General features: G+C 42.7%; 1 protein-coding gene across 2 annotated transcripts; it reads left to right on the top strand.

The window, feature by feature from the left end:
- The first annotated feature begins 55,680 nt into the window (after positions 1-55,680).
- mmp16a (matrix metallopeptidase 16a (membrane-inserted)) lies at positions 55,681-133,216 on the top strand. Of its 2 annotated transcripts, XM_075452093.1 has the most exons (11): positions 55,681-56,166; positions 71,575-71,723; positions 72,929-72,943; positions 73,152-73,274; positions 78,523-78,827; positions 101,138-101,299; positions 107,471-107,688; positions 118,174-118,312; positions 123,023-123,173; positions 123,428-123,543; positions 126,445-133,216. In XM_075452093.1, exons 1-11 carry the CDS (start codon positions 56,041-56,043, stop codon positions 126,777-126,779), a joined length of 1,839 nt encoding a protein of 612 aa, XP_075308208.1. In that variant the 5' UTR covers positions 55,681-56,040; the 3' UTR covers positions 126,780-133,216. The 2 variants fall into 2 exon arrangements, with proteins under 2 accessions (XP_075308208.1, XP_075308209.1); XM_075452094.1 differs by lacking the exon at positions 72,929-72,943.
- Positions 133,217-144,179: the final 10,963 nt, after the last annotated feature.

Here is a 144,179-nt window from a genome sequence, read left to right as displayed (position 1 = left end):
ACCGATCTTATTAAATAAAGTGTCCTGTGAGATCTTCCCTTTTGAGAAGCTTGTTTCAGCGGTCTTTCACATAGTCTGTTTGATTGCTTTGTGCTCCCTGTCTGTTGCAGACACACTTAAGACAATGAATAGCTGGAGGAGGCTGGCGTTCTTTACTGCTGCTCAGTGAAAGGCCACTCTGTCTAGACCTACCAATCACAAAAAGAAAAGTCTGTCCGACAGCATCCACCTGGGCAAATTTTCTTTCAACTTCATTCTATCAATTTGGTCCTATTTCAGTTACATTCACAAAGGCCACCGGGGAGCAGGCAAAATGTATTTATTTAAATTCTTCACATCTATTCCACTTTTCTCTTTCCTGTAACGCATCCGTGATGCAAAACAGGAAGGTCACAGCTCAGGAGAAGCGTCCCAGAGCTTTATCTGCTCGACACTAATAACTTAGATAAGTAAAGGTCAATCTGAGACAGACTGGGGGTTCAGAAGAGTTCTGAAACAAGGACGATGAAACCATTGGCTTTTGATTGCCATCATATTCAACTGCCCAATATTTGTTGGCAAAATCTTTGTGTTTGAGTGCTGATTGGCAATTTTCAATTTTGAGCCACAAGGGAGGACAAAAAGCTACAACATAATGGTGGGAAAATCTTTTGATTTCTCATTTGATGATAAGCTCTTACAGATTCGATCTGCATGGTAACAGATGGGAACGTACCCACGGCATCACTCTGACAACCTGATTTTGTAGATCCCAGTTTAAACACAGAAACATTGCAACTGGAATTAGAACATTTGGAAAGGCTGTAAACTTTCAGGATTTTGGTGGGAAATTTGCAAAAACACATCAAACATCTGTACACGGGAAGAACTTATTTCCACGTTAGTCTGAATCGGAACGGAGGTGGTTAACTGAAGCTCAACGATAAGGTTAGAACTATCGTTTCAATCTCTAAATAAGAGAGTAACTCAGATAAACATGCTGCTGTTGTCATGTTAGGCGTTCCTGTTAGTCATGATGCATGTCTGGAGTATATAAACCTTTGATTAGTTTTATCATAGCAATCAACCACACCTTCAATCTCCTATGATTTTACAGCCTACACAGAGCAGAGGGAGAAATGATCATGATTGTATTTTTTCACGATTGATAACCCACGTCAGCAACTTCACCAATAGAGCCAAGCAAGGCAAACACAACATATCGACAGATAATAAGTCATTACATAGTGATAACAGCAATAAAGCTAACTCTGTCTGTCATCCTGATGTTTTTCCGAGCTCTCTCCACCTGTATCTGTTCATTCTGATGTTAACTTTTGTCCTGTGTCCTGTTCATTCACTTAATATATTCTTCCTCACTTCCTCCGCTAGTGTTTTCTGGGGTCTCTCTGCATCTGTCACAGGTTTTTTTTTCACTTCAACTTCATTTGTTTTTCAATATATATATATATATATTATGACAAAAGTGTGTTGTTTTCTAATTGCTGGTGCATTACTTAATACCGTAATGCAAAACGGTGTCATGCCTGGCTTGAAGCCAAAGTTGTGAACTGCGGTATTTCAGCCCCATGGCGCCCCAGTGAGAGTTTAAGCCCTGGAAATATGCGTAGCAAGGGCTGGTGTACTTCAAAATGAGTCAGACGCACAAAGTGTCAAGGTTAAAAAACTTTATGTTGTTGGTTTAGAAGGTCAGGAACTGTTTTACTCAATCTCTGAGATGGAGTGTTAAACAGCTTTTCATTGTTTTTCTGTCAGAGGTTATTCGGACGGGATTAAATCTGAGCTAAATGACGCTGCAAAGTGGGTATTTCCGGGGGGGGGGGGGCAGAGGCCATTCCCAGACACTGATCTGATAAATTAGGCTATTACGATGCATTTAGCCTCGTACAAGCAAACCGTGCCACTTAGCTCTGTATCTGACAGCTAGTTAACTGCTCTGCTTTCATCGTAAAAATGCATGTTCACTGCAGACAGAACGTGGGCTGCCTACTTAAACTGGAGAAGAATAATGAGATGAAGAAGAACTGGATTATTTTGTGAAACACAAAGTTGAGATGAAACACAACAGATGCTGAAGGGGCTTCAAACAACTAAAAGACTCAGATTCACGCTCAGCGGATCCAAGAGCCAAGTTAACAACCTCGTACCTCAGTTGTTTCGGTCTTCATGTGAACGTACCTTTTGAAGTCACACACTGTGGATCTTTTTGTCAAGAGCCAATCCCGAACTGTGGAGGTCAGAGTGTTGTGCACCTACTCCTTCGTTTCAGGCCTTGTTGCAACTTGAGTGATTCTCATCTTCTTATCAACAGCAGAATTTAGACTGGGTCTCTCCGCCTTTGATAGATCGTTTAGCTACTTTTGTCTGTTGCTTATTTGTCATCTTAGTGCTTTCATGCCATTTCTAGTGTTCCTTCCTTTCCGACCGTATTTTTCACCCTACTTCAATCTGTGATACTCCTAATGAGTTGCCGAGCTGTTTGTTACCCTGTTTGAAGCGTGCTCCTTTGGAAAGGCTGGACGTCTCCTGTGGAATCCCTTCTTTTTTATGTGAACTCACACTCATACTTACCTGCTTGCTCTCTGAAGTTATCTTTTGAACTTGCCTTCAACTGTGAAAAAACACTGTTGATCTGTTTACCACCCAGAGTGTTCGCTGGGGTCTTTCTATGTGAAAATATACCAAAGTCGAGCTACAAAACAGACTTTCAACCAGAGAGGGCAGTGAAACGCTGCTTTTCATCCTTACATTACACCATGATTATGTTTTAAAAATAATTAATATTATCTTTTATCAAGACTTTTTGTGTGTGTGTGTGTGTGTGTATGTAAAATACAACATAAATAAAAGTATCCGTCAATCGAGACTGGCACAGCAACGGCTCCATGATGTGTGACTGGTGGTGAATCATCTCTTTGTTCCTACGACTCTGAGTCAAAAATCACTCAAGTTTGAAAGAAAAGGTGACACACGTAATACAACATCATTAATTAGCCGGCCAAAGTACGTAGCTTGTGTTCTGTTTATGTAACTTATAGAATCTGCTGCAAACTGGCAGATCTGCCTCACTTTTTTCCAAAATACCAAAGAGTTTTCCTCACATTCTCCCCCAGACACTATTGCAGCAACTACGGACAGCCTTTTATGAAACACTGTGAAAACTGTCTCCCAACGAATGCCTGAATTGGGTCAGGGGATATTTAGGGACAAGAGTGTTTGGGGAGCAAATAAGGGAGGATTCCGAAGGATTTTAAGAGCCGTTTGCTTCATCACCACTTGTTACTGAACCCAAGGGGATTATTCTCTGCTGGCTCAAATCCGTCCTTGCCTTTTTCTGTCCTCCATTAGTGACCAAACGGTTAGAAAATCACTGTTGTACAACAAACCTGCTCAGACTTTTAACAGAAGACATGCACTTTGTGCATAATTGTGCCATACAATGTGAGTAAAAGAGCCATGTCATACAAAAACAACAAAATGGCATTTCAAATTGACATGACCTACTCATGATTGAGGTTCTCCAAGGGCCACATTCTAAATGATGAAAAGTTTGCTGAGACCAATAGCTAAAGGGAAAGTGAGGTTGTGCAGAGTGCTTCAAGCTTTTAAAATCCTTTTCTTTTTATTCATCACCGCAAACATCCCACGGAAACCCAAACTAGTTATTATTTGCTGTCATAAAAAATGTTGTTTTTAACAATCCAACATTCATTCTTATGCATTAGTGTGACTCAACATGTGGGAATCAGTGATTTGATTGCAGGAAGTCAAAGATGGATGGGTGAGGCTGTCTACTTCTACATAATGCGTGCAGTTCCATTTAGTACATTTTTATATTTGCCATTTCACAACAATTAATTCTAAAGGACTTTCAAGAGAAAATAAACCTGTTTAATACAAAGAAGAGACCACTGGCAGAACTAAACACCGTGAGCAAGACACATTAACACGGCAACAGCAGGCCAGGATTATCTGCCATGGGAAAGAAGAAAGAGAACGGGAGACAACAATTACGGCATTTAGACACTAAAGAGTAAAGAGAGATAAGAAATAACCAATTTAAGCATGACTAAAGGGAAGGCCCACGGTCACGTGAGGCAGCCCAAGCTATAAGTTTTATAAAAAAGGAAGGGTTTAAAGGTAGAGAGGATGTCTTCTAACTGGGAACTGGTTCAACAATTCTGATAACTGAGGGCTCTACCTCCCATTCTACTCTTAAAAAACCTAGGAACCTCCTTAGGACCCACCACCTGCAGAAGGCACCGTGGTCAAAAGTGGAGATCTCGGTGGTCCAATCTCCAGCTTATCACGACAAAACAATCCAAGTTATAACGATAATGTTGTCATTACGAAACAAGCTTTCCTATCTTGAGATAATTAACTTGTGATCTTGAGATAAGAATATATATTTTTTTTGTTTCAAGCATGTTTCCCACCGTGGACAACAAAGAGAGAGAAATGTTACAAAAATCAAAAGCAGTTCCACAACCTTAAACTTAAGGCCTTTACGCGCTTCAATAGGACTCTTGTAGGAGATAATTCTTAAGCAATAAAGTGCACAGCAAAAACAAAGGAAACCCAACTTCTTCTCTTCCTGTATTTAACTCTATGTGGGACTTTATCTTACTTCTCAGGGCAAATCTAGTTGGCCAGACCTTTTGGCAACTGTGCCATTTTGAGAACTTTCCCTTCTCTTATCCTTCCAGCGAAACTTTCTGTATTCCTGTGCTAATCTGCCGTATACACCCAATAAAGCAGCCAAATGGACAACTCAACACAAGTATTCATAATCTCGTGAATGTGAATATTCAATCAAATATTTACCTACAGCCAAAACTGAAGACAACTAAATGTGGACTTCTAAACAAAAGATGCCTTGCCTCTAAATCCTTAGTTCTAAAAAATAAACTTATTACAGAACATAGATTTGACATATCCTTTCTTAAATGAATCAAACCAATGTCCACATAGCCCGTAGTATTGGAAGAGGAGGAGGAGTTGCAGTCATAGCTAAATCAAGCATTCCATTAAATTTTAGAACTTCCTTCAATTTGAAAGCCAAACACATGTTCAAATCTTTTGAAAGCCTCACATTTATGCCCCCCCCCCCCCCCCTAATTCTTTATTGGAATCAATGGGTTTTAAATAGGCTCTTTCTCAGGCTTTACTCGCCAGCAATTAGATCAACTAGTTGACAATATAACAACCTCTCTACACGCATCTATTGATGCTGTTGACAGAAGTATACAGGAGACTGAGGCGCGTGACATAAACATTGTGTAAAACAGCATAAAATGACCTATTTAGAGAACATAAACATTGAATGTATTTGTGCTTTCCAATAACACACCAATGGTAATCCACATTCCTGATGGATGCGTTAAAAGCCACAGAAATTGTGGTTCATCTGATGTGGGTATTTGCTTTCTCACATGTTGCTTCTTCTTCTGTCATAGAAAATTACAGGAAGGTTTCAGAGTGGCAGTATAAAGTGTGTAAACGCCTTAGGTGTATCACTGAACACATAAAGGGTCAGTTTATAACTGACTACCATACAAGTAGGATGTCATCCTTACGGATGCACTCTGTGGTCTGCGAAAACACTGACATGTAATATTACAAATCTTCATTCGTCTTCATCTTATGTTAACCGGTCTGGAAACCTCCTGCAATGGCTAACGTTAGTCAGGCAGACAGCTATATTACAGTGTTGCCGATTGGCAACGTGATATGGAAAAAAATCAAAGAGTTAGGGAATGTTTGTCCATACAACTTACCGGAGGAGAAGTGGGTAAACAACCCAGCTCAGTGAGCAGAGGTGACATACCCAGACATTTATTCCTACCTCATTGAATCACCAGGTAATGCAGGCCTATGACAGCGATCACTTTCTCTATCGTTAATATACTGTCGTTTTAGTAGGCTATGTGAAACAAAACAACCAGCCAAGGCTTTGTCCACCTATGGTTAAATGAGGGTTTACCGTCTTGCTCTCACACACACACACACACATTCACGGCCATCTTTCTGATGTCATTCTATCAATAAATATGTAAATATTACTTGTAATTCCTCAAATGTAATTGAATTTATTTTCATAAACTGAGTACTTACTCCTGTCACACATCATTATCAAACTTCCTACCTCTCTCTCTCTCTCTCTCTCTCTCTCTCTCTCTCTCTCTCTCTCTCTCTCTCTCTCTCTCTCTCTCTCTCTCTCTCTCTCTCTCTCTCTCTCTCTCTCTCTCTCTCTCTCACACACACACACACACACATTTAAAAGAGAATTTACAACAACAAAAAAGAACAAAACTACAGGCAAGATTAATTCATCACACTGATAAATGCAAAATGTATGTCCTGCATTTATGAAGAAAACAAATCTAAGACTAGTAATCCACCCTAATCAAATCAAATCAAACTTTATTTATAAAGCACTTTTCATACATTAAAATGTAGCACAAAGTGCTATACATGTTTAAAAGCAGCCAGAGTCGATCACAGCCCCCAACACAGACGGCCCCCACCGAGGAAACACTGGGAATATGGAATAAGAACATAAAACTACAAAGGCTAAGAACATTAAATAAATAAAATAAAATGAAACTAAAATAAACTAAAATAATTAAATTAATGTATAAATAAGACATTAGTTAAAAGTCAAATTAAATAGGTGGATCTTGAGCCTGTTTTTAAAAATATCAACACTCTCTGCGGCCTAATTTAGGGATTTACACAGCAACCCTGATGAAGAATAGGAGGCCCCTGGCAGCTAAGAAATTTAATGACGATGGCTGGGTGGTTGAGGTGCTACACCACAGACCCTGTGCTCAGACAGTCATTTTGATAACGTATAAAACAAATCATGTGTTGGTCTCTTTCAAGTTGTTCGATGAACAAATCAAATCAAATCAACTCAAACTTTATTTATATAGCACTTTTCATACTAAAAAGCAGCACAAAGTGCTTTACATAATAAAATCAATAATAACAATATACCACCCAGCAACCCTTCGGCATTGTGGTTTTTCCGATTGGCCCCACTATTACCACTGAAGTCCTCTCCTTTGTTTTCACCAGAATGGGGGCGTGGCCTTTTACGTGACGTTGGGTTGCGGTCTTCTATAGGAAGCTTTCTTGCTCTTGTGGTCCATTTGTTGTCAGAGCAGAAGTAGCCGATCACACTTGGGCAGGCTTTGGTTGCATGCTGGTAAGCGAACTGTGTAAGGAGGTTTAGTGTTGCTAGCATGGTTCAGTAATTCCTTTGACCCCTGATCTATGAAAGATGTCACATACCAAATGTCAAATTGTTCACGTTATTATGGATGGGCTAGTTGCAGCTGCCAGGATTATTTTGAGACACTGGAAAAAGTCAAAATGCAGCTTTCTACCAAATTTGACCTGGTTCAGACTGCATCTTCCGAGTCCATTGAATGAAAAGATAAAAGAAAATTTGGGATTTGAGAGAAATTTGAGAGATATAGCCATACCTACAGGAATGGACAGAAGTCTTCGCTGACTGTGACATATTTGCATTTGGAATTGTGGCAGACTGAACCTCTGACTTCCATAGCTATATCTTCTTTTATTTATTATTCATTCATTCTTTTTAAATGCATATCTTTAGGTGTCAGTTCTAAGACCCCATAACGATGATGGACTTCGTTAACGGACTGTATCAATAGCCCCCCCCCACTTTTTTTTTGCTGTTGGTCTTGAAAGGTTTATTCAAATTCATATACAATTTATTTATCATATACAATTATCGATATCTTTTGTTATCTGCCGTTTAACTAGAACTACACAGTCTTTATTAACTGTATCTCGCGCGCCCTTACACTTGCGCAGTAACATGAAACGTGTTCTAATAATCGTTTTATCCAGGTGCGCCTGTATATATGGGGAGTTTCCTCCTTCAATCGGATTATATGAACGGTCCAAACCACCTATTGTAATCGGTTTAAATATTTAACCCGTTTATATTTAAAGAGATTATTTGACTGTTTACATGACGCATATTTAATCTCTTTACACGTGTAATCGCTTTAAACGTGCATTTAATCAGATTAAACGTGTCCATATAAACGCACCTATTGTCTAAAGATTGATTAATATTGATAGATAGATAGATAGATAGATAGATAGATAGATAGATAGATAGATAGATAGATAGATAGATAGATAGATAGATAGATACTTTATTCATCCTGATTTGGGAAATTGTTTTGTTGCAGCAGCATACAGTAAAAGATATGAAAACAATTAAAGTAAAAACAAGCAAATAGAATAGAATAAAATAAATATAAAATAAAATGAAATAAAAATAGTGAATAAATATTCGCTATGTACAAATCTAAAAGTATGAAGAGTTTTTTTTTTGTTTTTTGTTATTGTTTTTTAGGAGAGATTTCAAGCCTATTGAGCTTGAAGTTCTCATCCAGCCAGAGGGGAGGTGTAGAAGATGGTGATGGCTGCTGGTAGGAAGGATTTCCTGAATCGTTCCTTGTGACAGCGGAGCTGGATGAGCCGTTGGAAAAGGAGCTCCGCTGTCCAACCCATATAACCACTATCGTGGTATTCACTTGATGTCCCAAAACATGGCCATATTAGAGGTAAAGTCATAAGCTGGTAGCTGATGAATTCAAAACTGGTTAACAAAAATCTAAAATGAGTGTCCTCAGGATGCCATGTTAATAACAGGCTCACTTCACACTGACAAATGTGATTCGAATCTTTTGGCAATGCTGCAGTTTGTTTTACTGACCGGGTTATGAAGTGCTCAACAGTTCCCTATAGTTTTTTATATGATGTTTGTTTCAAATAAATATAGTGCCACATAAGTACACTCGATTTCTTTCTTTTTCTTTAAAAAAAAAATTTAATTAACGATATAAATTTCACCGTTGCGAACTGAGTGCAGGCTCGTGTTATTGGTGCTGAAATTCAGAAGTGAGTTTCCAGTTTACAAATAACAACACTTCAATTTTCAAGCTGAATTTTTCACCCACTGAGCACCTCCGAATGTCACTGCTTCCTGTGCCGTCAGTATCACAGATGCGTCCCCATTGACTTATTTCAGTCCCTGTAAACAGGCTGGCCAATGACAGAAACATGAGCGCCAAGGGGCATTGGACACTTTCAACCTAGCATCACACACACAAAGACTGTGCGCACGCTTGCATGCGTAAACGCAAAGGCATGCACTCATACAACAACACACATATGCAGCCTTGCGCTGACATCCACAAACAGATACACCAGGTCATTTCTCGCTCTGGCGCTCCTCCACTCGCTCCAACACACACACATGCTGAGCAAGGAGGCCAGATGGAATCACAGCGTGGGCTGTTGGCCTTTCACACTCTGGAGACTTGATTTTTCTCTGTTTCTTCTCTTTTACCAACACTTTTTTCCCTCTTTCCTCATCCCACTTACCCTCGTTCTTCTTCACCATCTTTCCTTTGCCAGGACACCCTGGCCTCAACTTCACCGGTTCTTTTTTTAATCAAACATTTTCTTCTTTAGTCTCCCATTCCATTTCATTGTATAAACCACACCTGACAAGACTCATCATGTTAAGCTTGACAGTTCAAAACACAATTAGGCGGGCTTTCTCTACAGACCCGCTTTGTCTGCAGAGGTACGTTGGAAGGTTGGGAGTTGTCACGTTACAATGTTGGGAACGAAATGCCCCTATCCTCTTTCTTTTTTCATTTTTCTTTTTTAGATCCACAGCCAGGAAGCGCACTTTCCCTCTGGCTGCAGTCTTCCTTAATCAAATCAGGGGCTAGAGAAAAGAGGAAGAAATGCTTAGTCCTCCAGGCTTTTTGGTTGCTTGTGCCGTAAATATCGATCACAAGTTGAACGCAATTAGAATAATGGAGAAAAAAAACAACCTTGCAGCCTCTGCCAAAGCCTTCTTGGCTTTGGTGTGCGGCTTATGGAATAAAGATGGTAGCAAAAGCTTGCGAGCAGACGACTTCTGATTTAAAGAGCCGGAGTGTCTTACCGAAATAAGCCCTTAAAACATCTCATTATGAATAATTCACATTATGAACCACTGATTAACATCCTGACCAAGGAAACATCTCGCCAACGCTGAAAAGCTGAAGGAAACTCAAAATTAGAAAAGGAAGTTTAAGGAAATCAACTGCCTGAAGCAGGATTTCATTTGCAAAAAATAAGCAAATGTATTTGAGTAAGAACAGATAGTGAATCAGTGGTTTCCAACATATCGTGCCTCCTATCTCCACAGTCACTAAAATATTCTGACATCCACACCACTCGCGTTCTCAACTCAAAATCTATCATAAAAAACTTGACCGACTGAACATAAAAACGAATATTGTTCCATTATTTTCATTCTTTAACTATAAAGCTAACAGCCAACAACGACTTGCCATGTGGAGATATGTAGGTGTATGGTCCTAACTGGAGGCCTCACTTCTCAGGCCCTGTACATCAACTCACTCCTTGGGATCATGTGCATTGAGCCAATCAGATTTTAGCGTGAGTAGATGGCTTCACTGGAAGAATAGGCCACTTTTACTCATATCACCTTAACCATTTTCCAAAACCTGTTCCGGAAAAGGAGTTTAAAGCAAGAAGTAAGTAATTTAGTTGCTTGATTTTACTTCTTAATAAAACTACAAGGGGCTGCACTCCGGTGTGTTTTTAGGGTTAGGGTCGCCGCACAGTGAGAAGGTTCCGAATCTCAGCTGGGATCTTTCTGTGCGGAGTTTGCATTTCAGTCTCTACCCTCTGTGTCTCTGATCGGCTCCAACACGTCAGATCAGGAGGGACGCTCGTTGGGTTTTGAACTATTCTTATTTACACTCCTTTCTTTATAAGACAGGCTCTTTCTGCTTCAACACAGTTCAGTATGTTGGGAAAGCAAGAAGACAACAGAAGAGACTGTAGCTGACAGAAAACAAAAGAAAGAAATGGTATCCCATCTCTTCTAATGTAAAAATAATGAGTGAAGATTTGACTGTGGGCTAAATGTTAAACGTAAAAGTCCAGATTAAAATCTGAAAGGGTTTTAATTTGATTAGTCTTTAAACGATTTGCGTAATTTAATCTAACAATTTCATCCAAAGTGCTTGTGACATCATACATGTGGCATTGAGTTAAAATGAAACTTTTAACCCGATAAACATGTGACATAATCGCCAATCAGCTTAGAAATATGGGATGTGAGTTTTGGTTCATACTGGCCAGCCCTAAGAGTGAGGTCTGCAGTTGGATAGCATTGACCGAAGTGGGTGCCCTCTGTGTGTACATGTTGTTGTGCATCTGCATCTCTTTTTTTTTGGAGTGAGTCATTTTCTAGCATTTTTCCTCCACTGAATAACACATCCTGTGGGGTTAAATGACCCCGCCAGAGAGACTGACAACATTTGAGTCCAATCATGTCAGTTTTTCCCCCAAATTAGAGCGCTATGAGCACTTATTTGGGCAGAAACTTTGGTTAAGTCAGGTTTACTTTCTGCTCAGGTGGCATTTGAGTTGGAGTCTGCTACTATAGTTCAAGAACAAGTGGTTTGTCTACGGCGGCACACACATATAAGTATTTCAGTTTGTCCAAGAAATTCAAATTCACATGTGAAGTACAGGGATGCGCGGTTTCCACTGGACAGGGAGAGCATATAAGAATATATATGTAATGTTTTAAAGTAACTAAGGCTAACAGATAAATCTAGTGGAGTAATAAGTACGATATTTGCGTATAATTTTACTTACTTTTTCGAAGTTAGAGCATGGGGAAACTGCAAATTCTCGGTACCCCATTCAAATTCGAATATAACAATCTTTATGTTATTCACAGATATAGTCTGTATAAACGGATGCATCTGACCACATGATTAATATATTGAAAGAACTGCATGCTCATTTCAGATTTGTAACTCGTGCCCTCTTGGGATACACGTTGGATCCGTGTACCAGTGGGTGGGATTTGCTTCTGAAGACTTTGCTTCACTGCTTGTGTTGTTAAACCAAGTGTCAGGTCACAGTTAAAGTTGACATCGACAAATCTCTCAGGGGGCGGTGAAAACACATCACTGATGGCATATTATGACACAATCTGTATTAGACATCTTGATGCCTGTCTGCAGATGGCAGACACCCCACGGTCCCGTTCAAAGCATGGCAGGCAGTCCAGTTATGTCTTACGGCGCATAATACAGCTCCGGGCACAGTCTGCAAGCCCCCTACCACCAGCATACACACACATTCTCATGACGCTGTGCCAAGATGGCATATCAATTTTCAATGTGTGACCAGGGGACAGTTATGCAGTCAGAGAGCAGAGGCAGAGGTTCCCAGGGAGAAACAGACAACTCCTATTTCTAACTCTCAATGCAGTCCAGTCAGAGCGAAGATTTTCCACACATTCCCACAGATTTCAGAATGTGATCGACTCCATCATACACACACAAACTCTCTCTATCAATACAAGCATTCAATCAGCAGCACGTTGGGAGTGCTGTGGAATTTACCTCAGGCTGAAGCCTGTGCCAGTTAAAGCTGTGCTGAAAACATGTAACTCTTGTTTTTTTTACTGAAAATGTTCTTAAAAATAGAAACTTATCCCTTGTCCTTGCAGCTGTCTCATAATTTTATCGTCCAGACCTAGATTGAACACACGTGGTTTTCTGGTCGCATCCGCTTTAGAGAGTAAATAACTAACTCTGCTTGTGTCATCCAACTCCATTTAGAAGTATCCCTGTATGATTGACTGCAGTGTTACTTGCTTTCCTACTCAGACCACAGCAACCTATCTGATGAGCCTCTTTCTGCACTTTTGAAAAACGTACAGTCCAACTCTGCTATGGTTGTGAAAATAAATCAGTCCTGCTTGTCCATTAAGTCCCACGTGAAGGCTGCAATGTAAACCGTGTGATGGTTTGGACTTAAGCAAACATGGGGAGCACTGTGGTCCTCTAGCACCGCCTGTAACTCCTTGTCCACCCCGTGTGTAGGTTTCTTAGCATGGCCTCATACAAGGTTACTGTCAAACTTGACAGTGGTTAATTGTAAGCTTTTGGGGATGTAAATACTTGTTAATAGGGGTATAGAGATGAGACGTGTAGAGAAGGGCCAATAACCTGAACTGGAATTATATACAGTGGGCGAATCCAGGGTGCGGTGCTCAGCCCCTTTCAGTGGTCCTACTTGGGGGACATCATCCACATATGAGACATGCCTAAATTGTTTAACATTTTGTTCCGAGACTTGTAGGGGAGCATCAGCACCATTCCTATGAAAATACACAAATTATGAAGAGCCAGCCAGCCGGCAAGCTAAAACTATAGCTTAACTCAACTATGCATGGAAAGATATTGAATATATGCCAAAATGGGCCAATAATATTATAGCAGCATTTTTGTGGGTATCCGTAATCTTTAGTTAGCTCGTTGAATCAGTATCAATAAATAAATCTAACCTGTGACTGTTCAAATATGTACATTCTAGACCCAAGTGGAGAGCAAACCAACCGTCTTTGCCATCAGATGTTTGACAAGCATGGCTTAGTATCGTTCTCAAGGGATAAATGAAGACCTAAAGCAAAGCTCATGGATATCTGGTCCAAAGCTGTACAAATACGGAAAACTGTTCAAAGCACCAGGTATTATGAGGTTTTATCACTCAGTTGTAGATTTTATTAATTAAAATCATTTAAATGGAGTATCTTGCACGTTAAAGGAGACTATCCTATAGTAAAACTAGTCTCCAAACCCCTCAGGTAATTCATTTTGATACTCAGCCTGCCCTCTCTATCCAGATGAGTCCATGAAACAGGAACACATCACTCAAAAAGAGACCTTTCAATACGAAGAGCCGCAGAGACCATAAAGAAGCAGAGCGTAAGGATAGATATGCAGAATATGTGTGCATGTGCTCTACAAAGGTGCTGTGATATAGGATATGCCTGTAAGTCGGGGGGGTTGGCAAACCCACTTTGCTAAAATTGCTTCCAGCTTTAAAAGAAAAGAGGAAATGCCATTCTAGGAGAGGGATCCTCTGTGCCTGTGTTCAACATCATTGCCATTGTTCATGTCTGCTGAGTTTAAGTTGAAACACCTGCTCAGAGAGGCCTTGCCAAGCTAAAAAACACAGTACTCGCTGTGTTGATTATTGAAGTTTGTCTTTCAAAAAGGTTTAAAGAAGACTGAAGACAGTTGTCGTGTAATGGCTGTGGTTAACCTGCAAAGGCCATTAGCTTTTAGTCCAGCCCAGGAAGGCAGAAATGTTCCACACATGAAAGCATCCAGACAGCTTGAGGAGAAAACGACTGAACATGTGTTTCAGTCAGAATCCTGACCAAACCTGCTCGAAAGCCGCTCTGTTTTTACACCTGAATATAAAGAGGTGGGCATGCAGTAATCTCACATAAATATGGATCTGTACTGATTTAGAGCACATAAACTTTAAAATTCCACCTTCCCTGGAAAAATGGATTGAAGAAATTACATTCATTCACAAGCGTGGCCATTTCTGTCTTGAGAAAAAAAAAGGGGCATGAATCAATGTCAGCAAGAACTGAATAAAAAATGGTTCAAAAGGAAATATTCTTAACAATTATGAGGTACACTTTTATGATATTTATTCTCATAAGCTGGCGACGTTTCAAAAGAAAACTGGTTTTGGACATTTTAGTCAAACCCATGGCGCACTGGTTATTTCCATTCCTGATTTAAAGCATCTTTAGTGCTGACTCTGGTGCTGATTTCCAGTAGATGTTTCTAATCTTTTATGATTTCAGCCCCAGCTGAGTTATTGGCAGCTCTTTCCAATCTCTACAGATTTTACTACTAAAGACGCTGCCATTATCATCTTTGGAGAACGTGTCCAAAGATTACAGTTAAACTGTACAGTAAAGAAAAAAAATCCCGTTTGTGCATGAAAGCTTCATGTACAGCACGTCTCGTGACATATCTGCTTTATAATCCTGGGCGCAGCCCCGCATACATGCGATCCATAAATCTTGAACACATTGTGCTGCTTTATTCAGCTAAGCAGTATCTGATTTAAAGGATCCGTGCAAGCTGAATGTTCAGAACGTGGCGGCTGGACCACAGTACAAATGCATTTTTGTACTGAAGCATATAGAAATCAGCTGGAAGGCAAATCCCCTAAAACAGCCCCATATAAGCCGGGACAAAAAAGTTGTACATTTCCTGAAAAGAGGTTTGATTCTGATATAATCAGCATGCTGTGTATACTGTGCCATGCCAGATGCCAAGTGTAGATATGAATCTATCAAACAGAGCTGAAACATTTCTGGGCCATCTTAAGTCATCACGACAGGCCTTGATGACTTAAGATCAACTCTCAGTAGATGCTATAGTTCACCCACCCACTTTGTCTTATGTATGCTTCTTTGGCTCTTCATCTTTGTGTTCCGTCATCGGCCATTTGGGCCCAGACTGCTGCACCAGATGGATAAAAGAAGAACCTCTAAGACTGGGAAAGAAAACAAGAAGAATGTTTTCAAGCTGGTGAGAAAAGCAGCAGAATGTTTTGAAACGTCAAAGTACTTTTTACCAAACTGGCCATTACACAATAATCATGCCCATTTCCAGTTCATCAGATATACGCATGCTTTAAGGAACAAGATCAGGGGAATGAGAATTATAACCACATCTTTAGTTATATGTTTAATAATTCACTAAATGTGTGAACCGACTTCACATGCTAATGATATCCCTTGTAATGGGTTATTTATGAGCAGATCTTGAAATAGATATTCTCTCATAAAATTTGTGACTCTACTGTGATCAAAATGTCCTAACACAGCAGCAGATGTTCCTATTTGGAGTTTTTGGTTAACATTAGAAAAAAAAAAAGTGCTTAGTGTTAGAGGACCCACACAAAACACATTCATGGTCCTAAAAAGGTAGTTCTATTATAACATTGTAAAAAATAAACCAATTTCATTCTTTTTTAATTTGTTATGAATTGCCGTGATAAAGGTTGGTAAAGTAGTTATTTTTTACTGTCCCAAATTACTGTCTGCTAGATAGAGTTACTAAGTTTCCAAAGATTTCTTTCAACCATGTATTCAGTTCTTGACCAGAGCTCTACCACATGCTTTTGTGGATGACATGGGACACGTGGATGTTCACTGGCAATGCTTTTTAATTGCTTTTTTAATCCAGTGCAGCCCTCAGGCTTGAATATCGTGGATATTCAGTACTGATTTTAAGCCATGATCCTTGTGCACGGAGATGTCTCCAGATTTTTTTAGAATCTTTCGATATAATGTTATAATATAATGTACTGTAGACAATGGAATATTGAAAGTCTTAACAATTTTACACTAAGGAATCCTTTGCTTCTGAGGGACTCTGCCTCTCTAAGGTGCTCTTTATACACTCAATCATGTTACTGACCAGTTGCAAATTAATCTAATTAGATGCAACATGTTTCTCCAGCTGTTTCTTTTTAATATCACGTACTTTTCCAGCTTTTTGTTGTCCGTCCTGGCTTTTCTGAGACGTGTTGCTGTTAAAATAAAGAGAAGCTGTTTTTTCATGGTCAAGTGTCTCACTTTCAGCACTTTCTGTGTTCTGTTGTCAATGACATACTGGTTTGTGAGATTTGCAAATCATTGCATGCTGTTGTTATTGACATTTTGCACAGTGTCACAAGATTTATAGAATTGGGGTTGTACTTGCTGGGTTGGGGTTGTACAGCTATTTTCTCATATTTTCATACACAGCGAGAAACCAGTGAAATGAGGATCCAGCACAAGCAACATGGAGAAGTGTGCCAGTGCCTAGTGGGAGGAAATACAGTTTTAGGGTAATAATAGCTTCTGGATTGGAACTCTTAAGTAACACCATCATAAAACCTTGGATCAGGTCACAAACATGCATTTTTATCCAGTTTAAAGGTTGCCTCTACAAAGAGTTAATGTAATGTTGTGATGCATACAATTCTCTTGAATGGATCTTTAGCTTGATATCCTCAGCATGTCCTCCTCCTTACCCCAAGAGGGCTTTGAGTTTAAAGCCATTTCTCACTGTAACACTGAGACTGTCACTCACATGAAGAATATACCATACGAAGGCAGCGTTACACTTGAGTGGCCAATTAACCAAGTGAGTCAGCTGTTATAAATAAAGACAAGGACAAGTATATGGGAACAACAATTTCTTGGCTAACTAAATGAGATGATGCTTCATCACTTCAGACTGTCAGCAAGATGAACCAATCATCAAAATTGTTCAAAACAATTCCTGAGGGTTGGAATTAGATCTATTATGGTGACTTATGATTTTAGATGTTTCCTTTAGCCAAGTCAATGATACATAGAGGGAAGCAGAGCAAGAGAGATGAGGAAAGAAAGTAGAGTTTTATAAGAAGGTGAGAACGTGCCACCACCCCTCTTCATAGATATGTTGGTATCATAGATACCATAGATATAAGATAGATATAAGATATTCTTAGATATAAGTCAAAGGCAGGACATGGCTGTTGATGGGACTGCGTGCCGTACTGCTCTCCAGCTGTCAAACTTGGATTTCCATCTTATTTGCCCTTGACAAACCGACCTTGAGATCCACAGAAGATTGGCAGGAGCTGAGTTTGAACTTGTTGAGAAACATCAATGCAGCCAGATCGACCGAGACATTGCAGCGAATGACATTCTGAAACCGGATACTTTAAGCTCAGGTACAGCTCACTGCACACGTAGAGAAAAGTTTGCCAAAGTTCAGCTGACCGCCCCTCACAGTGTGTATTTCCTAACTGGCCATCATTGTTGAATTGAATCTTCACTTCACCTTTAAGTGCACCATGACCTCAATGAAAATATACAGTACAGCAGGGCTCCCAAGAGAGGAGGAAGATGTAACTCGTTCAGCAGAGTGTCTGGGGTTGATAACACCCACTGCCCCCTGCTGTCTTCACTTTTTCAAGGTTTCATAGCATTTGGACATAAAAACATTCCTTCAAAGCAATCATACCAGCTGGATTTTTATGCCACAATGTGCTCTGACTCCATAAAATCTTCATGTCCTTTCATAACTCACATTACTACACAAGCAAAAGTGTATTAGGTTTTTTATTGATGATGATTAGGTGCGTTTCTTTTTCTTCAGACACTTTCATGGTTTCTGCCCGCGGCAGGTGACACAAACAAAAAGGGGCTTATGTCTTCTTTGAACTTCTTTCTGCATATTAAGATCAGCTATTATTGTTATTGCAGTTATAGGCGCAATGCCATCGTAAAAGTTTCTCAAATAACGAAACTCAAGCAGCAGTGGAGACAGTATTTCAGCACTTTCCGAAAACTGTACTCAGACAGTTTGCCTAAAGGGGAGATAAAAAAAAATTATTGAAGAGCAACCTGTTGTATTTATTATGTTTTTCATATTTTTCAGAAAAGACACTCTGGAAGGTTTTCAGCCCGGACTAATATGAGACTTTCCACTGAGCACTATGACTAACACTGGCTACCGGCAAGCACTTTGCTGGCTCAGTGGATTTAATGTCTAACTCATGATTTTGTTAGAGGAGCTTGAAAATAGAAGGCTGATTGCCAACCATTACCCTGAAACTATGCTCTTTGTGAAGTATGGTATGGTGATATCTTATAGTAGAAGACAGAAGCAGTCTCTTTAACAGCAGTGGGTCCCATGTATTGGTCATGCTTTAGCATTAAAGATGATATATTATGGGGGGAAAACAATCTCTGAGTACACTGACGTGCATAGCTGAGTGGAGCTACGGTTACAGCTCAACTGGGCCATTTAACTAGACCACCATCCTTGTAACAGTATACATGTAGGGACGGAATCGAGTTATCGACTGAAAGACATTTCGGAGGGTTTAACTTATTCTGTGGGAGACCATTGCTCATGTTACGTATGTGTATGTTACATACATCTACTTACATACATCTCATTGTCCTCATCAGCAATGATTCTTCTCTCTAAAAACTTAAATACAGAAGAATAGACTGACAGTAAAGCCTGGGGTTAATCAAGCCTGATATGCAACGGAAGAATATCAGTGTGAGTTTTAACTTGCCTACCACCCCTGTGGTTAGTTTTTGTGCCTAACTGTGGTGCAGTGTTTACACAACCAAGGTCAGGTCTGTGGCCGAATCGCTTACAAAGAAAATGTAAGTATTTAAGAAAACAACTGCTGGTCAAATATTTTTCTTCCACTGTGGTGTGCATTGGTGTGTGTTCAGTTTGCTGTGTGTGCTACTGTGAGTTCTCAGGACGGGTGCTGTATGCTTTCTCGTACTGTGATAAAGTGCTTCAAGGATTATTGAGTGTAATTTGTGTCCAAATTTACATTCGCATGGGAGCACAAAGTTGTACAATCAATGTAAAAAAAGGCACACCCCCTGGAAGAGAGTGGAGGGGTGGAGTGGCTTCACTCCATATCCCGAAAACCAGCTGTTAGCTACAAAGATAGGGTTAAGAGGAGTGCAGTAGTACTCTATAGTTCTTTGGTATTTTGACCAAAGCATATGACAAACATCTCAGTAAGAAATTGTGAATTTGAGTAATACACCTTCTTTAACATTGATAGAAAAGGTGGATTGTTTGGAGTGACACAAACATATATATTAATCTGCATTAGATGAGACTACTTGGTGTTCATTTTGAAATCTTTGATCTGATGTATGTTGTTAAATACGGTTTAGAATATCTGAATCTTCGCAAGGTTTCCCCAGGGTGTCATGCAAGCCTGAACCATCCCTTTGTTGGTGGGTATGTTACCTTTGGACTGTGCCAGGTTAGCTGCTCCAGTACCTTTTTTTCTTTGTTTCTGAAAATGTGTAATGTAAAAATCGTACTGTAAAGTTCTTGCCATATAAAGTTCTAGTCCACTGGACTACTGGATGGATTTCCTGTTATGTTATTGTTGAATGTTGACATTATGTCCCTCGGGCAGCTATTTAAAGAAGCCTCTGGTTCAGACAAACCTCTGAAAAACCAATGTTCATAGTTTCGACTTGTCAGAAATTGTAGAAATATGTTATTTTAGCATCTATCGAGACTTCTGTTAGACATACAGTATGCCATTTGAACAGTAGTGTCACTTCTATTTTGTTTGCCTTTGTTCTCCTGTAGGACATTAGACATTGTTGACCTTAGAAAGTGGCATAAGTCAGCTGAAGGCTTGCTAAAATCTTCATGGGAACCTGTTTATATCAGGTGTTTTGCTAGAGGGTATCAACGGATTGGTGTCCCAAGGTTCCTTGAAATGAACATTTGGTGGGGCTGGTTTTCATCTTCTGACACAGCAGGGGGAAGGTTCCGGTCCAAGTAGGCCAGTAAATCTTCACATGAGCCTCTTTTCAACGGGAGATGAGGGATTTATGAAAATGGTGTATGTGCTGCTACCTGACTTACTGTGTTGCCACCTACCTATTAACGTAAAGCGGTATTTGTTAGAAAGGTAGGGACTCTTAAACCATTTTATTGGCTTACAGGACATATTAGAGAGAAAGAACGGCAATGAAAATAAAGCTCCCATTCAGAGTGCAGGGTACTAAAGTCCATGCAGTTTTACTCTCCAGCAACCCAGCCAAGGTTTTCAGACATGGCACTGCCTCTGCAAAACATGTCTCATCCTAAAAAAAATGCCGAAAGTTAAAGGTAATGTGTGACAACACGACCTGTAAAGCAAACCCATTTGTAGAATGTGTTAGCTCAGCTGTTAAACAGGTTTACTTTAACCAACCATCTCGTTATTTTTGTCCCTATCATGCTTATAATTCTAAGGCTATTAGCTTTCAACAGATCTCACACTGAAAGTGTCCGCATGCAGAAAAGTTCAAAATAACCAATAATCATAACATGTAGAGCTTATCTAAGTTTCTGAATGCTATCTGACTATTGCTCTGTGGCATTTCACAACAAACATCATCAAATGTAATGTAACTATGTAAAGTGCCAACTATGGCAGCTGTAGGTAAGCGTTGTACCGCGGTTAAATTAGCTCGCTAGGTAAGGTTTTTTTAATTTTTTAAGATTGGTTTGTAGTTTTAGAGAAAATTGAGAGAATTTCTGCTGGTATCTGTTTTTCTAATATGAAATGTACTGTTTGCAAATCCTCTGAGGTTACAAAGTTCTCTTGGATTTGAACTTCTTCTTTGCCTCAACAGGACACCGGAATGCTCCAACATCACCTCCAGAAAAAAAATCTGTTTGATACTTAACCACAAAATACCAGGAAATATACCGAAACCGTCATTTATTCAAAAAGGTCAATTCCCATCTCATGAACAGAACCACAAGATAGAGGAAGGGTCCGAAAATCATACATTTAAATCAGGCCAACTCCTTTATGCCCACATAATCATTTCTACTTCTGTGCAACTGCTAATGTTGCAAATGTGTACCTGTTGCACAAGAATAACAGCTGCACCCAGAGGAAGAAGAGATGCCAGATATTCCACGGCCTTGGCCCAGAGGTCACAACTGCCTCCTACTATGAGATGAACAAAGAACTGTTTCTTTGTTTAAAGGAGTGACTCGTATCAGTAGATATGCAAGCCTCTGCCCCTTCTACCCTATAAAGGTTTCCTTTATACACACTGACTATTGTAAAAACTTTCAGTAAAAGCTCCTTAATTTAACTTGAATTAAGACTAAAATGTTTAAATCTGGGTCAACTCGTGGCCCTTAAAGCATTTTGAAGCTTTTAAAATACAGATTGTTACATAATCGATTCCCCTCCTGTGCATGTATGTGGTTATGAGGAACTCTAAAGGCCTCGGTATGCTACTCCGACGCTATCTGTCAATCCGGCAATGAAACTTTTCGAAGTTCTCCGTTGGGATGTCGGATACGCAAGGCAATTTGCCTCCCGATCAGTAGGCGTCGCTACGCTAGACGACCCAATCTTGCGACGTCTATCGTGAAAGTCGTTGATTGATTGTTTACCTTCCGGCTCCGTTCCACTCCTCACAGTGAACGATGGCGACCGAGAGAGAAATACTTTTGTTGGAGTTGGAGCTTGTTGATATTGAAATGCAAATAATTTTGACCAAATGTTGGTCAGGCTTAACCATAGCTTGACTCAAACCAGAACTATATGGAATGTCAGACTGAAACTGGGAAATGGGGACAGTTGTTTCTGAATTGAAGGGTGTTCTTAGCTGGCAACGTGGCCACCTTCCTTGGATGGTTGGAGGAAGGACACGCTCAGGTTCCCTGATTTATAGTCGTCCGGGAAAGGCTACGGAGAGCCCTCTCCGTCGCTTGCGTGCATCGGCCAAAATTCCTATCTATCCGTCAAAGCGACGGAGACTCGCGGAGACCGCAAGGGTTGTGATTGGTCGGCTAACAACATCATTTCCGGAATCACTTTTCCGGTTTAGCTCCTTCCTCTCACAACAACAACACCGCCAATTTTGAAAGAGTTTACTGTGTGCCGGTCAACATTTGATCAAAATTATTTGCATTTCAAAATCAATAAGCTCCAACTCCAACAACAGACTTTCTCTCTCGGTCGCCATCGTTCACTGTGAGGAGTGGAACGGAGCCAGAAGGTAAACAATCAATCAACGACTTTCACGATAGACGTTGCAAGATTAGATCGTCTAGCGTAGCGACGCCTTCTGATCAGGAGGTGAATTGCCTTGCGTATCTGACATCCTGACGGAGAACTTTGAAAGGTTTAATAGCCTCTGCATGACCACGGAGTCGGATTGACGGATTGCGACGGCCTCGGTATGCTACTCCGTCAAATTGATTTGATTAGCAGATGGAAGGCAGTGAAGATTCAAAGAGCCAACAAAAACATTGTGCATTGTGCCAAAAAGAATGGAGGCAATCTACATGTAGTGACAGCTTAACGTAAGACATCCATCCTACATTTCATGGTAATGTTCAGATATCGCTCAATGGCTTTACTGATCTTTGCTTGGTGGAAATGACTTGGACTTAGTATAAAAAAATGCTGCACAGTGTAGCCAGATTTTCTCTGTAGGTTTCCAATCAAATTAAGCACATTTGTTTTCTGAGGTGATCCATCTAATTTGAATTTTATTAACACCATGTTTTTTAGTCATTTTCGGTACTGCACTTTTATTGTTTATGGAAGGTTGACTACTTTTTCTACCTCCTCCAGTGAAGTTTTAGTTGTGCACTTTCTTGGAGGACTACATATTGCTGGAGAAATATTCAGGAAGTCCCGAGGCAACGTTTCCATCCATCGAAGAGCTGAGAGAGTAGTATTCCTCCAAGGCCAGATGTTTGGCCTCAGTTTTAGCTTGCACGTTGTCGAGTGAAAAGAAAAGGCTGTGCAGCACTGCTTTTCCATGAGAAGCTGTGAAGTGCAGCTGATGCTTGTACAGAGTGTGATTTTCGAAATGACCTGTAATCCAATCCAAGCTTCCCGGGTTCCTCCCTGATGGGATTCCTCCCCCAGGCCTCAGATGTTTTCATCTTTGACAACATGCTAAAGTGCATTTCATCTCTCCAGAGACTAGTGTCTGCCTCTGATGCATGTTGTACATGTTGGTGCTACATGATGGCGTCCTCGTCCAAAAGGTGAACATCTTTTGTGTGTGCCTACAATGGTGAGCGAGCCACGGGCTTTCCAATAACAAGTGTTAAAGACTAGCCTGCATGTAGTCAGAGTGTTCATCCATTCTATGACTGTGCTACTTTTACATCAATTCCCAAATTAATAAAAATAAAGACAGCTGCAAACTTGTATTTATTCAGGTCACTGACGAGAACAAAGTGTCAGGAGATAAGCCAATTCTGAAGGCAGAAAGACTTATATAATAGCAATTAGTCACGTACTGTATTTCTCCAGCTCTTCGATATCCTCCCAGCAACCACATTTCTGAGTTCATATTCTGGAAATGTTCACTGCACTACAATTACGCCTAGAAATTCGATTAAACAACCACTCCAACAGAGAATAATATGCAATGCAAAGATATGAGCTGAAAGATAATATACTCCTCAGTGAACTTTGGTTTACTGCCTGCTTACGGCTCAAAAACCAGTAATACAGCCTATTAGTTTTGTTGCAGATAGAGCATTTTAATGTGGAACAAATCAGAGGCATCAATGAAGACCACTTACTACATAGATCATTTATGATGCACAGTACCGTCACACTCCATGGGTTCTGATGCCACGTTAGTGTCTGCCTTATTTCTATGTTATGTAGTGCAGTCGGCTTTATTTCAGCTTTATTACAGTAAAAAGTCTTCTTTTGCATGTTGATTAGCTTCACTTCCTGTTTTATTTTCCAGAGATCGTATCCTGATTACCTTCTGTTTAGATTTTCCTCCCATTCTTGGTTTCCATCTGGGTTCAGTTTATGATTGCCCCCCCCATCTGCTGCCTATTTGTCATTGCCTTCTGAATATATGCTCCTCGCTTTTCTCTGTTCTTTGCCAGATCATTATCATTTGTCGTTGTTTGGGGAGGGTTCTCAGTTGTAAGTTGCGTTGGATAGCAGCATCTCCTGAATGAATGTGATATGCTTTGTTCCCTATCCATAAGAGAACTATTGACAATTACAAACAAAGGGATGTGGTCTTGACTAGTTACGGAATAACAGCTTTGCTGATGTTCATTTACACAACGTTAATACTTAGAATTTGGTTCAGTTAAAGAACAGTAATGCGTTCTTTATTTTCTTTTTTTATTTAATTTGTAAATGTAGTGGTTGCAGAAGTATGTGTGACGGCACTCAGGAATGGGATGGGAAAATCCCAGGTGTGTCATTAGCCTGGGAATTCCCATGCTGCTTTGCGCGCGATTTCATTCACACTGCAAAGGCAGCCTGGAAACCACCGTCCTTATTTTTGCCTGAGTTAGGGAACCAATCACAGAACGGGGGGGTACAGCAAGACGAGGACGTCTATGTGCGACACCGAAGCTTGTAGAGTGTTAATCCAACATGGCAGCGGACACAACGTTACCGTTCGATGCAGCCTTAGAAAGTGTTTTAAGTAGCTTGGAACGCAAGTTAACTTTTTTTCTTCTCATACACAGTAAAGCGTCTTCTTCTTCCTCGTCGAATTTCTGTCGCTCTACATACGTCATCTGGTATAAGTGATACAATTGGCTATGAATCGCGCGCAAAGCAGCATGGGAAGAACCAGACGCCATTTGATAGGCATTGGTAGCGCCCAATAAACGGCTCTAGGCATTCGTAAACCACGCCTCAAATACGAGAAAATGCACACCTAGTTCCCATCTCATCGAGATTGTGGACGCGTCAGCCAGGCTAGTGTGTCATGGGAATTAGTGACAACCACACACTGGGATCGCAAAGTGCATCTACAACAAAGAATTACAAGTTTGAATTAACTGCACTGATACTTAGCACACACTCTTAAGTTAGTGAGAATATTGGATTGCTTTTTTTTTTTGTATGGAGCAAAACACAACTCACCAGTTCAGAGGACCCAACATCCAGAGTAAAAAAAGGTTGGGGGGGTAAAGATGATCTTTCCCTCACTTCCCTCTTTGTCTGGTGTTTGGACTTTTCATCCTGCTTTTCTTCATGATCCTTAAAACTCTCTTTTGGTCTGTCATTCTCATTCTCCAGACTGACTTCCACCTGGAGGGAACCACCTCCTAGAACTTCATCAGAGATCTCTGATGCCTCCTAACTCTCCTCATCCACCTCCAAGCTCTAGACTCTGGGAGCCTATCCTGTCCCGTACCTTTGTTGAGGTCACCGCTTCACTGAGATGATTTAGATAACCACCACGTTCTTCTTAAAGATATCTTAAGGACCAGTTTTATTTACACTGTCTATGCCTCCCCCGGTCCATATCTTACTGTAAGTACAGGGCATTCTAATTTGATGGAAGAAGAAACACAAATGTACCTAGAGTCTAGACCTTTAACTTTCCAAACTGCCTCTAGGAGGTGGAATGCTTCAAGACAAATAATTATCTTCAATTGAAGTTTGAGGGGGTTACTTATAGTCCCTTGGTGCCACAGTAGCATTAGCAAGCATGTGGGCCATGACATTTCAGTCTTCAGACTCATGCAAGAAATTTGGTGGTCAGATATTATTCTAATCTTAAATTTGACAGACTTCACAAAATTGATAAAACTTTTTTTTTCTCTCTCTTTTTGTGAAAGAGGAACACGGCAAAACTGAAATCCATCTTTTGTGGTCATGCCTTGAAGACTGTAATCACAGCCTCAATCACCTCAAGGCTGGATTGTTATAACTGCTTGTACTTGGCTATCAGCAAGTCTCTTTTAACCCATCTGCAACTGGTACATAATTCAGCCGCCAGGCTCCTGACTCGTACAAGTGTCTCTTCATTGCACTGAATGTTTTTAAAGGGTTGCATGGGTTGGCACCTGTTAGTCAGTTTGTAAGGAAGATTGCGCTTTTGCAGTAGTAGCTCCAAAGCTTTAGAAACAGACGTCCACTGTAAGTTCCACCGCCCTATTGATGGTTTTAAAACACAGCTAAAGACACATTTACCCTCCTTGGCATTTAACTGAGTTTTACTGCACTCTATTTTACTGTATGAAGGCGACTTGTGTTTAAAAATAACAGGCAATAAGACATTCTTGCCCAGACTACATGAGAAGGCTTCCAGAGGACAGTCTACCTCAAAGTGCAGTTTTTAAAGTCATTCTTTACTTTTGCTTAAAGGGATAGTTCGCCTCTTTTGACATGAAGCTGTATGATTTTCACCTTCACAAGTAAAGTTATTTTTCTTGAGTAAAATAAGTTTGAATTTTTTAGACCTCTCTTGCCACATGATGATGTTATCATTCTATGTCTTGCATCATTGTTTTGACTGAGAGAGACCTCCAGCAACTAAAGTTGCATACGATGTAATTGCACTCATGCAAAATATAGAGCACATATTACTACCTTTATGCTTCATAAATGGTAATTTCTTTTTTCATGTGCAAGTGTTGCTCAAATGTGTGTATCAGTTTCCATGTAGACATTTTATTTCTGAGGTATTTTTTTGGTGCCTATCTGCTAACTCTACTGGACTCAAAATAAGGCCGCAGTAGTTCATTGATGGTTTTTCCCCCTCCCTCCATACCCTGAAGCAGATTCTTCTGTAAAAAGTAGGGTGCACAGCTAGCTTCCTTCGCCCGCAACGGCTCCATCTGGGCACCAAATGACAAGTGGGTGGGGAGAGGAAGAGAGAGGGAGTGTGTGTGTAAAGTGACCAGGGTCCCTCCCCGATGTCAGTTCGGTAACAGAAACAGATTGCAGTGGGAGGGACGTGTCCCACTTTTAAGTGTGAGTAACACAGAAAGCAGATGACAGTGTGATCTCAATCAAAGAGGCTGTCAAAGATTGAGAGAAAAACAGACCAAATAAAAGATCCCTGTGTGGCAATATACAAACACACACACTGACTCAAACAGAACTGTTTCTTTCTTTCTAACAAAGCTGAACTTGCCTGTAGGAATGTTATTACAAATAACGTCACTCCACTAAACTGATATCACAGCTGCCGTTGGAAACAATTATTTCTTGGGGTTTTTTTTCGTGAAAACTAAACAAATTCAAGCCTCGTGGCTTGTGTTTCCTGCAGGAGCTGTTGACTGACTGTCGAAGCTGGAGGCGCCATATGTGCTGTCGGCTTCCATTAAGGATTAGTGTGCAGACTAAAGTTGGGATCAGCAAATGATTTAAAATGTTCAAGTAATTTTCAAATGATAAGAAACTGAATAGTTCTTGCGACTATCGTCATTGATATGAGACTATCTTGTTTTAACCAGTAGCTGGCAATAATGCGTTATGACCAACACAAGGTGGCAGTAATGCACGGAGCGGTTTGACAACCACCGTGAAACAACAGAAGAGCCCTTTGCTTTTTCCAAACTGCAACAATATGCCCAGTCGAACAGTCTTTTCTTGTTTAGAAAGGTCCCTAACTGAATGAAATGCCCCAGAAGTATTTGAGTTAACATAGCAGCTGTCCAAATTCTCTAAATTCTAAGGAAAGGAGCTTCAGTAATGCCTTTATTATCTCCTTTCGTATCAGGGGCGCAGATAAGATTTTGGAACTGGGGGGGACAAAGCTGCCAGCAGCACCCCCGCCGCAACCAACCCTCAACCATGTGTTGTGCGTAACAATATACAGCCATGACATAACCCATCAAACTCAATTGCCCATCAATGCAAGAAATAAAGCGTATTGATTGTGGATTTGTAAATAAGTACTCAACATGAGTTTTCAATAAATGGCCTCAAATGCAAATAGATTAAGTGAAGGATCCAAAAACCTCTCTCCTCCGATCCTTGCCCCGAATAAACTGTTGGGCAATGTCTTTCCTGTTCAGATTGTCCAGCCTTTCTTGATGGATGTGGCACACTGCCATTCCATTCAGCCTTTTTTGGGTCATGGTGGACCGCAAACACGTTTTAAGCCTCCGCAAGCCACAGAAACTTTGTTCTGACAGGACATCTTCAAATGCGAAATACCCCTCGACATTAAGACTATGTTTTTCAGACACATACCTGAGGGATGGCTGAAAAGAGATAAGCACCTCATAAATATCCTGCTAATGGCTTGCAAAAAGAATATTACCAGGAAATGGTTATCACAAGAGAGCCCAACTGTCAACATCTGGATGGACATCACAATGGACATATATAAAATGGAGAGAATAACAGCATTTGTTAATCTTAAACTGGAGAAATTCACCTCATACTGGGAAAACTGGGTCAACTATGTCACGCCCCATAGGCCTGATTTCATTTTTACAAATCAATGACTATGCCATATAAAAAGGATCACTCCCCACTTTGTACATATTCTTGTGTGTTTTTGTTGTTGTTTGGTTCTTTCTTTTTTTTTTTCTATCGTTTAGACATAAAACAAAAATACGACTTTGGCATTTAGGACAGACAAGAGATGCAAGCTATATGCATATGTACCGGATGTGAATGTTTGTTTCTGAATGTCAATAAAAAATAAATAAATTTAAAAAATTTTAAAAAAGAAACTTCGTTCTGCCTCAGCAGACGATGCGGGCACTACCATTAACAACACGAACTTCAACGGGCATTACTTTTAAGATCTGTGCAGCATCTGCAGTGGTTTCGAAACTGTAGGCTACCTGTTCTTGAACATGGCTAACTGAATTTTCAAATCTTGCCACTGCAGCTCAGGATAACATATGGCACAGTTTACTTACAGTTGATGCTTTTTGAAAAAAGGATGCAATAGTTTTCTGCTTTTTCGGTTTGGCTGGCCTCATCATGCATGCCGTGTTGGTAGGTTATGGGGTCCTGAACTAGGAGCTGTCCCACTGATGCCTGTCATACGTGTTCTGGGTAACTATGGCAACCAGGCTCGAGACGACGACGTAGCCTGCCCAGCTCAACAACTGAATATTAATATCTGTCTTTGTTTGGTTTTATGTGAGTTGTTGCAAAGCATGCACTGACATGCAATAAACCTAATGTTAATTTATCTTTTGATTTCCCCGTGAGGTTTGCCTTAAGCAAAGAAAGAAAGCAGAGGTTGTTTTTTTTTTTAAGGTGAGGGGGACGGATCGAAGGGGAAGCCAGTTCTGGCTGGATGTAGGGGTGGGCGATATGGGCAAAAAAAAATATCTCGATATTTTTTAGGATTTTCACGATAAAGATATTTTGACGATATTTAAAAAAAAAAAATTAAAACTTGCGTTAAGATCACAATAAAATGAACACAAGCATGCAAGTCTAAGCACACACGGCCGGTACAGTGAAACTGCGAATGGCTCATTAAATCAGTTATGGTTCCTTTGATCGCTCTACCGTTACTTGGATAACTGTAGAAATTCTAGAGCTAATACATGCAAAACGAGCGCTGACCTTCGGGGATGTGTGCATTTATTAGACCCAAAACCCATGCGGGGTGCCTCTCGGGGTGCCCCGGCCGCTTTGGTGACTGATAACCTCGAGCCGTTTCTCAGGCTACTTCTCCCTCCGGAGAGGGAGCCTGAGAAACGGCTACCACATCCAAGGAAGGCAGCAGGCGCGCAAATTACCCACTCCCGACTCGGGGAGGTAGTGACGAAAAATAACAATACAGGACACTTTAAATCCTTTAACGGGGATCAATTGAAGGGCAAGTCTGGTGCCAGCAGCCGCGGTAATTCCAGCTCCAATAGCGCATCTTAAAGTTGCTGCAGTTAAAATGCAGTTAAAAAGCTCATAGTTGGATCTCGGGATCGAGCTGACGGTCCGCCGCGAGGCGAGCTACCGTCTGTCCCAGCCCCGGCCTCTCGCTGTCCCAGCCCCTGCCTCTCGGCGCCCCCTCGATGCTCTTAGCTGAGTGTCCCGCGGGGTCCGAAGCGTTTACTTTGAAAAAATTAGAGCGTTCAAAGCAGGGCGTGGCGTGGCGCTGTGGTAAGGGCAGAGGACCACTGGCGCCGCACTTTTTGGCGATTGAAAAAAAAAAAAAAAAAAATTTTTTTTTTTTTTTTTTTTGCCTATATCTCGATATTGCAAAATTACTCATCGTCAAAACAACATTCACGATAATTTCGCAAACGATACATATCGCCCACCCCTAGCTGGATGCAATTGAATACAGGAGTGTAATACCGTTTCTCGCCACATAGCCCATATGCGTCTTTGCCTAAACAAAGCAAAATTTTAGGTATTTGGAAGGAAGCCAGTACCCAGAAGAGAAAACCAACAAAGACAAAGGAAAAACACGTTAACTCCATACAGAAACACCCCAGACGTGATTCACACCTGGAACCATCATGCTGGATGGTGACAGTAGTAATCACTGCGTCACTGTAATGCTCAATTTTCTTTTTTCCCTTTCAGAAAACTGGGATGGTGGAATCATTGGTGTTCACTATCTTCTTCTCGTCGCACACATGGAGTCAGAGGCTCTGACATGACATGAGAGCAACATTACAAACGGAGACACTTTTTTTACGCACATACCAAATATTACAACCAAGAACAGAATATGCAGTGTGTGTGTGTGTGTGTGTGTGTGTGTGTGTGTGTATTAACAACGTTCAGACATACTTTATGACAACACCAATCAGGGACAACACTACATCCACATTTCTAATGTCAAATATGTCTTCTCTTGTGCTGACCTGTGACCGTATGAACATGGGTCCTTTGGTGGTGTCTTGTGATGTCCTAAACTAGAAACGATTAAATGGCTCCTCTGGGTTCTGTGTGTTTCAGGGTGGGGGGCCCCAGTGGATTGGGCTTGGTCTGACACATCCTTTAGTTGCTCAAACATCAAACATGTGGGATGTACAGCGAGGCTGTTTCAACACGACGGCCTCTTTGTAGTGTACTTTTTTATTCTGTAGCAGTCTTTTGAGGAGTGTTGTTGCAATAGAGAGCGTATTTGATCAGCACAGATGCATGACAAAGTAACACCCTCATGAACAACAGGACCCAAGGTTTCAGAGCAGAACGTTGTATTGAAAGAAAAAAATGAATATCATTCACACCTGTCTGTGGTTTTAGTATCGCTGATCTGTATACATAGTTTTATTTCATAGCTCGCAGATTCAGCCAAAGTAACGAAGGACCCAAGAAAAGCGTCCCGATGCCCTTATATTGTTTAATGCAAGAATTGTTACTGCATCATGCCTGAAATACTCAAAAGCCAACATCTATAAGCAACCACATAGTGTAGGTGTACTGTGTACGGTGTTTTGCTCCAAAAAATAAACACAGCGTATCTGTATAAACACCAGCTTTCAAGCACGGTGGTGGAGGCGTGATGATTTGGGCTTGTTTCGCAGCCACAGGATCTGGACACTGAGTTGACCGTGACTTCCTCTGTATACCAAAGTATTCTTGAGTAAAATGTTAAAGCTAAAGCGTGTCTGAAATTGGGTCACACAACAGGACAATGATCCATAACACAACAGTAAATCTACAACAGAAAAAGAGCTAAAGATAAATGTTGCAATGGCCCAGATAAAGTCAAGACGCAGGACTTTAAATGAGCTGCACATGAACAAATGCCTGCAAACCTCAGTGAACTAAATTTGAAAGAAAAGTGCTTCAAAAACTTTTGTTACATAAATAAATGACGCAATATAATATGTCATCTGTTGCCCATCAACGGTTTTACTTGCATCATTTTAAGCCATGCTAAGGACCAGTTGATTTTGTTTTATGTCCTGAAACATAAAAACTTAGAACTGAATGTAAGTGTACTTACTTTTTGGTGTTGCAGTATGCTGAGTGCCTGCTAACAACCATGCCACAAACAGTCGCACTCCATCACTTTGAGAAGAGGTGAAGGGGGGGGCACACACTGAAGAAAACACAGTGGAGACAACATTTTGTGTCTAAGAAATAGATACGGTGAACATTCTGCTGCTAATGAAGGCTAGCCGCAAATTCAACATGGCAGACTCACCAGGTGTTGGCAATCGCTCATCAACCATCCAGATCCACATATAAGGCGCTCCTTCCTGGGCTCTACCTGTTCATCAGCAAGCTGCATCCCACCACCTCCCCGTCTCCACCCGATGTCTCAAAGTCCTCGACATCTCCTTCCTTCGTACGACTCCGTCACCAGGTTCGGGTCCCAAAGGGGGGAAGATATTCAGCATCTATCTCCCTATGCCGGACTTTCAAGCTCACAGCGGTTCAGCTTGCATGTCCTCCGCCGGGGCCCGAGCGCCAAAGAAATATTGACAATAAACCTTGCAATTGTCTCCCTATCTCTCCGTGTGAGTCTCTCCAGGTTGAATTAAGTTCAGCATCCGATTACTGAAGAACAATTAATTCACACAATGAAAAGAATTGCTATCAAAAACCTTCTTCAGACTGAGTCAATGTTTGGCTGTCTTTGAGTTTATGACACTTTATATCACTGGCACCCAAATGTCCCTGTGGCTCCAGCGGAGTGATTCGGCTGTTCCCACTTGGAACACATACCCTGCAGCTGGCTAAAATGGTCAATAGCCTCCCAGACAAATTGCAAATGACCCAATCGGCTAATCCAATTCCACCTGGCTGTCTAAACAACTGGCTGAGTTGCCTGGATGATTATTAGCTGTTGATCACAGCTAACACAGATTGCCCATCACAGCTTTAGATAAAGCTTCAAGCACCTATGTGCTGCAAGCCCATACTGGGTCAAATGAATAATAATGTAGATGGCAATGTGTGGGATTGATAGTAAGTGAGACTGTTTGGATCAGCTGCTGACCACCAGTAGCGGATGACACTGAGCAGATTTATTTAAAAGAAGAAGAGAGCATTTGAGCATTGTTTGTGTTTGTGACTGGGATTATTGATGATGAAGAGCTCAGCAGGATTTATATGCCCATAGAGAAACGCAGAAAAGCATAGGCTCACATGAAATGTACTGTACACGCACATGCTCCAACAAACCAGTTGAAAGGAGCTGCATATTGATGGAATGAGTCATCCCTGTGCTCATTAGAAAGCACCAAACCAAAGTAAATCACAGTGTCAGATCGGAAACCTGCTTAGGATGTCGATAGAGGGGCCTGAAGTCTCAGGGATGGATCATCCCTCTCCACAAGCAGGCAGTAGCACTGATTATCGGCATATTGTTCTGCACGTCTTTATCTCTCTCTAATGCTCTCCTTTGAGGAAATAAACAGGGATACTGCAAAGTCCCGTTCCATCGTCATGCAGAAATCTCAGTTATCTGAAGCTGTATGTTTGTGGAGCCCCAAGCTCCTCTGAACGTTGATAACGTTATGTTTGCAGATATCTTGTGACAAATCTGGCCTTTCAGATGAACATATCTGATCGTGGATGCATTTTCGGTCGATTTGTTTGCTTCCGCACGGAATTCGAGATATTGCGCTCTCCTGGGCTGAATTTATTTGCGGTGACATTTTGATGTGTTGCGTTCTGCCCCGTGAGCCACTCATCAAGGCTGCCTCATCATCCTCAGGGAGCAAACTGATGATATGCACTTTGCACTCTGGCAAAAAAAAAAAAAAACTACACATATGATCTCGCACCTGTGGTCAACATACCTCATGTGTTGTATGATGAAAAATTTACAGGCTGAAATTTACTGCCAGTCTGCCATCAGTTCCTCTGCCTGCCCCTGAAGAGCACCCGTTACGACAGAAATGGAAAAGGACTGATACAATGTGTTGTGTAATCAAAAATATTTCATCTTAGAGGTGTGTGTGTGGTCGGCCACTCTGTGTTGTACTTATATCTGTTTGCCACCGGAAGATCTCACTCGCCAGAGCTGAAATATAATGAAAAGGTCAACGTACAGTAAATATCACAAGCTGTGACCTATTACATTCTCTGAGCAGGGAACCAAAACTGATGCAACACACACACAAGCACATTATACATCATCCTCACCCCAGTTGGCAGTTTGGTTTATGAGTCAGGGTCAGGAGCAGCAGGTATGCTTCCTGTGAAGCAATCACATGTCTGTGCGTGTGTGTGTGTGTGCATGTGTGCGTGTGTGTGTGAGTGTGTGTGTGTGTGTGTGTGTGTGTGTGTGTGTGTGTGTGTGTGTGTGTGTGGGAGGGGAGGGGAGGGGAGGGGAGGGGAGGGGAGGGAGGGGGCCTGCCAAGAAATTGTCTCAATGTCGATGCCGCCAAGTTGTTTACGCACACATAGACATCTCTTGTCAGGTTTTTTGTGTAGGTTTCTTTGTCAGATCTTTAGCCCTCGTTTTCTTCATGTTGCCGACATACTGATGACATGAATTCAGTGTTTTGCTGGTGGCCTAAAATTGGTCTTAAGTATTAAATTACCTTGCTGAGAATTTGATGGACACATGGAAAGCAGTGAAGTGGATCAGTGGTGTCCTGCGGGCCTGTTAGTTTTTAACCTATAAAATGTGTCGCTTTTTTGGTGGTCGATGGTATAATCACCTCTCTGCACCTCTGTTGGGGGAGAAAATTAGCTTTAATTCTCATATTATCAGTTATCAGAGGCAGAATGTGTATTTTACAACCAGGCCTCACAGTTGAAAAAGCCTTTCATAACCTAATTTTGACACAAGGGCTACATGAAATATTAATTTAATACAATCACCTCGTCTTCACCAAGACAGTAACTTTTTATCTTTTTTTTATTTTAAGTAGAGTTGTGGGATTTGACCTAATGCTCAAAATTTGTGAGAGTTACAGTAACTAACTGGAGAGTTATGTTATTTGTCAGGATGCTGCATCAAAAAACAGCACAAGTCCAAAAACAAGAGCAAATTCACAACAAGTGACGGATTTACTCATATGCCAGCCAAGCAATAACAACCTATAAAATACAGCTTCAACAGATTCTGGCGAGCCTGCTGGGTTTAAACTCACATTACTCCACACACACTCAAGGCCACAGCCAGGTCACTGAATGCAGACATCATTTACACCTCAACAACCCCTGTCAGAAAATATTCAATCAGCTCATTCAGAGGATATCCATTCAGCTTTTTCTTTTTTTCGTAAGAAGAATAAAACAAAACAAGGCTATGACACCAAAATAATGCATTTAAAACAGCTCTAAAAAACATACCTCAATAATGTTTCATTTTGTTTTTTTTTTCAGCTGCAGAAGATGGAAAAAAATGATGGAGTTGTGGATCAAAATTGAAAAATGAAATAAATAAATAAAAATCACAGAAAGTCTTTGGCCTTTGGGACAGCTTCTTTGGCGCATGGACTTTACGAATGAAAAGAATATTCTTCATCAATCAGGTTCCAGCTTTCTCGTAAAACTGTTGACAGATCAGCTTAACTGGATGGAGCTTTCTTGTTGCAGGATGGAGCTAAAAAAAAAATATATATATATATACATATATATATATATTTTGTGCTTTTGTGCCTTTAATGGATAGGAAACTTCAGAGAGACAGGAAGCAGGGGGCAGAGAGAGGGGGAACAACACGCAGCACAGGGCCGTCCGATGTAGGACTTGAACCCTGGGCCAGCAGCAGCGAGGATGTACGTAAATGTAAATGGGGCGCCTGCTCAACCCACTACGCCATGGACCACCCCTGTTTTATTTATTTTTTTATTATTATAAAAGTCTGTTGCTCACAGGCTTTTTTTTTGTAAAAGTTTGTTGCTGTCTGCTGTGGAACCGGAAAAGAAAGTAATTGGGGGATCCACCAAACCTGGAGAAGGGTACGGAACTTTTACTCGGCCATTTTCATTTTAAAGTTCTTCCAGACGGCGGAGTCGACAGAACCAAAGTCATCTGTAAACACTGCCAAGTTGAATTGTCTTCTCAGCGTAGTAGTTCCAGTCTAAAATATCACTTAAAGGCCAAACACACAACTGATAGCAGCAAGTCATTCAAGGAAACAGACAGTGGAGCGAGGCTTCTACATAAAAACTACATAAAGATGCTGATGTTAATTGTTTGTTTGTTTGCACAACAAATGTTATGGCACTTTCATTCATATGGCAGCAAATTTAAAATGTCAAACTATATTAAAAAAAAAATTTGAGTTGGTCACCAGTGAACCAACAAAGAGGGGCAAAAAAAAGTGTGGTGTTTACCTGCAGTGAGGGAAGGTCTGTGGTGATGGGGGTCTTTGTTCTAGACAAAGATCTTTGTTGTTGTGCTGAGACCCGTCTTTTTTTTTGTCTTCTTTGTCCACACCTCTGGTGTTCAGGGCTCTGGTGTATGGCTGTTCAAAATGTCTTTTCATTTTTCTTTTTTTTTTTTATTAGAATTGAGCAGTTTGGAGTTTCCTCCTGCTGCCAGTACAAGAATTGCAGTTAGACATCACTTCAGCTCCTGTACACTTTCTTTTCCTACCCTTGAGCTGGACTGGCAAAATCTGTGTGCCTGTAAAGTCTTGTTCTGCTTCACTCTTCATGATCCTAGCCAGTCGGGGCTGCATTTCAGACACATTTGAAAAATCAGACGGGGCCACGACTGGCCCTGAGCCTGGTCAGCAGTGAGGACAGCCAAGGTGTGCAGTACTCAACCAGTCGAGTCTATAGTCTAATCTGTGCTGACAGCTGTATGCTTACTGTGGGCGAACCCACATCTGCAGGCCACAGGCAGCTTTTAAATGGTTCTGTGTGACATTGTGCTAATTTAGCACTCAGAGAAGACCGCTTTGAGAACTGCTTAAGGAAAATATAATCGGTCATGATTGCTCAAAGTAGAGCGGTGAGGGCATTGCTCACCTTGCTGCTGTGGCAGCCCCCTCACAGCTCAACACGATTCATTCAGCATTTATTCAGCAGCATGTTCCACCTTATAATTAGTTCTGTTAAAACTTGTAGAGTGGGTAGTTTTACCATCATCACGCAATGTTTTGGATGTTTCCTGTTTCTTAGGTTATGACCAGCTTCTTAATTGCTACATCACGCACACACTAACAGAAACTCCCAGAAGGTGGTGCACACATCATTAGACTCTTCCTGGTAAATTACAGATGAGTAATTAGCAGATGTGGCTTTCTCCTTTGCCGTGCTGGACCATTTTATGCTTCTTCACCACAATATTTTAAAAAATGACTTCAACAAAGAGTAATGTTTTGTCAACAGTCATTCATTTTTTCAATGGCATTTTCTTTTGTCCGTACAGAACTCGTGCACTGGTGCTGCTTCCCCTATAAGTGGATGAGTTGTCGAAACAGTTAAAGTTCAAAATCAAAAATTGGGAGAGGCTATTTATTTCATTTTGTGCATAATTATCACATTAAAGGGTAATTTGACAGTTTGGAAAAATGCATTCACTTTCCTGCTGCCTGAGATGATGAGACGGTACCACTCTAAGCCTTTATGTTGACTATGATATCAATAAAGCCCATTCATTGATATAATTTGTATGTTTTGGCCAGTCCTCTGTGTGCTGTTGCTGATCAACAGAAGATCAACAATTGTCTTTTCCAATTGGCGTTCAAAGAGACACACCCAGGAGCAGATGACCAAACTAATGTAGCTGGCTCCTCTGAGGGTGAGCCCAGCAGTGCAATGGAGAAAATTTACTTCCACCAAACTCATTATGCCTCTACCCAAAACATGTGACAATACTGAGGATAAAAGTTTGAATGTCAATTCATGAAGATAAGACTGAACCTTAGTCCGGTACAGCACCTACCTAATTGTTGATGTCTTGCCAATCCACCTCACACCACACGGACACGTGGGGCAGCAACTCACTCTCAGCTTAAAGGAAGAAAAGACCCGATGTTGCTGATTCTCATTCCGACCCATTCGCACTTGCTCTTGGCTGCAAACTGCCCTGGAGCGCACTGCTGTTCACTGTCCACATTGTCTGCAAGGAACAGAAAGAAAAAAACGTCTGAGACATCGTCCTGCCCAATGTTGTACCTTGGGAAATCCGGCCCATGAAAACCGTCTGGAACCCATCATAAACTTTTTGCACTCTGTGCCAGAGACCCAGACTTTGTTCATCTGATAGAATAGTCCCTACAAGTGCAAAAACACCACATTGTGTTGAAGGCTTATGTGCCAGATTGCTTCTTTTCTCTGCAGGGTCTCAGATGATGTCCTCTGCATAAACAAAAACTGCATATTTTAGTATCATCTGAATAACGGCAGAAAACAGGAAGTGGACATTGCCTTCTTTAGTTTCAAACTTCCTCCCAAAGTTTTTCCCACTTAACAGCTCTGTTGTGGCATCGATCTGTTGTACTCCCACTAACACGAGTTTGAAAAAGATACCCCTGGCCAATCCAAGCTGGAGAGAGAGGAAGTTTCCCAGAAGCACCAATTGACCTACATCCGGTTTGGCGGTGAAGGTCTCTTACAGGTTTTTGGCAAATGGGTGGCTGAGCGGTACAGTGTACAAAAGTTCACCCCGTACATGAAGGGTGGAAACATTTTAGCTGCAGAGGAGAAACTCTGGGAATCAGAGCTGCTGTAACCACAACCAATCACAAGGGGAAATGTCCCTACGGCCAATTGTGCGAGTACGTGTATATTGTGTTTGTGTGTGTGGTGAATTGCTTTCTAATGCTAAAACACATCAGTGCATTCTTAAGGAAAATGATTTGGAAGTAATTACACATATACACAATGCTTTATTATTGACAGTAGGGATCTAATGTCATACTGTTATGACAGTGAGATTTAAAAAGAGACACTCAATGAGAGAAATAGTGGATATATTTTACATTACGTTACATTACGGTCATTTTGCAGACGCTTTTATCCAAAGAAACTTACAATAAGTGTGTTCAACATCGGTAGGCAAAAGAACTTCAGGTCACAAGAAATCGTAAGTGCATTTCCTTCCAAAACCAAACAGCATAACTAGTGCTAGAGTAAGTGCAATAAGTTTGGTGCCTAGACAAATGGGAAAAAGACAATTTAGGACACAAATAAGGATAAGGAAGGAAACAAAAAGTAAAAAATTTCCTAAAACTAACATCTGTGACATTATGATAGTCCAATAAGACTAAAAACCGAAGGATCTATTATGCATTCAATGTAAGAACTCTCCTTTGTTGGATAATGGAATGTTAAATACATTAGAGAGGCCATTCGCAGCATTGAAGGCCCCCTAAGAACATCCGCCATAAGTAAGATTACCCATTATAGTTTCTGGGATGTTTTTTATGAGATATAAAATAGGGACATTAACAGCCAACTTAGCCAACTGTGGATTTGCACATTAAGGGATCAAACCCAGTTCTCCCACACGACGGTCAAATGCAAAACTCATTGAGCTCTGAAGAGACTCCAACGTATGTGCATTTAATCTTTTTTGTTAGCTGGTGTGGAAAATAGTTTGGTTGTTAGTATTTTCGCTGGTTTATCAAGCAGAAAAAAAGAAGATAGGAGTTTAGATTTCAGCACATAAGGCAGGAGTGTGGCATCTTCCTACTGCGAGGATCCCATAACGCCGCCACACATCAACATAGCAAATAGTTGCTTGTCGCAACAGTCATTTTTTTTTTTTAATATCATAGATTAACTTTATGCTTTACCACATTAATACAAAGGCTAGACAGAACATAGCCCGGGATCACCTCCTGACCTATAGAAAGACTAACAGCGACTCTGTCATGATCAGCTCTTTTTCAGGCACATTCAATAAAAACTGAAACATTTATAAAAGTTGAAAAGAAAAAAAACACATTCACAACCACCAAAAGATGCAGTACACACATAGTAGAGTGTGAAGTATGTCCTACACTTTCGTTTTCACAGCTCTCCTCCACACTTCCCTTTCTGTCCTTCTTTCTCTTTTGTCCCTCCAGACTCCTTTTGTTGGGGTTTATTTTTTTATTAGTGAAGAGACTGCCAGGATTTCAAATCCACCCTCATCCCCATGTGTCCTCAACCGATCTACTGCCAAAATCAACTGACCACCCAGCGAACAAAACAGCTTTATCCTATTCATGTATCTAAAGCTGTTCTCAGTTTCAAGAAGAAGCGACATAAAGTTGTATTTTTCTAGCATGCTGCACACGTTTGTTATCTGCATATTGCTTTTTTTTTTTTTTTTTAAACACACATTTCAGGAGCCCTGTTGGTACTGGCTGTTGTGAAGCTGGCTGTGCAACTAAGCTTATTATTTAAATATCCATTCTTTTTCAGTGATGGCAATGTGTGGGCTGTGATCAGGTTATTTTTGTACCAAACCGACCCATTTCTGCTGTTTGTCTTTGTGTCTAATGTCCCTTTCACACTGCGACCCGCTATCTTAGCGTGTCCAAATTGCACCTTCGACCCGCGTCGAGCAATGTGAACGCTTGGCGTGTCAGGGTGACCCGTGTCGCCTGAAGCCGAGTTCAGGGGGAGTTGCCTAGTGGCAGAGCGTCACACGAAACACATAAAATGCTGGGCGTGTACAATGACGTAGGCACAAGCCATGCGTCGGAGGTAGGGGGAAATACACCTGTCTGCATCAAATTTTTTAAACAAACGATGGCGGGACACCTTGAGAACTCATTTTTGCAATGCAGTTCATGGAGATGTTACTTTACGGTGCGTCTTGCTGCGTGGGAAACCGCGCTCTCCCATCTTTCTCGCCAGCCCTTCCAGCAGAGGTCCATCTTTCACCGTCCCCGAAATGTGGCGGAAAATAACGTCCTCTGCTCGGGGGCTGAGGAGCTCGCGGACCTCCTTGTCTCCCCAGTTGGCCATATTAAAAAATGTCTCCAACTTGATGTAGGCTAAAACAGAGTAAAACTTGTCCTCACCTGTCGCTGTTGTTCTGAATCAGCTATCCAGTCTGTCTTTTAAACTCCTCACGTCACGTCACGTCACGCCCACGTCCGACCCGCGTCGATTGTGTTCACATCAAACTCGGCTCGGCAAAAAGACTAGGGTCCGACGCGGGTCGAAAGGCGAGTCGAGTTGACGCGGCAGCCCGGGTCGGCAGTGTGAACACAACAGCGGACACGCTAAATTCGCGAATTAAACGCGGGTTATTCGGCAGTGTGAAAGGGGCTTAAGTTTAAACGAACCAGTGCCCAGCTTCAAATGGCAGAGCATCATGGCTGGTTTAATAAGAGATCAGCTCAGAGAGATATAGGGAATACTTTATGTCAAAAAAGTGTGATTTATGACATGTGACCTTTTGACCTCTGTATGTCCTGTCACATCAAAGGGTTAGGGACATACGGAGGTCAGCGATAACAAGTGGCAGTTGGTGGTGGTTAGGGGTGTGTGTTAGGGTGTTTCAATATGTTTGAGTAGTAACAGTTAAATGCTGCTTCTCTGTGTTTTATAAATAAAAAAGGTTTAGGGGTTTTAATAGGAATGGTTTAGGAATGGTTTAGTTTAAGCTGTCAAGATTTTAAAGTCAGAGCGGGTGGTCAGAACCTGGTTTTTCTATATTCGGCTTCAAAGTGTCGTTATTAGTGCAGTGAGATAGAATGAAAGAAAAAACACATTTCGTGTACAAAACAATTCAAAGTAATTCACGTAAAATAAAAGCTAAAAACAAGCAACTGTCCAGATAAACTAAAATATATCGTACAGATTCCACACATAGACATATGAGAAAAGGAATATAGTAAACAGGCTGAATTTCCAGTCTCATCCCGTAAGGTGACTTGGGGGTGTTGGAGGTGTGATAAGAATTCAGGGGACAGTCAGTTGATAATTAACATATCAGGAAGAGACCGTGGCAGAACCCCCATACATCTCGGGCTGTGACTTTCCTGTTGGCATGGTGAAAACCTGACAAAATGGGTGGTTCAGGGTTAGTCATGAATACACTATTTCTCTCAGTTCAAGTATACAATGTGAATAATCACTAATTATCCCTAGGAAAACAGTGAACATTGTCAGGAAAACATTGTAAACACAAACACACTACGGTATTGCTTCAAGTTTCAATTTACCAATGACATACAAAGTGATTTGGTAAAAGAACAATTATAGCTACTTACAGATCTGATCAGTGATGCGAAGGTAAGTTGTCAGTTAGGGAGGGTCACAGTGTTTCCTTCATCGTGTGTGTTTATCAGCTTCGACATCCCAGAGCAGTGTGTGCATGACTGTGTATGTTGGTGAAATGCACACATCCAGCAGCCTTGTTGTGAAAGATTACAGGCGTTGCAGGTCTAAGAGACAAGACAACCACAGGTGGGAAAAGTCTTATGCAAACATACCAGAAGATATAGAAACATTCAGTTGAATAAGACAATGAAAGTGTGCCTACTCTTCTTTTTCTTTATTCATTTTTTAACGTCCAGCTAATTATGAGATATTGGTTCATATGAGATAAGGAACATAGTGAGAAAAAACAAACAACAACAAACAACAACAAAAAAAGAAAAAACCCTCACTGATACGACAGAACAATGTGATAATTTCACCCTGTTTCTTACAGAAACAAAGTAATTATGTAAAAATGTCAAAAAAAAAAAAAAAAAAAAAAAAAAGATTATTCAAGAAAACCCCTGAAACAGGAAGCACAAAGAGCTGTTAATGTAATCTCACACCAACAGTATATCTGCATCCGCACCGGACAAGAATAACTCAATAAACTGGCTTATGTTACCCCTCATACTTTATGTTACTTTGCTGCTAAAAGATTTATTTATCTTCAGTTGAGCAGTGTAAAGAACATTTACTCAACATTTAATTAGCTATATTCAATATGATCTGCTGTATTCAATGCAATTTATTATTAATAAAGGTAATCACACACACACAGCCAGAGACAAACAACTAAGTTTTCAGGAGTGCTGACAGTTTTCTAAGTGTTAAATCTCAGGGAAACTTCATCTGAGAGCAAATACTAAACCAGACAGATTTGTCAGCCTTCTTCAGGTAGGCTACTTCTAAATAGGAGTCTGTACACCTTTTAACGAACCCGGGCCGGGGTGAATAAAAGCTTACAAAACAAAAAAAAAAACAAAAAAAACCAAAAAAAAAAAACCCTTATTCATCCATTGTAGACATCAGCTGCGGCAGGAATTTCGAGAGTTACGACGAGTGTTGTGCAACAACCCAGAAGTAGATCTCCTAGGGATGTTTAGAGTTGATATTAAGAATGATTTAAGTTAAAAAAATAAAAATAAATATTGAAAAAAAAAAGCAGATGTAAAAGAAAAAAAAAACCTCCTAACGACATGCAGAGAAATAAACTACAGTCAAAATAAAGTTTTTTAAAACAGAGTGCAACATGTTCCTAAAACAACTGATTGCTAAGTTACCCACAAAGTGATCAGAACTGATCACAAGTGTAAAGAGATAGATGTTCCCTTGTGATTAAAATTAAAGTCAACATTTAATAAACTTTAGAATTTTATTTTCCACACAGGGGGAAATGATCACCATCACCTGCTTGAATGAACAGTTTAGTCACAGAGGCACTAAGTATGTTCTCATGAGAACAGGGTACGACCTCTGACAACTACAGGCTTAGAAAGAATGATTTGGAGATAACGGTAAGTCACTCTTCTAGCAGAGACAGAATATAGCATTTGAATACCCCCAAGTCAAAAGTGAAAGTGTATAACAATAGACTCTGCTCTTCAAAAGCTTCAATAAACCAGTTCACATATATTCCTGATAAAATAATGTTAATATTGCAACATTCCAAAATAATGGACCTGAATCCGACTTAACTTCTGATTGTAGTATTAGGAGATAACCTAAGTGTATTTAAGATGTTAACCAGCAAACAAGGCCTGAGTTCATTCAGCCTTAAAGACTTCAGACTCTGTTTAATCCATCCTTCATTTGAAATCAAAAACACGATAACCTCAACTGAGATGACTTTGATGTAAGATTCAAACATAGAGAGTTGTTCGATTTGATGAGTAAATACTGGAACAAGTGAGCATGCAAAAAAAAAAAAAAAAACATACTGATCTCCCGGAGACTCAGAATTAAATATAATAAAAAATGATCAAAGTCTAATCTTTCTTGAATTGTTTAAAACACTGGTTACTGCTTCAGCTCCGTTTTGTGTTGTTTTTCTGATAGTTTATGCCCCCACGAAAGAATTGATTAAGCTGAAAGTAAAACTCCATGCTTTAGTTTTGCATAAAGACCTTATAAATGTACACTTTATGCCCACCAAACTCTTGTATGCTCTTAGATTTTACATGAATGTAACCTTAAAACCAATACTAATATTATTCTTAAGCTTGATTTGTAAAATATTTTGAACATGAACAACTTTTCTTGATCTTATGTACTAGTACTTTGTAGATCTTAAATCAACTTAAGCTGAAGGCGCTAGCCAAATTCTTTAACCCCATTTCCCCACCTTGGTTTATTTAAGACAACTACGTATTTATCTTAAACAGAATACCGGCACACAACCGGTTCTAGTCTGGAAAAGCTACTGTAGTGGATTTTTTTTTTAAATTTATTTTTATCAAGTGAGTAAGAAGACTACTCAGATAATAACAAGACAAAATCCAGATTTTGTCTTTCCTTATATTTATTCAAAGGCATAATATAGCATCAAAGAACAAATAAGGCTCCTCTGTTCTATTTCTAAGATAAGATAGGTGTCTCTTTATAACCCCCTAGAGTTAATCTCCCCAGAAAGTATCAACCATAAACCCCTCCCTCTGTCTTCCCTCACTGACCACTGAAGACAGGCAACACAGGCCACTCTGTAAAATCAATATTAAAGGTGATATTTAAAAAGCGAAACGTTATTTCATTTAACTAAAAGAGGGCAGGAGGGTTAAATTAACCACACAATATTAAATATTCTGCATCTAATGATTAATTTCTCACATCTTTGAATTACTACTCGTGCGAACATTTCATGACACAGAAAATGTATCCTAAATTGTATATCCAACCAACATGAAAATTCCATTCACTGTAGGTGAAGGCAGCAATAACCAGTGTTTCAATCTTAGTCTACTTTTTATTACCATTATTTTATAACCAAAGAAAAACTATGCCTTTCAACAAATTTAAAAACTAGACTGGATACAAATTAGCACGTTCACCAAATGCAGTCTAAAACAGCAATCAAAGAGACGATAGATTAATTTCAGAAGTTGGGTATAGGGAGACTTTCCAATAAAGAATATCAATTTGCTATCTGGAGGGAGCAACAATGGATATAAATCAGTTAATTTACGTGTTGAGGGTCGACTAAGATAAAAGAATCCTAGTTTTTCCCCGTTGTTCTTAATATCTGACCATCCCACACCTGGACTCAAAATAGTGTCACATGATGTGGAAAGTTTGAAATGCAATGAAATTACACACAAACTGTTAGACTGGTATTCAGCATCCGAGCCAATGTCCCACAGTTAAACCAAAGAGTGGCAGCGTTCATTCTGCAGAGGTCACCAGCCCATCACAGGGCCACCCAGAGACAAATAAGACAAAAAACCATTCACGCTCACTTATTGCATTAATTCATTTTCTTTGCATTTATTGATCTCTATAATCTTTTAAGCAACTGATGTGTATGGTTGATATTTTAGAAAAATCTGCTCTCCATACTCTACTGGAGTATTATTTTTTCTCCTACTTTTACTTCAGTACATATTTTCAACGAGTTTAGTACTTTTACTCCGATACATTTTTATGTGCTGCATCGTTACTCGTTATTATAAACACACACACACACACACAAAAACGTACATTCATTCATGCACAAACACACCCACACGCATACAAACACGCAAATATGCATATAAAAGCACACACAGAGAGACACACAAGCATGCACATAGTTTAAGAAGGGGAAAAGTTGTAAAGAAAAAAAAAAAAAAAAGCACAAGCAGGAAAGAGAGGGGGAGGATGCTTTAAATGGAGAGGGGACATGCTTGATCTGTTTGTTCACAAAGAGTTAAGCCCAATGTTTTCAGGTGTTCTAGTCACTTTTTGTTTTTACATGACATTTGTATTTGTGTGTATTTGTATGTGGCCTACTGGCCTTGAGATTTTTTTAACAAGTTGAAAGAAAATGACAAGGATGAAAAGAAAATGTGTAATGTGTGAAGTGATGGGAGATGCTTTAAAGGGGGAAGGGACATACATGCCAATACATATTCTTTTGTTCAAAAGAGTTAAGCTCAATGTTTTAAGGTGCTCTTGTACATTCCGCTGTACTGCTGTTACAGCCAAACATTTTGAATAATATAAACAATTTGATTTTCAAACTTTTGACCGATTTCTTTAATAACTACACTACACAATGCTTTTACTTTCAGTGCTTGAGTAGTAATTTTAAAAATAAACTACTTGCAATACTTAAGTACAAAACATGTTTAATACTTTAATACCTCCACTTAAGTACGGTGCTTATAGATGATGATAAAAAGACAAAAAGAAAAAAAAAAGTTTTAAAAAAACAAGTTCATAATCACTCAATTCCAATATTTCCTGAACATAATGAGATTCAAAATGGATGCCACCTGATTACGTCATAATATGCAAATTAGATCAATAATTTCATACCCCACATAAACTATGGATCATGGGCAACATTTTTCTAATGTACAGTAGGCATCTATCTTTAAACCCCTTTCAGCCACCAGCTTTTTGAAATATTAATGTCAAAATCCAGTATTAAAAAAAAAAATAATAAAAAATCTTGGTGCCTAAAGGCTTAATATTGCAACATTCCAAAATAATGGACCTGAATCCGACTTAAAGAGCACTTCTACTTCTACTCAAGTCTGAATCGTTTGTACTTTATACATGTATGGTTCTAACACTTTATTCTTTTTTCCTGAAATAGTTGAAAAGATCGATTCAAATAGTTATTTAGGAAGCTGCAGTTTAGGGTGCTGTTAAACTTTTACAGCGTACTTTTATCGCCCAGCAAAAACATCTAGCGTGTTTCATGAATGATGGACTGACTCTGCGTCAGTAGCCTACTATTAGCCTAAGCTGCGTTAGAGCGCAAAGGTGATCCGTTTAAATGTCAAATGCTATCTTCATGTAGCCTGCACCTTTAACTGAACATTGTCAACTACATCTACACTAACCCAGTTATCAAAAAGCCCAGGTTTCTTTACACTGTTTCTTGGTAATCAGTCAAGATCAGCTGTAAATCAGCCCCACACAGAGCCATAGTAACACAGCAGCAGAGCAGTTAAAGAAACCAAGAAATCTATCCGCAGTCCAGGAGGCTGGAGTCGGTTTGGAAGATACATTTATTACTACCCAGCAAAACAGTCAGGAGACCATCTTATGTAGGCTGCACTTAATATAGAGGAATTACAATGATATGTTTAAAGAAAGAAAAAATAATAATACCAACCGATCATCCGGTCAGGTCTGTAGGTAGTTTAGGGGCCCGCACAGTTTTAGATCTTTAGACTTTGATCATTTTTTATTATATTTAATTCTGAGTCTCCGGGAGATCAGTATGTTTTTTTTTTTTTTTTTGCATGCTCACTTGTTCCAGTATTTACTCATCAAATCGAACAACTCTCTATGTTTGAATCTTACATCAAAGTCATCTCAGTTGAGGTTATCGTGTTTTTGATTTCAAATGAAGGATGGATTAAGCAGAGTCTGAAGTCTTTAAGGCTGAATGAACTCAGGCCTTGTTTGCTGGTTAACATCTTAAATACACTTAGGTTATCTCCTAATACTACAATCAGAAGTTAAGTCGGATTCAGGTCCATTATTTTGGAATGTTGCAATATTAACATTATTTTATCAGGAATATATGTGAACTGGTTTATTGAAGCTTTTGAAGAGCAGAGTCTATTGTTATACACTTTCACTTTTGACTTGGGGGTATTCAAATGCTATATTCTGTCTCTGCTAGAAGAGTGACTTACCGTTATCTCCAAATCATTCTTTCTAAGCCTGTAGTTGTCAGAGGTCGTACCCTGTTCTCATGAGAACATACTTAGTGCCTCTGTGACTAAACTGTTCATTCAAGCAGGTGATGGTGATCATTTCCCCCTGTGTGGAAAATAAAATTCTAAAGTTTATTAAATGTTGACTTTAATTTTAATCACAAGGGAACATCTATCTCTTTACACTTGTGATCAGTTCTGATCACTTTGTGGGTAACTTAGCAATCAGTTGTTTTAGGAACATGTTGCACTCTGTTTTAAAAAACTTTATTTTGACTGTAGTTTATTTCTCTGCATGTCGTTAGGAGGTTTTTTTTTTCTTTTACATCTGCTTTTTTTTTTCAATATTTATTTTTTATTTTTATTTTTTTAACTTAAATCATTCTTAATATCAACTCTAAACATCCCTAGGAGATCTACTTCTGGGTTGTTGCACAACACTCGTCGTAACTCTCGAAATTCCTGCCGCAGCTGATGTCTACAATGGATGAATAAGGGTTTTTTTTTTTTGTTTTTTTTTGGTTTTTTTTTTGTTTTGTAAGCTTTTATTCACCCCGGCCCGGGTTCGTTAAAAGGTGTACAGACTCCTATTTAGAAGTAGCCTACCTGAAGAAGGCTGACAAATCTGTCTGGTTTAGTATTTGCTCTCAGATGAAGTTTCCCTGAGATTTAACACTTAGAAAACTGTCAGCACTCCTGAAAACTTAGTTGTTTGTCTCTGGCTGTGTGTGTGTGATTACCTTTATTAATAATAAATTGCATTGAATACAGCAGATCATATTGAATATAGCTAATTAAATGTTGAGTAAATGTTCTTTACACTGCTCAACTGAAGATAAATAAATCTTTTAGCAGCAAAGTAACATAAAGTATGAGGGGTAACATAAGCCAGTTTATTGAGTTATTCTTGTCCGGTGCGGATGCAGATATACTGTTGGTGTGAGATTACATTAACAGCTCTTTGTGCTTCCTGTTTCAGGGGTTTTCTTGAATAATCTTTTTTTTTTTTTTTTTTTTTTTTTTTTGACATTTTTACATAATTACTTTGTTTCTGTAAGAAACAGGGTGACATTATCACATTGTTCTGTCGTATCAGTGAGGGTTTTTTCTTTTTTTGTTGTTGTTTGTTGTTGTTTGTTTTTTCTCACTATGTTCCTTATCTCATATGAACCAATATCTCATAATTAGCTGGACGTTAAAAAATGAATAAAGAAAAAGAAGAGTAGGCACACTTTCATTGTCTTATTCAACTGAATGTTTCTATATCTTCTGGTATGTTTGCATAAGACTTTTCCCACCTGTGGTTGTCTTGTCTCTTAGACCTGCAACGCCTGTAATCTTTCACAACAAGGCTGCTGGATGTGTGCATTTCACCAACATACACAGTCATGCACACACTGCTCTGGGATGTCGAAGCTGATAAACACACACGATGAAGGAAACACTGTGACCCTCCCTAACTGACAACTTACCTTCGCATCACTGATCAGATCTGTAAGTAGCTATAATTGTTCTTTTACCAAATCACTTTGTATGTCATTGGTAAATTGAAACTTGAAGCAATACCGTAGTGTGTTTGTGTTTACAATGTTTTCCTGACAATGTTCACTGTTTTCCTAGGGATAATTAGTGATTATTCACATTGTATACTTGAACTGAGAGAAATAGTGTATTCATGACTAACCCTGAACCACCCATTTTGTCAGGTTTTCACCATGCCAACAGGAAAGTCACAGCCCGAGATGTATGGGGGTTCTGCCACGGTCTCTTCCTGATATGTTAATTATCAACTGACTGTCCCCTGAATTCTTATCACACCTCCAACACCCCCAAGTCACCTTACGGGATGAGACTGGAAATTCAGCCTGTTTACTATATTCCTTTTCTCATATGTCTATGTGTGGAATCTGTACGATATATTTTAGTTTATCTGGACAGTTGCTTGTTTTTAGCTTTTATTTTACGTGAAGTACTTTGAATTGTTTTGTACACGAAATGTGTTTTTTCTTTCATTCTATCTCACTGCACTAATAACGACACTTTGAAGCCGAATATAGAAAAACCAGGTTCTGACCACCCGCTCTGACTTTAAAATCTTGACAGCTTAAACTAAACCATTCCTAAACCATTCCTATTAAAACCCCTAAACCTTTTTTATTTATAAAACACAGAGAAGCAGCATTTAACTGTTACTACTCAAACATATTGAAACACCCTAACACACACCCCTAACCACCACCAACTGCCACTTGTTATCGCTGACCTCCGTATATCCCTAACCCTTTGATGTGACAGGACATACAGAGGTCAAAAGGTCACATGTCATAAATCACACTTTTTTGACATAAAGTATTCCCTATATCTCTCTCAGCTCTCATGCCTTGTGTCAAAGCTTCTTGGAAGGAAGCGCAGTTACATCATGGATGGGCAAACAATCGGAGTCAGAGACCCAGATGTGTCGATTTCCTGTGTCATTGGGTCTAGAAAAGCGAGCGAGCTATCAGCGAGCATTCAGGGCCACATTCACTGATGTCCTCTCCTGTAAGAATGAATGCATACATGAGAAAAATACGTTGGGACTTCTTTATGCTGATTTGCACGAGGCTGCCTTTGAAATGTACGAGAACGCCGTAAAAGCTAAGAAACAAATGAGACAGACCTTTTCATCTACTACTGAACTGAATGAGTACATGTGTGCTGGCAGCATTGGAATTCAACCTTGGATTAGAGTCGTATTTTTTCCTAATAGAAAGCTTTTTTCTTTTAGCTGGCCTCAGTGAGATAACACGGCAATCAATTAGAGATGTTGTTAAAAGGGTGGCCTCTTGCTTTTCTTCCAAGAAGAACCCGGGACTTCATCTGGGGACAGAATGTGATCCAATTGTGATTCCTCCTATTAGATACGGTTCTTTTAGTAGGAGGCTCAAGAACGGACCGTAGTAATTCAAGTGAAAATGAAGTGTTTATTTGTAGTCACACATCAAAGCATATCAGCGCTGGGCTCAGTGGAACAGAGCTCCCGCAGGAAGTCTGTCAGACTGGCCCTGATTTCCGGGTATCATCTGTATTTATAGCATAGGTTGGACTCACATTCGACCGAGTATGATTGAACATGAGTAGGTTCAACATGCTTCGTCATATTCTCTGGATCAGCCCAAAACAATGTGTGTGTGTGAATCTGCCCTTGCTTTCCCAGGCTTTCCTAATTGTTTTGTCTTTCTACTCCTGGATCACTTTAGGTCATCATGGAAAAGTACTGAGACTATTTCATTTATAATGTCTAAGAACAAAGCCAATTTTAACACTCCCAACCTCGGGAAGAACACAAGCAATTAAGCCTATGACATGACGCTTTATTCTCAAGGAAGTGAAGCAAACTGTATAGCATGGGCCAACGCTAAGTACTCCAGATGTTTTCATTCCCAAAACAAATGTATGGTCTATTCTGATTCATAAACTCTAAATTCAGATTAGGAACTACTATCCCACAATAGATTTCTGCTAATCTTTTGCTCCTATAGAGAAAGGAGAGACAGACTGGAGGCTTTAGCTTCATGTTGCCAGAAGATCCAGGAGGTCTTACTGGGAGCAGATGCAGCAGTTAAGAGAGGGAGTCGTGTTTGCAAAGGGAGGCTTTGAGGATCCTGTCAAAGCTTTGCGCCGGTGCAAGTTGGAAAGGGCCAGAACCTTTCTAAAAGGGGTATTCAGGATTATAGAGTGAGAAAGAGGAAATCATTAGAAAAAGATGGGAAGACACATAATGAGTCCAAAAGGAATGGAGAAGGAAAGAAGAAGTAGGATTCAACGAACCGACAAACTTGAAATGAATGACCACCCTGAGACAAACAGAAAGGCCCTCAGACTGGTAGCTAAGGCAACAAAGTTTGTTAACTTGTATCGTGACATAGTGGAAGTGAAATTGAATCCCATTGAGAGAGGGAAGGAAAGCAACCTGCCTCCCAACTCGGCAGTTCTTTCCTCGAGCGCTGGTGCAATTTGTTCAGCAAATGCAGTGCAAACTACATATCAACAACAACGTTAAAGGAGTACAATTGTTTTCAGTCTTGGAACATTGGATTCTACCTATTAAGTGAAGGTAATAAAGAAAAAAAAATAGTTTGCTCTCGAAGTGACCAAATTTCCAGCTTACGGCAAAGAGAAGTAAAATGCCTCTGATGGGAACAATGAAACAAAGCTGTTTCTGTGCCATGAGATGCAGAAACTGAACTTTGTATCGATGTGAAATGTTTTTGAGCTCGTCAGCATCCAGTAACTTTGGCCGATGCTTAGATTCTAATAAATTGATGGATTATTTGAAAAAAAAGAAACATAAGGAAGACAGCTCACACTCCTGCTGAGTTTGTGGCCGTCAAACAAATATCAGAAATACCAGACACTCGTATATCACATTGTTAGATTTGTCATATTGTACTGTAGAAACAGATTTCTAGTTTCAGTTTCTTTTGGAGTTCTTTGGAGTAGCACTGTGATGTTTGTGTATAGTTTTCTGTGCCCAGTGTAAGTTGCATTTATGCAGGAGTAAACCATTTCTCGGTGGTTCAAATACTTATATAATACACTATAAGCACATAAGCCTATACACATGTACTAATATATGAATACACCATTTTCTCTTTTGTCTCGGGGCATGTGCTGGGGTTAAGCTCGGTTTATGCTCGGCATTCTCCCACTCGCAAACGGTGGCGTGCGCCAAAATTGCCTTCATGACAGCTGGCGCTCCAGGCGCTTTGGTGTTGTGCCAACCAGTTGTACACCTCTCAATATTTTTTAACCTGGCGTGGGCTGTGTGTGAACTGAAAACAAGAGGAGCTGCAGGGGAGAGCATCTGTGTAGGTCTGTCTCCATACAACCGATACAGCTATGATCAATATTCCAAACAACAACTTTACACTAAAAATCACTTAGGAGTGAAACGAATGAGGTGAAAACAGTGTTGTTACTCGTATTTATGTATACTGTACTTTCTTTACGGATGCTTCCAATCACCAGAGCACCATTGTCTCAGTAGCAACGCCTACTGTTTTAGAAGAAAACCACGGTGGGTCCATGAAGCACAGGTACAAACTGTTTTGGCGCTGAGTTGACAACACAAGTAGCTTGACAACAAGTAGTAGTAGAGTATAATTGCAGCTTTACACTGATTTCTCTGCTGATTCTACTTCAGGAGAAGTAGAGGAACACTGGATGAACCAATATGAATCATAAATTCAACATAAATCAAATGAAAATATTATCTTATTCAAGCTGACAGATTGAGAATATGAGAGTCATGTTCGATAAGCTAACTGCTGCATTCAGTTGTAAGCCCCTATTGCAGTTTCAGTGGGTTAAAGCAAGTTGCCATCCTCTTAATACTAAAAATATACTTAGAAGCTGCATTTCATACCCCCTGCCGCTCAGTTATTATACAGGAAACCCTTCTACACATTAGCACTCACTACTCTGAGTGACAGGGGGACATTATCATCATCTCCACGGTAAGAAAATTAGAGCTTGTCACGTTAATTTATTCTCTACTGAGGGCACTGATGAGGGATATCAACCATCTCTGTCTTGATTCGGTATTGCCCTCAGTTCTAAACAGGGACTCAGCTATTAAAAAGCTAAATGAACAAATATTGAGTCTGATATCCATCTTTTTGCACAGAATTCAGGAAAGAAATGGAACCCTTTAGCTTTTCTGCCCATGATGAGATTTCATATCCCTGTGTGTTTTGTCACTTTTGTTTAGAAGCATTGGATTAACATATCGGCACTTGTCTTTTTGGGTGAATTTCTCTTCACTCACACCAACTTAGGTGACCAGCGTGAATCGTCCAGATTCCATCTATCTTTCCGTTTTCTGCTGCCTGGACCGAGCCACAGGGGCAGCATTCCGAGCAGAAATCCCATGAGGCTCATGAGTCCTTCTCAAGCCAGCCAAGAGATATAGTTTCTGTAGTGAGTCCTGGGTCTTTCCACAGGCCTCCTCCAGACATCCAGATTCTAAGATTCTCCTTCTGTAGGGTATGTTGAATTAATCATATTAACTTGATCAATAAGTGAATTAAAGCTGATCTAAAGTTGTACGTATAAATATGGAATTTCAGCACAATGACAGAGCTGTTATCAGCACTATGGCCACATCGACTTCTTTGGCCGAGCTTTGCTGAGTCTACTCCAATCTAATGTCAAGAGTTCTAAATAAAATTTCACATGAAGGTCCAGTCAGCAAAACATGCTCATGCTACCATTTTTTACAAGACAAGAAGTGGACGTAGAGTTACAGCTAAATCTTATGTTCTTCGACAAGTTCGCTTAGTCATCATCCATTTGTTTTTTAGAAAATCATGCATCTCTTGTGTGGCAGCAAGACTATTCTGGGTTGGAATTGGCCGGCTGGAGCTTTTCTGTGTACAGTTAGCGTGTTCTCCCTTTGTGGGTTTCCCCCCCATTGTTCAAAGACACAAATGAGAGGTTAATTAGGGATTTTTTTTTTTAACTTTGCTGTCGGTGTGAGTGTGTATAACTGACTGTATGTGTGGTGACTGGCCTCCAGGCCTCTGTGCTCATGATAAAATAAAGAAAAACAGACCTATTTCTTACAGAAATGTGTCAGAAAAAAAAACAGATGTACCCCAGGCTACTGCTACTAGAGTTTGTAAAACTTGACACTTTATACGGAGGCGTGAGAGATGACAGTCCCTCGGAGGAATATGACGAGGTACATGTATGTGTGAGGGCAAATTTAAACCTCATCGGTGGGCTAATGGCGCAGCTCACCAAGCTTTGCTCTGACGCATAAAAGACCCTATATGGATGTAAAAAAAAAAGAGTAAGGTTTCAGAGAGGTTTCCTTTAAAACTTTGAGCATTTAATTTAGTCTGCAGGAAAGTCAATGACAGACCAGGTGGCATAATCATCTTCTACTGGAAGCTATGCTGTCACACTGGAGATACTTCTGAGAATGGTTACTCACTCTGAGGACTGTGATTATCTCAATGAAGGACTGGGCCTGTCATTGCCCTCTACTGGCACTGAAGAGGCTATAGCATAGATGGGAAAAAGCCAGCCCCACACACAGGCGCAGCAGCACAATGACACAACATTTAGTTTTGGAATGGACCGTAGAAGCCATGAGAAATCTAAATCTATTTGATGTAACGAGAAGTCGGTTTCAAGAAGCAATGTTTTTATCTGAAGCCCCACATCACATTTTCCACTTAAGAATTTATGCAATGAAAAACCGCTTCGAATTGAAATATGGGCATTTGCAGAAGTTATCTGTTAATATTATGATGAAGGGAGAAAACAGGTCAGAAAACAGTATGCTCGGAACTACAGTTTTTAATGTGTTATTTCCATGAATAATCAGTATGTTTTACAGTAAAATGTAAAAAAAAAAAAAACAGTGACTCTTTGGCTTATGACAAACACATCAAACCAAACAGCCAAGATGAGGATTGTTTTTATTGGAGTGGGAAAGGGGAGGAGGAGGGGGGGTGGATGCTCGTGCCAGTGCGCACATGCGCATTCGGTGGGAAACAAGATTGAAAACGGGCAGCTATGCCGCGCGGTTACAGAAAACGGACTGGACGCGTCCGCTTGGAACAACGGCCGGCGTGCTGGAGGACTGACCCGGGGACTGCGGGACCGAGAGGCTGCTGACAGGCGCGTACAGCGACTCTTTCCCCGGGGATAACCTCCTCCTGAAACCGCGACCGCTCGACGTGTCCGCACCTTTTACCCGTTTTAACCCCCCCCCACCCTCGGCTCCGAAAGAGAGACACGGAGACATCAGCAATGTTACTGCTACGTCTCTAGGATTTATCACCCCGTTGTGCGTTTGTTTGTATCGACTGTGAACAGAACTGAGCGCAACACCGTGAGCCACAAAAGCGGGGTTCACTATGGTTTTATTGGCGCTCCGCAGCAGGAGATGTCTTAATAGCTGCTGTATGGGGACGTTGTGCCTGCAGTTGTTGCTGTGGATATTATGTGCCGTGAACGGAGAGGAGCAGCCGTTCAGTGTCGAGGTAAGAACGGGACCGATGTGTGTGTGTGTGTGTGTGTGTGTGTGTGTGTTGACATGGGAGGCATTTCAGTTGATCTGCTTGTTGACTCGTGTTATTCGAGTCAAGACTTAAAGTATCAGAGGCTCGCTTTGGCTCGTGTCCCCCCATTGTGTTGATGTTTCAACGACAACAGGGTCCCCCCGCGAGGTGCCCAGCTGACTTAAACAGTTCTGCCCTGATCCTTTCCGCAACTTTATCAGCTAGTTGGGGAAATTTGAGGTTCTGAGTGGAAATGTTCCAGTAGCAATGAATATTCTTCTGTCTTTTGTGTGGGATGCAAGAAAGTTGAAGAGCAGATACCTTTAAAGAAATGTAAAAAAAAAATATACCCCCCCTCAAAAAAAAAAAAAAAAAAAGAAAGGGTAAGGAGGCAATTGGACCTGTCTTGTTATAGATGCACACTGTGGTAATTTCAGCATGAACACAAATCTCATAGTAATTGAAATGGGGTCTGTGCCAGATGTTTGTGCTTTCGGGGTCAGAGATCTTGCATTCAAATGATCTTACTTGTCACCAAAACCACAAAGCGCTCGTGCTCAAACTCCGCAGAAAGAGACCTTCTGAGGATACAGCAGGCTATGTAATGTGGGCCAAAACAAACAAACAAACAAAAAAGAACAAAAGAGCCTATTTCACCCCGGAGTTCCCCTCCAGGGAAATGTATTCTGCATCTGCACGCGAGGACCAACACATAATATCACCCCTGACATGTGTCATGACCGACATTCAAGTCCCCAACATCGACAAGTTCGCGCGATCTGCAGGCTCTGTTCGGCTCGGCTCGGCTCGGCTCGGCATGTTGTTCGGCAGCACATCTGGCTCAGACGCCACAGGTTATTCGGTTGAAGAGCCCAAGCTCACATGACACTGAAAAGAGGTTTGTCCATAACTCTTAGATAATTGATTCTGGCTGGAGTTGCCTGACTGCCTCCTTTATATGACGGAGACAGCGTCCTCTTTGTCTGCCGCGAGCACCCTCTCTCCCCAGTAGCACCAACTCTCTGCTGCAGGACGCGCGCGGCTCACACAATGCACATAAAAGTGTTGCCTTTTGCATCATGGTGATACTTCAGAGCGCCCCCTTCTCCCGCACGGCCCGCCTCCTCCAGCCAGCGTCTCCCTCCGTTATTTCTGTGCGTCACGGTTGGCGAATATGGCCGCGAACATGTAATCCGTCCAGTTGGGAGACGGGACGACCTCTGCGTTTCCCCAACGGAAACTAAAAAGGGAGAGAAAAGCTGCGTTCTCTGCACACGTAGAAGCAAAGGTATCATAGCATGGGATGCTTTGAATGTTTGCTGTTGTCAGCCTCCGACCTGTGGTGCGAAGATGCTGCTGAGCACACACTTGCCTGCGTAAATGTGGTTCCAGTGGTTGGATGTCTTCAGCTTCCTCACATCGCGTGCGTGCAAGGCTTCAAAGCGAAGGTGATGGCAAAGTTAGTCAGAAATGACCGATGTCCAACCCCCCTCCCTGTGTGTCTGCAGTCTCATAAACCTGTGGAGACTGAGCTGCCTCCACTGGAGCCACTCTCTGCGCTTGTTATGACTTTGTGTGTTGGCGTGTTTGTCTCGCACGGCGGGTTGTAGAGGGTAAGAAACCGAGGCCGAGATGAGTTTTCCTCTCTAAACATCAGGTGCGGTTTGAGGTGGCCCCGCAGCTGCCCTGTAATCTTAACCTTACCCTTTTGGATGGCAACTCCAGTGAGAATTTCATGGCGTTATTAACGCCGGTGCCACACTTCCCCCAGTCGTTTTTCCCCCCTTCCCCGTCTTATGATTACATTTTTATAGCAAGTACAGTCTGTCACTGGGTGAGAAAAGTGTAATTAAGACCTTACTTCTGACGCTTCCCTTAAACACTGTAGATCTGCCAGTCTGCGCTCGCTGCTGGCTGAATACTCAGCAGCTTTTTGTTTATCCAGATGCCCAAGAGTTCGATTCATGGGCTCAAACTTGACTTTATGAAAACATCCAGCAAAACGAGCCTGTGTCCAAAGACTGTATACCCACGTACGATCTTCATCATGTCACCTGCAGCCATTTCTTTACTCTGTGTTCTGCCTCCCGTTTATCCAGTTGGGATCTGAGATATTCGATCCATTTGATTTGTTTGTCCTTTTGCTGCTGAAAAACAACAGCGCGGAGGCATGGAGTCCTCATGTGCCCTGCACTGCTCGTCTGCACTCAGAGAGGCATCAGGTGCAGCGCTGCGCTCGGAGGCACCTTAAGTGTTTGAATCATGCTTCCCTGCTCGCCGGAGCCAAAGGGAAGTTGCTTAGTCAGAGATAATGTGCCGTATGACAAAGAGAGTGCGAAAGTGTGCTCTTCATCTGTAAACGCATCTCGTCCCCGGGTAGATGGGTGAGTGAATTAATGGTTCAGGTAAACTCTGCCTGCTTTCGGTGGTAATTATTAACTCCTGAAGGGTTTTCTGCCTGCTCCCTCTGTTTTAAGCCCTATAACTCAACAATCTCTGGTTTCCGGTTTTTCGCTTTGATTCTTATCCTGAAAGTTCTAACGGAGAAGTGGCAATTCCTATGTCTGCTGCTTTGACCTTCCTTCCAGGATGTCGGTCCGCTCACTCGGCACGATTACGCGCACAGTGAATGGGGTTACATGGCACTGAAAGGATCAGATTATTGGCTAAATTACAATAAGAATGAGTTGAGCAAGGGTAATTCTCCTAAGCATGTCATACTCCGATACGATAGGTGGCGCTGTACCCATTTCAACTATTGCTAATAGAGCCACTTCGGGTTGACCCAAAGAATGCAAAGTCTAATTCACCACGTGCTTCACCGTCTACAAGCGCGTTTATTTTGACTTTCAACCGAGTTATCTCAGGTCTTAATCCGATTGCCAGTAACTCGATTCGAACCAATTTCTTGTCAGATTAAGGTGTCTACATGCACTTAATAACTCAGTCTTATTGTAATTTAGCCAATTATCTGATCCTTTCAGTGCCATGTAACCCCCTTTGGTTCATGTGTAGGAAGGGAATCGAGTTATTGACATAACGCTTGACTAGACTTGACTAGGAATATGTGAGAAAGTTCCGCCGCTCCCAATTGTGGGAGATCCTATAAATATATCTGATTTTGGTGATCTTTTCCGATGAGTGTGGTCATGAAATCAGGATTTTATTAGAGCAGAGCGGCAGCGACCTTATGTTGACACGTAGTCTTAATGGACTGCTTTTCAATTATAGTTTCTAACGTGTTTAGCTGTCCAACAAAAGAAACTGAAAGATATTGAAAACACAGCTTTATTGAGAATTCGGCTGTATTGATATGATATTTAAGCATTTTTTGTTTGTTTGTTTGTTTTACCAAAAAAAAAATGGAACTTTGATCGTATTGGCTTGTTTGAGTCTATTGGAGCGCAGACATGCAGGATGATTCCAACTCCAGACGTTTTCGGTCGGACTAAAATGTTTACACGCCTTTTAAATGTCTGGGTTTTGGTCGGACCAAAGTCTGGCGAGTCAGAACCAGTGTTGCTGTTTTTCTACCAGTGGCTCCCTTCACGTGCACTGAAACATTCCGACTCTTCATCCGATTGTAAGCAGGTCAGCAACGCAGTTATGGTGTTTCCATATTCCTGTTGACATGACAGAGAATTGTGAGATGAACGTGTCACATCCACATTGAATTTCCTTGTGGCACAGCTGGTGCCCATCTGAACCCGTTTTTTTTCTTTTTTTTTTTTGTATCTAGTACCGTTACTCAGTTCATTCATTACCTCAAACGTGTCTTTTTTACATGCAGACACCGTGTCCTGATGGGCCCACCTGCTTTGTTCTTAAAAAACAAAAGAAGACACCCGAAGTCACAAACCGAACATATCTGGCAGGAATGCGTGTCGCGAGATGGCGCGTAATGGTGCGCGCGTCCACATGATAATGCAACTCAAGGGTGGCGTACTCTGCACGGCCTCGTTGACCCGCCGTGCTGCTGCGAAGCTTCGTGCAAAGTACACGGCACTTCTGTCGCCATGTGAGGAATGGCAGGAGCTTCATCCCCGTCCCAGCTCATGTTACCAGTTGGCATGCCCAGCTCCCGAGTGGCAGCTGAATAATGGAAAGCAGCTAGTGGGGATGTGTGTGGATGAGTGTTGGAGTGTGCCGTTTCTTCTAAGCCTATCGCAGGTTCTCATACTTCCTGGGATTTTATTTTCTAATATCACGTGTTACTTTGGTAGAAGCTACTGGGCTGTGTGTGAGTTTGTGCCGTTTAGGCTGCAGTATAACACACAATAGAAGTGTTTAAAGATCTAATATGTTATTTTTAACGATAAGCGCCTACTTGGTGTTTTGTGATTTGCATTTCTTAGAAATTGCTTGGCAGGCAGTTGGTATAGTCTACTTTGTACTTTAGTGCTTTTTTCCATGAAAGTTTTTTTTCATAGCACGGTGGTTATCAGCTTTGATATTGGCTCCTTAACTATTCAGCAAAATAGCCTTAAATTGAAAATGCACCACTTCCTTCGCAGCTGAGGCCTTTTTTTCCATGCGCAGCAGATGTAAAAACACGTGTAATTGCCTTTGTGTTCAGTCGGTCATGAATGAGACTGAGCTTTTACTTGCGTGACACTGGAGTTCGTTATCCCTGCATTTCCTTAACAGTTTAAAGCCTTAATAGATGTTAGATCGTTGCTGCTGCCGCCTCCCCGCAGCAGTATCTCCCTCCCACCTAAGGCGCTTGCCCCCAGTGTTTGTGGGGGTATTTATAATCGCTATGGCTCGTCCTCGTTTCTCGCCGATCCATCATATGGATTGCGAGAGCGCAGACTCACAACACAGTCGCACACAACGCCCCTGACATCATTTGGCTTTGGTGGGAGAGCAGATTTCCGAGCCACTGGGGTGTCTGTGTCAGTCTGTTCAGCCGGCCCTGGAGGGAGAAACACAACAGCACCTGCACAGACCTAAATGATTCATCATCAGAGGCGCGCACACACACACCTCAATTTCTGTCGCAGCCACTTGTTACGTATTGTTCTATTGTTTCTAAGCCTTTCTTTATGTGTGTGCAGACGGTCTCACCCCCTCCCCTCCCATCCCCTCTCCTCCCCCTTTTCTAAGACGTATCTTTGGTTACGGCTTACTGAGCTGTTAAATCTTTAATGTGACTGACAACTGCAACATTAGATGGTGTCAGTGGGGCATTGCGTGTAAGGCTGTCAATTAAGCTTTTGACAGAAGTGCCCAGGGACAACTGTGTGTGTGTGTGTGTGCAGTTTTACGCCACACAGTTTTTGTGATCATAACAACTGTTTCAGTCTGCTTCTGTCCACAGTCGTCACATTCCACGTTGGAATTAGCAATCGCTCTGCGCCTCATCCCCAAATTAACACAAGTTCAAACCTGACTGTCAGACAGCCTCCTCGTGGTTTCTCGTTTTCTTTTTTTGTCATTTAGGATCCGCTTCCTGCTGCAGTTGATCCGAAGCCGTAATCAAGACATTTGGTCTGTTGTCACTCCCTATCATTTAACAACCCCCCCCGCCAAAAAAAAAAAAAAAAAAAGACTGTCCAGGCTGAAGCCAGTGATCAGTATGTATGATCACACGGTGACATTTTTGTGGCATTTCATCCCAACGGGGCCACTCAGATGGTGGGCATGACATGCACAAAGCGAGTGTGTATGTGCAAAATATGTAGCAGCGTCCCGTTCGGCCCCTGCAATAGTTATCGGGGGGCCACGAGGTGCAGATGACAGTTTGACTGTCATTAAAAGCCCCCCCCCCCCGGTTTGAATTTTACGGCTGCGAATTCGAGCGCAGCAGTTGGAGCTGTGCGTGCAAGTGTGTGGCTTTGTGGCTATCGGTGTGGGCAGGAAAGGCAGCGGTTGTCTTGACGACCCTGGCAGTGGTTCGGCGTGTAACCGATGAATAATTCAGGGAGGCCAGAGGCTGCAGGCTGCTACCTAAAGGGCTGGGATCATGAGCAGAGAGCTCCTGGCCCATGCAAGCCGCCCCGTCTCAACACTGTATAAATAAATGCTCTTCTTAGCATCACCAGAGAGACGGACGCACACTCAGGACGTTTCTGCTCTGGTGAACGTTTAACAAATCGAGTAGCCGAATACTCTCAAACACGGGCTTGGGTTTTCTGAACAGTTCACACAGATGGAATCGTGAAAAAAAAAGAAAAGGGATTTTCTTCTTAATGATTGGCAGACCCTTTTTTGTGGCATGAAAATGACTCGGAGCAAGGTCCTCCACCGCTGATTTTCTGTCCTAGCAGGGAGCTAATTGTATTCTGTCAGCGTTCCCGGGTGCACCTAAATCCTTCACTGATTAAATGAGCGGCATAAAAAGCGGAGGGGCTGTCAGTGTATGAAAAGCTAAGACTTGACGGGTTCTGGCCTCGAGTGAAAGAACTCGTTGGCAGTTTGAAGCCTTTACGCAGCGTTTCTGCTCCGCCGACACTTTCGACTGACACACAAACGCCACACAGCGGACATATTTGTGTGTGTCCGATCAGTGATGGGATGACAGGTTTTGCTGATTTATTTTTTTTTTTAATCACAAACTATACCAAATACTAATTTTTGGGGGTGGAAGCATTAATGCTCAGAAAGAAAACCTCAGAGAAAAAGCAGACAACCTGGGCTCCTCAGAACTCCTGTTTCTGTGCAAGAAAGTGAGTTTTGGAATATGTAATTTAGTCTCTTTTTTTTGTGCTTATCATCTGGGTGAATCCTTGTATTTACACTTGTGGCACAGGCTCCATAGGACCCAGAACTTAGGGAGAACAGTCGCTGGTGCGATTCCCTTGTTGCCTACAGCCGCTGCAGCGCCACCATCAGCCGTGGCCGTCGCTGCTGGTGCGTAAACTGCGAACCTTTCAGCTCAACAGAAACAAGATCTTACTTCTCCTTATCCTCATCGTTGCCTGGCCTTTGTGATGCTCACCTGGCTCACAATTATGAGGCTGTTCGTAGATCATGAGCCACAAAACACCTGTGTGGATCCAAATCCCTTTCTTTTAAAACTTGATCGAGCTTGGCTTCTCTCCTTCATGTGACATCACTACTTAGTTGTGTTTTTTTTAAGGTCCTTCCTACACATTGAAGCAATGGAGTTGCTAGTCTTCAGTTCAGGCCTGTAAAGAACTGCATTCAGTGAAAGCAGCCCCGATCACAAGCACAAACTGGAGATTAGAAAGCAGGCTGGTGCTTATGACCTCAGTCTTACAGGCCTCAGGGGTGTGAGACACTTTCTTACAGAGAAAAAGAAGTGTAACTGACATAACACGTGCGATTAAAGACGAGCTGTGGTCACATGACCTCCCCCCTGACGTCTTTTGGCGGCTTCTTACTGCCCTCCGACTGAAGCCAAACTCGTGTTCTCATCTCGCCATGAACAATTAATGCGCATGTGATCTGCGGCACAAGCGACACGCCGTCCCTGTAACCTGAACTCTTATCGGCGGATCGGCCTCAAACTTCAACATTAGCAGCCTCCGTATTCTGTCTGCGCGTTGCCATGCCGACCGGGCTTCCTGAGCCAGCATCTCATCAATAATAGAGCATCCCGTCGCCCTTACAGGTTGGCCTTTTTGTGGCACCTATCGGCTAATTGGCCCGCCTTCTGCTCATCAGGCAGCAGGGCCGACCGGCCCGCCGGCTGGCTGTGTGAGGGGCTGGGTGGATGTAAAAGCTGTGGGGTCGCCTCAGTTCAGTGCCCGTGTGAGGCATCTGGATGAGGTCAGGCCGTCTGAGTCACTCCAGTGCTCTGCTCTCTCTTTACTCTTACCTGGTTGTACCTGCAGTGCCTTTACTAACGCTGACTCTGGTTTTTGTCTTTTGCTTGAGACTGTTCGCCGCTTAAATGATCTCGGCTTTTCAGATAAGAAGCTTAGGGGGAACAGGAAATTGTATTTTTCTCCAGATAAGGGTGTGCAAATGTGCAGAGGAGTGCTGCAAGTGCTGAGGTGGAAAACTGCAAGCTGTAGTTTCTTTTTTCCAAATGTGGAGAAGGTGGGGAATAAACGGGCTCCGTGTGCAGAAGTTTGGATGGAGGTAAGATAAAAAATCTATGTGAGAGAGAAGTGGAATTAGGTGTGGAGAACCCCATAGATAGGCACCGGTGCATCTCAGAGATTTAAGCCTTCATTTGGGCGTGGACTTCTTATCTCTCTACTTCAACAGTGCCTCGGTTTTTGGAGAAGTTTAACCTCATTACAGCACTCACTGCTCTCTGCTCTCAGGATGTACTCAGCGCTCCTAACAACATTACCCTCAGATTCCGCATGAAAGATTAATGCTCGATGCTTGTTTTGTGGTATCTTGATGTTTGGCCGGTTAAAATAAGCTGCAAGTATTAAATGACCTAAATCTCAAATGTGGCAATATTATCATTAGGGAGCTGAGCTACGGATGTGAACACGCTCCTCCTTTTACACTTAATGCGGCTTTAACCTCCTTCCCTCTCGTTTGGACCCGATACTCTGCTAAAGAACGGTCCGCCTGATGTTTTCCCTTTATGCTCTGCTGAACGCTGCGCTGCCCCAGTGGCTCCATGATGTATGCTTACCATTCTGTCACTGTTGCAACACCAACAAGGAGCCCAAATCGCAGCTCAACCGGACAGCACCATCGATCCTTGAAAGCTCCCACGTGATCCGTTTGCATTCTCCGCCCGTCGAGCCGAGGCCCCCTGCTCTTAGGCATCCTTAGATGGTCGGAAGATAACCACGTGAAAAGCGCGAATCGATGAGAAAGAGAGGCAGGGAGAGATTGGGGATGTGGAAAGAACACGGGAAAGAGATAAGGACTGATTTAAGGGTAAAAAGGAAGGAAGGAGGGCTTGGAACTGATTCAGCAAAGCACACCTTTTCAGGATCGACTTTTTTTTTTCTCCCCTCAGGATTATAACGAGATTAAAAGTCAAAACGACCGAACAGCGGATTAAACGGCACTTGCTTCATCATGTTTACCCAGCTTAGATCTTCGTCGTAGCAAATACTTAATCTGTATTTATTATCGCTTACACCCCTTGTTGGCCATCTCTCCTAAAGAAGTCACAGGATGCTAATGATACATCGGTCGAGAGAGACCTACTCTTCAGAGCACGATGAAGCAATCAAGGATCAAAGACTTGGATTTAATCTTTAGAAGTGTATGCCGTATTAAGGTTTCTGTGCCTTGAGCTGGTGCTTCTCTTTGATTTTCATAGGGGGGAGTTTGGGAAATTTGATCCCAAAAGTGCAGCTGCGGCAACTTTTCTTCAAGTTTTGGGTTTTCTGTGGGACTGACGAGCGGAGGGGGTGGGGGAGGGGGGGCACAAGTTTGTGCTTCAATTCTAACAGAAGTGAATTAAAAGTTTTGGGAAACTCCTTGATGTGATCTGAGCTGCGTTGGTGAAATGGTGAGCAACACTATTAGTTGCATTTGAACAGAAGAGTGCGTCAGCTTTTCTTCAATCTGAAATGACAGCAAACACAAAGCCGCTGTTCTGCTCAGTAAAGTTGGAGAGAATGCCCCCGATTGTATCACAGTGACGTCATCGTGGCCCACATTTAAACCAAGCTACATTCTCTCTCACACACACACACACACACACACACACACACAAACACTCATACAGCGCTTGTTTTTCTATACAGGCGATGAAGTTGTTTTTCTCGGCCGCACACATTCACACACCAGTGGGCGCATCTGAGGCAGTGTGGGGTTCAGGGTTCTGCCCAAAGACACGTTGAGGTGTTTGGCAGAGGACTGCTCTTCTTTCGGAGCTACTGGCGCCTTTATGTCTCTGTTGTTCTCCACTGAAGTAACGTTTGGAGGCTAACGAGCTTATGTTAGCTGGCCGATTCACCGGTAGTAAGACTATGGTAGACTGTTTCACCAATGTTAGACAAGCTAACCCTCGTAGCGATGGATGGCGCTCCCCAAGATGGGAAAGATTGCCTCCTCTGTTAGCCATTCTTCACCAGCATACCTCTCAGTTCAATTCAGTTTATTTATGTTGCACAATCTCAAGGCGTTTGAAAGACCATCCAATCCAAATTATAATCCAGAGTAATCCAATTTATAAAATGCCAATTCCTAAAAGGTTGCCTGACTAAGGATAGCGTTAGACACCTGAAAGCGGCCCACCCCTGCTGTCTGATGGGAAATGTTGCTGCAGTGTCAAGCTTTTAAACACATCAAGTCCAGTGGGAGTTTTTTTTTTTTTTTTAATGTGTGACATTATGGTCGTGGTCACAAAGCCTATTGTTGTGGTCATAGATGGCTGTTCCATCTCTCCATCACCAGAGGTACGGAACCTGGGTGTCATCCTGGACTCCACCCTTTCATTTCGGTCCCACATCAAGAGGATCACTAAATCTGCCTTTTCTCACCTCAGAAACATTTCAAGACTCCGGCCCTCACTATCCGACTCAGTAACAGAGACCCTCATCCACTCATTTATCTCCTCCCGTCTGGACTACTGCGATGGTGTCCTGCCTGGGCTACCCAGTAAGGCCCTTAACAGGTTGCAGTATGTTCAAAACTCAGCTGCCAGGGTGCTAACTCACACCAAGCCCTGGCAGCACATCACCCCCATCCTCAAGCAACTTCACTGGCTCCCAGTCAAAGCACGCGTCACCTATAAAATCCTTCTCTTGACCTACAAATCTCTCCCCTCACTTGCACCTAAGTACATCTCTGATCTCCTCCACCCCTACTCCCAGTCACGGCTTCTGCGCTCCTCAGACAAGGACCTACTTTCCGTTCCTCGCACCAGACTAAAAACATACGGAGATGGGGCCTTCTGTTCAACTGCCCCTACCCTATGGAACAATCTGCCACTTCACATCCGTTCTGTCCCCTCTCTACTACAGTTAAAAAAGAATCTAAAAACACATCTCTTCTCCATGTCCTACTCTTCTTAAATCCCACCCCCCCATCCCTACCCTTCCCCCCTTCTTTTCTCTTGTTAAGCGACCTTGGGTACCCTGAAAGGTACTATATAAGTCCAAGTTATTATTATTATTATTATAATTATTTGTAACTTCATACCAATTTTTTGATCAATTCTATGATCCGTGGTCAGTTTTTGGGATAATTCGGTGAACGTTGCTGTAGAAAAACAGCAACGTTTTTTCTCCCAAAAAGACCAGGAGAAACTCATCCATGCATTCATCTCCAGTAGACTCGATTACTGTAACGCTCTTTTAACTGGACTTCCCAAAAAGAGCATTAAACATCTGCAGCTCATCCAGAACGCTGCTGCTGGAGTTTTAACCCGGACTAAGAGATCTGAACACATCACACCAGTTTTAAAATCTTTACACTGGCTTCCAGTCAGTCACAGAATAGATTTTAAAAGCCTGCTGATGGTTTACAAATCCCAGAACGGTTTAGGCCCCAAAATACATCTGTGATATGTTCAGAGAATATAAAGCCAGTAGAGCTCTTAGATCCAAGGACTCAGGTCAGCTGGTCCAGTCCAGAGTCCAGACTAAACATGGAGAAGCAGCATTTAGCTGTTATGCTGCAAATAAGTGGAACAAACTGCCAGTGGAGATTAAACTTTCACCAAATGGAGACATTTTTAAATCCAGGTTAAAGGGTTAGTTCGCCCTTTTGCACATTAAGCCCTGTTTTTAGGTAGTCTGGGGTGAATTATAGATGTTCTGATCACAATTTGGACATTTGGTGCTGAACGGAGCATTTAGGTATCCACTGCTGCAGCCCCCCCACCTTTGCATTGAGTCAATGACCACTCAAGCAAACAATCATAAAACGGCATTAAACTTTCGTTTGAAAAGACATGGAACTCACCGTGTGGTCAGTGGTGGACAGCGATAAATTGACCCGAAAATCGCAGCGAAATGTGCCTTCTAACAGTTGTTTTAGCATTTGGTGGACCTATTTTTCCGGACACCGTTGAATAGCAGCAGCCAATACAAATCAATGAAGACGGACAATAATGGTAAAATAACTTCTCTGGAAGCGTATTTTGCGGTGATTTTCGAGCCAACGTATCGCTGTCCACCACAGACCACACGGTGAGTTTCATGTCTCTGCAAACGAAAGTTTAATGCCGTTTTATGATTGTTTGCTTGAGTGGTCATTGACTCAATGCAAAGGTGGGGGGGGCTGCAGCAGTGGATACCTAAATGCTCCGTTCAGCACCAAATGTCCAAATTGTGATCAGAACATCTCTAACTCATCCCAGAATACCCCCAAACAGGGCTTAATGTGCAAAATGGCGAACTAACACTTTAAAAACATTTCTTTTCTCATGTGTCTATGCATGAAATATCTTTTAACTTATCTAGACTGTTGCCTGTTTTTAAATTCATTTAAATGATTTCATTTGTTTCTTCTATATTCTTTTATGTATTTTTAATGCTTCTTCCACTCCCTGCTGCAATGCTTTTATTTTATGTAAAGCACTTTGAACTGTTTGTACATGAAATGTGCTATACAAATAAATTTGATTTGATTTGATTAGAAGAGATGAGTCGCCTGTCAGAGTAGAAGGTTTCGCTGCCCTCTTCTGCTGTTCTTCTCCTCTGTTCTCCTCTGGCTGGCGGCTCCCCCGCTGTGCTGCATGAAAAAGAAAACCGGCATGCCAGCTACGCCCTTCCACACCTTACCAGCATCTGGGTCTCGCTCTTGTACGGGCCTCTTCTGAACAAGTCCTGACCTCCTGCACACTCCCACAGTCCAATATCCTGTCAGCGTCTGAGCGACAGACGCAACAACAGTCTCGGCTCTCGGTTTCCCTAATGGCTCGAATACGTCTCTGTATCAGATGAAGTCTGGAAGCTTGAACGCGTCACGCTGCCTCACTTTGCAGCTTCATTCGTGTAATCGTCTCACAGCTCTGCGTCTGTACACATAGGTGTCATTCATATGCAACTGTGTTAGTAGCTAAAGGACAGTTTTTCTTTCAATACGTTTTAGTTTCAGGGAAAAGCAGTCCAAAACCCATCGGATGATCAATTTACTGCTACTTTTTTTTAATTAAAATCTCTCTCCTCTGGTGCATTCAGGTTGCACGAGTCATCCATGAAGGCCGCAGAGGAAAATGAACTTAATTGCGTTCTTTCCTCAGATTTGCAGTGCGACGTCTGAACTGTCCACCCTTTCATCTTTTTTTTGTCTCGTCTTTCATCCCAGAAGCAACAGGGAATTTGCTGAAGCGGTGGCTGCGAGACCGAGCTGAAGTGCGGTTAGAATAAAAATTTAAAAAAAAAAAAAAAAAAAAAAAGAAGCCTCCATTGTTGCCGGGGAGATGAGAGGGAGAGGTCGAGATGATTGCAGGACAGGAAAAAGGAAACTAGAGTGGGCAACGAGTGACGGGACAGAGAAAAAGATGTGGGGAAAGGAGGTTTAAAGACAAAGAGAAAATCATACGTTCGAGTTGGTTTGATACTTCTTGGATGTGAGTGACTAAATTTACAAGAAGAAGATGAAAGATTTGGCAGTTGGATTCCGGTGTGGATGTGCATTGGCTTTGCAGAACTGAAACATCCCCTTTTAGCTTGGGCTCCTGTTATTTAGTGCAGAACAAGAGAAAGGAACCCTGCAATTAGAGGTTTTAAAACTCGTGAAATTGACTTTTCACATCGCAGATGACTGCATAAGGCCAGATGAAGATGGAACACGCAGCGTCTATCGGAGAAAGATGGTCTTGTGCGGCTTTATCCGAGCTTTTACACTCTTGTATGCATGTGGGCCAGATCACCAGGCTGTAGTGAAGTTCCAGTCGCACAGCAGCTGAATGAAAGTCCCACTCGTGAGCCACATCGTAATGTTCTCTCCCAGTGGCTCGGTGCGATGGGGGAGAGGGGAGGAGAGCGCGGATCACGCAGACCTTCACACAGATACCTTTTATTTATACCAAGTACATTTAATTTGTAACAAATTGGAAAAGTAGTAGAGCAAGGAAAAGGCAAAATAAAAAAAGTGAAAATAATAAAAACACATGCACATTGAATAAATAAGCAATACTGTGTTTCTATATAGCAACCTGTTGCTAACTAAAAACGAGAGCAAAACAGACTAGTTTGGACATTCAAATCCAAATTGAACTTTTGCATTCAAAAATGAAAGAAAAGTAGGACGAGCCCACCCTGTTCGGCGGGAAATGCATGAAAAAAGACCAGAGTAACCAGAAGTGAGAAAGATGGAAAACCTTTAAGAGAAATTAGGCATTCACATGTGAAGCTGTGCAGTACATAAACAGAGACTTTACTTAAGTATGAATCAATGTCTGTTAACCTTGATGTAATTCGTTAATAATTTCCTTTTCTGGAGGAACTATACTTTTGGGTCAAATAAGACTGTGTAGGTTGGGTTTTTCGGTCGTGGTTTCATTTTCAAAATCTCATTCAGTCTTCAGTAAAAATGATTCAGCACACAGGGCATTGGGTTCCCAGTTTGGGGGGGTTAGAACACTTTTCCACCTGGTACCTTAGTCACCTTTCTTATCAGTGTACAGTACTGCCTCCTGTGGAGCGTTACTGTCCCAAGGCTACACCGGAGTGCTGTAACACATTAAGTTCCAGAACTGCCGGGTATGCAAATACTGAAGGTCGGAGCCCCTACATCCCGATAGCAATTATCAAAAATATTTTCAAAAAAATCATGGGTAATGATAACAAAATTCAGGGTGGACAATTGTAGTTAAGGTAGAGCTTTTAAAAATCTATTTGGTCGCTCAGTGTGACCAAAATTGTACAAAAAGGTCACCTCTCCGACTGCAAAGCACAGGAGTGTATCTTTTGCTTCGTTCTCCTCTCTCACTCTCATACCGTGCATCCCTCCCTGTTTAGTGGCTTTTATTCCAAGTCTGTGTGCTGTCGTGAAAAACCCAAGCCTATCCCCCTTCCCCTGACAGGTCTGGATGTCCAAGACAAATGACATCTATATCACATCGATATCAGACGTCATTCTTCACTATAAACTGACATCTCTTTATACATTTGCCCTTTTACAGATGTTTTTTCAGAAGTGTGTTATTTGCAGATTAAATTGCTCTGTTGAAAAGGCTGTACGTTTGTACTTGATTTTTCAGGGAACTTGAACTACTACAGGGAACTACTGAATGTAATATATGTCGGTTTAACGTACTTTATACGCGCAGGTGCAATAGTGAACATTCTCTCAGATTGTTCACCAATGAAATTATATTAAAGAATATGTATATAACTTTGGATAAAGCCATGCTATGTGTCCTGTCCTGATGCTAAGCTAACTAACTCTTGCGTAGCTTTAGCATCACCTTTGGCTTTTCATGATAATGAGTCTTCTCATTTAACTCAAACCAAAGAAGCCGGTCAGTGTGTTTTGAAATAGTCTGATAGCTTTTTTTTTTTTTTTTTTTTTTTACTTATGCTTTCCTTGTTTCTTTGTCTGCAGGCGTGGCTCCAGAGGTATGGCTACCTCCCCCCTGCAGACCCCAGAATGTCAGTGCTGCGTTCTGCCAGAGTCGTGCACTCCGCTATCGCTGCCATGCAGCGCCGCTACGGCCTAAATGTCACAGGGATTCTGGACAGCAACACGATAGAGTGAGTCACACACCTTCCAACATACCCTCGACGACGCCTCAGTAGGAACCGTGCGTCAAATCCATTGAGGGGAAAGAAAGAAGGGAGAGAGAGCACGGGTGGGAGTGAGGCAGGCAGAACCTGACTGCAAATGCAAAGAAGCTGGCATATTTGATTCACTGCGTATTGTATTAGCCTGAATGCCTTTGATTAGTTTTGGTAAATTGGCAAGTAAAATTTGAACATTACATTTGTTTGATGAATGGGGGAAAAAAGCATCAGTCGAAGGACAGTCGGGCTAATCTGCTGCTTCCAAATAGATTGATGCAACTAATGTGTGATGGTTAAGTTGTCATGAACAGAACCAGGTTTGAATTTAAAAGCACAAATTTCCAACCAGGGGACCAACCAGAAGGTGAATCCCACTATACACTATATATTTCCTCAAGTCATCTGCTGTGATTGATTAAGATCACAGTGTTCACATTCAAGTGGACCAGACATTTTGGAAACTGGGGTACAAATGGTCGCTGCTTCTTTCCCTCAGCCTGTGTTCTGCATTCTGAAGGCAAGCAGAGTAATTCTGCCAGACAGAAAGCTGCCCCCACACAGATTAAGTGGGGCGTTTTTAATTTGATCAAAGAGACCTTTTTCAGAGAGTACATCTCTGATGTCAGATCAAAGGATACAAAATGCCTTATTATTAATGCCCAGTGGAGGAGAAGGAAGAGCAAGGGACAGTGTTTGATACTCTCGGTTCGATTGGACAAACTCGCCGTTCTTACCGCGCGAGAGCGGAGCGTCACGGAGGGCGAACCCACCTGAGGCCTCCGTAAATCTTTAAAGAGGCAATTTAAAACATGCATGAGCGACGGTGACGCACTAGCAGCAGCGATAAGAACAAGAAGAAACTGTTAATTCACGTTAAACCAAATGTAGCCAGAGCTTTACCCAGCTTTAACCTTGCCGCCCTACCCGGAAGTCTTCCTTCCCACAGAGCATTAAAAGTGTGTTCGCTGACATTTGTGCACACCAACAGTGAAATACCATCTGTGCTGCAAATAGCAAATGAGCTGAAATTGACCACTGAACTGTGACACGGCATCGTGGTGGCCAGCAACGTGAATGTGGACCAACAGCTGTCCAACCGCCGGGCTGAAATGTGATAAGTTAACAATATGTCTTCTTTTTTCCCCCCCTTCTGCTGCTTCTCTGGCTTGATACAGTGATACCACTATAAGGTGAGGCACCCCTCGTGTGTATCCTGTGTGTGTTTATACATTTTTTTCTCCTGTTTTTTACATTCCGGTCATTATGAGAAACACAGCGGCAGCAGTCCTTCATCGCGTGCCGTCGTCAGCTCGCATCGGTTGGCGGAAAATGTCGCTGCTGGTGAAGCGAAATGTCTGAGCAGCGTTGACTTGTGGCCTCCTCGTGTTCCTCCTGCAGGTGGATGAAGAAGCCCAGGTGTGGGGTTCCCGACCAGATAGGAGGCGTGTCCAGATTCAGTGTCAGGAAAAGGCGGTACGCCCTCACGGGCCAGAAGTGGCAACATAAACATATCACGTACAGGTAGGTGGCTTTGGATTTGATGTGCAAGTATATACTAGTATATATATATATATATATATATATATATATATAAATTTCTTTATTAAGGGACTATCCTGCTTTATTTAATGTACAATCCATATTTCTTTCAATCCCTGTAACCATGCAACGACACAAACAAAAACCTGACTTTTCCCATCAAGGGACCTTTTTGTCAAGCTGTGAAGACACCCAGCTGAGAGGATTAACCCAGCGCAGGCCTGCAGCTGCAAAGAAATCACTGCGACCTGCACACACACAGGCACACAAACACAGCTCCGGGACTCCCACCGGTCTCACTGACCTTTTCACTAAGAAGCGCAGAGGCAGAGGGAGAAATGGCGAGTTTTCATGCATGTCTTGCACTTTTCTCTCGCCTGCCGTATCTGCCTCCTTTTTTTATTTTTTTCCCCTCTCTGTTAAGCGTCGCCTCCATCTGTCTGCAATCTGCCGCGCTTTTACGCTCTCCCACTTGCAGAGAAGGCAGCTCGACCCAGGTCGACGGTATCTGAGCTCAGGCGATGGGCGCTTAAAGGGAGGGTCGACAAAAGTTGGACTTTGCCGAAAGCTCAGAGCGTGCGGCAGAAATGGGAAAAAGACTGTCGGAGGAGGAGGAGGCGCGCACCAGAGTCCTCATCACCGCTCTCATAATTCACAAGCCCATTTTAAGACATCAGCCACATGAGTAATAATGTATAGGAAAACATGCTGTCATCATGTGATGCTACTCCCTGTTGATTTAGTGCCTCCAGTCGCCCAGAATCTGTAATACTTTATTGGTGCTATGGTGTCGCTTGCTCCCAGCTCCATGTTTCATGAGATAATCCTCAAGAATTGATCTTGTTTTTGTTTTTTTTAATGTTTTGCTCTGCCTTGGGGACAAATGTACAAGCAGTATTAAATGCTAACTTTAATCTATGGATCAGTGACCTACAGCTGAAGTAGAATCGTACATCACTGGTTGCACATTCGCCCGGATTCATGGACCTGCGTTTTTTTTGTTGTTTTTTTTCTCTAAGAAAAAACCCCAAAACGTTCCGCTGGGATTGGGTTTAAATTAGACACGTGCTCCATGTGTTAAGGCACCCGAAATGAAAGAAAGCAAAGGAGCGGAGTTGGGGAAGAGAGGAAATGAGGAGAAGCAGCTGCAGAGAGAAAGAGATGAGTGAGGGGAGGAGAGGAGAGGAGGAAACCCCGGTGGAGGGCAGAGGGTGCTCTCGCTGACAGATTAGGGTTATGTAATAAGTTTGGAGGCATTTTGAAAATGTGAGCTCACGTGTGCACGTATGCACATGTGTTTGTGGTGTGCGTGCGGTGCGTGCCTGGCCTCCAGTCAGTCGAAGGATGCGCCCGCAGCTGCTCCTTTTTGATCTCAAATTGCTGCAGCGGAGGATGCAGCACATTCATCTGAAGATTCCTATAATCCCCTTAAGGATTCTGTGTGTGATGTGGCAACTCATCGCCATATTTCAATCAGATAGAAGTATCAAAATCTTCCCATTGATATAAGAAGCGCAGTGTGGGCTGCAGTCTGTCTGAGCTCACAGTATTAAAGACGAATGTGTTTATGGGAAATTAAAAAAAAATCACGTTTAATGTGCTCCAGTTCATATATTTGTGTGTCTGAAGTCACTTCCAATTAAAAAAAAAAAAACAAAGCCCTTGTTTCACAGGCGGCAGTTTGAGGATTCATATTCAAAGGCTTCACCTTTGCACAAGTAAACTGGACAACTTTTGTGAGAAATAGCCTATGTACGCCAAAGTTCCTCACGTTAGTCTCTGAAAAAATTGAGCAAAACACAGAAAAATGGAACGATGGGGAAGGTTCATGGTGCTGATGTGTGACAGAAGAGTCGCTCTGTGAGTATCAGCTGGGTGGCCACATTATGTGGTGTGAGATGAATATAAATAAAAAACAATAATAAAAAATGATAGTGATATAACACTAAATAAGAATGGAATTATTTATTCGTCATTGACTCTCGTGATGCTGGGTGCTAAGGAGGCAAAGTTGGCACTGCTTTTACACATCTGCTTTATTATGCCCCTCCCCCCCAAACACCATGTCTTTCTCTCTCAGGCTCCAAGTCTGAAAGTAATCTTAAATAACAATGCTGGCATTTGGAAAGCATCACAAATGCATGACCGCCCCAGGTGTGTGCTAGTTTCCATGTAGGCACATACAGTACTCGCTGTGTGGAGGCACTAATTAGCTTTGGCATCCCCACTGCTCTCCCTGCGTGCAGGTTCTATTACAGCACACGAGTCGCATCCGGAATCATTATCACTTCTCAACATGGAGTTTAATATCTGTTATAGCCTCAGAGCAGCCGCGGAATCTTCTCATTCGTTGTTTTTGTGGCTTCTCCCCGCATGTCTTTCCCTCCTTATCCGCCTTGCCCTTAAAATAGGACACGCACACAGCGAGTTGGGTCACACGCTCAAATGAAACAAACTTTTTTAAAAAAAATTTATTTCTCAGACGGCTGCAGTTGTTGGTCAGGCTCTGTGAGACGGAGCAGGACAAAGACACGCATTCATGGCTGCTCGAGTGCTTTAATCTCAGTAAAGGCGTTCGTTCCTTTGCAGGTCCTCTCTTTGTCAGCTGATATTGATCGAAAGACAGATTCTCTGTGGGTGTTTATGAGAATCGTACTCCCGTTTTCCTCAAAATAACATCGCCAAAAGACAAAGCGGCCATTTATTTGCGTTCACATTTTTTTGTAACTAATAGATATCCCCCATGAAATGTTGAGAATTTACTACAGACTTGAAAATGGACTCAAATACACACGGCTCGCAGCCTCAAAACATTTTCAGCCGCAAAGTCCTTTAAATTCAGAAGGGGGATGATTCAGCCTCATCTGCCCTTTTGTGTGATGGAGCACCAGCAGCTATTTCCACCATCCTACACGGGACAGCCAAATGGTGCCGTTACCTCACACCTTTCAACTAATTACTGATCGGACCGAGCAGTTGCAGAGCAAACCCAATAAACCTCTCGGACAGTTTGTTTGGGTCACGCAAATGAGGCGAGGACGTAAAATGAGCCGCAGCCGGGCCCGAGCACAGACCATCGCTGGAGTGCAAGTGTAAGCGGTTGCACACGTGTCTCTTTTTTATGATTCGGTTGGGGCGAAGCGACCACAGCAGGCAGAATCAGCCTCCTGGGGATCCACTGATTGATATTTTTCTGATGAAACGGGCCTTTTTTTTTTTTCTTCTCAGTTCAGAGAACCTTTGAGCCCAAAAACAGATCTTTGAGATGGATCCCCATGGAGTCGCATCGTCTTTAACGCATCCTCGCTTAGAACTCCGCTCTGTAGGTTAAAACGTAGCAAAACCAACATCGACAGCCCATAGGCACATGGAACACACAGCATCTTTTGGAGAAAGATGGTCTTTATCCAAGCTTTGACACGCTTGTGCTCATTGTGGCATGTGCACGACGAGGTTACACTGGAAAAAATGGAAAAAATAAGTAAGAAAAACAACAAATACAAGACGTTTTTGCCAATGGAACTAGTGAAAATCAGCTTGTCAAGATTTCTTGAAATAAGATGTGATATTTGGGACTTTTGAGATAAAAGTGATCTTGAAGTTAGCTTAAAAACCTCTTCAAATGTAAAAAAAAGCTTGTTTCATATGAAATCCGACTCAAAACAATTTTTTTTCAAGACTTTTTCATTTAACAAGATATTCCAGATGTATTGTCTTCAAACAAGTCCCTATATCTGGCTGAAATAGTTCTTGTTAGGCAGTTGTGTCTTATATTAAGTGTAATGAGATATTTTGACTAGAAATGAGACAAATATACTTGGTAAGACTTTGATTTTTTTTGGTGTAATATCAGACAAAGACAGCTACCTTTCAATGAGCCTTTTTTAAAATTTAGTTTTGTAAAGAGCAACTGGATGTACCTTTTACAAAAGCTGTGTAAAAGAGGCATTTCTTTTTGTTCTGTGGTTCGATTTCAGGCCGAGGTTTCATAATGTTTTCCAGCTAATGGTCTCACAACTCCAGCCACTCGCAGGCATCTCCCTGAAAAAAAAACCAAAAAAACAACAACAACCCACAAACACTGAGGGGAACTTTGAGTCTTTGGGGAATAAGGTTTTAGAGTATGAACTTTCAAAAGAGGCCACAATCCAGCATTTACTCCTCATGATGCTGGAACAGCTTTCCGTTTAGTTTCAGTATGGCATGGAGAGCTTTAGGAACATCTTTAGCAGAATTGGAAGGCGTTAAAACCACATACGTGATGTTTCTTCCTGACTTTGACTTGACAACGAATGTGAGCTTGCACACGGTGCAAATGTGCCGGAGACGTAGATGTGCAGACAAAGACTTTTCTGAGGATATTTGTTCCGATTATGGAAAATGACAGCTTGACAGCCAAACACAGAGCCTGCGAAGAGCCGGAATGAAAAGGGGAACAAAAGCGAGGGGGTGGCAGAGTGAAAAGAGAAAAGGAAAAGAGACGTGTGGGGCGGGAAAAGGAAACAGGGAAATGCTGAATAAACTTGAAACAATGAAACATGAAGGCTTTGGGGGGGTGGGGGGCGGGTGTCTTTCTTGGACATCGGCAGCATCATGAGACACACATGTAAACCCAGGTGTCTGAGTTGGACGCTGAAAGCTGCACCCATCTATATATCCTGTAAGATGGACCCAATTTTAATGGAGCGCGACGCTGAGATATATTTCCAGAGCCAATAAAAGCAGTGAGAGCTTTTTTCTGATTGCCCAAACCGGACTGGAGCCTCTCAGCAGGCGGGGGGGGGGGGGGGGGGGGGGGGGCTGTTGATAATCCTTAATTAGAAAATAAATTCCAGTGGCAGGAAATTGTCCTTCTCCTCTGCACACCTGCAGCAACTCGAAGCCGGCAGGGGGAGGACTCAGCTGTTTACTCTCACAAACCGCTCCATTTGGTTCTCTGTTGGCGAGCCGGATGAGCGTGAAATGGGAGCATGCGGGGAAAACGGCAATCGTTCTTTTTGAATAGTGAGATCACTCAGATTGACAAGCTGTGGCATTCTCCCCTTTTCAGGCCCCGTTCCATGTTGTTTTCTCACTTCTTCCTGATGAGATCGATACTTTTTCATTTCTCCCAACAGCGTGCCACCGGCAGAATAAGCCGCTTTTTGGTGTACTTGATTTGCATCACGCTACCTACACGTGTTTTCCCACCCTAACCCGTACTCTTCTGCTGTCCCCTCGCCTTCTGCAGCATAAAGAACGTGACGCCCAAAGTCGGTGCCGAGGAGACCCACGATGCCATCCGGCGAGCCTTCGACGTGTGGCAGAACGTGACGCCGCTGCGCTTCGAGGCCATTCCCTACAGCGAGCTGGAGAGGACCAAGAAAGACGTGGACATCACCATCATCTTTGCTTCAGGTTTCCACGGCGACAGCTCGCCCTTCGACGGCGAGGGGGGCTTCCTGGCGCACGCCTACTTTCCAGGACCGGGAATTGGAGGCGACACGCACTTTGACTCGGATGAGCCGTGGACGCTGGGCAACCCCAACCATGACGGTAGGCCCAGAGCTTCCTGAATGTACTAGACTTATTACATCTCGCTTTTAGAGAGCTCTGCATGTTATTGTGTTGTGTGGAGCAGCTGTGTTGTGGTTTTACGCCGTGCAGGAGTCATGCATGCATATCTGTGTACCAGTGGCCAGTCGGCTAAGCTTCCACGCCGACCTCTGAACCCTGTGAGCATATGTTTCGACTGAGATGGATGTAATGACAGAGGAAAAGAGCTACAAGACACGGTTGTCTCCCTTCCCTGCATTGAATTCTTTGTTGAATCAAAGGAGGGCCGAGAACTCAAGGCGACACATCACTGTTACCCAGTCATGAGTCAACATTGTGAGAGAGAGAAAAAAAAGGGGACGCAAGGAAAACAGATGAGTTTACTGGCTGGAAGGCAGCAGGGCTAACAAAGAGTGAAAGAGAGGATAAGAGAGAATGGCAAAGCATCTCAAGAGGTTCGAGAGCTCACAAGTGAGACGGATAGAGAGGGAAAGACTCGAAGAGCAGCGTTGCAGGAAGTAGAAACATTAGAAGCGGAGAGCGGAGATGAGTGGGAGCTGGAATTAGAGATGAAGAACTCGCTGTTGAAGATGGAATTTTAAGCAGTTATGGAGGGCCGTGTGTTGGCACAGAATATTTATCAATTTAATCAATGTTTATATGCTGTAAATACGGTGGCTAATGTCTGTGGAAACTGCATTTTGTCGTACAGTTTCCCTTCTGATCAGTGACAGTAAAGTCAAATCTAATCCAACCCGAACGAACCGAGCAGGTTTAGCCAAAGATTTAAAGATTTTAAAATTCAAACCGAAAAGAACGAGGAGTGTGTTTTCATCGCCGCTGCAGGGTCTTAGAGGAAGGAGAAGCAGCTGTCATTGAGGGGCCATGATTCACTCCCCTCAGCGCATTGAAACACGCACACACACAGATGCACTCTCCTCCAGCCCCCAATGCAATATTAATGCAGTCCTGCTGCAGCCCACACTCCTGTCAAAACATCCCATAATGCATGCAGTTGTATTATGCTTTCTACGCCCGACTCTGTTGCCAGATGTGAGTGTGGACGCGCCTCTTCCTGACCGCTCACTGCGCCCTCTTTCTCCGCACGGTGACCCGTGTCACATTGAGACGAACCTCCCAAGGTGGATACAACTGGAGGCTGATTGTGAATTACGTTGAGCCCGAACATATTTATTAAAAATAACTACTACAGATGTCAGGCATTCCACGTGTCCATGCGAGATTGTTCTTTTCTTTTTTCTTTTTCTTTTTTGGTCTTGGCACAGAAGCAAATCATCTCAGGCAAGAGTGTAGCTTCCAGCAGGCGGAGGCTAAAGAAAACTGTAAAATATCTCTGCAGCATTACTGCTCATCATTAAACACAAGTCCTGTTTTCTGCAGCAGCGATCGCATCAATAACACGGCACAGTCTCTAAGTATGTGACGTGGACGATGCAACAAAAACGCATCACGGGTATTGAAATCTAACGCTTCGTTAACACAGGATCATTCAAATCTTAGTTTGCTAAACTGTATCGGGAACGAAGAAGACATCAAATGAACCTGTAAATATTGGAGGTGAAGCATCATTTTAGATCATATTTATACTCAAAAAGACTGGGAATCTGTGGCAACAGGTCTTATGGAGGGACGTCTACATGTTGTGAACGGTGGCTTAAAATGTGTACACAGTAATCTAGCCGCTGTCGAATAACAGCAGGAAAAAAACGTGTTTCCATGAGAATAGGGGAAGAATTATTTGATGGAGAAGAAAAAAAAGCTTCTAATGTTATGAGAGTAGATGCACCTCTCTGAAACTGCTTGGAAATGCTGTCCAAATGCAGCCTCCGTATGAATGTGATTGGCTAATGCACTAACCCTTCTGCACAGAGGTAAAAGTTGCCCCCGCAGGCTTTAATGGGGCTTTTTGCACTGCTTCTCTCCCCCGTGTCGTCCCACTCACCGATTTGGGGGGGGGGATTTTTGCTCCACGGCTCCCGATGCCTCTGACATTGCACTTTGTGGACATTTTCCTCTTACTGGTGTGTCTGAAAGGAGTTGATGGCATTCATTTTGAAAAGCGTGGGTTCAAGACCTGTTTGTGCTCATTAGGCGACTCCCACTGGCTGACTGTTGGCCATCTTCATTTCCTACATGTCGAAAGATGTCAACCCAAGTCAGTTTTTCCCCATTTTTCTAATCTCCTAACATCTCCAACATGCATTTCGATTTTAATCTAGATGTTGTTGCGTCATCCGTTTGTTACATGCAGTATATTTGCAGTGAATGCTATTTGGAGGCTTTGTCCATCCACCTATCATCTTCTCTCTGGAGGTATCTGTGCTTTGTAGGTAACAGCTGTGTATGAGGTCATTTTAGCTCCAACCAGCACATGGTATCTGGCTCATCGAGTCTTTCTCCTCATCTGTCTTTCTTTTAGTCTCCTTTCACTCTTTTTTTTTTGTGTGTGTTTTAAAGTCACACACACACACACACACCAGATATGAACTGCTGTCCGGTAAGCTGCCCCTGCCTGTCATGACTAATCCGCCATGCGCAGTCGTTCAGAAGGATTGGGCATCACGGCGACTGTTGCCGGCATCCCGCCGTAGATGTTGTTGTTGTTGTTTTGGACGATGACGTCACCGGTGCACACTGGAGGATTATTTCCTGTCTGCTCGCAGACAAACACTGGCGTGCACACGTCGAGGCGCTCGCACAGACACCTTCTCTCGGGCATCCGCCTTCCCCTCGTACGGCAACTCAGGCATTTGAGGGTAGAGGATTAAACCGAAGTAACATACTGAGGGATGTTTAGCACACACAGCGGCACGATGTGTGCAGTTATTGCGATTAACTAATGGATTTCTCCGAGACTCTGACATGCGGTGTGCAGGACAGACCCACAGAAGAAATTTCACATCTTTCTGCTCTGCATCTTCATGAAAATGAAATATTTTTGAGTTACTTTACAGGGAAAATTATGAATTGAGAACATATTTGCCAAATGAATTGATAATGAATGTCAGCTGCTGCCTCTGATGCATGCAATGCAAACAGCATGGGTGCCGAAGAGCATCTGTGGAGACTGTGCACCCGCAAACAACATCATGATACCAGAATCTGAGGGCAGTTTTGAACAAACGGGTGCAGCAAAAGGTGCGCGCAAGTCAAATACTCGAGATTATTCAAGATCAATGTAGATTCAAATAGTCGCGTCTTATTCCTCTTGGAATTCGAGCGTGCTTGCCCTCTGCAGCAGGAGTGTCTCTGTGTCATGACCGAGAAAGATCTGAAAACTCTTGGGAGGTGAATCTCACATTCAGTCGGACGTGTGAGATCACCTCTGCTTCACACTGAGCCTTCTCCTCTGTGCTGGGTGTGTGTGTGTGTGTGTGTGTTACTGCTGACAGCGGACTCCATGATCACTCCACTCACCCCAAACACCAGCCCCACAAGCTTCCATGTGCTGCGCATCGTGCCTGCTCGCTGACGGATTTGCTCCTTTCCACCCTCCCCTCCCTGTCTCTTCACCCTTGCTCACTACGATGAGCGCGTTCACTTTCGGTGCAGCCGCAAAAAGTCGAGGGAAGGGATATATATCCATATCCAAATATTTAAATGAACAAACACCTCAAACAGCAGATTAGAGATTCCACAAACCCCATTTGGTTGTATCGTATTTCCTCAGACCTTTTTTTCATAACTTGCATTAACAAACACAAGAGAGATAGAAACAGATGTACGCTCTGTAGTTTAAGAAAGGAAAGTGGAGGAAGTAGCAACTGCTATCTCACCTTAAACCTGTCCTTCCATTTCCCTCCCGCCTTTGAGCCATCTAAGAAGGATAAATACAGCAGGCCTAATAGTCTTACGTCATCTGACCCGGTTTTCTTTCTTATTTTTTAAATTTTTTTTACATACATCTCCTTCCTCTCTGTGAGAATCCACACATTACTGTGTTAAGAACAGCACAGAACAATTCAGATGCGGCCACAGCACAACTGCAGGTGTTATTTCAGCCAGGCTCACGCACAGCGGGAGACAGCAGAGAGGCGGTGTGAGGGGGTGGCTGATCAACCAGCGCTCCAGTTCAGAGTGCAGCAGCCCTGCGGCCAAAACAGAAGAAGTTTTCACACATGAACTCTGGACAAAGTCCAGGACAGAGGGGGGAAAAAAAGCCCAAAAAGTATAAAAAGGAAATCTGTGTTTAGTTTAGGCCACAGACCCCTTATATCAATACCACATTTATTTGGATGTGTCCTCAATGTCAAGTAAAGAGTGGAAAAAGACAGAGAGAGACGAGAGTAAGATGCGGCCATCACACGTTATGCTGTGTGGCCTGATGAAACGGGAGCGCCGTCTTATTAGGAGCGCTTGTCCTGTTGTCCTGAAGGATGAGAGGAAGTATCATGCTGTGCCGAGACGCGGAGTAAACACCATCCTTGCATTGGACAAGATGACAGATCCAGACTGTATTTTAGTACTGAGCGGAAGCACTTTGTCCAAGATCAAACGTTGCAAATCCAAGGAGGCTCATGAACTGTTTATAGTGGCTGGGTGCTAAATCTGTTGGTTACCAAGCCAGTGTTGTGCTGGACTCTGAGCCTGTTCACAATCCCACCCCTTTTTTGGGCCCATTGGTAAAGTAAACCGATTATAAATCTTCCAAAAACATTCAGTTGGGGTTTATTTTTCTGAGGGGCCTTGTACACCGAGCCCCCGGGCACATCTGGAGCGCCGGTGAACGTCTGTCTCTCTTGCGTTTTTGTTCGGCTGCATCACGTCTGTTGGTGAGACGGCTGACTCTGATTGGCTGTTCAGTGAATGCGAACGAGTGCACGACGCCTAACTTTGACCTGTCTACTTTTTGTTGTTCTTGTCATTTTTCTTTTCTCCTTTGCTGTCCACGTCAGTGGCTGACGTTCTCCTGATTAGCTGCGAGCTAATGTGTCGCTCCGTTGTTTTGCTCCATCACGTAATCGTTTGACTGGAAACACACAGATCAATAAATCATTTTAGTCTAATTAAATGGCTCGGCCGAGCTGTAACCGTAGCTCGACTCAACTATGGATGGAAACGTGCCGCCAGTGCAAGGGTCCTCATAAAGTAAATGTCTCGTTCTTCACTCATAGGGTCAGACCGACGTTCACACATGCTGCATAAACAGCTGCTTGAGGCGCCTCCTGCAGCTCCTCAAGCAGCTTGAGAACTCTTGGCTTCAGTGGCTGGCTGATGGTTAAACAGCTGTCAGGGATCAATAGGTAAATGGAGCGATGGATGCAGGGGACATTAAACTCAAGCTCTGATGATATCAGAAAGACGGCCTTTTAAATGACGCTTCATGATGTGTCATGAAAGGCGACGGTAGAAATAAAATGGGGGGGATGCAGAGGCAGAGTGCTGGAGGGCAGAAAGGAGAGGGTGGAGGGATAAGGAAGAGACGAGCTGGAAGGGGAGATGGGGATGATTAGATTGTCCTTTTCACCGTATCTCAGTGTGTCACGGTCATTTTTAAAAGGGAGCACATTTACAATAGTTTTTTTTATTTTTTTATTTTTTTTTTTTGCCCTACAGTTCTCCATTCCTGCACAACAATGAGACCGGTGCTCATCTGTGTTTTATCACAAGGTCATCTTTTGGCTCCGCTTGTTTTTCTCTGTGCACAATCAAAGCGATCCACGCAGGGAACAGATCGGCTGGATTTCATTCAGAGTTTCAGTCATTATGTCTCAACACAAAAATAGCTTTTGCACTTGCACCAGGAAAAAAAAACAAAAAAAAAAAACAACACACACACATCACCAACGCTGCATGCCACAACTGTACAAAAACACCCGGATTTGCCGAAGGGTGACTTATAAGGCCTGGTATGTCTGCGCAGACCTCCAGCCTCCGGTAACTTTGGTGAAAACTATGTAACAACAAAACATGGAAGCTGGGTCTACACACAGGAAATGAGAGATTCCAGGGATTTATTATGCTCTTCACCCCTGCCTCTGAAATGAACCAGAGACAAACCCACCGTTTCCAGGTTCTGGAATCAGACTCTGTGGGCCGTGTTTGTGGGGCACCTGAGAACAGAGTCTTTGGTGGGAAGACAGCAAGGAAGGTGGAAAAGAATTGACCTCCATCAAGCGGGTTGATTGATAGTCGCGGGAGAACGCTCGTCTCCTCCAGTGTCGACGGGCAGAGCTGTTTACCGTCGATGTCCGATGGCGTTACTCGATTGTACTTTGAAAGCCGCTGTCATTTGGGGCCTTTTTTCTACCAGCCAAACAATGAAGGGAAATCAATTTTCAGCTTCTCAGCAGTGCCGACTCTGTTCATCGAAGCAGCCTCTGTCAAGTCGAGAAAGAGAAAACAGAAGAAGAGGGACCCGAAAGAAAGAAAGAAAGAGAGCAAAGAGAAAATGAGAGATGTTGGAGCGGGCCGAGTACAGGAGAGGAGAAAGGAAGAGTAGTTGAGGAGTGGAGGAGCATATGGTGTCCTTGCAGGTTTATTTTTAGTTTGCTGCTCCTACTGGGTGATGAGGAGGAAGCAGTGCACTCTGTCTTCTCCTCCCAGTTTCTCTTTTTCTGTTGTTCCCCACTCGTCCCTTTCTGCACTCGCTCTGTCCCCCCCGAGTTCAGCGGGTTTGGTTGGCATCGCGCTTGATGTGCTTCCAGAGCGCTGTTCAAACTATTAAAATGGTAATGACTGCAAATCAAACTGGCACAAAAAAAAAAAAAAAAAAAAATTGATTTGATGCCGACAGGGGAGACGACTACTTATCCCGGACTCTGTGCACCCGCAGCGAGCACAAACCCTTTTTATGTGCATAATTGATGTGATGACATTACCGTGTGGCTGTCCACCCTTTTTTTTTTGTTTTTGGCACGCGGTCGCTTGCAGAGCGGCCGACGATTCCGCCTCGTTGCTCAGACGTCCAAATTGCGGCGTGTATTTTTCCAAGCGATGGAAAGAATGTGTCTGAACGCTGTTTGGACAAAGCTGTAGGAAGTTAAGTTAGTCTGGGGAGCAAGGCCCGCTCGTCTGCTGTCCCGACTACAGTCACCCGGCCTGTACATTGTCATGACCTTTTTTTAGACTTCTTATCAACTCTTTTTGTGGCCACTCTGCCGCTGCGTCTTATTGGAGTTTGTGTTTGGTTTGGTCGTTCCATTCCAGCGAGTGGTGTGCTTATTTGTGTAATTGTGTCATTTGGTTGGACTTTTGTGACGTCTCTTCTGTGTTTTGGGGCTGGCTCAGGGTTAAAGACGGTAGTTGGATCTGGGACTCCTTTTTTTCTGGGTTGACATCCCAGCAGGAAATTGTTTGATCATCTGAAAGAGCAGAGACTCTCTTATTTGATTTACTCCAGATCGTTTTTTAATGTAAAGGATATTTACTTGCAGAACTGCGCACCAGCTGACCATTATATCATTTAATAAAATGGAAGTGGCTTACACTGTCTATTTACGCTGTTATTTACTCCGCTGTGCATTATTAAGTGGATTAACTGTCAACATTGCCATTGTAGCAGGAAGCTTTGAAATTCTTGAGAAGACACTTATTTCCTCATAATCTGCAGCTAATGTAAAACTCGTTATCTCTTTAAGTGGATCTGAGTGAGCCTCAGTTTGAGTCCTCTCAGAAATGTTTTGTAAAGTGCAAACAGGCAGGTTGATTGTTAGGATCATGCCTCACCTCTGGTGAGAAGGTTTTACACAAACCAGACCAGAACTCAAAGAGTTATCCTTCTAACAAAGATGCTGTTCACACTGATGAATAAAATTGATTAGGCCGAGGCTATTCTGCTGTAGCAATAGCAGATGCTTCCATTAAAAAAAAAAAAAAAGCGACACTTTATAAAACTTTATATTTGACATATGTTGAATTGTAGGCCAAACACACGCGTGTAAACGTGTACAGGTGAGTAGTCTGGTTACATGGCGCTACATTGGTCAGCCGCTGCATGTTCAACTTGTTCAGCCATATCAGATGAGACGCGTCGGGCTCCTTCTGACCCGGAACGTTGTAGAATCCAAAGTGCGCCCCAAACGTTCGCCATCGCAGACCAAACTGTTTGTATTTGCTGCTGAATTTCCCGTCGCTCCACACTCATTTGGGTTACATGGCACTGAAAGGATCAGATTATTGGCTAAATTACAATAAGAATGAGTTGAGCAAGGGTAATTATCCTTGGATATATGGCGGTGAATGAATCGGATCAGAGGCACAAAGCGTGTCATACTCCGATACGATAGGGGGCGCTGTACCCATTTCAACTATTGCTAATAGAGCCACTTCCGGTTGACCGCTTCAACACCAAACATAGGCATTCCAGAAAATGGCGAATGAAGAGCAAGATGAAGGTACGTCGCTCTATATTTCGTGTGTGATGAGCTGCTTGTTGCACAAACGCGATGCACAACGGCGCATTCTCCGTCGCGGTGTTTTTCTTTCCGACGGCGACTACAACAGTAATATCGTCTCTTCTGACTTCCGGTTCCCGACCCCGGGAAAAAAACTCGAGCATGTGCAGAACGCAAAGTCTAATTCACCACGTGCTTCACCCTTCTGCAAACACGTTTAATTTAACTTTCAATCGAGTCATCTCGGGGTCTTAATCCGATCGCGAGTAACTCGATTTGATCCAATTTCTTGTCAGATTAAGGTGTGTATATGCACTTAACTCTTTCGGTGCCATTGACGTCTATAGACGTCAATTTAAAAAAAAAAAACGTTCACTGCCAAAGACGTCTATAGACATCAATTGCGTTTTTTAACGGAGCGGGCTGGGGGACAATCTAGCGGAATTCGTCACTAAATCTTAGGCTTGTAAACACTAAACAGAGAATATACTGGCAAAATTACCCGCTAGGTGGCAGCAGTGCCACTATGCACAAAAAAAAAAGAGCTCGTTTTCTCAATTTTTTGGGTCAAACAGCTGTTTTTGGTGAAACCAACCTATGTTCTACTGTCTATTACTAAAAGACTGAAAATGGTAGAAACAAACTTTTTTTTTCCTGATCAAAGAAGAGAGTCTACTCTTTCTTTTGGTAATTTCGGTGTGTACATAGTCATAAGACACACTTTTCTGTGGGTCTTGGAAAATCAGTCAAAATACTGAAAAACACTTGGCAGTATGGGTGGCTCTGAACTGAAAATGGCTGGCAGCCAATGAGTTAAAGGAATGGTTCGGCGTAAAATGATAATTTGAGCATCACATGGTCATGCCACATAATTTATATGGGTGATGAGCCTTTCTCCGAAAGACCGCGGCATTCCGAAGTTGGCCATTTTGAAGTGTTTTGTTAGAAACGCAGCCAATGCAACTGTACGGGGCCAATTTGGAAAATATAAGAAATCGGTTGTTTTTCCGTGATAAACAAGCTCAAAAGCACTACATACTTCAGCTGTGTCATAACAAAGGCCTCGTCAAGCAAACCGAGGCACAGAGAAGTTCATCGGACCACACAGCCTTTCACTGGCTAGTGTTTTTTGAGGCATCACCGGTAGTTCCAACTCCTAGTCTGACCCGGATGTAGGCCCACTGCTTCAAGTTATCAAAGGGAGGCTGAGACGCAAATATGGCAGAAGACAACCATAATTTTTTCGAAGACGAGCCATTTGCGTTTGAAGGCCAACCATACTTGTTTGAGCCCGAATATACAGACGAGGAGTTGCGGGAACGGGAGGAACAACAGAGATGTGCGGAGCAAGCGTCAGTGGGCGCTTCTGCTCGGTCGCGTACTGGAGGTACATGGTGGTGTAGCTGCGAGTGCTGCGATGTGATGCCGTCGGAGGAGGAGAGCTTCTGTTGCCAGGAGTGGGAACTGTTAGGCACAGATATGCCGAATGAAAACACCTGTTTGTCATCTAAAAGACATTTTGTGTCGCTAATAGACAAAGGTGAGTTTTTTTGTTTTGTTTTACATTGCATTTCTTATATTTTCCAAATTGGCCCCGTACAGTTGCATTGGCTGCGTTTCTAACAAAACACTTCAAAATGGCCAACTTCGGAATCCCGCGGTCTTTCGGAGAAAGGCTCATCACCCATATAAATTATGTGGCATGACCATGTGATGCCCAAATTATCATTTTACGCCGAACCATTCCTTTAATAACTCATTCTTATTGTAATTTAGCCAATTATCTGATCCTTTCAGTGCCATGTAACCCCACTGACTGATGACTGCCTTTGCAATCAGTGCTAACGCCAGGATCCATCGTACAGCAACAGTCTTGGAGACCGGCAGTTTTACCAACAGTCTCCGGCTAACTTCAGCAGCAGCTAACTTGGATCCTCGTGTTTTCTTAACAACACAAAGGCGTCTTCAGAGCAGAAGCCCAGAGGGAGGCACAGCCACTCAACTTTGCTTGGAAAACAAGTTTTTCTGTGATACGAATCAAATCTGAATCTTAGAAAATAAAAATCCTGATTCCTTGTTGATGAATTGATTTTTTTTTTTTCCCCAACACCCCCTCGCGATAACCGCTCCTCATTTTTTCAGAATTGCCCGGCTCAGAAATCCTCTCATTATTTGGCTGTTAAAATAAAGATTTATTTTTTTAAACTTCCTGTTCCCTTCAGCCTCCGTCTTTGTCTCCATCTCCTTTAGTCTGCCGCTGCTTCTCTCGACCTCCCAGAGGAAATGAATGGGGAGATTCAGATGTTGTTTTTTTGTTTTTTTTTTTCTAACCACAAGAGCAGATCTGTATCTTTCAGTGGAAACACGTGTATCTGCGAGGATGTCTAGCGATACAACCACACTTGGGCAGGCTGTAGGAGCAGTATTGATAGCTCAGTTACTGTAAGAACAAGAGCTCGTGGGACACGGGTGGTGAAATGGCACAGAAGCAACACACACTCCCACATGCACTGAAAAACACACAAATTGCAAGGATATTAGAAGAGCACGCCACATTTCAGGCAGTTTATCGCAGGGACACTGGATGACAGATGACTTTGGCATGATTTACCACCCGGATTAGATACAGTGCCATGTAATACAGTCGATGTGATTCTACACAACCAATCAGTATCCAGGATGGATCAACTTGATGCAACACTAGATAACATGGAAATGTAAAAAATGATACATGCAGTTTGTCCTTCACAGATCAGTACATGGAAGGTGTTTCTTTTTGTTTTCTTTGTCTCTCAGGCTACTTTTATTTCCTTGTGAATTAGGAAAATACACCTTTGTTTTCATCGCAGCGTGTGTTAGATAATGGCCACCAAGTGTCTCGATCGTGGTTTCTCGGGCTTGTGTTTGCTGGGAACTGCATCTTTAACGTTCGCTGCGTGCGAATATATCTCCGGGAGTTACGCAACCACGTTTTCCAACTGCAACAACCAGTTTGGAAACGAAAATGGATTGAAACCATTGCTTTCACACTTCCCCGCAGAAAATGAGACCAAGAGAAAGAAAGCGGAGATGCCGCCATGCGCCCACCAGGCCGCCACTAGAAATAGACAGTCGCCCACTGACAGCAGCATCAACCGCAGCGTGGGTGGCGGTGCTCTCTTCCGCCCCCACACACAAATACACTCTCTCACACACACACACACACACACACACACACACACACACACACACACACACGTACGCTCTCAGAGGCACACAATTCATGCACCTGGGGAGGCCTCCCACTAGTCAGTCAGATGCTGTCATAGCATCGCAGCCATAATGCTTAGCAAACAAAAAGCATAAACAACCCCTCCGAGGGGAACGTGTCATTCTGTGAACACACAGTTTTCACACTTTTTTAGAAGAGAAGCACTTGAGTCTCCTCTGATGTGGTACGCACCTTTTTTTGTGTTTTACGGATGGAAGCGACAACACGTTGGGACCTCAAATGGCTTGAACTTCAGTGAGAGATCTGATTTGTTTGGGTGGTTGAAAGAGAACATATTTGCGACAAAGCCAGACAGTGACTCCCAACCTGCTCACTTTAACACCTCAGGCAAGAAGCTTTAAAATTTTTTTAAAAATCTTAACCAAAGCCGCTTTTGTCTGCATGTCTCTGATTTATAGCTCTGAGATAAAAGCCACGCAAATAATGAAAATATAAGCTTCTGTTTGTCCGTTCCTGGAAAAGAACTTGAACAGTTTAAAAAGAATTGAACACTTTGTTTTGCATGACAGAAAGAGGGAAAAAAGAACGGCTGAACTTTTCGAAATGAAACTGGAGATGCACAGTGATATTGGCATCTCATCAGTATCGGCAGAAACAGACTTATAAAATTAGATTTTGAGCAAAAATCAACACTGACCTGCAGGTAAAGTTAAAGCCGGCCTTGTGGTGACTAAGTTTAGGATTTTTCTGGGAGAGAATCATCCGTGCTCTACAGTTTTGCTTTAAATTGCCCCATTAACATTAGTGTGGTGCGGTTTAAATGTGAACAATATGTATATTCCACCATGGAAGAAGCTCTATGGTCTTGTATCCATATCACATGGGCAGTCGCTCTAAATCAGTCATATTGGATCTGCAGTATCATGCATGATGCAATCCTACGGGAAACGTTACAACAGTTTAAATATTCACTAAGCTGACCCGAGCACCAAGAACTGAGAGAAAATGGAACGGCAGTGATAAGTCGTCGACGGGTCGGTTCAACTGCTGCAACAACTTTTAAGCATCTGCTTTACGGAGAGTGATTAGAAGGATTAAACTGAGCAGAGCCACAGTGGAAGTAGAATAGAATAGAAAAATACTGTATTCATCCCCCAATGGGGGAAATTCAAATTAGTCAAGTAGTTAAAAAAATTATAAATTTTTACAATGATTGTATATTGTATATTGTTGTTATACAATATTGTATAACAACAATAATAATACCAATTCTAGTAAAAATACTACTACTAACTAATAATAATAATAATAGTAAATCACTAAATAAACAAATAAATAAAAAAATCAATCAATCAATTTGAGAATAACTCATCACTCACTGTTAAAAAGCCTTATGGCTGTGGGAACAAAGGACGAGTAGAAGAAGAAAGTAGAAGTCTTAAAAGAAGTGCGTTGCCACGAAGACGACGAAGAGAGTCCGCTGACTTTTTGTCGGAACAATAAGCCCTTTTAGTTACTGTAAAGCCCTTTTCACAGACGGGGGTACAGAACATTAATGGCTTCATCTGTCAGTTCAATTAGATTTTTGATTCAGTTCACTTATACGGATCTAATTCACACCAAAAGTCATCTCAGGACACTGTCAATCCAATTATAATGCAGTTAACTGTGGAAGCTTTTAGACAGTTTTCTGCTGTTGTTTGGGCCCAGACGCTGTGAAAAAAAACCACCTGGTGCTGCAGCTATTATTGAATATGTTAGGTTGAACCACGGAGGAGAAAAGTTTGGACGACACCGGTAATAATTATGTAATGTGATTTGTTGGATTCCTCCAAACAGCTGTTCGCATGTTGGGTTGAAGCAGAGCCGTGCGCATCGGTCCGATAATGGGACCACCAGAGTCCAGGCTTGTGCCGTGCTGAAAAGGATTTGTTTGTGTCGTTAGGTCAGGAATATCACCAGGAGAGCATTGCACTTATGACACCGACGCCATGAGTCGCTTTAGAGGGATTGAACTGAAATGTTCAAAGACAAAGAAGGGAGCTGAAATTGGCAGGGGTTGTATTTCCTCGTTGTTGCTCATCACTCGTTTGCCGAACTTGCCATGTGATCTTGGCGAGCTAAGGAACGCCTGTAGTCTTGACAAGAGGAGCGTATTTTACACAACATGGCACATGGTTTCATCAGATCCTTGCAAGACTGTTGTAAAAAGTCTACGTTTGTAATTCAGAAGCATTCCTTGCCTGGTTGGGTGGGCCTCTGTATGTTCAAAAAGTTAACCTCTGCGTTTTTTTTTGTAAAGCAGCATTACTGTTTGCCAGACACGGCTTCTAAATTCCATGCAAACGCACGTGTGCATCCACTATCAGTCCGCTTACCATGACCAATGCATAGCCAAGGATTAATGATCTCGATGACAATGTGCACACATGCCTGTCCCGCTCACAGGCGCTGCACAGAGATAAATATGCCAGGAATAATTGATGTCCTTTCCTTTGAGAGCTACGTTTTTTTTCCTCCCGTCCTTTGGTTTTATTTACCTTGTGTCCGCAGAAACGAGCAGCTTTCCACGAACTGGATTTCAGTTCTGCAGCAGTCTGTGTTAATAAGTAATTACTCCGATGTGCATTTGTTGCTCCCGTCAGCCGAGGTTTTTATTCTCTGACAAGCTTGTGAGAATTAAGTGTAACGGGAAAGGAAAGAAAGTTTGGGGGAGCAAGTGAAACAGCAGACCACCCTTTCCGCATGCTGATGCCTTTTATACTATATGGCATTGAAGAACTTGTGTCCTGGTTGACAGGAGTTTAATTTGCTTTCAAATTGAATTTTAAGTTACTTTTACATTTTTCACACGTCAGACGTTCTCATCTCATTACTGCGAAAACGATCCAGTATTCCTCCTCTAAAAGGCAGCTTGGACGCGACGTCTACATTCTAATCACCAAAGTTTAGCCAACAACACCTCAGGAAGAACTGATATTAAACCCTGGTGTTTACACTTGTGGTATTCAAAGTTAATTTGGTGAAACGCACTGAATGGCAGTCTCCGTGCTTCTTTTGGGTCCTGCGGGTGTATGTTGGAAGCATGGAAGAGTGCGAAAGCAACCCGAACAGAATGTGGCCATTGTACTTTGGCTGAATCTTTCACAATGGTCACTCTGTCAAATCAGGCGCAAGGCTCCGGTTTGACAGCCAGCAGAGTGTGTGCCCGGGGGCCCTCTGAGCCAGGCACTGAACCACGGGGCTGCGATCCTCTGGCAGCTTGTCAGTGCAGCACAGCACTCGTGGACAGCCAGTGCTCTCATTAACTCGCCCTCTGGTTCTCTGTCTGTGCCGCCGCTCTGGACTCTCTGCTTTTCCTGCTCGCTGGGCGTACTGTATCTCCAGCTTGCTTTGGGGTTAAGGTTACTCTGATCTCTGACGACGTATCGAACAAAACAAAAAAAAAAAAAACACCCATTGTGAGTATTTTGAGCGTCAGCTGGGCTCACGGCTTCCTTTTCCTCTTCACGCACCACACTTTTGAGCACTCAGCCAGTGTCAGGGACAGTCAAATGTGACAGTGTGACCTCCATACCTCACATTGAACTTCTCAAAATCCGGAGTGAATTTTTTCAGGTGAGCGCTGGTATTAGGTGCCTTACCTTTTCTATTCAGTGTTTATGAAATTCTGCACGAGTACTGGTCTTTATATCCACGACTTTATGGTGAGATGTTTCCCTCTGTTCCGCACGGGTTCCTAAACCTTCTGAACGGAGGCTGGTGAGATAGCACGTCTTATATCGCTGATTCCCGGCCAACGGTAGCAGCTGCCAGAGGATGTGTGTAAGGAAAAGTTGAAGAGGTAGCAGTGGTCGCTACTTTGGTAACGATTAAAGGTTTAAAATGTAAGTGCTCAAAATGAAAAAGTTATTATGGCTAAAGATGATGTCGATCAGCTGAAGTAGTGATCTCAAAGAAAAAATGTCTTTATTTCCACTCCTCAGACACTGATCGCACAACATTTAGATTACAGTTGTTCTGCGGCATTTTTTACCCCCCATCATTGCTGATTATGTGTAAACGAATCACCTCTGTCTCTGTGTATTTGCTGAGTCCCCCCTGATTACTTCTTTGTCTTTTCCCAAAAGAACTTTGTTACTGCCAGGTTTACCCACAAGGTGACCTTCTTAAAGGTGTGTGTATGTGTGTGTGTATGTGTGTGTGTGTGTGTGTGTGTGTGTGGGGGGGGGGTTATAGTGCACTTCTGTGGAGCATATTTGCATTTCAAACACTTTCATTAGGGTTAAAGAATAGATTTTAAAAATTGCTATTTCTTTGTTTTTTGTAAGGATTTATCTGAAAATTTGAGCCACCCTAATAAATTTTGTTGCTAAATTTAGACAAAGGATAGATTAGCCGCTTTCCGACAGAGCCGTTCTAAGAACGGTCCTCCTCGAATTTCGTTCTGATAACTGTCCTTCCCCAGCGGAACTGTTTCAGTCCGCATTCGCACATGAGTCGGGACCAGGTCGGGACTGATGCGGCAGTTACTTTAGCCCCACAGTCAACAACAAAACAAAACAAAACAAAACACGCGAAAAGTAAGGAGAAAAGAAAAAAACACCACAAAGAAGCTAATATGGAGAGCGGGGAGGCCACCGTGTTCATGGTCTGCATGATGGTGATATTAATCATGGACGATCACATCGGGCGTCTAACATCGAGGCTGGAAGAGCACACAGAGAGAGTCAGGAGACGAAGGATCGAGCGCAGGCGATACTTCTTGGTTTCATGAAGGAAGAAAGGAGAGCAGAGCGCCGCAGACAAAGGAGACCACGTGTAAGTTTAACTTATTAAACACGCGCCGGTTGTGTCTGTGTCGTATGAGGAAACATTTCAGCCGTGACAGCATGACATGGGGCGTAGCTACGTCAGATGTGTTCTATAGAACCCTGAAAAGACCCGACCTCGGAGAAGGAGCTGAAATGGTTATAGGAACTGAGGGCGATGGTCCCGAGTTCCTGTATGTCCGAACACGGGAGAAAACGGCCCCGCGGATTAAAAGGTTATTAGAACTGCCAAAGGTTCCTACAGTGCGAATGCGGCTATAGATAAATGGATAGAACAGTCACGTAATTTTTTCAGCTGGTGTGTGTAATTGACAGTAGGATCGTTGCAGGGACCAGTGCCCACTGATCTTGAAATTATGTGAAAGCTTCATTTAAAATGACTCTTGAAATATAAATTGTATCTGCGAGTAAAACGCCTTTTTAGTTCTGTCCTCCTTCACCGTACAGTCTGTCCTCACTGTGTGTGTGTGTGTGTGTGTGTGTGTGCCTCAAGTTTTAAGGACAGGGGTGGGTTTGGCTTTACCGATGTGATTTCCAACTCCAGTCTTGTAATTACACTGCACATCTTGAGGAGAAGCACATTTGTAAGCGGAATGCTGTTTAAGGTCCTCTGGCCCTGCTGTAGACATCATAAAAAGGAATGTCCCACTCGTACCCAGTGCTCCACCAAACCACTAGCAGCAATTCTGAAAATGCAATTAACACCATTTTGTGTTCACTGTGGAGCGGTAGTTTTTCCAGGCCCGCTCCTGGAAGCGCACTGTCAGCCACTCGGGGACTTGTGGGAGCTGAACAATTGGAAAAATTTGAGGCTCCTCTGGGACAAAGAGAGCGCTTATGCTGGCCTACTCTTTGGGCGGCGGAAACCACTGCCGTAACAGTTTGGACTGTGTTCTCGAAAGAAAGAGCGGGGGCATTGGAATCTCTGTCGGGTGCTGCCTCCACAATAATAGGAGGAGTGAGGGTTGTAATTGCTTTGTTTTAGGGCTCTCAAGATGATGATGTGGTCTTAATGTCACGAGGGGATGTGCTGTCCATTGGTGGCACGAGGGATGAAAAAAAAGACAAGAGTGTAAATGAATGTTTGAAAGCTGAGGGAACACAGTAGCAGGAGGAGTTTAAAAAAAGAAGGGAAAAAAAGGATCGACAAGAAGTGGGCAGCCTCCTGGTCACCCTTGCTTGTAACTTTTGTCAGATGCCATGTATCGAGTGAGCCGCGGGTGCTTAGTTAAGCAGCAGAGTGTTACAGGCTCCTGGAGGCATCTGCTGACAACCTGAGCTATTACTGCAATTGAATAGCAGGGGCCAGGACCCTGCATGTGATTTGTGAGCCACCGCGTTGTCATCTGCGCTGGCTTATGTCTCAAACCCAGTATTATTATGTCAATTGCAGCCTCCCAGCCTGCCGACGGCCTCTGACGGCAGCTGCATGCTGGTAAATAATGGAGAAATGGCACACAGAAGTTTCTGGTTTCTAATCAAAAATCCTGTTTACTTTACTGCAAGCCCTGAGGGGAAAGACAGAGGGAGGTACATCTGACCATAAATCTCTGCTGTCCTCCTCTACGCCATCTTTCCCTCTTTGTCTCCGTCTCTGTTTTTTTGTTGTTGTTGTTTTTGGTTTGGTTTTTCCTGGCTACACTATCTCATTAGCGGCAACCTTGACCTACCCTGAGCTGAGCGTCAGGCTGCCACTGTCAACATTGCCAACATAACATTGCAAAAAAATATATATATATAAATAATTTACCAAAAGTGGAAGTTTATTACTTCAAACATAGCTTCCATGCTTTCAGTTGGAGCTTGATTAAGAACGATGAATCACTGAATGATAAGGACTCCCGCCTTCTCCCACAACCAAACAAACAAGAGGAAAGTTGAGTGGGTTATGACTGAAGCCCTGTGGAGCTTTGTGATGTATTTCATGTCACGGCATTATTTTCTTCAGCCGCGTCCTCTGCTTTCTGCTTTGTTTTTGTTTGGGGCTCCGAAGCAGCCCCATGACACGAGGCTGATGTTATAAAATGCCAGGGTCGAAGGTGAGAGTTGTATAATTCATCATCCCCATCTTGTGTGATTACACCAACACTAGAGCATCGTACAAGATAAATAGTCTCGAGTCTTATCATTTTCCTCCCCCAGTTTCCCCCCCCTTCTCCTTATCATCCAATTTTTTCTTCCCTCTCTACTTTCCAGCTATCACTCTGAACGCCCTTTCTCCTCGGTTCACTTCACCTTTTTTTATCTTTGTATTTATCTCCTTGCTGAGATCTTTCTCTCCCACTCATCTGCTCCTCCATCCCAGAACTTTTTCCTCTCCCTCGTTTTTAGGCGATCTCGATCTTTGTCTCTTTCATCTCTCTCCGTCTGTCTCGTACCCTGCCCATCTCTCTCCACACTTCGTCATGTCACATGTAGGCTCTGTGAAACTTTCAGTGGATAATTAGTTTTGTTTATGCCCCTGGGGCCGGCGGGACATCCTGTCTGCGGCAGGAGTTACATAAGCAACTGAAACAAAGTGACAAAGCTGACCTTGGATGGACCCTGGAGGAACAAAGGCTGACTCAAGATTGAGGGATGGAAGGAGACAGAGATGGAAAACAAAGGAGACAGTCCTTCACTTAACTTGGCCAGATGATATGACCCGGGCATCTGTAGTCTCACACCTTTTGGTGGTGCAGTTGTAATGTGCATGTACAGCATATATCTTTGAAGTCCCACTCTTATAAACACAATTCTGACAATCCCCTAAAAACTCATCCGTGTTTCTCAAGATTGAAAATTTGTAAGTTTTTGGCATGGACAAAAAAATCTTTAAAAAGACTCGGGGGTGACTCTACACCTTTTTACTCTTTCAGTGAATAAGAAGCAGCCGTTAGCAATGAGCGACCGACGGCCTGTCGCTAGCGGTAGCTTGCTAGCAGCCTGGGGTTGAGTAAGTAAAGTTTAGTAAGTAGCTCAATGTTTATTTATATAGCACCGTTCTCAGATGACAATCAGAAATTGCTTCACAATAATGACAAGAGTATTAGAATAATAAACTATCAAAGGCTCCTTTTTAAAGCTGTAAATACAAGGGAAGGGCGTTTCATAGTTGAGGAGCAACTACCGGATGAGTTTAGGATGCTAGCATCTGCCATGCTAGCCTTAGCTAGTCCCCACCATAGACATATAAAGAATTTATAATGTCTATGGTCCCCACCAGCTTCTCCTTGTAGCTTGTGTTAGCCTCTATTTAATCGGTTCCCCACAACCCATGCAAACTGCTCGGCAGGCCGACCCCGTAAATAGTCAGGGCTGGTTCCTGCAGTCTTCTGTGTGGAACATACCGGCTGTCTCACTTTGCCTTTTTGAGGCTGTAGCCGTTGTTCCGTGGATACAAAGCAGAAATCCCCCGCCACAGCTTTTATGGCTCATTTAGCCCATGATATATCTTATGACACACGAAAACGTCTTATGGACGTGTTAACAAGGTTAAAAACTTTTCTTCTTTTTTTTTTGGGCGGAGGAGGACTGTAAATGGAAAATAGTCTCTTGTAATTTGGTATCAGATCTAGCATTATCACAGAAGAATTGGATCAGTTTGTAATTCATATTCAGTACTTGTCCTTGACACTTGTTCGGAGTAATAGCAAATGATGTATTCTGTCTGCTTGATCAGATTATGTACATAACAAAGGAGCTTATACTGGCAAGTGTTAGACAGAGCATGACGGAGAGTTCCTCTTTTTTAAATTTTTTTTTTTTAAAGATAACTGTGATAGAAATGTCCAAAAGAACTGTCAGGTTTTAAAAAAGTACCTAATAAACTGTTCATGAGAAAAATGCTTTTTTAAAGTCCCTGCTAACTAAAATGTAATGATGTATGTATGTACACATATATATATATTTATACGATCTATCTGGCAGGAAATGTCAACTTAACACCAGTATTCTTAATCATACTTTCGTCATTTCATTAGTCTTTTGCGCCGCTAATTTTTAACTGTTCGTCGTGTGAAAGAACAAAGCCTGAGTGTTTACCGGTGATGATGTGATCGTGATGATTTTCCACTCCTAAAATGTAATCGCAGTGGTTTGTGTCGAAGTGTGAAAAAGAAGAGAAGAACAATTCAAACCGAGGCCTCTAACAATCCTTTCCTTCTTAACAGACTTTGGAACAGAAAGCTATTACTTTGTTCCTGTCATCCAGAAAATCAGATAATACATTTATTCACAGGCCTTGTTTGATATTGTCCAAAGAGCCAGTCCTCTCTCCTGAATGAAAATCCTCTTTTTATGGAGCTGCCTGTAAATGGTACCGTGAAACATGTTTAAAACTTAGCCGAGCGCATTTACTCCTCGTCCTCCCCACTGCTATCACAGGAAACGGCCTGGGGAGAGGTCTTCAGCTCCTGAGCTGCGTGACCCCGTTTTCTCCCACAAGCGATTCCTAAATCACTGAGCCGTAACTCTCTCCTTTTTTATTTTATTTTATCTCCTTTCTTCTCCCTGCCTCTCTTTATTTGATATAAACCACATCTCCAGACACTTGTTCAATATTACAAGCTTGCATAAATTTCTATTTTCGTTGGAAAGGCGAGTCTTGGAAGGCGAGGCTTGTCTTTTTTTTTTTTTTTTGGGGGAAGAAAGATTCCATCGTGGACGACTTTCCATCAGGCCTGTAAAGACCTGTATTTTATCCAGTCAAATACGGTTCACGACATCCCAATTAAACCGCTTCTGTGTGGCAGCCTGCTCGGTAAATTCCTAAGTGTTGCACTGTACCTGCTAGGTAGCGATCTGAATCACCGTCTCTATCTGCTGATGCCTTATTCATGTGACAGATTTCCAGCAGATAAGTGCCTTACTTTAGTAATAATTCCAATGAATAAGTGATGCTCTTTCCCCATTTCTGTCGAGTGTGATAAGAAAAGGAGAGATGGGTGAAACCGAAGCGAGGCGAAAGCTCGGTGAACATCCGTGGGGCAACCTTGAAGTGCATCGCAGCTCTAAATTTGCTGGTTTGAGACGTCAGTGTAAACATTTAAGGCAAGAGATAAACCGCAACTTTCCATTTTTGAATAAAAAAGCTCTCCTTTGGAAGTTCCGCAAAGATGCTGAAGCATGAGATGTCTCACGGGGAAACTGCTCTGAATAATAGAAGACGTGGCAGTCTAACCCTAAGTGTGTGACGATGAGCCTCTTTATGGGTCAGATCCAACATCTTGGCAAAGCATCAGGGGCGAAGGCGGAGGAGGGTAGATTTCGTTCTCGTTTTTCGTTGTCGCTGACGTAATTTTTAGGAGTTTGAGTTGGACACAGAGGGGCGGCTTTAAAATCCGAATATCTCCCGCTTACGCTGCCGGGATTCAGGCTTGGCTGCGGGCCACTGAGGGTTTCTGTGTCAAAAGGTCAGCCCAGTATATTCATCAGCTTACCACAGCCACAGACTAATCACAGAATGCAGGGCTCTCTGTGCTCAGGGAACGGGATTTTGTGTACATATGTATGTGGGACTTATGTAATAAAGCCATGTGCTTCTGTGTAACATGTCAGTGCAACTTAATCCACTCATTAGGTGCATAGAAGGTGGATTATCGATGCTCACACTCACAGTTAGATGTGTTTTTACCATCTAACCATGACATGCAACAACATAAAAGCGTTCCTCTAAAGGCTGCTGTTTTTCTGGCTGTATTTTGAAGAACTACTCTGGAACTGCCACACGGACCAGGTGCAAGTGGACAAGCTGCTCGGTGGCACATAATGACCTAAGTCTGGCCAAGATTTGTATTCATCTGTGTTTGTGAGGGACAGAAGATGAGATGCTCGGGGGAAAAAAGCAAGAAAAAAGTTGACTGCCAGCAGCACTGACAGACTGCTCTCTGTTTTTGCTCACTCCCTCCTCTTCTCTCTCTGCGTTTCTAGGTAACGACTTGTTCCTGGTAGCCGTCCACGAGCTCGGCCACGCACTCGGCCTGGAACACTCCAACGATCCCACGGCCATCATGGCTCCTTTTTACCAGTACATGGACACGGACAACTTTAAACTGCCCATGGACGACCTGCTGGGCATTCAGAAGATTTACGGTAAGGCTGCGAGGCTTCGTTGAAATTCACATGGTAGCTCTCGGTCCAGTGCCTGAGGAACCTGCCAGACACTGGCACCTCAGCCAGGGGCACTCTGAGATTCATCTGCCGGTGATTGTGAATTATGTGGGTGCAGTAGCGGGGAAGACACGAGGAGACTGAGGATTAGTTTGTCGAGCTGCGGCTGATAGCCAACAACATACTCGACATTGTCACAATAGCTCTCCAAGATCCCGAGCACTGGTCAGCACTGTAATGTAGAGGCAAACTAGTACAGTATATTGCTGACATTCATTGGAAATGTATATCCGTATTACCGGGAAATAGAGAGTTGCAGGGGTGAAGTCATGTGCTGACAGGCCTCTGTTTTTACTAGCGTCAGTAACTCTGCAGTTTAGATTTTCTGTCACGAGGACGCACATTGGTTTCTTTGGGTCCGCGTCTGCCAAAATCGGTGATAATATCACAGGCCGCTGCTGCAGCGTCTAACTCGGTCCCGATCTGCGAAGCCGACGACCTCTGTGGCCGTTGCTCCTCCGCGTCCGGCTGTCAGCGCAGTCATTTTTTCTTTGAGCCTACCACAATCCCTTTATTCCATTCAGCTGCGGCTTGTGGGAAGTTTTTTTTTTGTTTTTTTTTGTTTTGTTAAAACCAGCAAAGAACCTCAACATACGACTCTGTCATCCTCATCATGAAGATATCAGACTTTCCTATCAAGTTTCAAATGGCCGTGTCTGAACTCAGCTGTCATAGAGAAGGTTTCTATAGGTGTAAGGGAAATGTCAATCTAATCCAGTTATAGCAGAAATTCTCTTTAATTTACGGATAAAGTTCCCCGGCTTCATCATCACACAGTACACACTCCTCAGTGGCACACATTTTGAGTTGTATCGTTGAAAGCTAACAGAGCTTCGGGGTGTTCAGTTCAGTGTAACAGGGAGTAGATTTATATAAACATCCGAATATTTGATGTTTTTTTAAATTTTCTTTTCAGTCTGAGATAAATTTGATCACGGTGGGGGAAAAAAAATAAAATCGGTGACCTAGATAAGTGCTTCAAGTGCTCTAAAGTATGTTGAGGAGGAATCCTGACTAATAAAACCTGTTATTCGTATGTCAGTGTTTTTATCTCGCACTTAGTTTGATGTCTCAACTCGTTGCTGAGGGTTTTGTCAGTTACAGCTGTCAGAGCTGTAAAGCAGTCCCACTCCAACGAGAGGCTGCACACAGACACACACACACACACACACACACACACACACAAGAACCTGCCATCTGCCCACATGGCCAGAGCATGTCCCTCTGGGAGTGACAGACCCGGGCAAGCAATCAAATCTTTCTTCATCCCTATCATGTCGTGCCCCCCCCCAAGAGTTGAAGGATGGGACAAGTGATGGGGAGCTCCTCTCTCAGCCTCATTTCTTCCCCGTAGTGACTGGCCTCCTTTTCTTCCTCATGGCAACAGCGATGTAGCACTAAACAGGGACGAGGTGGGAGGTGCACAGATGGAATGCAAGGTGGTGGACTTGGACAGGGCAGAGCTGTTGGATTTATGACGATCATTTGTTGTCCGGGGGGAGCCTGGAGAATCACACAAGGAGCTTTGGGAAGAAAAAGTTTTGACACATTATGGATGAGCTTCATGTTGAGAAGTAACTGACCGTTCCAGATTTCGGATGTTTGGCTTTGCTGCCTCCGTCTGTGACCTCACTGCTTTGGTCTCAGTGCCGCAGGGTCAAATTGCCTGTGGTTTTTGTTTCTCACGTCACTTACACCCCTAATTGCAGAAATTAAAAAAAAAAAAAAAGTTGCAGACTCTATGTTAAATGTAAATAAAAACAGAATGCAAAGATTTACTGATCTCATCAGTCTGTGAACAGTTAGACGCCATGACGTCTGAGAGACTCTGCCTCTCTGAGGTGCTATTTTTAGACTGAAACATGTTTCTGACCTGTTGCCATTTAACAAAATCTGCTGCAACATGTTCCTCCAACTGTTCCCTTTTAGTGCTACTTACTTTTCCAGCCTATATTTCAACACTCAATATCCTTTCTATGTTCTATTGCGAACAGACTATTGGTTTATTAGATATTTTTCCAATACATCTTTTTGGAATAGGGGTCGTATTGTGTATTGTGTAAAGGGTGGAATGCCCTCTCCGGGTCGGGAATGAGATCCTTCCCCAAGTGGAGGAGTTCAAGTATCTCGGGGTCTTGTTCACGAGTAAGGTACGAATGGAGCAGGAGATTGACAGACGGATTGGTGCGACGTCTGCAGTGATGCGGGCTCTGCACCGGCCCGTCGTGGTGAAGAGGGAGCTGAGCCAGAAGGCGAAGCTCTCGATTTACCGGTCAATCTATGTTCCTACCCTCACCTATGGTCACGAGCTGTGGGTAGTGACCGAAAGAACGAGATCGCGAATACAAGCGGCCGAAATGAGTTTCCTCCGCAGGGTGTCTGGGCTCTCCCTTAGAGATAGGGTGAGAAGCTCGGTCATCCGGGAGGGGCTCGGAGTAGAACCGCTGCTCCTCCGCATCGAGAGGAGTCAGATGAGGTGGCTCGGGCATCTAGTGAGAATGCCTCCTGGACGCCTCCCCGGTGAGGTGTTCCGGGCCCGTCCCACTGGGAGGAGGCCCCGGGGAAGACCCAGGACACGTTGGAGAGACTATGTTTCTCGGCTGGCCTGGGAACGCCTCGGGGTCCCCCCAGAAGAGCTGGAGAAAGTGGCCGGGGACAGGGACGTCTGGGTCTCTTTGCTCAAGCTGCTGCCCCCGCGACCCGATCCCCGGACCAGCGGAACATGATGGATGGATGGATGGATGGGTCGTATTGTCCCTGTTCATAAGACATCTGCCGCTTTAAAAGCAAATGAGGAGTTTGAACCTCCTGAATCCTGGAAGTTATCGTAAATAATGAATGCAGATTATATCCAAGCACACAGTAGAACAGGGGAAGTGCTTTCTTATCAGCTGCATTAGCCGCTCTTTTCAATTCCTTGCAGACAAATCACTTTTTTTTCACTGAGCTTTGAACATAATGACTTCCTGCCCTTTTGAAGAGAATAGCCCAGTTCCTGTTTACACAAGCTGCAGATTTCGGTCAACACCGACATTAAAGGTCCATGACGTCGCCAACTGGGAAGGAAAGCGAAAGTGAGCGAGTTGGACGTAGGTGTTCCAAAGTTTCACTCATATTTTTAAAAGACTGACCTATGAATCATTAACGCATTAAAAAAAGGGGGATCCAACTCATAGGAAGAAACTTTTATCGTTTCTACAGATAACCTAAGCAAAAAGGCTATTTTGAATTCTTTTGACACTTTGTTTTTACACAAAGCCACATCATTTGTGACCATTTCCTTGATTGCAGCTAACAAAAATGGTCAAATAAAACGGTCTGAGAGGCATAGAATAGTGTTTTTTTGCACCCTTGACATTTCTCAGCATGGTGCGCCATGGAGGGATGAATCCTCCCCAGAGCTCGGACCTCGACATTATTGAAGCAGTGTGGGATCATCCTGACAGAGAACAGAACGAAAGGCAGCCGACATCCAAAGAAGATCCCAACACCAACCTTAAAGAAAACCCTGAAGACGTTACACCCGGTTATTCAGTGCCCTTTTTTACACCCTGCAATGCGCTACATTATCAAACATTCATCAGTCATTCATGCCCCGACAGATACTCTTAGCAAAAATGAAAGAGTCATATATGAACACAATTTCATTGTTGCACAGGTAGTCCAAACCCAGAGGGGCTCGTTAGCCACCCTTGTTCTTATTTTAGATGACTGATTTCCATCTATGCTCCATTAATGGCCATGACTATGCAGATTCTCTGTGTAGTCAGTTACCACACCAGCTTAGCTCATTGATTAGATTGCTGCTCTTTAGTTTCTAGTGTTCCTATCTGTGAAATGAGCTGATTAGCCGTGCCTGTCACTGCAGCTCTGGCCCATGTGGAGCCGACTAAAGCTTCGTAGCACTCCGGGAGACAGAGTTGGTGGTCAGATGCTAAAATTAGTCGGCTTAAAAACTGCCAAATGCCACGTTGAAATGTGTGTGTTTACATAACTGCGGGGTGCTTTTGCTCCACTAATCTGAGGATGCATTTCAGGGGATTTGATTCAGTCAGTGAGCGGAATCGCTCTCATGTAAGACCCGCTAACCAGTTTTACAGACTATGTTTGAATCCTGTGATTGACCCATTCAGTACTTCCATCCCTGCCTCATTCACTGAAATAGAGATCGTGTGTCGAGTCATTTCATAATTCTTCCAATAGTCCGGAAGGTTTCCAACAGCTTTTTTTCCAGGTTTGGTCGAATTTTGCATCTTTCATGCCGTGGTCATCTGTTCCTGCTTCTGTTGACCCCAATCAACACATGGCAACTCACATCCTCACAGTTACAGATTGTGTTATTCACGCATCGTCATTTGCTCAATTATTCATACACACAACCCACTTGTTTGTGCTGCCTCAGCCTCTCTGTTCTCTCTGTTCTTCCTCTGAACGCGTCACACTCGTCCTCTCATGTAGGTCATAAACCTTTAATGACACCCAGCCACGTCTGGGCCTCCGTCAGGACGAAACTTTTATCTCTATGTATGCAGTATGTGCTTTTTTTTTTTTTTTTAACTTATTCCCCCAATTTTAAGTCTGTTATGCCTTTTACTTTTAGTCATTTACCAGATGCTTTTATCCAAAGCGTCTTACATCTTAGGAACATTCATGCTTCAGCACATTAAGAACTGGGAGGCATTTGCAACATGGTCATAGAATGATTGCTGGTCATCAGTCATGGCACCCAGGTTTCTTGCAACCTTTCGTGGAGAGCTGGTTGACGAGGACATTTTATTTTCATATTTTTCTTGGATGGAATGGTTGACAGGGGCAAGGTTTAGCCGAAGGTGGCATCTTCTCACGAGCTGAGATATTTGCTCAAATCGTGGGATCATCTGGTGGCAATGATAGCTACCATTCACCATCACCTGCAGAGCTGAGGTGAACAACTGTTAACCCAAAGGAGGTGAGGTTTATTGCACAGAGATGCTGTCCCAGTACTGAACCTTGGGGCACTCCGGTAAAAATACAACAGGATAGAGACGTTGGTCTTTGCCTGAGGATTGATTGCCTCAGAGGTGGCAGTTAGTAGAATGCTATGGAGCTGCAGAGAGGTCGAGCAAGATGAAAAACCAAGGACTGTGCAGCAGGTCTAGCTGCCTTTAGGGCAGAGCTGTCTCACTGGACTGGCCACTCTTGTGAGCTCTTTTTCAAGTTTTTAACCTCTTAATTTCTTCACAATCTCTTTTAGTTCTTCTTTTTCCTCCTTTTGTCGCTCATGTATTCTTTCTGTTCCATCGAAGAGAAGCTTCGATGCAATCTGTTGGCAACTTTTTTCAAAGTTAGCTTTGTACGAATTGGACTAAGATTATGGATTTTGACAGTATTACAATAAATTGGACTGTATCTTTGAAGTGCCTTCCAAAGACATTTGTTGGGGTTTGGATTTATTTTTAAGACAGTTTCAGCTTCGGCATCGTCACATTATTGACAGGCTACGATGGCACCATCAGCATTAAGCGTCAGAGCATTTAGGACTTTTCCTCTGATCATTTCTGTCGGACACGTCATAGCCTGTAGCTGGAAATAGACTAATATAGCAGGAACAGGTTTGTCTCCCATTTTCCCTGGTAATCATGGACAGTATTTGCACATACGATTGGTTGCCTGAAAGAAAAAAAAAACGCACACACTCTCACGCTGGACAAAAATGGTGGCAATCCCCAAAGAAAAGTGTTATGTGGACCACAGATTGCAGTTTTGCATGCATTTGTACTTCCTGAAATATTTTGAAATCTCACACATATAAACCAGCTTATATGCTCACCACTCAGGAAAACAGGTTTTAAGTGCTTGAAATTGTTGCGATTTGGGTTCTGTGCTTTGCCCCTAATACTCCACTTCGGTCCATTTAGGGGATTTATAACGCATGAAATCCTCAGATGAATTTAGCCACATCAAGGTTCCCAGAAATGTAATTCACATGATTACATCTTCAAAGCATGTTGTCTTGTCATGATGGTGTTGTTCTTTAAACCGCTTCGCCCATACAGCTTGTTTGAAATTCATTTCCATGAATCTATGTAAAGTTATTTCTCTGACTTCCTCCAGGGCCGCCTGATAAGGTCCCCCAGCCCACCAAGCCTTTGCCCACGGCGTACCCTCCCCGCTCCCATCCTCCCTCAGACCCCCGTAAACCAGACAGGCAGACGCGACCCCCGAGGCTCTCCCCAGGAGACAGACCGTCGCACCCCAACGCTAAACCAAACATCTGCGACGGAGGCTTCAACACCGTGGCAATACTGAGGAGAGAGATGTTCGTCTTCAAGGTAAATGGAGAGTCTGCCGAATCGAAAAAAAAAACCTGGGGCTTTTTCTCCTTTGATTTGAGCCCGTTTTTGCTTTTACACCCATCGGCCGGCTCTCTACACCACGTGCCTGAAGAGTGTCCCAATGTCTGCTGGACATTTATGCCAGAATTGTTTGACTTATTGGCTGAAATGCAACAAAAGAACAACTCATCCCTTAATTCAGAGCTGTACAATTGGCCTGTAGGTTTGCGGAGTGAGAGCCGCTGCTGACAGGAGGTGAATGCAGAGTGGATTTTTGAGAGCTTGGAGGATTACCTGAACATACAGAGGACGGAAGCCTTTCTGCTAATCTGCTTCATGTTTATCATGTGGATAGTGTGCATGATGTGAAGGGAGCTCACATGGACGTGATATAAAGTGTTTAGTTGGAAAGTTTGGCTCCTCTTTGTAGTAGCACAGGTTTGACTCGTAAGTGGTGACAGCTTGTGGAAGCGTGGTGGTGAGCAAAGGTTTGCGTAAAGTTGGTAAGGAACAGTGAGAAACCTTTGGCCAACACAAAGCTGTTCTGTAGTGCCTCTGCTTTATGAGAGAGAGACTGTATTTTCCTGGGGATATAAATAGATAGTATTCACCGGTTGAATAGGAGACTTGTGGAAGCAGGGGAAAAAAACCTTTTTCTGTGTTTTTTGTTCTTAACCCCAAAAAGTATATCCCGCTTGGAGCCGGAGCGGCTACCTGTGGAGATTTTTTAACCAAAACTGGACTCAAAGCCCACTTTGTCCTCGCTTGTTTCGAGGAAATAGCATCTGCTTCGTCACAATAGCCCCTGTCTCACTCACATGATGTCTCCAGCAGCTCCCGTTGTCCCTCATTACTCCCAGAGCGGTGGCAGATGCCTGGTCTGATGGGAGTGATGAGGGTCATGGGATTTCTGCAATGTCCAGAGCAGAGTAAAAAGGGATTTTCAGCAATCAGCCAACAAAGACAGTCACTTTTGTAACTGTGATCACAGTGTCTGAAATTAGATTTGGATGGATCGCTGCAGAAATTTTTTTTTTGGCTAGTTTTCCACCACCGTCTTAATCATGGGATGTTTTATTTTTAAGGGGTTTTTGTTCTTTTTTTAGGCACGCATCCACTTTATTTGGTAACGGAATTTCTAACAAGCCCATCAGCAAGGTAAAGGAGCATCTGTAAAATCTGTAAAAAGCACAACTTGAACGATCCAAGGGTCTTAAAGTGTTGGAAAACTTGATCAAATGAAATCATCATTTACAGGTGTTTTAGCTAAACTGGGGATGAATTGGACGATAAGAAATATGGATCCTCAGAGGAGTTTTTGTACTGAGGAGAACTATACATATATGCACGCATATATAACAGACCACAACAGTATAATCGTGAGTCTGAGATGGCTGTAGAAAAAAAACAGGAAAGGACAAAGATTAGCAGAAATGTCAATCAGAGAGAAATGAATTTGCGACTTCAGAAGAACCAGCAGAGATCTGAGCCCGTGTGCTGGGTAGCTAATGACGTTAGTGGATTGCTAACATTGTTTTCACAGTAATGTAAAGCTAAACATCATATATGAGCGAATAACTAAGTTAAAGATGGTCATTTATCGCTGGAATACCACCGGATACAAAACAGAACCTAATATCAGAGCATCGGCTGATGGATTTTTAGTCCATCAGTGTGTGATACACACACCGTCTGACAAAGCAATGCTATGTTTAGCTGTGCCATAGTCGGGGGGGGGGGGGATAAAGTAAGAGTGACATGAAAGGCAAACAATTCAATTAAAAATTAGATTTGTAGCGCACAGTTCCCGTCTCCGTCTGGCTGCATCTCGGGGCCCCTTCGCTGCCGGTACCTCGGCCTCAGAATCAGTCTCACACCATTCTGGTTCCTACATCCTCTCTGGAACTCCTTGAAATCTCTGGGTACATTATCCTTCTGTCTAAAATGAGCACCGCCGGCACTCGTCTTTATTCTTATGTACATACAGGATGCCATGGATGTACACTGTGAATGACACTACCTGCAAGTTGCCAACGCTCCTGATGTGAAGTTGGTTTTTGGCTTCCATCATTTTTGGCGTTCAAAATGCTTCCTCAGAATCACCCCAAAAAGGCCCATTCGAGAACCGTGTGAAAGATTGACAGTTTAGCTGTAAATCCGCTGTCTTCACATCGTTAGGACCACCAGTAAAATCTGGCCTCTTGATAATTTTCTCGCCTCTGTAGCATGATCCTTAGAGGTTTGTGTTACTCCAGACTCTGATTATATTCCCTTCATAACCTGCCAACACCTACTTGAAGAACAGGAATGATGTAGTGTGTGTGTTTTTTTTTTCCTTTCTCTGACTTGAAAGGTTTATATCGCTTTAACATCATCTATAAGGGTGGTTTCTTCCTTACATGATAGTTTGATTGATTGATTCTACGCTTGGCTACTTCCTTTAGAGGGTCAGTTTGGTCCACGCAGCTCAGCTTTACTCACCATCCCTTCTTGATTATTTTCTAAGGCTGGATTTTGGTCGATGCCAAGTCATTAAGGCAGAGATCTCGGCTCTCTCGGCACCTACAGGTGTTCCAGCAGTGTAAAATAGGGGAGCTTTAGAGGGATGTTGGTGTTTTGAAGCAAGAACGGCATTTGTAATGTTGAAGTGTGTTATTTTGGCTTCAACCGACTAGTTTTCTTTATTACCGAACGCATGACTCATGCTGGGCTTTTGCCTCTCTTTGTCAGCGTTTGTGCACCGTTCAGGGGTCTGGCTTCATCTCAGTGGAAGTTTATGGTCTTTAAAAGGGAAAATAAAGCAGAAGAAAGAGCGCTGTGGCCTGTGACTCTTATGTTTACAGAGGAGCCTCCACTGGAGACACAACTCTGATGATTACCCCTGTGGAAACTGTGGACATTATTCCTTCTTGATTGTTTTCTGTCTTTGAAAGCGTCTTGGAGGCCATTGACATCGCAGCCATTTAAATGTAAATAGAACATTTCCTTTTCCGAACGCACTGGCATATGTGCAGTTTATGCTGCAGGATCCTGGGAGCTTTCAACAGACATTTCTCCCGTGTTACAATTCCAGAGCAGTGTGCACCAGCGATGTGCCCTCAAACAGCCCCCGCAACTTTACATCTTTGGCATCAGAAAAAGGGGGGAAACCAGAGATTGTGTGTCGCCCTGCGGAGACGGAGATTTTTTTTTGTTTTCCAAAAATACAAAACTGTTCCACGTGCAGCTGTTTGCAATCATGAAGGTGAATTCTGCACTGCAGCAGGATTTGATAGTTCATCACGATTCAAGAAATAATGTGTGGAATCACAGACTGGGGATTGCACTTTGGTAAAGTTTTAGAGACAAAGAACGGTCAGAACCTGTAAAGCAGAGGCCGAGGCGCCCCGTCATTTGTTCTCTTGTTTTACATCCCACTCGAGCCTCCGTGTCCCATAATGCATCATTTATTAGCACCCTCTACGCCTTTTAAACCGCCACTTTTAGAGTCAACACTTTCTGAAATGACCTGTTGTGGTGACGGCAGAAGGAAGAGTGATACGGTTGAAATGCACTCCTGACTGATTCCTCCCAACAGCGCCAAGAACTGCCTGATTTACCCGAGGTGTGTTAATCTGAGGTGAGTCATGCTTGTTAGGTTAGGTTGTTTTATGGTGGGCCATTTTTCTTCCCACAGAGGTGACAAAGGGTCGGCGAAAGTTCACAGACGACCGCGCTCATTCAGTGTCACCAGTAAATGTCCCAGTAAAACTACAAAGTGACCAGTTTTATGGCTGACGTCACTTCAAGCTCAACTTTCCGTGAACTCACAAACCATATGGCATCCCTCCCACTGTAGTTGGAGGTGAATGCACGTTCATCTACATGCATGTATTCATAGTAGTGCTTTTCTCAGCTAGTTCACTCCAGCTGCACCACAGATGCACTGGACTGTGACAGTAACAGCGCCTGACAACAACCAGACAGAAAGTTTCCAGGAGTTGGTTCATCCGCCAGGCTCATCGAGCAGCAAAATGCGGATGTACTGCAGCGCCTCAGACGTCATTGTTGAGGTTTGCCTTTGGGTTTGTGGCTCACTGCTATCTTGCCGGCTTGTAAAGCCAGAAAATCCGCACAAGGATTTGGGGATTTCGGGTCATACGTTCCCACAACAGACTTCTCTTCTAGCTTTAGTATTTTCTTAATGGAACAGAAATCCCAAGCAGAGGGACACACAGCGTCAGAGGTGGCATTGACCTCTGTGTTTGGGTTTCTACAGAATTTCTTGAAAGTGTTACACTCTGAAATATATATACATTTTTGTTGTCATTAATGGAAGTTAAAGGCTCTACCAAGCATTTTGCTTCTGTTGCTACCCTCTTGCTGGCTCAGCGACGTATCAGCGACAATGATTTCAACCCTCTCTTGCACCTCTTTACTCCTCTAACACGACCCGACGCACAGCACAGATGTATCAATCCCCGGCCTGAAAGGGTATAGTGAAAGAGGCTAATGACTGCCAAGAGTCCAAATCATCGAATCTCCACCACTGTGCGTGACAATTGGTATGTGGCACGGTCTCCACCACGCTGTGGTCACCATCCACAGAATGTTGTTTATGCATATGACCAAACTTCTCCACTTTGGGTGTCATCTGTCCAGAGAACGCTGTTGGTTTGCCGCTTTGCAAACAAACCACTGCGTCATGTTCCGTGTGGAGACAAGAGAAGTTCTCTTGGCACCCGTCCCAAACAAGCCATACTTGTTCAGCCTTTTTCTAACAGTGCTTTCATGAACATTTTACCATGCTAACTGAGGCCCGTAGAGTCTGAGATGTAGCTTTGGGTTTTCTCTGAACATTTGTCACGGTCTGGCCTTTTGACGGAACTCTTGGGGACGTTCGCTCCTTGGAAGACAACAGTTTTGAATGTTTTTCAACAATCCTTCTCTCTGTAGAATGATGGATTCTTGGAAATGGCCTTATAACCCTTCCCAGATGGATTGATTGATTGATTGATTGATTGATTGATTGATTGATTGATTGATTGATTGATTGATTGATTGATTGATTGATTACCAGCAACAACAACTGCTTCTGTGTCTCAGCTTTTGTGAAGGTGCTCACACCTGCTGATGACCAATAAATCCAGTGCATTTGATTAGGCGCACTTGGCTGACATTTTTCCTCTCAATTTGTATTGAGAATGCTTCTGCGTTTAGGTTTAGGTTTTGTTGCAAAACAAAAATAACAACAACGACACAGTGTAATATGCCATGTGTTTTTGTTCATCTGAGGTTGTACTGACCATATTTTCAGATTTTTTTCAACTTTTTTCTACTTTCTTTTTAACGTAACTGCATACGTTCATATGTATATTTAACTACTGCACTTACTTGAAGTCCAATATCGGCGCATCGTCAGTGTGTGATCTGCAACCTTCTCTCCACTCACTAAGTGACAAATATAGAGCAAGGATGTAGGGGAGGCCAGAGGGTCCCTTGCTTCTCAGGATTTCTGATGTTTGAGCCATGCTTTGAGTCCCACATCCATTAATGAGAACAAAGTGGCCACCGGAGCCTTAAGCCGTCCACTCATCTTAGTGTCTTTCTTTCCTCCGGCATTGCAGTGACAGAGATGGAGAGTCCCAGAAATAGCAGGATGTCCTGCTGGATTTCCTAATGCTGTCCATTGCATTTTTTTTTTTTTGACCAGTTCAAGACTTGAGATAGTTATATATAGCCTTAAGTGTTTTTTAAAAAAAAAGTAAATTAGATAAAAAGATCAAAACTGCTCTCATTGCTGAACTGTTACATATTAAAGGAGACATATTACGCAATTTCCCCCCCTGCAAACTGGCACCAGTTGCCTGAGGTCGTAACATGTCTGACAGGCTTTCGTCAAAATAACACAGAGAGACGGCACAGCAGCTCGTTTTTCTGCCGTTAATTTACACGTCTACTCAAGCGGATCATTTTAGGGGCGTGGGTTGACCCACTCAACTCCATCCTCTCTTCCCCAGAGCCTTACTCTTTTGAGATCTGTAGTACTCAATATTCCTTGGACCATTATTACAGCACCAGACTGCACACAGCGAGCGGTCCACACACCAATCTATCAGATTTATTCGCAAAAACATCCCCCCCCCCTGTCTGCAGTTGGACCACGGACAGCTGATCCACCTTTTAGGCACAATTTTGTCTTGAGTCGTGTGTTTAATGGCCCGAGATGGTACAGCGTGCAGTTGCAGAACATGACAGCTGACAAATCTCGTGTCGTAATTCCTCCGTTACGTATCGGATCCACAAACTCTGGATTTGGCTGTCGCCTTTTTACTTGTGTAGAAGTTTTTAGCAGCTAACAGTGAGATCTTGTACAGTGTGTGGGCAATATTCCATCAGTTTTTGTATTGACTGTGACTGCGCTGTACTGATGATGCATTCAATGTGCTGTCACCTGAAGTTTGAAGTTGGGTGCAGATCAAGGGGGAGGAGTCTGGGCAACCTTCTGGTGTGATGAACGCTTCCCCTGCAAATCTGAACGGCTCACTTCATGACATTTTTTTGTTTGTTCTAAGGAACCCAAAACAGAAATATTTTCCCTTTAATTCACAGCCAGTGGGGTGTTTAGCTCACCAGCAGCTCTGTTCAAACACGTCAGCTTATCCAAATTGTACTGTTCATTGTTTATAGCTTCTTTCTTTAATCTCTACACAAGCTGCAATTTGAAACACTATTGTGTTCCTACCCCATGCCTCCAGTCTTTACACTAAGCTTAGCAATAAGGCATGAATCAATAGACACAAAAGATCACTAAAACACAAATGGACAAAAAAGAAATGCAAAACAGTCACAAAAAGGCATAAAGTGGCTAGAAAAAGATGCCAAACAACAATAAAGTGGTAGGAAATGAGATGACAGAGACGCAGAACCACCGTAGAAAGACATTCAATTACTAGAAAGACATGGGCACAAACTAGCAAATAACAATCTTATGAATATAACGCTGGTGGCACCATTATCACTTGCATTATCGTTTGACAAGCTGAGCCAAACATGTCTTACCGTCTATTGCTTGTAGCACATGGATATGAGTGTGACATCATGACGTCTCACCCTAACCCTTCAGTGAGCAATCAGGCACATTTCCCATGACGTCACCGTGGTTCTGTAAACATAAACACTTGCAGTGGCAATAAACAGTAACAGCTATTGCCTCCCACACTAATTTGGCCTATATTTTTTTTTACCTAAATTTGTTTTTAAACATAAAGTTCACAAACTTTTGGACTTTAACATCCTTCTTCTCTGGTTTTTGTAGCAGCAACCCTCCTGCTACAAAAACCAGAGAAGAAGGGTGTCTGACCGAAACGCCCGCATGTCGCCCCTGTGTCGTGTTGACATTGATTGGATTGGAAAGCGTTGCCACATGGATGAACTGCAAAGCTGCCCGACGAGGAGGAAAAGCAGTGGAAAGCAACAGCTGCAGGTTGAAAAGTTGAACCACTGATTAGCAGTTTGACAAGTGCAAAATCGGAAGGCATTATTTACGGCTTGTGCAGTTGTATTGGGGCAGGTTAGAGGGGATTTGTTCCATGCTGGGTGTCGGCTTGCAGCACATCCAAAAGCACACGAAAAGCCAACTGCACACAGATTTAAAGAGACGGTTTTCGGCAGTTCATTTCATCAGTGAAAACAGTTGATTTAAGCCAGAGATCCTGATAAACACTTTGACCTCGAGCTCCAACCCAAACGCTCGTCCCATCTGAATTATTTGCATCCAATTTTTTTCCCAAGAATGTGTTTCGTGTTAACCAGCTAAGGGGTGGACGACAATGCGAGCCTGACACTTTTTTCACCTCTTCAGATGGCTGCAGCATCGGGGCTTATCTGCACGTCAGTGATCAGGAGCTTTTTTTCCCTCTTCTTTAAATTAACAGCATTGTTACAGTTAGCGAGCACAGACCAGCTGAAGGCCTCTAATCCCTCTGCACAACAGCGAGGCTTAGACTGAAAGAGACTTCCCAGTTTTGCACTTGTTCCAAGATCCCTCTGCGTTCTTCTGTATTCACTACGAGGTCCACACGAAACCCCCTTCTTGTTATTTTATGGTCATTTTGAAAGGCGTTGCAGTAATCTTTTGTCACTTTGGGTTCGCTCAGCGCCTCTGAGCAATCATATTTTCACAGTTTTACGTTTCTTTGGTGTCAGTACGTTTCCTGTAGTCCATTTTCTGTGTCACTGGCTCCTCTCTCTGTTGTCTCTTTCTGTCATTTCATTGATTTGCACAACCAAAGGTCAGCAACCATGATAATGGTGCCACCAGTGTTATATTCATAAGATTGTTATTTGCTTCTAGTAATTGAATGTCTTTCTACGGTGGTTCTGCGTCTCTGTCGTCTCATTTTCTCCCACTTTATGGTTGTTTGGCATCTTTTTCTAGCCACTTTGTGCCTTTTTGTGGCTGTTTTGCGTTTCTTTTTAGTCCATTTGTGTTTTAGTGATCTTTTGTGTCTATTGATTAATGCCTTCTGTACTCACTAACTTACTGGCAGCTCTCTATGTCGTTTCTTTTTGTCATTTAATTGAAAGTTGAACCAAAGATTAGTCACCGTGGCCCCATTGCCTTTGCATCATACACATACATAATGCTTAGTTGTTAGGTCTCCATCTCTAGAATACCAATGAAGCAGTGTGTATAAATATCATTTGATTAAAGTATTAATGAAATGCAAAGCAGTTACTGTGCCGGAGGTAAAAGTTTGCATGTTTGTTTAGTTAAGTCGGCGGGTCAGTTGAGTGCTTCGTGCAGTACAATATTGATTTTGAGTTCACAAAGCACTCAGTGAGGCCATTGGCAGAGCGGTTTCTGCACTTTTTGTTCCTCTTCGTCGATTTTCCTCATCGGTAGGGACCGTTCATTTATGCCACGGAGCCCTCAAGAATTTGCCTTCCCATAGAGAACATTCGTCCTGAGTGCTCTGAATCTATGTGCCATGAGAGAGTGTGCAAGGCAAACCCTTCACTGTCCTTTATGCCAAGGCAGAAAAGGCAAAGCGTTTGCAGTATTCCATTTCTAGCTTCTGCCAAGAGTAAACTTTTGTGATTATTGTGGACGTTCCTGTTAATCGCAACGGGCCGGCTGAAATTTACAGCCCAAGTCTGCTCGCCTTGGCTTTATTTTCAGAGAGGGAGTGGGACAATCGGGCGGGGAGGGAAAACATTTTCCTTCTTCCACAGTCAGATGGATTCAAATGGGCTAGATTTCACAGTTTGATCTGTTTTCAATTACCGGACGGGCCTTGCACAGAGGAAAATGCTGAACAATTGAAAGCTGTAGAGGCAGCAGGTATAGAGCGAGAGTGGGAAAGAGGGAGTGGAGGAATTGGAATGAGAGACACGGAGAAAAGTGTCCAGGGAGAGCGTGGTCCCAGTGAAACAATTGGATTAGACAAAGACGGGAAGAGAGCAGCGTAGAGTAAGATAAATACTCTGGTTATTACGCTTTTGCTGTGATTGAGGCAGGGTTTAATGATGAGCTGCCTCCCCTCTTTCTATCTTTGCGCCTCTTACTACAAAATCAGGCTTTTTTGTTTTGTTTTGTTTTTTTAAACCAATTGCTGAGCACTTTCAAGAGGTTCAATTGGCCATTCATTGCCAAAGGGTGGGACATCTCGCCGGGTCCTAATGGCTTTCACAGATGGGTCTCCCCCGGCTCCCTCTGTCATCAAGTTTCATCCAACATCAAAAAGACACACCTTCCACTTGGCTGCGCTCATGTTTCCCCCCCCCCCCCCCCCCCCAAAGGAAGGAAATCAGCTTCTCGGCTTCTCATAAAGCTGTTGGCTATCACTTTGCCCCCTATACTTGATGGTTTTCCCATATCGTTCTTCGAGCTCCGCATGTGTAGTGACATTCGCCGGGGCCCTCCAGGCAACCTGAGAAAGTGTATCTTTAAGGCATCCCGGCTGTCAAAGCAGCAGCCAGAGTTGATCACCAGCAGCAGGCTGTGTTGTTTTAGCGGCAAAGCAAGCTCTTGCCCTTAATTCACCCAGATCAGATGTAAGAATTTACTGCCAACCGAGTTACAATACGTAGAATTCTTGAAAGATTTTTTTTCTTCCATCGGGGAGTGCAAAACTGCACTTGTGTGAACACGCACATCATGTGACCTTTCCTGTACGGACAGTCCTGGATGCTTCCACGTAGGAAGCTTAGGGAAGTGGCCCGCAGATGTAGGGTAACATATAATTGCATGGCAGTGCAACTTTTCTTCTCCTTCAGGTCTGTTTGGAATCACCAATTGTGTTGCTGAAAACTGTACAAGACTAACCAAAATGGCTGCCACCCCACCTTCACCCGACGAGAAAAACATTAGAGCAGAGAGTTCACTCCATCCTTCAGAACGAATGAGAAAGATGTTGCACTTATCGCTGCTTTTCTGCGTGAACCACCCCAGAACTCGTGTTTTCCTGTTGCCTGACAGCCTCTTTCGTTCCCTCCCAGGACAACTGGTTTTGGCGGGTGAGGGACAACTCTGTGATGTCGGGATACCCCATGCTCATCAGTGTTTTCTGGAGGGGCCTGCCTTCCAAGATAGACGCCGTGTACGAGAACAGCGAGGGCAAGTTCGTCTTCTTCAAAGGTAAGGCCGCCTTCGCCGCCACATTCGCCACTTCTCTTTCCCAGCAAGGGCAAAATCGCCACACAATTCTGACCTTAAAAAGCCTCTGAAAGCAAACATTATGTCTGTACAATCCTGGCTTTACTTTAGCCTCATGTTGTTTCTCTTGTGAGTTATTCAGCCACAGCAAGCTTTAGATAGAGATCTGCTTGCGTGGATGTACCCGGTCGTCTGTTTGTATGAGCAGTGTGCTCATTTTATTTTTCTATATTTAGGAGAAGAAAAAAAAAAAGGTTTGTATCTGCAGAAACTGCTATATGTTATCGCGCACACTCAAAGCGCTGCTTTGATCTTATCTGTGTGCGTGTGTGTGTGTGTGTGTTTACTATAAATCTGGGAAAGATTAAAGTGTTTTGCTGGGATAGAAAATCCACCATAATCCAAAAATATTGTCTTTAAATAATGCAGTAGGATGCAAATGGGGAGCGCGTATTTTGCATAAATCGTCAACTGCAGCCAAACACCATTAGTATGAGTTACTCTTGGAGATCGCTGTCACCGCATGTGCCAGCAAGCTTCACTGCTCGCGTTTGGTGTTTGATGTGGCTTGTTTTTGATTTTTATACCTTTTGAAAAGATTAGTTCACATATTCAAATCTAGACTACGGTAGCCTCAAAACACAGACATTTAAAAGCCAATTATATCTGAAGCTGAAAAGCCACTTAAAAGAAATGTCAAACAAACGTGGCAGTATTTGTATTTCCATGCTCTCTCTGGGGGGGGGAGAGAGGGATGGGTGGTGAGATGTAGGTAAGCTATGAAAGTCTGCTGGGATGAAGGGGGAAAAAAAATACAAATCCTCTCTCAAGCCATTTCTATTTTCAACTCTAAACAATTCCTGGAAATACAGACTGCTGGTTCCACATGCGCCACAAGCCCAGCAAGTTTGATCTCACTGCCTTTTCCTCCTCTCCGCTCTCAGTGGGTAGATTTAGAAAATTCATAGTAACAGAAAGCCATTTCTCATTTGAACTCACACGACTGATTTCCCAGCAGGCCTTATTCTGTCTGTCCCCGTCAATCTGTAGTCGGTAAGCAACATGTAGCAGTGTGAACCCTTTACTAACCAGCTGCTTGGAATACCCCCTGAGAACTCCTGGTCTCACGAATTCTTAAAAAAAAATGAATGCACAGATGGGGATTTTCGATTCTTTGTGTGCACTGAGGTCATGGACAAGACACTGATTAGTTTAATTTATTTAAGGCATCCCAGAGCAGGTCTGAACTCGGATATCACTGGTGCACATTACAAGTAGATTAAGCATCTGTTGTTCATTCCTACGGTGAAGCTCTGTGCCAATTTTTAGTCATTATTTCCATCTTCCCCACCCTTCCAAGGTACTCAATGTCCAAGTCTAAAAGGTGTAAAAGAAATTGATATGTAACAGCGGAATCAGGCTTGTTGTTCTCTTTGTTAATAAGGCTCCCCGTCTTGAGCGGCAGCTCACAGGCAGACTTTAAAGAGTTGCACTTTATACGTTGAGCTGTTTGAGTCGCCTAAATCACAAGGATTGAGGCCGCATTGTTCATTTAAATTAAATGAATCTTGTTAAGCGTAGACTTTTGCAGGATTACGCTCTACACTGGCCGTTCAATACGTCGGCGGGCATTTTCCTCCGAGGTGGCAGGATCCAATCAGAGCTTGATTGAGGCTTTCGTTTCAGACGACAGGCAGAGCCACTCGTTTCAATTACATCAAGTAGACATGTCTGAGAGTGCGTTATTTTATGTTAAAGCTCGAATTATGTATCAGTTAGGCCCATACGTTTGCTAATGCAAGCCTATTGCCCATTCTTACTTATCACTTTTACTAAATTGATCCCCCATAGAGCAGTGAAAGGTTTATTTTCAGATTATAAAATGCCTTTTTTCGTGTCTGATGCCCCACTTAAACGCTCATTGTGTATTGGCCAGTCGTACCCATTGACCATGCCACATACAGCATGATATTATTTGGTCCAGGGTAATAATAGTGTCATAATTATTGTTATTGCAAACTTCTCATTTTGTGGCCCAGGAGTGGATTTTTTTCACCTGACATGATGCTGGTAGATTTTTATCAGCCACAGCTAGCAAGTGTCAGCTAACGCTAACGCTAAACTTAATCTTCAGTTGCTTTCAGTTTCCACTTAATTTATTTTAGACAAGAATTATTTTTAAAAAGGGGGGGGGGGTATTAGTTTGATAGCTCAGTAGCTAAAAACATGATAAAATACTAAATGTACACATTTGCAGATCGATAATTTGCATTTTCGTTAGCATGTAATCTCTTAACTCAGTGTAACCTTTGAGTAGCAAAATATTTCTGAGCTGCTGATGTTAACCTTAATACGTATGCATTATCAGCAGTGAATGTTAAAGTACCCTGTATAAAGAGGATAGAAATGACCACCATGATGTCACCAACTGTGTGTTGGTTCCATTTAGTTTTATTCTCATAGCACCCATTTACAGCTAAAGTAATCTCAAGCCCTTTTTGCCCTGGTCCAAAAAAAACACTAACTCATGCTAACATTTGAGTCTCGCGTGAAATGGCGCCACGGTAGACACCGTTTTTTATCAGCTTCAATTTGCCTCATCATAAGTGGGAATACAAGACCTGGGGGTACATGCTATTTTTCATGCAGTTGGGGGGGCTTATCCTCGGTCTTACAGCAAGGTGCTGATATCCGCAGTTCAGTCGAAAGTAGCAACGAGCCTGAATATTTGCAGTGCAATGCTATTTAGCTGCAAATGCTAACATTTGTTGCATACACTAGATCAGACAAACACATGTAAACAGATTTTTTTTTTTCTGATATTCGGTAGTTTTATTTGTAAAATTGGAGGGGAAGATACACGCAGCGAGTGCTGCTCCAATCGGACGCCCATGAACACAGTTTCAACAGCGTCCCAGTCTGGCAGCTCTAAAAGTTCCATGAACTTTGTGGTGCAGGTCAGAGTTGGCAGAAAGAAAAAAAAAATAGTTCAGCCATATTCTTTGTATTTATTATGTCAAATAAACAGCCGAGAAATTTTACCAAAGGGTTACAGTGGGCAGCGTAATTTAGTAGCCACACGTACACGTGTTGTTCATTCTCTCGTACCGTATGTGCTCGTATGTGGCATGTGAGAGGGAGAGGCATTCTTCATTCTCCCCCCCCCACAAATGAATAGAGAATGGAGAATCCCACTTTATATAGGTTTAGGACGAGAGAAAGAGAGGATAGTGTAGGAATTTGTGAATCAACCTGCACTCCTGTTTTTGAGGGGTGGGAGACTCCATTAATCTCAGGGTGTGGTGCGTTAGTTTGTGCGTCGAGGCCACAGGAAGCATGACCCACAGTGAGTGGATCGCTCCACGAGCAAGACATGAAATGACAGGAATTTCCTTTCCGAAAAGAGGCCACGACAGGTCTCTCCTTCCCATTTAGCATTCATCCAACACCCTGTCCTACTGTTCCTTCCTCCTCTCCATCTATAACTCCCTGTAAAAGTTTACAGACCTCTTTCAGGTCAAAGGTCAGCGTGGTGGCCTTTAAGAAACCAGGCTTTTAGCTTGAACATCGCCTCTTTTTCACACCCACTTCCTGCATTTGTTAAAGAAAACTGATCAGGTCGTCTTAAAGCTGAGCTTGCAAATGTTCGGCATGGTTTTTCAGACGCTGTGGTATTTAGTTAAGCACCAGGGAGGAGTAAAGACCCCGCGCTTTTAACACACACACACACACACACACACACATATATAAATATATGTGTCTTTTTGGCAGAGATGTTTGCTCTTAAATATTATTCAAACTGTAAAGGAAATACAGCTCTTTTTTTATGTCCCGAAGTTATAGAGAAACTCTGTAAACACTTTTTCTAGTTTGGAGAAATTATTAAATGTCTTTACTCTGACATTTTATTTTCCTTCAAATGAAATATCGAATGTTTCCAGACTTTAGCTTCATTCTGTAGATTTATTAAATGTTGAAGGGAATGTGCTCTACCTTCGTCATTCCGCCTTCAGCTTTTCTTTTTCTTCACTGACACGCACACACACACTCACACACACACGCACACACACCCCACACTCATGCTTCTTCCTGGCCCACCCCACAACTCTACCAGTGACGAAGAAATGCATTTCCTGGGGTCACACTGTGTCAAAAATGTGCTGTTTAACCCAATTACTCCACAGGAAGGAGGGCAAAGAGGGGAAAGAAATGGTGGAAAGAAATCTACGGAACGCTCACAGAATTTCAGATGATGAAAAAAAAAAAGGAACTTATTACGCTTTTTATTTTTTTCAATACATCAGCACATTATCACAACCCTCCCCAGAAAAGTACTTGTATTTGGGTATTTGCTCGGCCTCATGGGGATAGAAATCTTTAAGAAAGGATTTCATTTGTCCAGTTTTTTCCACATGGCCCAGCTCAGTTTGCCACTGCTGAAAAGTTCCCAGAGCACCTCTACACAAGGAAAACCTGTCACTATGTCTGTGCCCTAAATGTAAATGGGAGACACAAACATCAAACACAATAATGCAAGGCAACAGGTTACTGCCTCCCGTTTTGTTCTCAGGCTTGTTTATGTCAGTTTAAATCGGCCTTTTTGGCGTGCGTTTTGTTCCTGGACGGTGATCCCTGCTGTTACTTGTCCTTGTAAGTTATATTTCTCTCCGGTTTTTCCCCCGATGCGCACAGGAAAGCAGTTCTGGGTGTTTAAGGACACGGTGTTGCAGCCCGGATACCCCAAGGACATCACCCAATTTGGCAACGGCATGCCAGCCCAGTGCATCGAGACCGCTGTGTGGTGGGAAGACGTGGCCAAGACCTACTTCTTTAAAGGGGACAGGTAGGTACCAGTTGAGGAATAACTGCTCCCGTGGTAAAGGTTACACGCTAAACACCGATCCCAAAGAAACGAGGGGTGGCTCAAGACTTCTGTTATGACAGACATTATTTAGTTTGACTCAAATTGGAGAAATCCCTTAAAGGTATCAACATAAACTACCACCTGTTGTCAGTTTCAACCCTAATTTTTCCCGCCTTTATAGACATACAGCATATGACTTGTGTTCCTGTGGCTCATCATTTGTTCCTATTTAGGTACTGGCGCTACAATGAGGAAAGGAGAACCATGGACCCTGGCTATCCAAAGCCCATCACAGTGTGGAGGGGTGTGCCTGAATCGCCACAGGGGGCCTTCGTTGACAAAGCCAACGGTACGATCTGTCCTGCCCAAAGCTCTGATTTGGCAATAACAGCACGATTCATGTGCCAGGCGGCATTGATTTCAGTTGGTCACCGGCGCATGCCGTGTGGGAGGCGAACCAGGGTAGCACTGACTGAAATTTGCGACAGTTTATACACCGACATTGTTTTTCATGCTGCAAACAGAAGACAAGTTTATCTGGAAAATGCCTTTTGTTTGTTTGCAAATTCCTGGAGAAGCAGCGTGTTTCATCATGGGTCCATCCTGCTCAGTGTGCCATAAGACCCAGTTGGAGCAGGACTGTGGAAAGTAGGAAAGACAAGACCACCGCTGGGCCCTCATTCCACTTTCAGCCAACTGCCCCTCGTCAGCGGAGGGGAGGCGGGACATAAATCTCTCAAAGAGTTCACTTATAGGCCAGTCAGCTCATGTGAAGAAGCATGATGCTTCTCCCATTGGATGTAATACCAGGTGGGGGTAGGGAACAGTCTTGGCAGCAGTACAGTTGGAAAAAGCAGAGCAGGTGGTGCTGAATGCTCAGCCCATCTGTGTTGAAGATCTGCTCCCAGATCCGTAGCCGGGCTCATCTCCCGCTGAGGCCAGTTGGAGCAGGCAGCAGTCAGAGCATGAAGGATGGACTGGCATCCAAGAAGGCGACTGGTGTTTGCATTTTTTTTGCTCGTACATGTGTCGGCCTACATTTTTTTTTTTGCCAGCCTGGCTGTTTGCGGAAACAGCGTGTCAAGCGGCACGCTCTTAGCATTGACCCAGATAAGCAGGCGTAATTGTGTATGCTGCCGGAGCCGCCAATAACGTGTGTGAGGCAGCGTGATTTTAGGGGCCCGAGGGCGACCTGGCTCAGACCCACAAAGCTCGGCCCGTCTCGCTTCTCATCCACCCCCCTCTCCACTGCTCCTAATGGTCATCCTTGCTGGTGTTATGTCTGTTGCTTCCTTTCTTCATGTCTCTGGAAGAACCTTTTTTCACCTAAAATCTGTTCAATTTAGGGAGAAAAAAAACAAAGAGTTGCAGAAGCCGCTGCCTGGTTGTCGAGAGAGTGTCAAAAGCGGTCAGAATTCCTCAGCTAATACTCAGTCGAACTCTAAATGAGAAAGGCAGTTATGTGTAGATTGGCTCGCATTTCACTGTTGCACATTTTAACCATGAGAACATGTCAACTTAGCCAAGTTAGCTTTCTTCTTGATTCCAATCTTTCTCTTAAGCTAATATTTTGCCGAAGCTAACTGCCTCCTGGTCTCAGCACATGATGTGCGGTCCAGTTTGACCTTGGTTTGGTGCACCTCCTGAGCCCAGTGGTTGTTGCCACAAGTGAAGTTATGTCCTCATTCTCAGAACTCAAGGTCAAGCCCTGTCTTGCACGTTTTGGCGAAGCACCAGCTTTTGTCAGCCGGCCTCAGCATGCTAGCATGGTTAGCTTTGAAATCTGGGCAGATTAATTAAACATGGAAGAAGTCTTAGCACCAGTTCTGCTATTCTTTCATGCCGTTTGATCGTTTTGTCCCCGTCCGAGATGAATCTTTTAAAAGTTGCTGCTTCACACCCTCCCCAGAAACACCTTCACCTCACGAGCGATTCAGAAGAGCCCCGGCCCTCCTCTTCTGGAGAAGTAGACCATTCTCTTCCCAGAGAAGAGGAAACATAAGCACAGAGGAGGCCGGTGGGGAAAAGAAGAGCCGGGAGGTTTCAGCCACGTCGTTGGGCTGCGTTTTACACAGCGTTTACAGATGAGGCAGTGAGTCGAAGCGTGCAGCAACATTGAGTGTCTGCCCAAAAATCTTTTTTTCAAAGATTTTCACAATATCGCAGGAAAAACAATTGTCATTTTCCGGAGAACATTTCTGTTTTAGTCGCTCCAGTCTCAAGTGAACCCTTGAATTAATGCCGTAAAACCTGTTCATTCTCGTGAAACTTTTCGATTTGAGAGGCAGCTCGTTTCTCAATTACATTTCCTGCTCTGCTGCGGGATTCTAGCTGTGGGGTCTGGCTCCTGCAAGAGTGTGTTTTCGCTTTTATGACTGACACAATTAGTCCTGAGGGACAGCCGGAGACATCTCGGCAGAGCGGAGGAGCTGAAACAGAAACGATGGATCAGCGGCAGCGCTTCAAAATGGTTTGAGCTGTACTGGTTTTGCCATGCTGGCGGGTTTGATTCGAGTTGGATACTTTTTTTTCCCGCTGGAAGGTTAAGCAGCGTTGTTTTCAGATTTTTAATTGGCGTGAAAACGCCCCCCCCCCCCCCCCCCCCCCCTGCCAAACAAAGTCAATAAGTTGATTTCAGAGGCCTCTGAGGTGATTATTCCAAATGACTTGATCGTATTTTGGCCCATTGGTCATCTAGAGCGCATTAAAATGAACAAAAAGGCTCCAGATGTAAGATCAGTAGTGAACTACACGGTAACTAAAACCCTAGCACCAACTGGAGTACAGCGTATCCACTTTCTTCTGCTCCGGTAATTGTTTCACAGATAAAGACGTTACTTCTCATTAAGAATGTTCGAGCGCAAACAAACCATGAATATATGGCGTACGGGTGTGTATGTGTGTGTAACAGTACCATGTGGATTCAGAGCTGTAGTTAGGTTTTTCTTTGGTTTTGACTGTATACACCGGTGTAAATGATTCTTTCACTTACGGATTTTATCTTGTTGAAAGTGTTAACAGTGAGAGAAGTGATAAAAGTGGTTCCATTTGATGAACCACACGCTGTTTGGGGTCTTTAAGGCTAGTGAATGTATTCAAATCTGCTGGCTTGATTGGTTTGACACATGCTCGACTCTTGAGCTTCGAGTGCGTAAAGAGGTGTACTGAGTCCCTTTTTGATTGATCTTCCCTTCTAAGAAAACATTTAGCCGCTGTGAGCTCAGTTTTGTTTCCTGTCTCCTTCCTTCAGGTTTCACCTACTTCTACAAGGGGAAGGAGTACTGGAAGTTTAACAACCAGTTCCTACGAGTGGAGCCGGGCTACCCGCGCTCCATCCTCAAGGACTTTATGGGCTGCGAGCTGGCGCCCATCGACCCCGGTCGTCCGCCGGCCGACGACGGCAACACGGACGTGGTGATGGAGCTGGACAACGAGGCCAACACGGTGAAGGCCATCGCCATCGTGGTCCCGTGCATGCTCACGCTGTGCCTGCTGGTGCTGGTCCTCACTGTGGTGCAGTTCAAGAGGAAGGGCACGCCACGCCACATACTGTACTGCAAACGCTCCATGCAGGAGTGGGTCTGAAACAGCCGAAAGGAGACGAGAGGGCGGGGCGCGGGCGAGAGGAGAGGCTGGCGGGACAGTCGGGACAGTCGGGACAACGGCCCTCGCTTTCACAGGGAGGAGCAGAGCTGATTTTGGACAGCTTTGCTAAAACAAAAAACAAAACAAAAAAACAAACTTGAGGTGTCTGATACCTTCGCTCAGACCTGCAGAAACAGCCAGTGTGACCGTGATCCGTCATGCAAACGGCGATCCCAGAACTTAATGCTGACTCAGCTAGCCCCCAGCCTTTTTAACAAACAGGGGAGCAGAGGGGATATCTGCCGGAAAGGACCTTTGGTTCCAGTCCAACAAAACGGAAAGAAAAAAAAAGAAAACCAAGAGGGTCAGCATCACTTTGTATCTCAGAAACTTGACTTCTTGTCCCCTTCGTCTTTGTTTTGTCTTCTGCCCGTCTGTTTTTAAGCTGAGGGAGGACTTTCAGGGGGACACGCACTCCTCCCACAGGGCACTGCATCGTCATCCGTCATATCAGGTTGTTGGTAAAACAACAGTTTTCTATTTTCTAATCCGAGTGCCCCTCCCTCATCCCTTCTTACCGAAAAAAAACAAAACAAAAACTTGAGCTTCTCACACGACCGATCATCAAAACTCTTGTGTGTTGTTTTTTTTTGTCCGTTTTTTTCTTTTTTTTAATTTTTTCTATTTGTGATTTTAAAAGAACTGAATTCATTTGATAGAGGAAGGGTCCTCACTGTTCCCTTTAAGACGCCCGTGAGACAAAACCAAACCAAATGACGCCCGTTTCTCTCCAAAGAGGGTCCGATTTTCTTTTTCTTCGGTTCATTCTCCTCCCCCCTCTCTGGACCCTTGCAGCGGTGAGTCGGGGAGCTCTGACTGTTGTGGCAGTCTGTTTGCGATACAGGGGCCAAAATGATTCTGCAATATTTTAAATCGCCTTAATTAGAAATCATACTACTTGTGTTTGATTTTGCTTGTTTCTGGTGTTTTTTAGTTTTTTCCTATTTTTCTCTTTGTATACTGCTTTTTTTGTTGTTTTTTTTGTTTGTTTTTATATATATATATATATATAGATAGATATACATATATATATATCTATATATATATATAGATATATATATATATAAGAAGCTAAATAAGTGCTTCTTGTGATTGGTATTTTCTGGATTTTATTACGTTACCCCGGAATCCTCAGCACTGGCTTGCTGAGTCATTCTGGACAGAATATACAGTAGGATGATCAGCTTGTAATGAGAATAATGTATTGTACTGTTGGAAGGGTCTGGAGGTAAAGCCACTATTTTTTTGTGTGTTAAGATATTTGTTACTGTTCCTTTTTGTTACTTCCAAAGGACAGAAAAGCAGGCTAATGAGCGCCTGATTGTCTGGTCATTGGCCCATATTTGCCTCAGTTTGCAGACGGCGTTCACCCAGAATGCTTCCGTGTCCTCACCAACGAAGCGAGAAACGGCGAGTCAAGCTCAGTGCCTGTGTCAACGTGCATGCAAGCGTTTACCGTACACCCGCCCGGTTTTGCTCAACATGGCTTTGGATGATGAATAAGGAGGAGTTTTTCTCTTAAAAATACTGTTATTGCATTTATTCTTTGTACCTTTTAAGCGTGCCCCAACCTTCCTCCTCCCAGGTACAGTTAAATCGAAAAGAAAAAGTGGTACATTTGTGAATTTATTGGGAAAACCCGATGGATGATTTCAAAGCTAAATTGGCCTCGACGAACCACTAGGAAACGTGCAGTGTCCTCGCTGTTGTGGCTAGCAGTGTTTGAACGTGTGTTTGTTTTCATGATCACAAACTGTTTTTGTTTTTTTTTTCTTTCTTTCCTGTTTTTTTTCTCTGGGTCAAAACAGATTGGACGTCTCACAATGGCTTCTTTGTGTAAGACTCTGGGACAACTGAAAAAAACATGTCCCGACTGAATGAATAAACTGATCAATATATGATGAAGAGCTGTCTCCAAACTCTGCTCGTCCTTTCACTTTTGTCGAGGAATCATTTTGGTGTGCAGGTTGGACAAAGAGCATCACCCGTTGTTCGATAGCGTTTGGGTTGCGGAGCTGTTTGGTTGCAGCTGACGGGAGTTTGGATGGAAGCTGCAACGAAAGGGAGAATAACTGAGGATACTAAGAAAAAAAAGAAAAGAGCACCAGTAATGATAGGAGATCCGTCTACTTTTCTAATGTTAGATTTGTAATCAGCACCTGAACTTTGAGCAAAGTGAACCCTGATAGGGTGGATCAGGGTTAGGGCTCTCCTAATGATAATGATACTTTTCATTCATTCATTTTGGCCTAAAATTGAAATCTCTGATTTTTTTTTTCCCCACTAAAACTTTCCATTTTCATATATCTTGTTTCGGTCATTTCTTTAAAACAACACTCAACAATATAATTCATAAAAGCAATGTGATCATAACCCAAAGGGATTAATGATTTCACTAAATTTTCTTTTGGGATCAAAGTGCGCAAGCCAAGAAAGTATGCTGTTAAAAAAAAAAGAAGAAAAACGTCCCGATTTCGACTGACCTAATTTCGAAACTTTCAAAATATACCCAATAAAATGAACATAAGTCTGACTGTGACTGTGACACACAGCATCTTCAAACTCACTTTGAAACATTAACAAAAGTCACACTTAAACATAAATTTAATAATTCATTTACCAATTGGATGCAACTATCAATCTTCGAATTCTTACCTAATGGCGTTGTTCAGTCTGTGTCCAAAGCCCAGGAGGTTGGAAGCAGGGGGACAGCAACAGCTTCCCGACTCTCTCCCCTGGGCTTCGACTCTCTCCCCTGCCTCACTGCCCACTAGACGACGGCACTTCCAGAGGCTTCCTCTGGTTTCAGTGGACTTAAAAATGGGTGTAAGGGAATGGTTAGGGGGTGCATGGAGACCAGGTGTGCAGTCTCTGTCCCAGCCTGCCCCTCGGAACACAAACTCAGTGGGGTACTCAACACTGTTTCACCCCAGCTCTCCAGACGCTTTCTCCTCCTGTAGACGGTTTTATGATCATAAACATTAGTTAGACCGCTAACTAACTCACAAACTTTTTCCTCCTCTCTACCATGGTGTGTCTCTGTAGGCAATAAATGCAAGAGGGAGGGTGGAGCCTCAACTAAGGGACCCCTGGGGGAGTGTCAGCGAGTGGAAGTGAAAGAGAGAATCCACTTTCATGGAAAAAATTCCTCCTAATAAATTGAAATGAATCGATAAAACTGATTTATTACCCAGCCGTACTTGATGTGATTTTTCCAAGAAGATTCGATCCACATTAAGGCGGAAGGAAGCAGTTTTTGCAAATAAAGTTTTGGCCAGCAAAGATTAAAGTGGCATAATTCACCAGGTGTTTTTGCGGTAAACAAACTCACCCCCAGATATTCCCAGAATTTCTGAAGAGGAGCTTTCTTCATTTTCCTCATGCGGATGTCCACCACAGTTGTTTTTTTTCTCCAAACAACTTCTTCGTCTACTGAACTACATCCAGTGGCAACCTATACTGCCACCCTCTGGTGAGACTGTACAGCCTGATTTATTTGCTTTAAAACAGGAAATGTAATTACAGTACGTCTCCTTCACATTTTCTTTTTTACAGCTCAAAAAAAAAAAATAATAATCCCTACAGATTGGCAAATCCTGTGAATGTAGACCCAACCGTGCATATTAATGATGTCTTTCTATGAAAGACTAGATCGGTGTCCCCTGCATCCTCCCTCACAGTGCACACGGTAAATAAGGGCATCGACTTGAACAACAGTGTTCTTTAAACCCCCGAGATTCAATTCACCGGACAAACGAAAAGCATTTGATTCGGGGAAATGTCTTTGTCTGGACTCTGAGAGTTCATTGGCTCTCTGCTGTATTTTTGGATGGCATGATGAAAAATCCCTGCTTCAGATGTACGATCCCAGAGGTGCAGTGCTGGCGCTTTCTGGGTTTATTCTAGCTTTGCTGGGACACATTTGACATACAGTAAATAACAACAAAGTTGGTGAGGTCAAGCCAGTTTACTGACTGCGGTCACAGACTCCCGTCTGTTTGTGTACGTGTGTGTGAGATGAAATTGCTCTCTTAGGGATAACACTTTGTTGGTTCTCATCACAGGACTGTTCAGTGATAAAATTGCCTCTCTGCTTTCAGACAACAGCATTATGGGCCTCGCTGTGTTTAGATTGGTGCTTTTTCTTTTACCAAAGGCTCTTTTTTCTCACTGTTCCCCTTCCCTCTCTGTTAGTAGACACTTAAAGTGGGTGTCCATGTGCCTTTTAGAGTTCTGGCTTACATGTCCCTGGGTTGCGTTTACTGTTTACTGTCGTTGGACAGCAACATGAGCAATTTAGTCACATAAAAATACTCTCTGCACTCTTTCTTTTAGTCCTCGTGCAACAGAATATTGCTCAGTAGGTGTTTCGCAGTTAGAGACCTCATTGTTTTGCCTTAGTTTGTCTCAGTTTTTGTCTGGTTTCAAATATATAAATCTCCTTCAACATCTCGGTTGAGGGAATGCTTTTTAGCAGAACGTGTCTGCTGTGATGTCTGCGTCTCTATGTGTTCGTGTTTGTTTTTGCAAGCATGTCAACCTACCAAATGGGCCTGGACAAAACCCTGTGGACCCGGCAGCCTCTTCTGCGCCCGTCGGGCCAAAACATTGGTGCTAAACTGACCGACACTGGCCAGGGCTCTTTTTTTTTTTTTCCACAGCGCTGCTATTTTTGTCAGCGCGCCTCCTCCTCTTCCTGCTGTCATTGGCTCGAAACTTGAATGATTAAAACAGGAGCAGAAGTCATACATTTTCATTTAACCCAAGTCCGTTCAGTCCGCTACTTAATGGCCCTTCATACAGTAGGTTAAGGACCACACGCTATATTGTAGTGGTGGTTATTACTGCAGCACTTTGAAGCATATATATGGAGCTTGTTGAAAGTCACAGGAGGTCAACCTGTTTGCCTTGGCTAGATGAAAATGGCTCAAACTTATTATGGAGACACAGATGGAGGTCAGTGGTTACTTACTTGGGCTGTTTTGCAGCAGGGAGGCCTGCAAATCACCTCGACCCAGAAGTATTATTAACTTCCAGCAGTTTTTCTTGCCACTTCCCCTTTTTTGCTTATCAAGTAAGTCTGGTGACATTTAATGTGTACACTTAACATTCCCTTAACTTCACCATCGAATGTGCTGGGAGGCACAGCGCTCCCGTCAAATGTTGAATCTATAGCACAGAAGCTGTGCACCTAGGTTTAATGTCGGTGCAAAGAAGAAGAGATCACAGAAAAAAGGTGTTATTAACCACCCAGACAAATGTGAATGATTAAAGGAAATGCTCAAATCAAGTTAGAAAGAAACCACCAAAGACTGAGCAGGATTCTCTGCTATGAGACGCTGAGAGTATGTCCACTGATAGTCCCGACTGACAGCTTTCACACAAGCTCAGATTCACCATCATAGCTGGGAAAACTCACCTGATCTCATTTCAGCCGAACCAAACGCCATTAATGTGAAAATGCAAACGCAAGCTCTAGATATTAGATATTTTCATCACTTTTTCCAACTGTGGGCTAAAATAAATAAATAAGTCCACAGGGCAACCCTACACTCATTAGCAGGCATGTCCTGCAGATACAGCACCAGATGTTGGCAGGAGGGAGAGATGAAAACTGGACAGAAAGAAAGCCATTTGGCCATTTTCAGCATTCATGACTGTTTACACATCAATCGCAGTCGTCTTCAATCAAAGTTTCAGAAGCAATCCGATGTAAAACGCTCAATGTACAGGCAGATATCAGTTATCTTTGGCTCTCCAACAATGTATCTCTTTACAAAATCAATACACTGAGCTTTAGAGTAGTAATTTGAGTTCGATGAGTTTAACTCTCAAACATCCAGTACAAACTCCTCAACTTGGCACTTTGCAAAATCATTTATAGAATATGACACAAGCACTGTTCAATCTGACACAGTACTGCTTACGTTTTGTTTTGTGTGAAACTTCACTAAGCCCCCCCCCCCCCTCACATGCCATCACATTTCATCATGAGACAGAAACACTTACAGAAAAGCAAACCAGAGTTCCATCGAAGTTGTGAGGAATATTTTGGTTTGATGAGCTAGCAGGTAAATCATGCCAGCAATCAACAGTTTCCGTGCAGAGATGTATGAAATCTTACCGCCATTGTTTTCTGTAGATAATTCTGCCCCTGCTTTCACTGTAATCTGCACGCCACCTTCTGTCAAGGCTTGACAGACATAACAGTAGAAAGGGAAGGGTGGTGGGGCCTTGTCTGATCATGTTATGTTTATCTCCCCCATTTTTAAAAAGATATCTTTTATTTTCCACTCAATGTCTCTCTATATTGTTCTTTCGTTGATGTCTGTCTATGGAAACATCGTTCTGTCAATCAATAAATACATTTGAAAACATGTTAGCATGCATCCTTGTTTTGTTCCCGCCAGTGTTCATGCATGCTCATGATCCATGCTGCCACGCCCTGCTGGAATATAGTCAAGCTTGCCGAGTTTTAACTCAACAGGTTGGCAGGAGAAATTTTTTTTAACTTCCCTCTACATGTGTTTGAATAGAAACCAGCCTTACGTGAGAAATGAAAACCTTTTTTTCCCCCAGTATTTTATATTCACATTTTGATCATATATCAGCCTTTCATGCTAGTCCTCCCACAGACCCTCCATTCAGAGATTCTCTACCACTCCTTCAAAGAGGTGCGGGGCACTGTGGTGAGCTTCCTTTTTTTTTGTGATGAAATAGAATAGTTACTGTATGGACTGTGACAGATGAAAGTCATCTTCAAAACTCCTTCAGGTCAATTCAGAGGCAGAGAGCCTTTCTCCTCATAGCACAGAATAGAGCATCTTCATATCTCTGCTGCTGTAAACCACCTCTGTGAGGACAGGAGAATTTCCAGCACAGCACCATATAGAGTGATATTGAATGAACAAATCAATAACACCTCTCCGCTGCAATGCACCATGCTACATTTACAAAGAAATAACCATTTCAGGGTCTGCTCTTTTTTTTTTTTTTTTAAACCAGGCAGCTTGAACCAGACGACTTCGTAATCTGTTTCCAATTTCTATCATTTCCATTGCTGGTTCCAAATGGGGTTTTTCTGTCTGTGTTGCACCTTCTCAGAGAACTTCGCTTAGAATAACACCTACATGCATATGAAAACATACTCATGGCATATTGTACATTCCAGACACTCAAATGAGACACATTATGCTTTTGTTGAAAGCGTTTCAGTCCTTTTGTAATAATATTAAAATATTTCCCCCCACTAATTGCTGACATTTTGTTTAGCCTTCCCACTATGTTTTGACTAAAGGCCTTCTAGTTTTTGATTCTCCAGCTGTCTCCGGCACCGCTGTTATGCATACCGTGTTCACATCATTAACTTCAGTGGTATGGGGCTGATGGATTGAGACACAAAGGAAAATAGATTTAAACAAAGAACAGACCTAAATGAAGCGCAGAAAAGTGTTCTTTGCTGTTCTTTCACTTGCTCCCTGTGGCGTCCGTTTGCCATCCTTCCTAGAAAGCATCTGGTTTAATGGAACTGAGGGCACAAGATGGCCCCAACAACAAGCAAGCATTATCCTACGGTGCAGGTGTGTTTGACAGTATGACGAAGGGGAAGTCACAAAGAGAAAACATCAGCAGAAGTGGAGCACATACCAATAAATGGAAGCAAATGTAAGCGACCAAATCATACAATACTCTGTAATGCTTAATCTGTTAACTGTCAATGGTAAACAAGTTTTTAAATACCGGTACACCAGCTAAAATAAGCCAATTAAATCCCTGAGGGCCACAACAAACACCACTGCAGTTACATCCAGTAACATCAAGATATCCAACACTGGGACTGCTGAAGTCAGCTATACAGAGCGACAAGAGTGAGCTGCTCGGTGTCTGGAAGGCTGGTAAAAATCATTAAATCTCAGCTCTTTTAGTTGTCACAGCCCCTGGGGCTTGTGCCGGGCATGTCTCTCTCCTCCCTTTTTCTTTTTGTCTCCTCCCTCAGACCAGGAAGCTGATTGGAGTGTGCAGCAGTGATTGCGGCAGCTCGTACACCTGGCTGTCTGTGGGAGTGGATTTAAGCCGCCTTATTTTGTTAATTCTTCCCTTTTGGTTCCTGGCTGGGTTCGGGAGAACAGCAGTGTGTTTTGGGTTTGTTTGGTTTATCCTTTTGTTATGTTTCGCACCATACAACACTTTCGCAGCACATTCATGCTCCACAACACCACTACACTACTGATGACTGATTGCCACATCCCATTGTTTTACTTTTGTTGAATTCTTAGCTTAAGTTCAAACTGCTTAAATAAATGGGATTTCTTTATAACTCACAAACCGTGTGCTTCCTCCTTTTTGATACGGCTTTTGAGCCAGGTCGTGTCATAGTCCAAGAGCTACTTCTGTCCATTTCAGGGCCTACATGTCAGCTGTTGCGGGAAGTAAAGTATGTGTTCCTGTAAAGAAAAAGTGAGCAGTGCCAATATGCGTATCACCGAGTGAAAATGAATATGTGCACCTGGGTGTCGCATTCCCATTGATGCCGATGGAAGCCAGAGCCTTTAAATACACCCCACTACTGCAGAGTCATTTGACCCAAGACTGAATGCATTGTATTAAATGCTTTCCTATTGCACTCAAACAGTTGTTAGCGAGTGTTTGTGGGGTTTTTTCTTTGTTGTGGGATAAAAAAAAAAAAAAAGGCTTTAAAATGAAATGTCTTGGAAAGTGTGATTCATCATCTGGACTCTATGGATGTATTACAAAAATTTCATGGCAAGTACACTGTTAAGATATTTTACTATTTTTATTTCAATTTCTAAAATGTATGTTTTTGTGGCCTATCAAATAGTGATATTGGTAAAAATATAAGAAACTGCTGAGTGCTGGGCTCTTTTGAGGGTACAGAGGCCAGTTGTTCGGTATTTAGAGGAGTCACTGAGCTCAACTGACTCATATCCTCACCCTCACACATTTACTGAACAAGTCCGTGTGGGCCTGTTTTATTCTCCTCTACTGCATGGGTCACGAGTTCATACTTTGTGGTGGTTGCCCTGAGAAAATCCCCGGGAGGTTCCCCATCGGTCATTTTTCAAACAGATGTCTCAGGTGGCCTCTCCAGCCATGCAACTGTAATTCACATGAAAGACACACAAACGACCGAGCCCGTGAAACTAAGCTCAAGGTTAAGGTCAACTAAAGGTGCTTTACTCCACACTGCTGTCGGATAAAGTTTTCCAAAATGTCAAGTTCGTAGGCCTAAGGGTTCAGGAAAATTGGGCCCCAACCTTACGCTAACTTTATCTTTACCGCAGTCAGCCTTTGTTTTTTGAGAGGGCTTCACAACCCCAGAAGCGTAGAAAATTCACCAATAAAGTGCAAACAAAAGAAGAAATCGCTTTGTCCAGCATAAGTTGTAGCCTCATAATGGCTGCTACAGCCCAACCTACAAACATTAGCTAACCAGCAGACTGCCTATTAGCAACTTTGCCAGCTTCCTTAACTGAGACATTTTAATGAATTTAACTTGGAGAAGGTTATAATTCGATGAAAATACGTCAGCTTATTACATTATAAACATTTGGAGACGTTACCAGCTCCTAAAACAAACATTAGCTCGCTAGCGACATCTTTCAGCATTATCTCTTGTGATAACGGAGGCTTCTTTTATCTGCCATCATCTAAGACGACACAACGCTTCCAAAATTGCAGAGAGAGTTTTTTCACGTGTTTGACAGGCTGCGACACCAAGGCAAGCTACTGAAATTGGTTAATGTTTTTAAAAGAACCAAAGAGAAATGCAGCAGAAACACAACTGCTTTTAAAGTCTCATTCGAGGTAAGTTTTAGCTAAGGCTAACATTTGGTTAGTGAGTCTTCAGCTTCTTTTTTTGTATTGTTTTGTTTTTGTCACAGCAAAAAGAGTATAACTCTCCATAGGAAGCGAAATTCCTGAAATGTTGTTACAGGATAGGTATGCAAGGTAAGATTTTAAGTCAGCACATTGTCAGTGGTGGAAGGTCACAACTGTGTAAGCCATGGAAGCTTTCAGCAGCTGCGGCAGATAGCATCACTGTGTTCTGGGCCGCAGTCCCAGGTGACTTGTCGTCCGTGGCTTTCACCCTCCGCTGTCCTCTGCCTCTGCGGGACTCTCATTAGTGAAGCAAACACATTATCCACATTGGCCTCTCTATAGACAGGAGGACGGAGAAGATGGAGAACAGGAAGTAATGATCCGCAGTGTCCAGGTAAAATTAGCTCCATTAATCACAACATTGATTTGGTCAGCTCCAGAATGCAGTGGCCCTTCCCGGTCTCCTTCACTGGAGGCACTTCTGAACTTTTGTGTACTGACATGGTGCTCTGACTAACTATAAATGATATGTTTTGAGTGTGAGGGAATAGTCTTTGTTTTTCTGCAAGCTTTTTCTCACACTGTTTGTGTTTTTCAGCCTTCAAAGGAAAAATCGATATCTGTCTCTGAGTAGATTAAGAAGAATTAGGCTTGAAAACGTCCACCATCCTCTGCTCGTTCAGAGAAATGGCACTCAAAAGGGATTTGCCTGGAAACTTTTTAACCCTACTCTCTGCATCAGCTCCTTTGGTCTCCTTCATTTCACCCCTTAACATATTTTCGTGACCTCGTCATTATGCACTTTTCTCATTTCTTTTTAGAGACCAGATACCAGAGAGAGGCTAAGAGTGCCTTCTCTTTGACTGATTTCCCCTTCTCTGCAATATATATCGAATTTCAACTTGTACAAAACACTATGAGCCTATAAGAGAGCACATTGTATTTACGACACAAAACACAATGGCAGACACACTAACAAAAAAGTTTTTTGAAAAATACAGCAGCAGTGCAAATAAATCACCATTGCTTCGCTGGCCCACAAAACCCCTCAGCTTTTTCCTTCAGTCACTCTGATGGTTTTCTTCAAAGAGCATGTGTCTCGCGGTGCAGCCAAACAATTGAACCGGTTAGTCGTCGCTGCCAACACTGTGGTGGTTAAACAAGCTGGAAGACATTATTGCCTGTGAGGAATGACTTGCTCTGAATACGAATTCCTTCATTCAGAAATCAAGGGAGTGCATGTGAATTGCAGATACACATTTTACTTTCAAATGGTGAAGTTTCTGTTTGGGTTCGTGACCGTTTTTATAGCTAATTCATGACAGACTACAAGGTGTGTCTGTTTTAAAAACACGCTCGCCTTCCAGAGCTGGCGGAGCTGAACATGTGACCACAAGTGCGCCCATTCTAATCATCTGTGTTCAGTAGTATTTGCCGACCTTAGAATATGATCCGTCTCTGGATGCATGGTCTGTATAAGATATGATGCATAATATTATCAGGTGCAAATCCATAAAGCACGCGATGTGACTGGATCAGCCAAACCATACTTATGAGTGGGAATATTTTCAAATAGCAACCTGGGCGTAAATGCAATATGTAAGGGTGGTCATCATCTCAAACTCTTAGCTGGTTAATGCTGCCAAGCAAAGAAAAATAGGACCTGTAGCAGCAAGTCTGGATCTGCAAATGACGATTTTGAAGGGAATGAGATCCAATTGTGGCTCCATGTTTCTTAACAAGTCCATCAGCAATGCCAAATGGATTTTACTATTGAGATCCAATCATAATGTGGGCACAGTCAAGATAATGAGAATACTTTTTAACCCTTTACCCCCCAGAGTTCCCTGAAGGTGAGCCAGGCTTTATCTGTTGTAAAAAATTAACACCGACTGCTTCCGGAAGAAGGCTGCACAGTTGTGTTAAAATATTTGCATTACCAATTTGGATTCTACTCAGCTAGTTTTTGGGAATCTCTGACCTTATGGTCTGTCACCGTCACCAGGCAAGAGCTTTAAATGAAAAAGTTTAAAAGTTAGGAGGATATGAAAATGAAAAAGGCTTGTTGATCAGATGTCATTATCCAAAATATGTATCCGGATACATGCTCATCTGCGCCATGTATGTACTATGCCACAGATGTATTTTAAAGTTGCTTATCTGCAATCTCGAGTCTTGTGTTGAGAAGACATGATTTTTTTTGTCATATAGTTTTCATTTGACGGTCAAAGCCTGATAAATGATCATGTCTTTCAATATGTTTGACACAACGATTTTCCCGTATATGTTTTGGGATTTATGCTAACAACAACCCTGCAAATTGTTTTCTCAGCAATAGTTTGCTTCCTTAAAGGAGAATTTTTTTTTTTTTTTAAACCTGAACCTTATTTCTGGCGTATATCCATATAACGGGAGTGAACTGGGGCATAGATATACGCGGATCTAAATATCGTCCGAAGGACCAAACTGTTGTCGGTGAGTAGATGAACGTATTTTATGCCAGAAATAAGGTCCAGGTTTAAAAAAAACAAAAAACTTCTCCTTTAAAAAGCTTTAGTAAACCAAGTAAACCAAAAATACATGTGTAAAATGGTTGGGGAGGCCCCTTACAGAAGTCGCACAGTTGCTATGATTTGATTCTATGTGTGGTTTTTTTTTTTACACATGGACACATGAGCGTGAGAACATCCCATGAGCAAAAATGCCAGTTTATTATTTCCTGCCCTGATTTCACAGCTTCCTCTCACAGTGATAAAGTTTTTATCAGCAGGAGACATAGAATACAATCATTTCATGTTGAATGGTACCATTTGTGAGGACCTCAGCATCAGATCTGCTAAATCAACACACCCAGGACATTTTCCCATTATTTTTCTTTCTCGTCTGCTTTGGTGATTATTTTCACTGAGGGGAAACCCAGGCTCTGAAAGTGTTACATATTCTAAACAGTCCAGGAAGGGGGGTTGCTTGGTGACCTGCTGGCATACCGTCTTATGTGCTCTCTCATGCTTTGTCTCAAGCATTGACATGAAGACAACAGAACGGGGCTGCTCTGGACCTAATTTTGTTACCACAGCCTCGGTGGACCCCCATTTGTTTCCAGAGACAATTTTCTTCCATTTGCTCAGCAGATTTTTTGCTTAAATATTAGCCAATTAGGATAAGATCTGTGGGATTTTATGAGCCTCACTAAAACAAATCTACATCTTTACTATCTAAAACAAACAGCTAACTCTTAGACAGCAGTCCCTAAGGATTACGTAAGGAAAAGGAAGTGCGTGTTGAAATGAAATGACAGCTGGCTGAAAGACACAAATAACTGTGGGAAAGAGATGGAGCTCCATGAAGCACTCACCCTGATGTAAATGGCTCTTTACAAAGGAAATATGGGCTTTGGCCTTGCAGCATAAAGTGCATGTTATGTATGCTGTTCTGTATGATCATAAAGGAGCTGACCAGGAAAAGAGAAGTAGAGCAACATAATGTTCTACTTACAGGATGTATGGTCAGTGGCCTGAAATACATCTTGATGTGTGTGTGTGTGTGTGTGTGTGTGTGTGCACATGAATGCGCTTTCAGATTGTCTCAAAGGTGTCCTGAGGTGGCGGTGTTTGTTTGCTAATATATACATATATACATGTGCGAATTCAGAGCATTTAGCTGTTGGCTTAAACAATTTACTCTTGGCCTAAACAACTAAGAACAGCCTTACTACTTCCACTGGAATTAAGAGGGTAAAGAGCAGCCAGCTGTTGCTAATTAAATGCACTTGTTTTCTCAGTTTGCTGGTTTAGATATGTGTTAACACAATGCCAAGGAGGAAAGACATCAGCAATAATCTAGAGCAGTGTTTCTCAATCCTGGTCCTCAAGTACCACTGCCCTGCATGTTTTCGATGTTTCCCTCCTCCAGCACACCTGATTCAAACGAATGGCTCCTGATCAGGCCACTGCACTGAGTTGATCATTTGAATCAGGTGTGCTGGAGGAGGGAAACATCGAAAACATGCAGGGCAGTGGTACTTGAGGACCAGGATTGAGAAACACTGATCTAGAGAAACCATTTTTGCTGCCCATCAATCTGGAAACATGTTAAAAGGTCGTTTCCAAACAATTTGAAATCCATCATTCTACAGTGAGAAAGACTGTTCACAAGTGGGAAGTGTTCAAGACAGTTGCCAATTTTCTCAGGAGTGGATTGCCCACCAAGTACTAAATCTTCTAAATGTGAAAGGCTGCCAGAATTCAAGACACTGATAAAAATAAAAACAAATCACTAAACTTACCTGAGATTCTGCCTCTTCGTAACTGAGTCTGGCTCTGCTCTCGTTGTGGCTTTCTCCTGATGAAATCTTAATGAAACATTCTCATAAGATCTTTGCTCATTTTTCATAGTGAAGTTGAAATATCTGCCCAAGGTTTACATCAGCAGAGCCGATCCAGCTTAATGAGGTGGTGCAGCTTTATCTTGAGGATTGACCGTAAATCCCTGTGGTTGGATGTGGCAAACTAATGCTGACATACCCAGTACCTGTAATTGCTGTATTTCTTTCCCATTTGTGTATGCAGTCTTTTCTTGTAAAGCAAATTGAATACACAATGAAAGAAATATGCTTTATCAATTGAATTGTTATTGCCATGCTGAAAAAACAAGACTGGATCTTGTTCATAGTCACTGTTGGCTATCTTTCTGATGAGAGCCTTTGGCTGAACAGTAGATTGACAAAGTCTTTTTTTTGGTTCCAAACTATAGCATTATATTAAAAAAAGGATAATAGGTAATAATTTCACCATCATATACCATGTAGATTTCAGGATTATCACCAACACCCGTCTCATTTTTCACCTGGTACTTTTACAACCTCTTAATGGAGACAGCTGGGATAAACAGATACACTGAGATTCCAGCTTTGTCGTCGGTTTGCTCACGCCACACCTGTGCTGAATCCAGCTAGGACATAGGCTACCAGCCATGTACATTTTTTTGTATTTCATACATGTTTAGCTGAGTGATGAATAACACTTTTGTCTCAGATGTGAAAAACTGATGTTAGAGAGCAGGCTTCTAGAGAGAATATCTAAACAGCTCATTTAGTTCACAACTCATGCCTTCCTTTTTTTCCCCTCATTCTAGTGTTGCTTTGGACCCAATTACACAATGAACCATCTTTTCTGAGGATAAAATCCTCTTGGATAGAAGCCCGGATGTAACCGCACTCATTAAGGCTTGTTAATGCATCTTGTCAGAATGGACTCAGTTTGACATTATCAGCGATGATACATTGGGCTCAAACCCTTCTGCCCTATCAGACTCAACCTAATGAATCAATTTAGAACTTCATAATGGAATATTCATTTTTTTAATGATTCTGTGCCAACCATGATAAAACTGAGGATGCGCACCACAGATGGCTCTTTGTTGGGGAAGCATCACTGACTTTAAAAACACAATCGCTCATTGAGCGTCCTCTGTAAGCTGACTCAAAGTTTTCACCTGTGAGGACATAGAAAAATGTCTATTTACAGTGTGGAGCCTAGCTGTGAAATGTCCTGCTCTGCAGTCGGTGTATATTTATAGTAAGCGGCTGTGTTAGCAGCGAGTAGCCGTTGCTCTCTGACAGTTACTTAGCAAACCCCCGTGGGCTCAGACTATCTATCCATTTTGCAGGAAAGTCATTATAGAAGTGGATTATACATGACAGCAGAATCTCATTTCTGAACCTCTCAGGAGTGCAGGCTGAAAGGTTTGGATAGAAATACTCCAAAGCTTACTCCAAATATGAAACATACATTTGCTCTCAATTTATAAAGCTCTGTACTATTTAATTCTTTAATTTTGAGACTTGTTTCTATTAAAAAGTAAGATGTGTTTTCAGAGTGGATGCACAAAAATATATGAGCAAAGCCTTAGGACCATAATTCGTGTTTAATGGGTGAAGACCACTCAGATTCTGATCTCATTTAATCTCTCATATCATCCCGTAGTGGGATTTAACCTTTGACCCTTTATGAGATGATTATCCAACTGACTGATTCGTCTTTTTTTCTGTTCTTGGAAAATTCAGGCTCAGGTGAAGTAAAAAAAGAATCAATTGAAAACGGTATGTTTCAATGTAGAAGTGTTAAGGATTAAATCAATGTTTAGCAGCTTTTTGTCTCGATGTGTATTTGAGCAGGCACAACATTATAAGGTTAGTAGCAGACTCAATGTCCCAGGCATTTTTTGGATTCACCAAGTTACAAAAGGGTTAAAAGCGTTTTAAAAGAATATCGTGATCCAAATGCAGGACACAGATTGGTAAAAATCTAAATACCAAGATTTAAACAAATAATTAGTTAGTTAATTAAGCAAAATTAGCTGACAAAAGATAGGCAAAGAGACAGAATAAAAAAGTTGAAAAGCAGGTGCACAAAAAGGCAGATGTGTTTCATTCACTCTTTCTTAACACTTGGGCTTTTGCACTGTCTCCTTGCCACCTTCTTTCCCGTGCTGTCAATCATTTCACATTAATTATGCCATTACTGCTCTGGTCCAGTGGTCTTCCTGCTTCCCTTTTCACCCAGCCGCTCTGCCTCTTTTCCCTCCTTTTTAAATCTCACTTCACTTCCAGGCTGTACGTCACACATCCCACCCCTTCCACAACTCCACCTTCTCCAGTTGCCCAAGATGGAGCCTCAACAGAAGCCCACCACCAGCATCTAATCTCCAGGCCTTTTCTGTGATCCATTGTTTCGCATTTGCTCTTTGATGTAGCATCGGAGTCTAAACGCCAAGCCTTATTGTAATTCTTTGCACACCAAAACTTTTCCAATTATTGTACACCAATAAATTGTCAACATTACATTTGATCTGTCCTTATTGAACCATAGAAAAGAGGGAGCATACAGTAAATGACCCCAAAATGTGCAGCTTGATTAAGCTTCCTGCTCAGGGTGAATGACATCATCGCTAATTTAGAGAAATGATTAAGGTCATTGGGAAAAGGACAAATTATCTGAACTTTTTGTATCTTGATCAGACAGTTCAACTAAAGCTTCTGTGGCTGGTGACTTTACAGTAATTCATCCTAGCAAACGACTAAATTTGCTTTAGGATGACTACTTCCTGTTGCACCGCCTCAGTAATCATGAGCATTACGTTGAACAAACGTTCATCTGAATCAGTTTGTTCCCATACGTGGGGGCTCCCTTAGGCTACACACTCTCGCTGGTCTTTGTCTCTTTCTCTTACCGCCTCCATGAAAGTGACTTCTACAAAAAGAAGCTAATTAAAAATTGTACTAACTCTAACGCCGGCTATGGATCTTATCTTTGATGATCTGTGCCTCCCGTCAAAAAGCAATTACAGAAACTGGATGGGCCGATTTGCCTTTTGTTCCCCAGTTAGTTTAATTAGCGTGATGAAGAGCGCCAGAACGAGGATCTGAATGCCATTCTGCACACAGCTCGTCAGGACGAAGGCCGTTTTTGTGGATTCTGTGTAAAAAACTCTGTCCTTTAT

This window comes from Odontesthes bonariensis, chromosome 20, assembly GCF_027942865.1.
Source record: "Odontesthes bonariensis isolate fOdoBon6 chromosome 20, fOdoBon6.hap1, whole genome shotgun sequence".
Lineage (NCBI taxonomy): Eukaryota > Metazoa > Chordata > Actinopteri > Atheriniformes > Atherinopsidae > Odontesthes > Odontesthes bonariensis.
This window is presented reverse-complemented; position numbering and strand designations above follow the sequence as displayed.

Coding starts and splice junctions, on each gene's coding strand:
- mmp16a (XM_075452093.1), top strand. CDS start 56,041: ATGGTTTTATTGGCGCTCCGCAGCAGGAGATGTCTTAATAGCTGCTGT. Junction 78,828..101,137: donor GGGCAACCCCAACCATGACG/GTAGGCCCAGAG, acceptor CTGCGTTTCTAG/GTAACGACTTGTTCCTGGTA. Junction 101,300..107,470: donor GGGCATTCAGAAGATTTACG/GTAAGGCTGCGA, acceptor GACTTCCTCCAG/GGCCGCCTGATAAGGTCCCC.